The sequence below is a fragment of the Gossypium hirsutum genome, chromosome A02 (genome assembly GCF_007990345.1).
Source record: "Gossypium hirsutum isolate 1008001.06 chromosome A02, Gossypium_hirsutum_v2.1, whole genome shotgun sequence".
Classification (NCBI taxonomy): domain Eukaryota; kingdom Viridiplantae; phylum Streptophyta; class Magnoliopsida; order Malvales; family Malvaceae; genus Gossypium; species Gossypium hirsutum.
The window spans coordinates 101,653,275-101,797,453 of NC_053425.1; the positions used below are offsets into that span (position 1 = coordinate 101,653,275).

Sequence of the window (144,179 nt, forward strand, 5' to 3'; positions counted from 1 at the left end):
AATTAGAACTAAATGGATAAACTTTGTAAATGTTGAGTGCTAAATTTATTAAATTTTTTGGAATTCTAACTAAAATGATAAATTTTGTAAACATTGAGGGCTAAAGTTGTTGAATTTATTTACATTTAGGATCAATTTGATAGAATATGTAAACATTAGAGTGCTAAATTTGTTATTTGACCGACAAAAAAAGCCCAGCTTTCTATCACTCATCTAATGGAAACTAATAAGAGATAACTAAAATATTTAATTTCAAACATTTTAGTTACTAAATAAAGAAAATTAATACTTGGATGACCAAAATATAACAAAAGGTATAGTTGGGTGACCATTCTTGTAGTTTACCCTTAAATTTAATATCTTTAAAAATCATTTTATAATCTCAGCTTACTGTTACAGCTGCGTTTGAATCCAAATACACATCCCACCACTAATTTTAATCTTACTATTACAATAGCCAGTCTCACCATTATATCCAATCTCACGACCACCACAATTTTTAATCTCGCTAAAGGTAAACTCATCGCCCATCCAATGGAAGCATTAAACTGATGATACCATAAGAATATTTATTGAATGGATGATACTCTAAATATTAATGTAACTTCAATTATATTTTTTAAAAAAATTTAAAATAAATTAAAACTCAATATATTTTTAAAAATACATATGATTTTTAAAGTTTTATTTCCTTTCTATATAAATTTTTATGCTACAATTTAGTTTTATTTATTTGCTTTCATTTGATGGGGGAAAACAATCTCATGTCAAATAAAGGATCTTTGAATAATGAGTCAACGCCTTCACTTTCGAGATTTTTTTTCTATAAGATAAAAGAATAAAGACGGTCATTAAACTTTTAAAGCACATAATATCTTACTGTGGAAAAATATGGTAATCTTTATATTAGCAACGACATGAATATTAGTTCTAGATCTATACCAACTCTTAATTGTGGTTTTATGAAGAAAAAAACCACCATTTTAGAGTGTCTTTTACTAAAAATAATTATCTTTAAACCTTTAAAGTGAACAATACACATTTTCTCATCTTGCGAAAATATTTGTCTAAACTTTATAGCGATCTGTCATACACAATACTTGAAATAGAACACTATCTTTGCACTTTTCTAAGAGAAAAAAACTCCCATTTTTCTACAATCATATTCCTCAAAGAAAATTATTTAGCTAACCATTATTCTCATGCGTTACTCCATGGTCCTGGACTTCCTTGCATCCTTTTCTGCTTAGATAGACCACTAGGCAATTGCTACTTAAAAAACCTGGAACAAATAATAAAGCCAGTTAAAGCACATCCTGGGGTTTTCTTGGTGCAAAAAAAGAAATTGTAGCACCCCAAAATAGGGCCTAGAAGTTTTAGGAGTATTTTAGGAATTTTAACCTTAGAGTGTTTAGAATTTTGCAACTTGGTATATCGATAATGTTTTTGATTATGGTTATTAGAAAGTCAAATCAATTTTTGATAAATTGTTTTAGAAACTTGTAATTTTAGGAAAAGGACTGATTTGCAATAGGATCAAAGCTGTGAGCATTTATGTGGCAGTGTTACCAATTTTTAAAAATACAACCTATTTTCCTCTCCATCTTTCCAAATTCAGGTTAGCTTTCTCCTATTCAATTTCCTTGTCGTCACTCACTCTCCCAATGTCCCAAGTCTTCAATTTTGATTCCCAAACCATATTCTTTTGATTTCTATCACCACCTAAGTTGTAAATCTCCATAAAATTCTATTAAAACACCCAAAAATGCCATAGATTTCATCATCTTCTTCACGTGTGAGTTTTTTAGGTTTTCAACAAATCTCTGTTTTTCATCCATCAAAGGTAACCATTCATCAATAAATTAGTTTTTAATGTTAATTAGTCTTCAAAATTGAATTATTAGCCATTAAATTGCATGTTTTGATTAAGAGCCGAAAATAGAGTCATTAATGGTGAATTTCAAGATTTTGAGTAAAAACGTAGTTTCAAAACTTTTTTCAATTAGTTTTGACATGAGTAATGTTTCTAAACTTTTTTTTGAAGTTTTTTCAAATATTTCTTAAGTTTTAATGATTTTTTAGAAAATAGCCATAAAACATGTTAAAAAAGTCGATACCATGAATTGGGTTTTTTTTGTAGTTTAAATGTTGAGAATTAGTCATAGGTGAATTGTAAGATGAACATAATTGGTTTTAGGTGAAAAGGCTGAGTATAGACCGAGATATTTGAATTTAAAGTTTGCTAAGTTAAATGTTTCAATTACATGAGAACTTAGTTTAGGCTTATGTTTTTGATTGCTTGTGGTGAGTCATTGGCTGATTTTTGAATATATTGTTCTATGAATTTATTGTGTTAAAAATTTCGGATTCTCTAGAACCATTTACAATCTAGGAAAGTATGGATTGAATGTGAATGTGAATATGTGAATTGGGATGAGATGCTACAACATGTGATATACTGTTGTGATAATTGTTGTGAAACTGCAAATGTGTATATTTTATGTACATCTTACATGTTAGTGACAGTGTTTTGCTAAAAATGCAAATATACAGTGATAGTTCACGGATAATCGGTAAGTGATATGTGTTCGTTTTAGATATTTTGGCCTTGTGATCTTGAAACTGTTGGATATAGTTGGCATGCCATAGGATTGTGAGTACTCACCTATATGTATAGTAATTTTGGGCATTGATGCTCTAGGACATGTTGGAGGGATAAGGGAATGTGAGTTTGTAATATCCTAAATTTTTGGGCCTAGAAGTATTGGGCCTTATGCATGGGAGCCGCTAGGAGACTACACATAAAAGTTTATGTGTGGAAGAAATATCACAATTGATTGTCCGCTATAGTGGTTAGGTGATTATGAGTGTTTGGGAGTGTTGGAGTAGTCCTGTGTTCAAACCTGGGCTTTAGCAAAAATTTATGTTTTTCTTTTAAAGGAGCCATGATGTTAGTGGGTAGGCTTTAGGAATATTTTTGATGAATTTATAACACAGAAAGAGCCTGTGGTGGAGTGGCAAAGTGGCGTGTTGTGTAACTGTGAGGTCTGAGGTTCAAGTCTTGGGATGCGCAATGGAGTATTTACTTTGCTGTTTGAGCTGTGTAGGAGGTGGAGTTGGACAGGAACTCTGTGGTTGAAGTGGTCATAAGGATGTGGAAAAATCCTAATGGTTGAAAAGTAATCCCACATCGGGAAACTAACATGAGATTGGCGGGAAGCAGGATGTGCCAAGGTTGGTGATTGTGGACTTCAACGCGTTCTCATAAACAGGTGTGTATTCACACCCCTCGTTCTCATAAACGATGGGCCGAATGGGCCCGATGGGTCCCGTGGGCTCGCTTGTGTAAGTCTAACTATTAGGTGGGCAGTAGTTGGGCTTGTCATGTCGTGTGCATGGCATAGACCATTAAGGGCTTCATTGGGCCGAAATGGGTCATGTGGGCCTAATGGGCTCATGGGCCCCACACAGATTAAATCCACGGTAGGTGATAAATATTGGATTAGGCTATGTAGGTCACATAGCCATAACTAAATTTGGGCTAAATGGGCCACACAAGCATGTGGGCCCACTTGGGCCGTGTACGGGCCTTAAGCCCATCTGCACCGTTATATCTGTTTAGGTTACTTTAGTCACTCGAGGCGACGGTGGATCTTCTATTGTGTTGTTAAGACCCCTGGCGTACAAAATTACCGAAATACCTTTGCAGTGCAAAATTACCAAAATACCCTTGTAGTGCAAAATTATCAAAATACCTTTGTAGTGTAAAATTACTGAAATACCCCTGTAGGAATAAATGACTGTTTTGCCCTTACGGGTAAATGACTGACTTGGACTATGAATTTGACTGATTTGACGGTGATTCTATGGCTATGATTTGACTGACTTGACTGTGATGATATTATGGGCATGACATCCTGTATACATGACACATTGCATGGGGTTGGGATTTTGTACGGAGGAAGATCTATTTTGTTAGGGTCGCATGGGTCGCTGAGACGACTGTGGATCCACCGAAGGCTTTAAGCCAAACATTCGTATTGATCTGTTAAGGTTGCACGAGTCGTACGAGATGATTGTGGACTAAATGATGGCTGAGTGTCGATCATTTTACCGATGGCTTGGTGTTGTATATACTATCAATGTCTTAGTGCAGTCTATCCACCGAAGGCTTTGTGCCAATTATATTATCGTGATTGATGGCTTTGTGCTGATTATAGACTCGTTATCGATGGCTTGGTGCTGTCCTTCTTACTAATGGCTTTGTGCCACGCTTATTACCGAAGGCTCTGTGTCGTTCTTATTACCGAAAGCTCGTGCCCGTTGCTAAAGGCTTTGTGCCAAATTGAAGGCTTTGTGCCGTATTTATGGCTCTGTGCCATTCTGATTATGGCTGTGTGCCATCCTGTTATGGTTTATAACCATTCTGATTATGGTTTTGTGCCGTTCTATCTATGGCTTTGAGTCGTTCTGTTGACTTAGTGCCGCAACCGGTGCTAAGCTTGGTGTATTGGATGGGTGGGTCGATTTTATCCCCACAGTAAGTGCGGGTTTGGACAGAGGCAAGTGCAGGGTTGGATGGGATCGCATGCATTATTCATACATTATACATACTGTACACCTGATTCCATTACTGATTCTGTAATGGGCTAAGGCCCACCTGACACTATTTACTGATATGGGCTAGGCCCAATTGGTTCCGTTATGGGCTGAGACCCAAGTGATTTGTATTGAGCTTTGGCCACCTATACTCTGAACTAAATTGTACTGTTTCTGTTGACAGACTATTTTTGTTTCTGTTTCGATATTCTGACTATTACTCTAGTAAGGGGATTACACGTTAAGTTTTTGTAAACTCACCCCGTTTATTAACTGTGCAGGTAATCCCCAGCGTTAGGTGGATCGGTGTCACAGAGGGATTCGGAGATAACCACACAACTACACATGTTTTTCTATTTCGTTTATTTAACTAAGCACTTTGGTTTTTGATTTGGGTTGTAATATGGCCTCTTTATTTCCTTAACTTTTTATTTGGGAAGTTTATTTAGTATGTTTAATATCTATTACAAGCAGGACACGATTTTCCAAAACAATAACTATTTTCAAACACTACCTTTCCGTAACTTTTCAAAATGCTTTCGCAACTTAACTTTTTAACATCAAGTTTTTAGTAATTAATTTAAAACTAGCTTCTACAACTGAAAGAAATTTTGGGAATAAAATTATGTATTTTTCAATGAACCACGTGTTGAAAAGAAACTAACGCAACTGGGATTCTACTTAAGTTTTCAAATAAGAAGGGTTTTTAATGAAAACAGGGTTTTTGAAAAACATTTTAATGTGGCATGTTAGATTCGGGCCTAACTTCTAGGTCGGGTTTGGGGTGTTACATAGTTAAGCTCTATTCAACGAGACATGTGAGGGGAAATAAGGAGAGTGTTAGCTATATGCTTCACTTATAGGATATGTTCGACTTTATGAGTCATTTGGTGTGAATGGAAATCAATGTATCCAATGTGTGGTAATAGTGCCCACTTCATGCTTCATACCTCAAGAGCCAATTTATCATTATATGTGATTATGTGAAATGTGATACATGATTAATGGAATATGTGTTATGTGATATATGCTTGAATGAGTATGTAAATGCTATGTAGATGAACTAATAGATAATGCATGAATAGGTATTATATGACACTAGACATAAAAATATTGTAATTGTATATATATGGTTGTGTTGTGGATGTATGACAACATGTTTGCGTAGTGGTTATTCTAATCATTCATTGAGATTTTTTAAGCTCACCCACTTTTTTTAACTTTTACAGGTTAGTGACATTCCGTTGTGGGCGGTGTGGTTTTTCTGAGGGAGTGATCCAAGGAAGACTTGTTAGTATTTCGTAGGTGTTCAATATTTATTTATTTACATTTTGGGGAATAAGGCAATATGGTAGACCTATTTATAGCCATGATAGTTTTGAACTTTTTGCTAGTTTTTGCTTTTGTTTATGAGGTTTGTGAGTTATGAATATGCTTAGGTTTATGAACATTGATGATGGCATGACGTATCTTACTCATACACATTTATGACATTTTGAACTGTTAAATTTAGCCATTTGGATGATTATTAGTCGAAGTATTTGATGCATGATGTTTAGAAACTAACACTAGGTTCGGTTGGAGTGAATGGAGTAAGGCTGTAATGAAATAGAAATGTAATGGAATAAAGGTGTAATGGAATAGAACTGTAATCAGTAATTCAATTGTTTGGTTCAATGGGATTGAATAGAGCTATAATGGTATTCTTGTCTTTGGTTGGATGGAATAGATATTGTAATAGCATGAGGAAAAAGATTTAAATAACCAGAATACCCTTAGCAAAATTTTTTAGGTAGATGATTATTGTTATTGTTATTAAATTTTAATAAGATTATTATTAAATATAATTTAATAAAAATAAAATGTAAATAATTTAATCATATTTTAACATAATTATTATTAAATATAATTTAATAAAATAATATATAATTTAATAATATTCTTAATATAATTATTATTAAAATATGAATTAATAAAAATAAAAAAATAATCTAATCATATTTTAACATAATTATTAATACAATTTAATAAAATAATATACTATTTAATAGCATTCTTAATATAATTATTATTATTTTAGGCCCATGACTAGTTTTTTTTTTTCAAATTTGGGCCATTCTATTTCTTATCATTGTTCACTTTTCCATTGAATCCGATGTAAGGATAATGTCAGAAAATGTCACAAAGAAAAGCAAAAGTGTAAAAGGATAAAATTACACAATATTCCGTTCCTTTTTATATACAAATTTGACAATGGCCAATTCTTGAATGACTTTACTCCATAAATTACATTTTTATTACAATACAAGTTCAAACTTATACACCCACAAATGGCAAAAACATGAATTTGTTGATCGCACTCCATGATCAGCGTTAACATTGGTACAAATTCATTGGGAGATGATAATGGAGCCAATTTCCAACATCTATAAGAAATGTTGAGTTGTTTCTTGGCTCACATTAAGGCTCACTTGCACTATTAATGAAATTGTTTTCAAAACTGAATTTTTACTGCTTATTTCTGCCACCACCGCTCTGCAAATCAATTAAAAAAGAAATTAATTATCTACAATACCGTATTCGCGAGGCACAAGTGGTATTAGAGCTAGTTCAATTTTCATAGATCAGCCCGTTCAGAGATGGCAGCAATAAGGTTTGAAATTGAGAAGTTCGATGGTGAGAAAAATTTCAATCTGTGGCAAGTTCGAATGATGACAATTCTAGTTCAAACTGGATTAAAAAATGTTGTTACCAGGAAAAGGCCTGAGAATCTAAATCAAACAGAATGGGAAAAGCTTGATGAAAAGGCCTTGTCTGCAATCCAGTTATGCCTCACGAATACAGTATTGCAGGAGGTATTGCTAGAGAAGACCTCATCTGCCTTGTGGAAAAGGTTAGAAACTCTTTATGCGACTAAGTCTCTGTCTAACCGTTTAGTGTTGAAACAAAGTCCATTTACGTTTCGCATTAACGAATGTGAGCTTCTTAGAGATCAAATTAGTCAATTCATTACTCTTTTAAATGATTTAAAGAATGTTGAGGTTCATATTGACAACGAAGATCAGACTATACTATTATTGTGCTCTTTACCCCCTTCATACAAGTCTTTCGGGAAGACCCTGACTTATGGCAGAGACAAACTCTTGTTCAAAGATGTGAAGGGTCATTTGTTGAGTAGAGACAAACTCGACAATGAGTTTGGTTTGGATAGCAAGGCAGATAGGCAAGCTTCCATTTTGGTAGCATTAAAGATATGAGACAAAAGGTGTCGCTACTGTAAAAAGTTAGGCCACGTCAAAGCAGACTGTTATAAACTACGGAATAAAAGAGTTGCTGAGAGTAACGACGAAGATGTAGTTGGTGCTAATTTGGTCGACGAAAGCGGTGATTATTTCTTGTTAGTGTCAACGAGTGATAACTCCAAGCTCATGTCCGAGTGGATCTTAGATTTGGGATGTTCTTTCCACATGTGTCCTAATATAGAATAGTTCTTTATATACAGTTTGGTTGAAGGTGGAGTTGTGTGCATGATAAACGATTCATCTAGTAAGGTAATTGGTATTAGTACTATCAAAATTAGGATACACGATGGGATGATTAAGACACTCTCAGATGTCAGGTATGTACCTGATTTATGAAAGTATCTCATCTTCTTGAGTATTTTAATCAACATCGAGTCGAGCGACATTAAAGTATCTTGTAGAGCTCTCGTTTTGTTAAAAGGTAAAAGAACTGACAATCTTTATATTCTAGAAGGTTCTACAGTGACCGGTGAAATCAGACATCCCTCGTCCATTACGGAGTCGAAGTCAACTCGTTTGGAGTGGAGGCAACTTTGTCATAGGAGGGAAAAAAGTATGACCGTTTCATTGAAGAGAGGTTCTCTTTTGGATACAAGCTTTGAAAAGTTAGGGCACTGTGTTCGTGAAAATTAGACCCGGGTTCGTTTTGATTTGGCAATACACAAGTTGAAGGCTAGAAGTCTTCCAGCTTCTAAGCACAAATTCGACTCAGTTAATTCCCTGCATAGTTCAAGATAGGCCCGTGGCGGGCTTTGGCAAAGATGGCGTAGTAAGAATTCAAATTGTTAGAGTTGTGTGACCCAAATTCTTAAAGATTGCTTGCAAGTCAAGTTAAACAAAATATATTTTGCTTGCAAGTCAAGTTAAACAAAATATATTTTCTTTCTAAAAGATTTAGCATTTATTAGCATAGTTTATTTGACCTACTAATTTAGCCTATAAATAGTTTCTTTTATAACCTTAGAAAATACACCATTAGAGATTAGAACTCATAAAACATTTAGAGAAATTTGTGTTTACGTTTTGAGGTTTCTTTGTTTTTGGGTTTTCGTGGTTTAGCTTTTAGCTCTATCTTTTGTACTATTCGTTCTTTTTCCATTATAGTAAAATTATCTTTGCCGTGGTTTTTTATCCTTTTTGGAAGGGTTTTTCCACATTAAATTTGTGTGTTCAATTTCTTAATTTATTCTGCTATTTTTTTTATTGCTTAATCAGGTCGATCCTAACAATATATGAAGAATATAAATATATTAGGGGCCATATAGAGCATGACAAGAATATATGAAATATATTTGAACATGAGACAACTATTTCAGGAAGTTAAGATAAAACAGTAAATTTGTCTATAATGCTAATAAAGGAGGTAGATCGAAACATTAGTAGTACATGAACTTTTTCAAGTGAATGAAGATAAAGACAAATGACTCGAGCTAAGAAAGAAAGAGAGCAGAAAACTGATTTGAGCTAATATTTGACAATAGTTGATAGTATAGGAAACATTAAACATGGTGTAAGCTTTAAGCATTAAACATAAATCTGTGGTAATAAAAAGATGCACGGGAAGATAACGTTAATTGTTCGATTGTTTTAGTCTTAGATCCAACAAACATTTAAAGATGACAAAAGACTTGTTTAGTCTTAGATGAGATAAACATATTTATGATTACAGAATACATACATATTAACTTAATCCTTGCAGCAAACTGAGAAGCCCTGTGAAAGAATGAAACAGAAAACTAGTATGTTATGAAAACTTGAAAAGTAACTAAAAACAACAAATTTGCACTTCGTGCCAAATTAATTATCACCTCTGCTTTTGGATTATTAGTGAGCAAACCAAACCAATTCCTTTTAAAGATCTGTGATTTAATAGTTCCACTATGTATTCAAACTTGAATCAAACTTTGCATCCTCATCACTAAATTTCCTTCTTTGAAACCACTAGTGACCCCTTTGCTGCCTACATAGTATATGCACTTAAAAAAACCATACTTGATCCTACAAATAAATTTTTAGATACCCCAAATCTCTTTTATGTTTGTTTACTCCATTTCTTACATCCAAAATCTTTCTTGGACAATGGCGCAACTGAAATCCATTGCACTTTTACCAGATTTATCCACTATTCCTTTATAATTCTAGATTTGTCCATATTTTTACGAACTAATACATTTAAAATCCATATCACTCTTGGTTTTGCTACTTTTTCTAAGGTACAAAAATGAATCTTGCACTCTCCTCAACCCTTATTCCTTCTCATCAACCAAGACAAATTTCAAGTAAGATCCATAATCAGCATTGGACTACCAAGCAAGAATCTCAAATTCAATGCAAATAAAACAATAAATCGAATAAAAAACCAAAAAATCCAATACACCTCTAGAAGAATTAGAAAATATTAGATAATAGATTCAAAGAAGCAAATTTAATCCATTAATTTAAGTTAAATACCAAATTGGCGCATTAACTAAATTTTTTTTCCAATTTTTCCCTATAAGAATCATCAAAATCTTTAAACATTGGGATCCAAAAATTACACTTTTTTTTCTAGAATTTTTAATCTGGGTATTTAAAGCTACCTTTTATCTACCTTAAACAGACAAACAAAAACTAGGCACATACACAAGAACAACATATTGTCTCTCCATGGCTTATAAAAATAAAGTTTCTTCCTTTTGTTTAAAACTTAAAATGATTTGTTATTGTCAGAGTTAGTGATCTTTTCTTAACATGTGTCATCAAATTCACAGAAAACCAAACATAAAAAAAGAATATTTAAGAGAATGAAGAAAATAGGGAAAGAAAGTTTTACTAGAAGTTTTGGAGAAAACAATGAGACGAAGAGCCCAAATATCGAAGAAGGATAAGTTTTTTGAATCTAATACAAATAGAATGGAATCTTAGCGTTCTTCCTGGAAAGCCAAATTACTTGAACAAGGGTAAGTTTTACATTTGCTTTTACAATAAAAAAAAACACGAAAAACATATATTAATTGAAAAACACATAAAGAAACATTGAAAAACATATATTAATTGAAAAACACGTAAAGAAACATTGAAAAACAGATAGTTCGAATTAAAACTTACTAGATCTTGGATCCTACGAGACGACTCAAAAAACACTTCACTTTTTTTTTTTCAATGGGTTAAGCTATTAGGTTTAGGAAGAAATGAGATTAAAAAGAAAATTTTCAATGAAGTGAAAAATAAATGAATTTTATAGTGGTGGAGGGAAGAAGAATGGAAAAAAAATATCACTTGGAGATTGGGGATTTCATGCGTAAGAAAGAGAAGATATGAGTTGGGGATTTCAGTTTGTAAGAAAGAGAGGAGGATGGTGAGGGTAAAATTGAAACATTTCTCTAATTTGCTATTCCACCCATTCCTTGAATCATCATTCAACAGGGGAGCACGAATGGTTTGATGCATTTTCATGCTAAATAATCTTGTAACGAAAATAGCTGTAATAACTATTACAGCCAACCAAACAATGGTTTGGTAATGGGCCCATTGAATAGGGCTGTAATGTATTACCCTTACAGTCAACCAAACATGCTGTAAATTGGTATGGACTAAGTACTTTTGTATGTTGTATTTTGAACGCCTGTAGTTGAGGTATTGATAATCAGGTTTTAAAAATGATACTTCTGTGTTTTGAAACGTGTAGGGAAGTCAGAATAGAAATTTGGTATTGATACCCTTACTCAAATATCAATACTCGAGGGTAAATATATCGATACTCTATGACAGGTACCAATAATTTTTGTTTATATGATTTTTCTGCGAGAAACATAATGCAAGTTTGGTATTGATTTTCCCGGTGGTATCTATATCACTTAAAGAAAGTACTGATACCCTAGGGTCAGTATCAATACCTACGTGTTTAACTTTGAAATTTTGCTAAGTGGTCCAAATGCTTGAAATATATATTTTTTAAAATGGTTAGTTACATTGATGTATGTCCAACATGATTTAATGATGATTAACGCATTTATATCTTAAAACCTGTGCAAATGCTAGAATAACATGCGATGGCTTTAATAAAATGAAAACTGTAATGTACAAGTAGGGAGATGGTGGTGTGACATATTTATATTTGGGCTTGGCGACTGGATTGGGTATAGAGTATTACAGAAATAGACTTAAAAATTGCAATGGTCGGTATTGCTATTCATCAAGATTTTGCTTATCAGCTCCTTAATTCATATGTTTGAAAGTGAAACTAGATATGAGTTAAGAAGTCGTACTAGTACCACTGATTCTATGAAAGAATACACATTATAAACAGTTTCATTGAAGGCCATAAACAAGCAATGCTCCAACAGCTCCAACACCAGCCAGCAGCCCAATAATGACCCCAATTGGAGGTAGCCCTCCGCCGATAGCTTTGCCAGTATTTATATCATATGGTGCGAATCTCTTCTTTGGTGCTTGACATTGAGGGCATCCATACGTATCAGGCTGGAGAATATTCAGTTAAACTTTCATGACCATGAGAGGACCATTAATCTCCTCCAACAGTTGCAAGCAGAATACAGATTAGCCAATATATACAATGAACATAAATACATGCGAGCACTATATATTTGGTGAAAAGCATCCGAAAGCCATAGGTAACACCTATGGCTTTTATATTTTCTATACCCCTCTTCTTTTTTATATTGATTACTGCTGTCAATTTTAGATGATTAAATCGAATAAGAAGTTTAAATTCTTTTTCTGAGAAACTTGCCTGCTCATCAAAAGGTTTCTGTGCAGTGTATATGTATCCGCAGTCAAGGCAAATATGAGTAGCTCTTGCCTGCAAAATTCTGCATTCCATTAGTACTTTCAACATGTGCTATATAGTCTCATTTAATACACACACAAATGTAACTTAGTATGCTAATCTTTATCTAAAGTGAAGTATAATCTTAGTTGGCCAAAGCTATGTTTGCCTTTTGAGCCTCAGTAAGTTTCCTTCCGAAGCGAGGTGGTGCCGGTCGTTTTGGTAGTCGTTTAACATCAACTTCTGCACCTCTGCAATACATCAAAAGGACTGTCAGATGGCATTTTTTGATGTATTCTCAAGGCTAATACATCATTTTATTGTGTCCAGTAACCGGGTACAACCACATGGCATCTTTTTGGTATGAAAGAACCCTTTCGAGGATAGGAGTTGAAAATGCTGGAATTCAAACTCCAGTTCTGCTAAATACCACTTCTTTAAGGTGGCTACATGAATAGGCTGAGCAAAGCTATGAGCTCAACCAGAAGTCATTTTTATTGGCAATCTTTACTGGACTTCTTCATTTAAGAGAATAATAAAAATAGACTTAGTAGCAGTATAGCAGCTATGCCAACATATCACTGTCTCCTTTCTCAAAGTGAATCGGTATCCATATTCTTCAAGGAAAAAAGAAAAATAACATCCTAGAGGAGGTTTAGCTGCAATATTTCCATTGGGAAAAGGAAAGAAAAAGAACAGAAGAAAAGGACCCTTGTTTGTCTAAACCCTCTGGTAAGCTCCCTCATTTTAGTGAATGGCCAAAATTCGAAAGTGCAAAAGGAGATCATATACTACTATATCTTGATTTGCTTCACTACACACTATAGCACGTTTTCTTGGCATGAAGCCTAATCCATTCATGGATTATTCCCCATGGGACAATCATATTCAATAAATGAGTTTGTATTTAAATCTATAAAGTGAGAAATAACCTTTTATTGACTAAAATTTGTGACTTTGTAACCCACAACAAAGAAGAAATTTTACCGTCTTCTTTGTTATTCCATGAATTTATATCAAATTATCAACAAAAGCTTCCTCCTTTCTACCTATTCACTGAAATTATACAACTAAATTTAGATAAATGATAAGAAGTGAAATTTAGATAAGAAAGCAAACCTGCTAACAACAAAATATACAGAATCGGGCTTTGCCTGTATGGCAGTTTTAGTGAACCCAAGCTTATCTGCAGGCCAAAGTTCATCCCCAAAGAAACTGCTAGTGTAAAGTACCTGATCCCCTGCCTTAAGCCCTGCTTTTGCTGCATTCCCACCCCCATCAACAGCCTGTAGTTGTATCCATCCATTTAAAAAACCACATTGAATTGGAAAGAGAAAAGGCCAAAATACTGTCACATCAATGATGGAAGAAACATCAAAACTTACAGTGATAACTACACCACCTCCTTGCTTCTGACCTAATGTCAAACCTAAAGGCTTGTCAACCTCAACCTCTATAGTTTTTGAAGCACCGGCAGTTCTTGCAGTGATCTCAAGTCCTCTTCCTACATGACTGGAACAGACACTGCTCTTTTTCTCAGCTATGAAGAAATCTGAGATACCCCCTTTGGCCTCTTGAAGAGACAAGCCTTGGAGTGCGGTTTTCTGTACATGCATGGGACAAAATGAGAGGTTTCAGTTAATTGGGTACTGAAGTGAAAGCAGTTTGAGAGAGGATTCAGATGACATGACAAACAGTCATACCTGTGAAGTATTGAATGCCTTGGGAGAAGGGGTGGAGGTAGTTTTGTTGGAGTAGTTCTTCCTGCTGGTGAAGGCGGCAGAACAAGAAGAAGAGGCACCTGCAATCACAGCTGATGACATGGTTGAACAATTGGCAGTGGAAGAGAAAACAGGAAAAGAAAAGGATTTGAGAGGTTTAGTTATGGGCTTTGTTGAGTGAGGTGGCGTGGCTGCTTTGGTGTTGTTCAAGTTGTGTGGATACAAAAGGAGGGTATGACTAGATAAAGCAGGCATATGCTGACAGCCACACGCCCTTCCTAGGCCACTCCTCTCAATTCCACAAATCAGTATTTATTTATTATTATTATTATTTATTAAGTATTGGCGAGTTACATTTTCTTTTTAAAATATAGTTATGTATAATTAATACTTTTCGAACTATAAGAAATATTGATTTTTGAAAAAAAAAATCGGTTTGCTGTTATGTTCCAATTGATTGTCTCAAACATTATTTACAAAATAATTGTAGCTGTAAATAGTAGGAAATTACAAAATAATCTTTCACATAAGAACTCCAAAAGAGATGACTCAAAATAACATTCAACTAGCTTATTTATTTAAAGAAAAATGATTGTATAAAACTGTAATTTCACGTTATTCTTATCCTTTTATAATATGAGAATGACAAATTAGATTTTTATTCCTAATTTTTAGCATTTATTAGAAAATTAAAAGAAAAAATCTGATTTGTCATCCTCTTATCAGAAAATGATAAGAATGACGTAGAATAAAAAATTATTCTCGCCTATTTATTATCTAGAGTCAATAAGATATGGTTTATATTAAATCCTTTATCTATAATTTAAATTTCAAATGCTAAAATTCAGTTCCAAGCAAATTTAAAAACAATTTTAGCACTATGTAAAACTAATTCAAACAAGTTAAGGCTAAAGTTTGCTGTCAATAAACCACTCCTCTTCCTTCTCCCGTCAAATATAATAAAAACAGTTTCAGCTCAAATAAAAAATTATTTGTTGATAGGAAACCAACAAAAATTAAACAAGTCACAAATGCGAACAAAACACACCGCATTTTAATTGTCTAAATTTGTCCCTAGAGATGTTTAAACAATTCATGCAACAACTAAACTAAAGGCAGTTAATCTTGAAAAAAATATGGTTCAAAAATGGTTTTCTTGTATAGCAGAAAATAAAAATTTTAAAAACTAAATTGATTTGTAATATTTATAGCAATGAACCCTTTATCGAAATTACACCTGTGTTTTCAATTAGACTGATCCTTGTCTTTTTTAACTTTCAACCGAACGGCCTTCTCCACTATTCTTATACTACGAACTACTTTGAGTGTAGGCTTGAATGATTCAAATCAAATACAGTACCAAAAATAGTTTTCTTTACTTTCAGTGTGAAAGTAAAATCTCTTCTTAATAGAAACCAACAAAATTGTTATTCCGGAAAATAGATTTAATATTTAGAGAATAAACTCTCACTATTTTCATGCAAAATAACAACATCTTAAAATTGTGTAATTAGCCCTACTGGTGTCATCTACTTATAGAGAGAAGAAGTAAAACTCTTGTTGAATTGTAGAAATCTATTTCAAATAGAAAAATAAACTCCAAGTCTAACTAGAAGTATTGGGGGTGACAACCGTAATTAATAATACTAGGGTTTGCTGTTCAACCCTTTAACATGAGGGGCTTTGGGCCCTTCTCATAACGGGTCCAATTACAAATACTTCTTGAATTTTTAACCCAGTATTTCATAATTCGGTCCAACCTAATATATATTTTTCTATTTCCCAAAATAAACATCTCAAATTAATTTAAATTAATTTCCCAATTAAATAATTTTCTCAACCCAATCCTAATTCTGTTAAATCATGAAGACCTTGTCGTAAAAGAATCTATAAGAAAATATATTTAACATTTTGGGTCCACTATGACCAAATGATTTATTTCCATTTTTGAAAAACCATAATTCATTTCCAAGTCATTTTCATTTTGGAGAAAACCACATTCATTTCCAAATATTTCTCATGTTTCCATTTTCACCATTTCTTTTCATTTCTGTTAATTTGATTCAACATGCAATTCATTTATGGTCTCAACGAGGTAGCAGAAAGACCGATTGAACATATGTAATTAGGGCTCAAATATTTTATAATTAAGTTCTCGCTTTTCATCTATTAATTATAAACTCATTTAGTCACGAAGTTATTCCACTAGAGTATCGTGATTGAGCTTTCCTCAACGACATACCATTACAAAAGCAACTCAATCAGTGCTCATCCAATGACCTTGTCATAAGTGTGTTACCCTTATAGGATATCCTTAATCTCTTTGGGATAAATCCGTTCTCCCAATATGATCCTTGTAACACCCCTTACCCATGTCTGACACCGGGATAGGATACGAGGTATTACCGGACTTAAACACCAGCAAACATACACAACCGTCCATAAAACTTCGTTCAATTTAAAACCATTCATACACATGCAAATTGTCCCTTATATAGGCCTACGAGGCCTAAAACATACATCGGGAGTAGTTTGGGACTAATCCTAGAACTTTAGAAAAATATAGAAAAAATTTCATGAAACAGGATCACATGCTCGTGTGGATAGACCGTGTAGTCTCACACGCCCGTGTGGCTTAGGACACGCTCGTGTCCTCAGCCCATGTAACTCTCTATTTATGACATCATCAACACAAATAGGGTCACATGACCAAGTCACACACCCGTGTGCTTAGACCATGTGGCGAATTAAATTCCAAAATCAAGTGCAGACTTCACACGGCCTGGGCACACGCCCATGTCCTAAGGCCGTGCCCTTTACATGGCAGAGACATACGCCTGTGTCTCTGCCCGTGTGTTTACTACTGGGCATTCTGTTTTGCATTAATTAGGGTGCAGGGGACGCACAGTCAAATCACTCGCCCATGGGTTTAGGGTTTAAAGTTTTAAAGCTTTAGGGTTTTAGAGTTTAGGGTTTAAGTTTTAGGGTTTAGGGTTTATAGTTTATGTTTTAAGGTTTTATGGTTTAGGGTTTAGGGCTTAAGGTTTAGGGGACGCAAGGTCGAATCCAAGCCACTTGTCACCCTTAAATTCTCATTCACTCATACATTTTTGATGGCAAGCAACATAGTATATTTAGTCACTCAAATACTCATAAACTTGATTAATTCATGACTTTATAATGTCAACATGTCACCTATCCAAACCATCATGCTTTCATATAGCATTCCACATCCATTTCATATTTATTCATCTTAGCAGACCTACTTCCAGTTTACTCAATTATACCATAGCTTTGGTCATACGTATTAGCTACAATTCATTCATTTGACACTTATGCCATTTATCACACATTTTATCCACAAGAAACCACATCAAGCATAACATATTGTAGGCATGCATAATTAATTAGGGTTACAACCTAAATAACCAATATGAACCATATCACATGACCATATACAAAATGAATCAAATATTACCATAAGCCAACACATTTGGCTAAACTAATATGACGTTTAACAAAAGACTAAGTCCCTATACATGTCATACTCAAAATGTTGAGACTAATTATACCCAAATGTCCAGTTGATAGTGTGATCGAGTCTCAGACATCCTTCGATCCCTGAGCTAGCTTGGCGATACTATAGGAAAATGGAAAAGAGAGGGGGCGTAAGCATAAAGCTTAGTAAGTTCACATGTAAATAAATAGAAACATAATCATATATATATTTATATATATAATTACCATTGACATAACATAGTTTACATATGTGTCAACATAAATTCATAGGCATAACTTAAATTTGTAGACATAACTTACACATTTTTAATATTACCAAAAGTTCATCACATACCGAGCTCATTTATATGAGTTTTTTGTACAAATCTGTACGAACTCGTAACACATTGTCATATTTCCTCATCATTGACTTACTTGTCGAATAACTCACAAGTTTACCCGTTGAAAACTTGGAATACTGTCGAATACACGGAAAACTTGCACATAGTGCTTTAAATGTAGCCACATGCTACCTCATATCACAATCACACATTGCTCACTCTCAAGCTAATCACGGGCCTGCTTACACAAGCTGACAGTCAGGACGTAACTACTCGGGCTACTCACACAAATTGACAGGTACCCGCAACACATGCAACGCTACCCAACCATCGGTAAGACGTACATGACTAGCACCCGGATTCACATAATCACATATACATATAATTTCATGAGCTCATAATCACATAGTTCCTAGTGACATGTCATACTATATCCTAGATTATTCCTAAGGTTCAAACGGGATTTTTCTCGATATCACATATTTGTCGAACTCGTTCACAATGTCATGCTTATAGACTATAACATAATTCATAGACTTGTCATAATAATTAATCATAGAGACTCATTATAACACCCCAAACTCATCCCAGAAGTTAGGCCCGAATCTGGCGTATCACATTGAAGTGTTTTTCGAAAACCATGTTTTCATTAGAAACCCTTCTTATTTAAAACGTAGTACATTGAAAACTTATTAATTTAATTCCAAAAATTCCTTTTTGGGTTGCGAAAGCTAATTTTAAAAGTAACCGATTTACGAAAACGTGATGTTTAAAAGATAAGTTCCGAAAACGTAGTGTTTTGAAAAAAGTTATTGTTTTAGAAAACCACGATCTACTTCTACAATTATAAAACATAGTTGATAAAATCCCAAAGCTTAAAATAAAAACTAGAAATTAAGAGAGGCCTTATTACAACCCAAATGAAAAATACGCAACAGTAAGTAAACAAATCTGAAAACATAAGTAGTGTGTGGCCATCTTTGAGTCCCTCGCAGCATCGATCCACCTATCACTAGGGATTATCTGCACAGTTAATAAATGGGGCGAGTTTACGAAAACTCAGTGTGTAATCCTTTAGCATCCAAACAGTCAGTCAAAAATAGAATTAGAACCATTCTAGGCTTTAGCCCTATCTAGAAACAACAAAGTCCAACTCAGAATATATGTAGGCCAAAGCTCGATTCATTAACATTTGGGTCTCAACCCATCATAGTATCAATTGGGCCTAGCCTATATCATATCCAATATCAATTGGGCTAAGCCTATATCAAAATCAAACCCGTATGAATCATGCATGATAACGTATCCAACCCTGCACTTGCCTCCGTCCAACCCTGCACTACTTGTGGGGAATAAATCACCCACGCCATCCCTACACTTATAGTGTTAGCATTGGCTGCGGCACTAACTAGAATCGTAGCAAAGCTGCTAATATCAGAACATGTGGCATAGCCACCAATACAGTTTCTTCCTCTATAACGATATCCCAATCCCAAGCAGTATGTCATGTATGCAGAATGTCATGCACAAAATCAGTCATACAAATCACAGACAAATCAGTCATTTACCCTTGAGGGGCAAATAGTCATTTTACCCTTTAGGGGTATTTTGGTCATTTTACTAATTTTGGGGTCCCAGTACAGATTACGACCATATAGATGGACTGTCGTCGCTTCGAGTGACTCAGGTAACCTAGACAGTCAAAACAGTGAAAATGGGCCCAAGGCCCATTACTCGGCCCAAGTGGGCCCACACGCTCGTGTGGCCTATTTATCCCAATTTCAGCCACGGCTATGAAAACACCATAGCTCAGTTCATTATTTGCCACTTACCGTAGATTTTATTCGTGTGGGGCACACGAGCCTATTGGGTCCACACGGTCTATTTTAGCCCAATGTGGCCCAGAACGGCCTATGCCATGTATATGACATGACAAGCCCAACTACTTCTCACTTAAAGTTAAATTTACATAAACGGGTCTACGGGCCTATCGGACCCATTCAACCCATCGAGGCCCAAGTCCATGAGAGCGCTCGTGGCAGCCTCAACAGCCTATCACCCACGCTTTGTGGGTTTGTATCACCCTACGTGCGTTCGTACGTTCGTGAGGCCTCGAATGCCGGTGTTTCAACATTTAGGCTTTTCGACTTTTGCCGATCTATAGTAGGGAAGGGTGTGGTTACACACTTGTTTACGAAAATGTGCGAAGGATCCGCGAGTTCTCCAACCTACATTCATTCACGAGATTCAGTTAAACTTACGATAACCAATCTATCCAAAATCCTCATCAAAATAACTTGCCCAACCTACCTCTCACTTGAATAGATCTGCCAATAAGGTTTACTTGCTGAACCGTTGAAGAAGGTTTGGTAAAGAACTCCTTGATGCACACTGTACAATAAGCGGTTTTTATTACTTATGTCTACCTATACACGTGAGTTGAGTCCAGTAACAAGGAGAAGGGCATTTGGCCAACACTAAGGGATCCATGCCAAATACCCTAATTTAAAATAAAGATAAAATAAAATGCTACCTTTGATTGAGAGTATAGCGAATATTCTAATCATTCTAAAATACTTACGCCCTTCTCTACTCCACGAGAAGTGTTACCCCTAAAGAATGCCAGAATCATTAGAGAAAGAGATGAGATTCGGCATTCCGAGAAAGGAAGGAAAAATCGAAAAGAGTAGTGATCACTGGGGACTTACCAGCCAATATTAGGACAACACCAGAAAAGAAGGAGAGAGAGATGAGCGAAAGCTGAGAATAGAATAGAACAGAGAAGAAGAAGAGCCACAGTATTCGGTCTACCACAATAGAGGAAGTATATGCTGAGGTTCGGTAAGCGTAAAGGAATAAAGAAGGGAGGTGAGAAAAGGGAGACCAAATTGATTATGCAAAACCCCCAAACGATCGATACGAGAATACCCAAAAGACCACAAGTAGCATTCAGCTACCAAAAGAAAAGCAAAACAAAAGATGAAAACAAAATAGCAAGGAAAAGAATTTTCAAGAAGAGAGCACAAAACTAAAAGTAATTCGGCACCTAAACACTCTCAAGTTACCGTCTATGCACTTCCTAGACTCCCTACCCAAATTTGCATACTCAACTTTCCCTAATCAACTTCAAACTCTCCGAGTTTAAAATCCCTGATTCTCTCCACCCAACTCTCCTCCATATCTATAACCACCCTTTTCAAATTCCTTGATTTCCTCCCTTTGACCACTTCCACAATCACCTCAATAGAGTTTCAATCCAATCCAAAGACTTACCATCCCCATGTAGCAAAATAATTGCGTTTTGCTTGTAGGGGGATTCGAACCCAATCCCCACTCAATAGTTCAACACGCCATTTTCCTCCTTGCCACAAGCTCTTTTATGTCACAAAATATCCTCAATTAATTATAAGGTCTATAGGCCAAAGTCCAGGTTTCTTTAAAAGAAAAACAAAAATAAATTACAAGAGCCAAGACTTGAACCCAAGTTCTCTTGCAACCTTAATGATGTCACAACCACTAGACCACATGCTTCCTTATGTCATTAATTTAACAAAATAATTTAAAAGGCCTTCATTCAAGCATCTATGGTTTTATTCACTTAAAATCAAAATTTTTGCTAAAGCCAAGGTTTGAACCCAAGACTTCTCCAACACTTCTCAGGCCCATTAACCACTTGAGCAGACAAACAATTGTGTCATTCACTTGCATAACTACCTTCAAATTCCTCCGATACGTGAAGCCCATTTCTTCTAGGCCCAAATTTCGGGCGTTACAGCTCTACCTCCTTAAAGAAATTTTGTCCTCAAAATTTCCAACTATCCAATAGTCGAACAATCCAATTTACACCACTACGCTCCCGCTGCGTACTCTAGTTCTAATTCAACATAGATAAATAATACACTATGGATAAAGTACGTACCGGCATTCACATCTGGAGCATCTTCATCTTCTCGACTGCGTACTACATAGACCAAAGTTGGCTACCTCGTTTCAGTATGACCAGCACTTCTTCTTGGTGTTCCACGGCCCAAACCGTTTCCACTACTAGCCTAACCACGGCCTCTAGGTGGTTGCTGACCACCTCTCGGTGGCTGCACATTACCCATACCAGTAGCTCGCGCAAAATTTGGCCTCCGAGGACACATTCTGAAATGGTGCTCCATCGATCTGCACCTTAAACAGGCTCTAGTCTTTTTCCAGCACATGCCAAGATGACTTCTCCCACAATCTGCACAAGGCTGTGATCCCGTAACAGCAATAGGGGCCCTAACCTGAATTGGCCCTTCCATTTTGGCATTTTTCTTAGGCCTCCGATTAGAATTGGAGGTCTCTAAAACCCTCTTATCTCTGCTCTTTTCTTTTTCCTAATTTTGACGCTTCGCGCGCTTTACCTCCTCAGCAATCTTAGCTTTCTCTACTAATGCGACAAAGTCTCGCTCCCTCTGTAGAGCTATCAACACTCGGAGACTGTCCTTAAGGCTATCCTCAAACCGAACACAGTGCTCGTATTCTGTTGCTACAATTCCTCAGGCATACTGGCTAAGTCACAAAAATTCTGCCTCGTACTCAGCCACAGATCTGTCACATTGAACCAAATTTAAAAATTCTTTTCTACGAGCATCCATATAGCTGGCGCCTACATACTTTTCCTAAAATGTGGACTTGAAGAGCTCTCAGGTCAATTGATCAGACGAGGTACCCTCTTTTACTATAAGCCACCACTGGTAAGCTTCATCCCTCAGCAAGGACAGGGTACCCTTCAACTTTTGTTCCGGTGTGTAGTTGAGGTCATCCAAAATTCTTTCGGTGGCCTCCAACCAGTATTTTGCCACACTAGGGACCACCCCAGAAACTCCCCTAAAGATCTCTACTCCATTTGATAAGAGTCATTCTGTAACCGACCCACGACCCCCAGTAACAGTACTAGACCCAATAGTACCAGCAACCCTTTCTAAAATATTAAGCATCACCTGGGACAGTGCGTCATCCTCAACAACTCGGTCGAACAACCCTGTCTCAGTCATTGGTAAAGCCGGTGCTTCCTTCGCCTCAACATTTTGCATGTGCGCTGATGCCAATGATCTAGCTCTAGCACCTCCACGGCCTCTGTCGTGGCCTCTTGCACCCCTTCTAGTGTTCATTATCACTTCGTGTATAATCTGGTTTAGAAATTTTATGCAATTTAGCTCATAGTTTCAGTAATTAAGTAAATGTTTTATAACAGTAGTAGTTAAGAGTTATTTTTCGCAGTCGCAGGCCCACTACAGTCTTAGTTTCCTGTGGTTTCACAGCTTACTCTAAATAGAGTAGTATGGTCAAATTTCTAAAGTAATCACAGTGTTTCCTATTGCATAATAATTTAAAAGCAAACAACAGTATTCAGAAAACTTACGGATTTGGCGCCAGAGATTCGGTGAACCACACTTTCACGAAACATTCAATAAAATAGTTCAAATACTCCAAATCTTTTGAAATAGTTCCTTTAAAAATTTCATTTTAAAACCCAATCCACAGTCGAGTTTTGCAACTCGACTTTGATACCATTAAATGTAACACCCCAAACCTGCCCAAAAGTTAGGCCCGAACCTGGCGTGTCACATTGAAGTGTTTTTCGAAAACCATGTTTTCATCAGAAGCCCTTCTTATTTAAAACGTAGTATATTGAAAACTTATTAATTTTATTCCCAAAATTCCTTTTGGGTTGCAGAAGCTAATTTTAAAAGTAACTGATTTACGAAAACGTGATGTTTAAAAGTTAAGTTGCCGAAACATAGTGTTTTGAAAATAGTTGTTGTTTTGGAAAACCACGATCTACTTCTACAATTATAAAACATAGTAGATAAAATCCCAAAGTTTAAAATTAAAACCAGAAATTAAGAGAGGCCTTATTACAACCCAAATAAAAAATACGCAACAGTAAGTAAACAAATCTGAAAACATAAGTAGTGTGTGGCCATCTTTGAGTCCCTCGTAGCACCGATCCACCTATCACTGGGGATTACCTGCACAGTTAATAAACGGGGTAAGTTTACGAAAACTCAGTGTGTAATCCTCTAGCATCCAAACAGTCAGTCAAAAATAGAATTAGAACCATTCTAGGCTTGAGCCCTATCCAGTAACAAAACAGTCCAACTCAAAATATATGTAGGCCAAAGCCCGATTCATTAACATTTGGGTCAACCCATCTCAGAATCAATATCAATTGGGCCTAGCCCATACCATATCCAATATCAATTGGGCCTAGCTCATATCAGAATCAAACCCATATGAATAATGCATGATAACCCATCCAACCCTGCACTACCTGTGGGGAATAAATCACCCACGCTATCCCTACACTTACAGTGTTAGCACCGGCTGCGGCACTAACTACAATCGTAGCAAAGATGCTAATATCAGAACAAGTGGCATAGCCACCAATACGGTTTCTTCCCCCATAACAATATCCCAATCCCAAGCAGTATGTCATGTATGCAGAATGTCATGCACAAAATTAGTCATACAAATCACAGACAAATCAGTCATTTACCCTCGAGGGGCAAAATAGTCATTTTACCTTTTAGGGGTATTTTGGTCATTTTACTAATTTTGGGGTCCCAGTACAGATTACGATCACATAGATGGACTACCGTCGCTTCGAGCGAATCAGGTAACCTAGATAGTCAAAACAGTAAAAATGGGCCCAAGGCCCATTACTCGGCCCAAGTGGGCCCACACGCTTGTGTGGCTCATTTAGTCCACCATAACCCAGTTCATTATTTGCCACTTACCGCATATTTTATCCGTATGGGGCCCATGAGCCCATTAGGTCCACACGGTCTATTTTGGCCCAATGTGATCCAGAACGGCCTATGCCATGTATACGACATGACAAGCCCAACTACTTCTCACCTACAGTTAAATTTACACAAGTGAGCCCACGGGCCCATTCAGCCGATTGAGGCCCATTATGGCCCAAGTCCACGAGAGCCCTCGTGGCAACCTCAACAGCCTATCGCCCATGCTTTGTGGGTTCAGATCACCCCACATGCGTTCGTACGTTCATGAGGCCTCGAATGCCGGCGTTTCGGCATTTAGTCTTTTCGGCTTTTGCCGATTTATAGTAGGGAAGGGTGTAGATATAAACTTGTTTACGAAAACATGTGAAGGATCCGCGAGTTCTCCAACCTACATTTATTCACGAGATTTAGTTAAACTTACGATAACCAATCTATCCAAAATTCCCATCAAAATAACTTGTCCAACCTACCCTTCACTTGAATAGATCTGCCAATATGGTTTACTTGCTGAATAGTTGATGAAGGTTTGGTAAAGAACTCCTTGATGCACACTGCACAATAAGTGGTTTTTATTACTTATGTCTACCTATACATGTGAGTCGAGTCTAGTAACAGAGAGAAGGGCATTCGGCCAACACTATGGGATCCATGCCAAATACCCCAATTTAAATCAAAGACAAAATAAAATGCTACCTTTGATTGAGAGTTGAGCGAAGATTCTGATCGTTGTGAAATACTTGCGCACTTCTCTACTCCACGAGAAGTGTCACCCCTAAAGAATGCCAGAATCATTAGAGAAAGAGATGAGATTCGGCATTTCGAGAAAGGAAGGAAAAATCGAAAAGAGCAGTGATCACTAGGGACTTACCAGTCAATATTCGACCAACACCAGAAAAGAGGGAGAGAGAGATGAGCGAAAGTCGATAATAGAATAGAACAGAGAAGAAGAGGAGCCACAGTATTCGATCTACCACAATAGAGGAAGTATATGCTGAGGTTCGGCAAGGGTAAAGGAATAAAAAAGGGAGGTGAGAAAAGGGAGACCAAATTGATTACGCAAAAACCCCAAATGAATGATACAGGAATGCCCAAAAGACCACAAGTAGCATTTGGCTACCAAAAGAAAAGCAAAACAAAAGATGAAAACAAAAACAACAAGGAAAAGAGTTGTTGAAAAGGGACCACAAAACCAAAAGCAATTCGGTACCTAAACATTCTCAAGTTTCCGTCCATGCACTCCCTAGACTCCCTACCCGAATTTGCATATTCAACTTTCCCCAATCAACTTCAAACTCTCCAAGTTTGAAATCCCTGATTCTCTCCACCCAACTCTTCTCCATATCCATAACCACCCTTTTTAAATTCCTTGATTTCCTCCCTTTGACCACTTCCACAATCACCTCAGTAGAGTTTCAATCCAATCTAACCACTTAGCATCCCCATGTAGCAAAATAATTGCGTTTTGCTTGCAAAGGGACTCAAACCCAAGCCCCCCTTAATAGCTCAACACTCTACTTGCCTCCTTGCCACAAGCTCTTTTGTGTCACAAAATATCCTCAATTAATTATAAGGTCTATAGGCCAAAGTCCAGGTTCCTTTAAAAGAAAAATCAAAATAAATTGCAAGAGTCAAGACTTGAACCCAGGCTCCCTTGCAACCATAATGATGCCACAGCCTTTAGACTACATGCTTCCTTATGTCATTAATTTAACACAATAATTTAAAAGGCCTTCATCCAAGCATCCAGGGTTTTATTCACTTAAAATCAAAATTTTCACTAAAGCCCAGGTGTGAACCCAAGACTTCTCCAACACTTCTCAGGGCCATTAACCACTTGAGCAGACAAACAATTGTGTCATTCACTTGCACAACTACCTTCCAATTCCTCCGATTCGCGAAGCCCATTTCTTCTAGGCCTAAATTCAGGGCGTTACACTCATACATTAATAAAATTTTAAAACATGATATATCATTGTATTATTTACCCATGAACTTACCTCGGTACAAAATATGGACAATTAATTCGATTTAGCCCAAAATCTTATTCTTTACCCGATCTAGGTCCGACTTCGTTTTTCTTGATCTATAATAGCAAATTTTAGCTAATTTAATCATCACATTATTCAAATCAGTCCAAAAACTATATTTAGGCAAAATTGTAGTTTTTCCCCTAAACTTTCACATATTTTCAATTTAGTCCTTAGGCTCATAAAATGAAATGTGTCCATTTTCTTTGTTGCCCAAGCCTAGCCAAAATTAACCCATACTCATATCAAACCACATTTCCCATTAAAACACACATCTTACTACTCATTTTAGACCTTTTACAAAAAGGTCCTTTTTAGGTGTTTTCATGAAAAACTACTTAGTAAAAGATGTTTATCATACATCAAACTTTCATATTCCTCCATTAAACATCAAAATACATGCATGTCACATATGGGTCACTTTTTAAACATGAGCCCTAACTCAAAATAAGGCTAGAAATAGGTAGATCATGCTTAAAGGATCTCAAAAACATAAAGAACATTAAAAACGAGGCTAGGGAGTACTTACAATCGAGCTTGAAAGTTGAAGGAAAAATGCTAGCTATGGCTCTTCAAATTTTTAGCACACACATGAAGAAGATGAACACAATTTTGACTTATTTTTCCCTTTTTATTCTTTTATTAACCAAATGACAAAAATGCCCTTAAGACATTTCTTTCAAATTTTTCCTATTCATGCCCATTTTTGTCCATAATTATAGAAATTGGGCAATTGCTATTTAAGGACCTCTAATTAATAATCCATGACAATTTCATGCTTAAAGCTTTTAGAACTCACATTTTGCAACTTTTGCAATTTAGTCCTAAATGTCAAATTGGACACTTTATTAATAAAATTTCTTCATGAAATTTTTAGACAAATATGTAATCATACCATAGACCTCATAATAATCATAAAATAATTATTTTTACTTCATATTTGTGGTCTCAAAACCACTGTTCCTACTAGGCCCTAATTCGGGATGTTACAATCTATTTTATCTCATGGTAACCATTACATTTTCCTTCATGAAAAGTTAATTACTATCAAATAGTAATCAAATAATTCACAACAAATATGAATGAATCATGCCCACGTTCACTTTTCATGAATCATGCAATACTAATGAGAGGATATCATTTCCCTTTGTTGTTAGAGTTGAATGACTCGAATCTTTGTTAAAATCAAATACAATGGTAAAATAAAATAAAAGCAAAATCCATATAGAACTACACTTCATCTATTTGAAATTGATTAGAATAAGGTTTTTCAACCTTTAAATAGATTTAGTTGAGTCTCCTCTTGTATCATTCAAATTTCAACATTAGTTAATTTTCTTTTCCTCTACTTGTGTTTTTTTAAAAGGGTTTCTATATAAAATCTGTGCGTTCTTATTTTTTCTTTGTTTTTGCTTTGCGATCATTCTATATTGCCATTATTGATGTTCAGTTTTACAAATTGGTATTAGAGCTTTTTAGGTTGCTTGTCTCGAACATGATAATGGCGACACTGAAGTATGATATTCCGCTGTTAGATTGCAACACCAGATTCACACGTTGTGGCAAATAAAGAAGCAGGTAGTTCTTACGTAGATAGATTTGGAAGATGCTTTGCTAGGGATAGATAAGATGCCTTCGACATTAATGAAGAAAGAGAAGAAGTGTAAGGAACGAAAGGCTTTAACGTAATTAGATCTGAATCCATCGAATGAAATTCTATAGGATGTGATGAAGGAGAAGATCGTCATTGCATTATGGGCAAAGTTGCAGCAGCTATGCACGTCAAAAACCCTAACTAGCAAGTTGTATATGAAACAACGTCTTTATGCCTATAGTTTGGAGGAATGTGCGTTTATGCATGAACACTTAATTGTGTTTAAAGAAATTCTCTCTGATCTAGAGGCTATGGAGGTTCAGTATGATAAAAGATTTAGGGTTATTCTACTTTGTTCGTTGCCTCTATCTTATTCAATCTTTAAAGACACAATTTTGTATAGTTGTAAATCTCTAGTCGTTGATAAAGTCTATGCTTCCTTAAACTTGTATGACAAGATGAAACATCTTGTGTTTCAATCTGAATCTTAGGGAGAGGATCTCATTGTTCATGGAAGAAAAGAATGAAATGTTGATGATAATCGTAGGAGGACACTAGAACAAAATCCTCTCAGGAAACTTAAGGGTAGATCGAGATATTCAAACAAAGATAAAATCAGTAACTTCTACAAGAACAAAGGGCACATTAAGTCTAAGTGTTATAAGTTGTAGAACAAGATAAAAAAGGAGGCTACGAATAAAAAAAGGAAAACAATTAGAACAATCCAGTTAAGCTGATGTAGCAGAAGACTACAATGATGGTAAACTTCTAGTTGCTTCTGTAGACAACTCCAAAGTGAGCGAGGACTAGATCCTCGATTCTGATTGCACCTTCCATATGAGTCCTAATTAGGATTGGTTTACCACATATGAAACAGTGTCTGAATGTGTTGTTTTGATGAGAAATAATGCTTTATGTAAAATTGCAGGTATTGGCACGATCAAAATTAATATGTTTGATGGAGCCGTCAGAATATTTATTGGCATAAGACATGTACCAGAACTGAAAATGAATTTGAGTACTCTTGATTCAAAAGGGCACAAGTATACAGCTGAAAGTGGGGTTCTGAAAATGAATTTGATTTCGTTGAGTACTCTTGTAATTTTTATATTTTTGGAATCTCGGTGTTTAAAACTACTCAATCCATGTTGAAATTTTAACATTGATTAAGATTTTAGATGTAGTGATTGTTGAATAGTTTTAGTATTAGGGATTAAAGTGATAGATTTTTAAGTTAGAAATAGAAAAGGACTAAGTTATTAACAAATTGTAAATTTTGAGTAATAGGGACTAAATTGTGAAAAATTTGAAATTTAGGGGTATAATTGAAAATAGAAAGTTAAATTTAGTTTAAAGTGAAATGAGTAAGAAAATATAGAGTTAAATGTGAAGATTAAAAATTAGTCTCGGTTTAGCAACTTAATTGAAAATTAAGAAAATATTGCGTAAAAATTGAAATATTCAATGTGGAATTGAATTGTGTAGTATTAATGTATTTTAATTGTTTTAATTTTGTAGTTAACGTCGTACCAGAATCTTCGACTAGAAAGGTGAAGGATAAAATCAATGTCGAATAGCTCGAAATCCACAGTTTGTGCTTCTATAATCCAAATCTAGTTGTTAATTATTGTATATTGAATTATTGCACGATAAGTAGTTGAAGTGAGTACTTTAGTACTTTGAGATTGTATTGAAATTATAGTGATTGAAATGGATTGATTTGGTATTTATTATGAATGTATTGATTATATGAAATTGAAATGAATATATGTTTAAATGCGATAATGTGCAAATATGATATTTGGATATTGGATGTATTTGTAAGTGAAATGGAAACCTATTAATTATTTCGAGCTAAGTCGGATATAGATGGCATGCCATAGGATAGGAAGAGTTCAAGGATTTCTTTGACTTCAAGTCGATTAGGCACTAGGTGCCAATTTGCTTTGATTTAATCAATGAGACACTGGGTGTCAATTTATATAGCATAGGCGCAGTTATTACTTCGGATTTATCCGATGAGGCACTGGGTGCCAAACTGGTGTGTTGGTTGGATCCATGTATCCATCCGAATCCGAGTCTTGTTAATAGGGGTAATTAAATAATAAAGTTTTGTAATTGATATTGATATGGCAAATTATGTGAATTGGAAATGAGAAAGTGAATTGAAAAATGAAATGTGAAATATGTTGTGAACATAAATGAAATATACGAGTGATGCACTCATGAATTGAATATGGATTGGTTTGTGCCATGGTATATATGAATTGTTGATTGATCTATGAAAAGATCTTTATATAGCAAGTGATATGAATTGAGATATTTGTTAAAACCAATCAAGTATGAAAACATGTAAAAATTGAGAGTAGCATGAAATGATGTAGTAATATGCATAAAATTGAAATGGTGATCTCTTGAAACTATATGCTTAGATAATAGTTTGATTGTATAATTCAATTGGAGCATTCATGTATCATTATTTTTTTATTGTTCGAATTATAGAAATATTACTGAGTTTTACTCAGTGCATGGATTTGTTTTCCGTGCGCAGGTTTGGTACTTCTCTTTTGATCTCCAACGTAACATCCTACAATGATCCTGATCTCAAGTGTAGTGATGTTTAATTTTGTAATGGCATGTACCTAGGATTTCTTGGTTGTTAGTTATTTTGTGAATGGGATGTAAATTGAGTTGTAAGTATGATGCTAGTTTGGGTATATAAGTATATGTTTGTGTTGAAGCGATAAGTTTGGTATATTATTTTGATCCAAGGCTTGGTATGTGTGTAACATGAAACTTGATGTCTTAGGTAGTTATATACTAGGCTAAATTGAGTGATTTTGGCATGCTTCAAATCTTGATTTGAATGATGCATTATTGATAAGTTTTGATGATATATAATGTGGTATCAATGAGGTTACATTGGTTAGGCACCTAAGATGATTGTTTTGGCATGTTTTGAATAGGTTAAATGATTGGTTTTTGAGTTGCTTAATTCCCAAGAAAGTAGGAAATGGTAAAGTTGATGTTTAAAGTACATTTTGGGTCGACATGGGCAAAGATACGGGCATGTGACTTGGCCGTGTGAGACATATTATAACAACACGTTTTTCGTGAAATCAGAATAGTGGTTTTAGGACCACAAATCTGATGAGTAAATTATTATTTTATTATTATTTTAATGTCTACGGTATGTTAGTAAGGTTGTATAAAAATTTCATTAAGAAATTTGGACGTTTGTATAACACCTCTAACCCATATCCATCACCAGAATAGGGTCATAAAGCATTACAAAATAAAACACGATTCTAATCAATTAAATATAAATATTCATTTATTCACATAAACAAGTCTTGAAAGTTAATCAAAATTTATTTCATAAACTAATACAACTCTTAAGTTTGAACATTTCATATCATATGTATATATGGTCATATCGTTCACATGAAACAATATAAAATATAATATATCAATAATTTCATATATGCGGTATTAGCATAGTAATTTATATGAATCTATTATGCTTTACATATTAATACCAAATAAAAGCAAGTATTCGGTTGTGAGTCAACTCACTTCATTTCCTGGTCTATTCGGCTAATATATCATTGTATACATTTGCAAACTTACACGAAATTAGAAAGTTCATATAGCCATATACATAAGTATATAGTATCCATAATTATGAACATCTTTACTCACATGTAAGGCACATAAAAACTTAACTAATATGATAAGACTAAATGTAACACCCCAAACCCGGCCTGGAAGTTTGGCTCGAATCTGGCGTGTCACAATGAAGTGTTTTTCGAAAACCATGTTTCCATTAAAAACCCTTCTTAATAGTTAAAAACTTATACCCTTTTTAAACCTTGTTAGAAAACCTTAGCTGAATAACATTCTTAACAACTTTGTAAAAATCTTGGTAGTTGCGGGAGCTTAATTTAAAAACAATTGCGGATACGTGATGTTTTGAACAACAGCAGTTGCTTTGGAAAACCGTGTTCTAATACTAGCAATTATAAGAACAATAAATAAAATTCCAATTTTGAAATCCAGAAAATTACAATGGCTTTACTACAACCCACATAAAAACATTTAAAAGTAATAATCGAAACTGTAACATAAACAGTGTGTGTGGCTTCCTCCAAGCCCTTCGCAGCTCCGATCCGTCTAAGGCTGGAAATTACCTGATTGGAGACTGGAGTTAATCCACGCTCTGAGCACTCTTAGCCGGCGCCCAACCCAACCGAGCACACCACAAAGCGAAAGGGATCAGCCAAGATGGGTACCTTTACTCTCCTCATGATTCTCTCTATTTAAAGCCAGCTTCGCATCCACTCTTATGTTAGCTTCCCGATGTGGGATCCCTCCATCATCAGAGTTTAAATCCACCACCAACTCTTGCCGCCCCCTGTTACCAAAATAAATGCTTTTTGCTTGCCATGGGATTCGAACCCATGCCTCCCTTTAAATGCTCCACACGCTACTTGCACTAAGCCACAAGGCTTTTTGTGTCACAATTTCTCCAACAATATTCTTAAGGCCTACCTACTACACCCAGGGTTTGATTCACCTTAAACCAAAATTTTTGCTAGAGTCCAGGTTTGAACCCAGGACTTCTCCAACACTTCTCAGCGCACTTAACCACTAAAACAAGCATTCATTAACGAAATTTACATGCACAACAAAATATTATAAGTTTCCTTCAAACGCTTCCATGCTTAAGGCCCAAAACTTCTAGGCCCAAATTCTGGGTGTTACAAATATATCATTGTATACATTTACAAACTTACACGAAATTAGAAAGTTCATATAGCCATATACATAAGTATATAGCATCCATAATTATGAACATCTTTACTCACATGTAAGGCACATAAAAACTTAACTAATATGATAAGACTAAATGTCATATACGCATGTCTTAACTTAGTCCATAAGTGAACACCAAAATTTGTATCATGCATATGTCTTTCTCTTTACCTATCAATTTCATAATTTACCTAAACTCAATAACATTCATAATAAACCATATGACTAAACATTTATATATCATCATCACAAATGTCATGAATTATGGTTACATCATCGATATAGACTCATTACAAGACCAAACATTTATGTAAACCTAATCAATATATATACATGCATGGTGCGCATTTACCCTAAAACCAAGGCCACATTTAACATTTGAACATATTCTAAAACGATTGATCAAAGCAAACGTGGACATTTTTCATTGCTCATCATCTTGCTTAGCTAAAACATACTACTTTAAAATAGATACACAACCAAAATTCCCATCATTGAATTATCAAAACTAAACTTATTAAACAATAATACTAAGAACATACTAAATCAAAACTAAGCATAATGGGCAAGTTCACGTATATACCATTTCTTAGTATAAAGCACATCCAAAATAACCAAACATATTTGCGACTGACATCTCCATACCTCATGCAAAATCATTAACCAAATTCAATATACAAACATAACACATATGATGTTTATTCGTGACACTAGCATATTAATCAAAATAGACTCAAACCATTATTATACCAGAACCGAATTCAAGCATAGAAATAATCCATTTTTTCATGGCCTTTATACAAAACCAAAATTCATCGTTTCAAAACACATTCCAGCCTTTACATGCCATAATTCAAGTTCGATTATTTAAATACCAAAGCTGTAGATAGTGTGATAGACTTTGCTGACGATCCCTAAGCTTGTAACTTGAATCCAAAATCTATAAAATAGAATCATACATAAAAACACAGGGTAAGCTGTTGAAGCTTAGTAAGTCATAAGCAAATAAGCAACCCAATAATATATTCAACTCAAATTGAATCAAACTATAATATGATTTTCACATCTAATTACAAACTTACCATCTCATAAATAATGTATAAACTCTCACACATAATTATTACCTTGGTCGAATGCTTATCTAGTTAAAATGGTAAAATATCATTCAACTTCCAGAGCCATGATGTCATTTTATGTTCAAATATACCTATATTCACATACTCAAGCTCATGAATCAAAGACAACATTTTATACATACACATATTATTTGGCCGAATATACAAGATCACATATACCCTTATTCAAAACCCATTTCAATAATATTCACATTATTTATTCACAAGGCCGAATACCCTACCTTATTCACATACATTCTTCCTTTACTTCATACATGATTTATAACCAATATCAAACAAACTTAATTACCTTATTTCAATTATATATTAAGCTAATTCATACCTGATCATTCAACTCGTTTATATGTTTTATCAAAACTTATCATTGCCCGATGAACCATTCGGAATTGGATAGGACACTCGGATAATCACACACATCATACAATGCCAACGTCCCAGACGTGGTCTTACATGTAATCACATATCGATGTCACTGTCCCAGACAGGGTCTTACTCGCACACATATATCTGAATCACATATCGATGCCATGGTCTTACTCACACACATAAGTCGGAATCCTATGACATGACATATGTATCCTAACTATTCCTACGGTTCATACGGGGCTTTCGGATGTCTTAACTCGGTCGAAACGAATTCAAAAATGTAATAACCAAGCCTTTTCATATTCTTCCATAACAAATATAAATTCTAACATTTCATAACAATATATATATTTAACATTTAACTACTATTAAACATGTCTATTTGATTATAAACTTACCTCGGGTGATATAAAACGGAACGAAGCGGCTAGTTGACAACTTTCATTTTTCCCTGATCCAAATCTGATTTATTTGGTTCTTGATCTAGATATATTCAAATTAAACTCAGTCAAACATATTTTCATTCAATTTAGTCCAAAAACACATAAATGGGAAAATTACCATTTTACCCCTAACATTTATAATTTTTACAATTTAGTCCCTATTGCATAACACACAAAATACACAAAATTTCTCCTAGGCCGAATATTACCCATATCCATACAAGCCCATATAATTCATTTATTTCACATTTTAGTCCCTCAAATTATTATATTTGCAATTTAGTCCTAATTACTCAAAATCATCAAAAACTCCAATACAAAACATGTTAATCTAAAACATATCTTCCATATTTCATCATCAAACAACAAAACCCACAAGCTCTCAACAATGGCACAACTCAAAATATTCATCAAAATAAAAAAAATTCAAGCATGGGTTTTGCAGTACTCAAAGCAACGATCTTAAAAAAGTAGAAATTATCAAAAACCGAACAAAAACGAACCTTGAATGAGCTTAAATAAGTGCCGAACCCTAGATTTGATATTTTTTATTCTTTTGTTTAGTTTCGGTTAAAGAGAATGAATAAAGGAAAACGTGGCTTAGGTTATGATATAATAACATATTTTAACTTATTAACTAATTTACCTAATTAACCTTAATGAAATAATAATAAAATCATATAACATATGTCTATTACCGTCCAAAAAATATGCTAATGGAATATTTACAACATAAATACTCCAAGTTAGAAAACCATTAACAATTCGACTCTTATTCAAGTTACCACCTAATTTTCATTTTACGCGATTAAGCCCTTTTATTTAATCGAACACTCAAATGATAAAATGAAAGCACGAGAATTTCACAGATATAAATTCAGACAAAATAATCATAGAATTTAATTTTTAAATATTTTTTAACTCAAATTCATGGTCCCGAAACCACCATTCCGGTTAGGGTTTAAATCGAGCTGTTACAACTCTCCCCCCTTAGGGATTTTCATCCCCGAAAATCTTACCGGTGAATAAGTTTGGATAGCGTTCTCTCATTGCATCTTCTGGCTCCCACGTTACTTCCTCAACTTCGTGTTTATGCCACAGTACTTTAACCAATAGAATTTTCTTATTTCGTAACTCTTTAATTTCACGAGCTAGAATACGAGTTGGTTCTTCTTCGTATGTCATATCGGGCTTAATCTCAAGCTCAGACGGATTAATCACATGTAAAGGATCAGATTGATATCTACGAAGCATCGAAATATGGAATACATTATGGATCTTTTCTAGCTCAGGTGGCAACAACAGTCTATAAGCAACTAGCCCGATACGTTCTATAATCTCATACGGCGCAATAAATCTTGGACTCAATTTGCCTTTACGACCGAATCTAAGTATTTTCTTCCACGGTGAGACTTTTAAGAAAACTCTATCTCCAATATGAAACTCTATATCTTACGTTTCAAGTCCGCATATGATTTTTGACGGTCTGATGCTGCTTTCAAACTTTCACGGATAACTTTCACTTTCTGTTCAGTTTCTCTGATCAAATCAACCCCGTGTATCTTATTTTCACTGAGCTCAATCTAGTACAACAATGTACAACATTTACGATCGTACAAAGCCTCATAAGGTGGCGTTTTGATACTCGATTGAAAGCTGTTATTATATGCAAATTCAATTAGAGGTAGGTATCGTTCCCACGTACCTTCGAACTCGAGAATGCAACATTTCAACATATCCTCAAGTATTTGAATGATTTGCTCAGATTGACCATCTGTTTGTGGATTGAAAGTAGTGCTGAAATGTAATTTCGTACCTAGTGCATCTTGCAGTTTCTTCCAAAACTGTGATGTAAACCTTGGATCTCTATCCGAAACAATAGAAATAGGTACCCCATGTAATCTCACAATCTAAGAAACATACAATTTAGCTAGCTTATCAAGCGAATAATTTGTATGTATTAGAACAAAATGAACCGATTTAGTCAACCTATCCACAATAACCCAGATTGCATCTTTCTTACTCGGTGTCAATGGTAAACCAGATACAAAATCCATAGTAACTCTGTCCCATTTCCACTCAGGTATCATGATCGGCTAAAGTAATCCAAAAGGTACCTGATGTTCAGTTTTACTTGTTGATAGATTAAGCATTTCGAAACAAAGTCAGAGATGTCTCGTTTCATACCATGCCACCAATAAAGCTGTTTCAGATTATTATACATCTTTGTACTACCTGGGTGAACACATAACCGACTACTGTGAGCTTCATTCAAAATCATTTGAATCAATTCTGAATTCCTCGGAATGCATATTCGGTTTTTGAATATCAAACAATCATCAACATCAGCTCGAAACTTTAAATCAACATTTGAATCACATTGTTTCGCTATCAACTCATTATCAACCATCTGGGCATCAAAATTTGTTGAACAAATAATAGTCTTGCTTTCAATTCAGCTATTATCGAACCATCATTAGACATAGCCATATGTACATTCATTGCACGCAAAGCAAACAATGATTTTTGGCTTAAAGCATCAGCAACAACATTAGCCTTTCCCGGGTGATAGTCAATCATAAGCTCGTAGTCTTTTAGCAATTCAAACCACCGGCGTTGTCTCGAATTCAGATCTTTCTGAGTCATCAAGTATTTCAGGCTTTTGTGATCAGAATAAACATGACATTTCTCACCGAACAGATAGTGGTGCCATATTTTCAATGCGAAAACAATAGCTGCCAATTCTAAGTCGTGTGTCGGATAGTTTCTTTCATGTGGCTTTAATTGTCTCGAGGCATAAGCTATAACTCTGCCTTCCTTATCAAAACACAACCCATGTAATAGCCCAATTTCAGTGAATTTGGAATAGTGGTTTCGAGACCAAAAATTCGAGTCTGAAAAATGAAATTATTTAAATTTCATAAAATGATAGGTATTAAGATAGGAATATTGCATGAAAATTTTTGTCAAAAATTTTTATCAATTATGTGTCTAATTGCGAAAAGAACTAAATTGAATAAAATGTCAAAGTTGAATTCTAGTAGTTATAAGGATTAAATAGCTATAAAATTAAAAATGAGAAGTCTTTATATGGCAATTAGACCATTGATGAAAAACATGTAGATATTTTTAATGAGTCATCCATGGAAAAATTGAAAAAGGTTAATGACTAAATTGAAAATTGAATTAAATAAAGTATGATAAATGATTAAATAGAATTAAATCCATTTTATATCATCTTCTTCTTCATAAAATACATGGAACCCTAGGAGAGAGAAAATAAATTTCTCAAGCTTGATTTGATAAGTTCTATGTCCCGTTTTTAGTGATTTTTATATTTTTGAGATCGAGAAAGCTTAATTTCTTTATTTGGGTGATTAAATTGAAAGAAAATCAAAGTTTATAAAATTACCCATGGATGAATATGCTGTAAATTGAAAGGTTTTGATAGAAAATGAAAGATTATTGATAGATAAATCACTTTTACAATGTGATTTTTAGTGAAAACAAGTGTAGGGACTAAATTGCAAAGTAGTGAAATTCTTAAAAAAAATCTGAAAATTATGAAATACATGTGCTGTAAAAGTTATATTGAAATTTTGAATAAGTTTGGAATAAGAAGTAAATTGCATGAATTTCAATTTTCGAGCCTAAGGACGAAATTGAAATTAATCAAAAGTATAGGGGCAAAATGGTATTTTTGCCTAAAATGTGAAGTGGGCTTGATTGAATGTAAAAATCATAGAATTGATGATTAAATTTATTTATATAAATCCAAAAGTGTCGAACAAAGAAAAAAATCAAGGGAAAGAAAAAGTTTCGGATTAGTAGATACGATCAATTGTCGAGGTAAGTTCGTATAACTAAATTAAGCATGTAAATGTGTTGAATTGATTGTTGAATATTGTGCATTATGATTTGTAATTGGTATGTACATGTAATAAATCAATCTTGATTTGTGTTTCACATGTAAATGATGAAATATTACATGAATCCGTTTGAATATTGATTTCCGATTGGACAGGTGGTTACCATGTATATGAGGTCCTGCATATGTTGTGGTAAAGGATTTATGTACCCAAATGGTACAACTTGAAAAGGTTATGTACACTTTGTGTATACCATATGAAAAGGAAAGGTATACTTTGTGTATACCATATGAAAAGGAAAAGTATACTTTGTGTATACCAGTTGAAAAGGAAAGGTACACTATATGTGTACACTTGAAAAGGAAAGGTACACTATATGTGTACACTTGAAAAGGTTATGTGCACTTTGAGTGTACAAATTGAAAAGGCTATGTACACTTCATGTGTACCACTTGAAAAGGGAATGTGCACCTCGATGTACAACTAGAAAAGGAAAAGTCCATCGAAAATTCAAAAATTCAACGGAAATGTATTAACAAGTGAAATAAGAGGTAATGACATGATGAGCTCATCTATGCATAATAAAGTTTTTGTACTAACCAATTTTGGTTGAATGATTATGTATAGGTCATATTTGCTAGTTTGCTAAATTTATGGATAAATTGCTTTATGTGTGATTTACTTGTTATATATGAGTGGTAAGTGTAGTTTGGTTATATGAACTTACTATGCATTAATGCTTACTAGGTTTATTTTTCCTCTATAGTGCTCGAAGCTCATGAAGGTTGGATTGGGTCAGAGCTATCATCACACTATCAACTCCTTAATTTTGGTATAAACGATAAACTCGTTTTAATATAATGGCATGTGTAGGCTATTAAGGCCAAATGGTGTAGTAACATATTTGTTCACAATCTAGCCATTGGAATGGCTAGTAATATGTATTTTGTGGTAATGTGGTATGTTCATGTTCAACAAGATACAAATCACCTATCGTAAAACTTGATTTACAAACCAATGTAAGGGTAAGCTTTAAAGTATGTTTAAAAGTTGGAAATGTTAGATTGAATGATAGAAATTGGTTGAAATGGGTGGTATATATTTATAAGTTTTCATGCAGGAAAATGGTTAAGCTTGGGTGAGAAATAGGGCTAGGAAATGGCCTTTTTTCATCCACACGGGTAAGACACACTAGCGTATGTCTAGATCGCGTGTGACACACGGACAGCCACGGGCGTGTGAAATGACTATGTGTCCCCTGCATCTTTAAATATGAAGTCAGAATAGTACACGGGTAGAAGACACAGTCTTGTATCTTGGTCGTGTGAAAGACACGGGTTTCAAGTATGACCGTGTGTGAAAACCGTGTAGAAATGGCTTAAAATGGTAAAAAATCAGTGTACCACATGGCCTAGCCACATGGGGTGTGCCCAGGCCGTGTGCCCCTTTGATACTTAAGAAATTGTAAGTCAGAATTCAACACGAGCTGGCCACACGACCATGGGATCCCCAAGGGCTAGCCACACGGCCATGTCCCAGGCCATACGGGCGTGTGCCCCTATCTTCAAGGAAAATTTTTCAAAGTTGTCAGTTTAGTCCCGTACTATTTCCAAAGCATGTATTGGGCCCCGTAAGCCCATATTAGGGACTTTAAGTTGAATATTTGAAAAGAATTGATTTAAAATGCATATTTATAACTTGGTTTTGTATAAATGTTAGTGTATAAATCTGATAATGCCTTGTAACCCTATTTTGATGATGGATACGGGTTAGGGGTTTTATATTTATTGGTATCAGAGCTACGGTTTAGCAGATTCTCGGACTAACGTAGCAAGTGTGAATTTGACTATACATGCCATTATATTATTGATGATAGTGTGATATCTCCTGACCAGTTTAAATGTGTTTTTCATATAGTAAATTTCTTCCAATCGGGCAAGGGCAGAATCTGAGGAAGCTGAGAGTGCTTCTCAAGCTTTCGTACGACGAGCTATAAATGGTAGTAGTACTAGTAGAAGGTCTGAATCAGAGGGCCGAAGTGAATATGCTAAAGAGGCTTTCTTTGAAATGTTGGATAAATAGTTTGCTGAATACTTAAGATGAAATTCTGTTGCTTTCCAACCACAACCTCCCCCACCAAATGCTCAGACTATTCTTGAAAGACCATTGGGTACTAAAATTATTAGAATTGGTAAGGCTCCAGTGGATAAACTCAGAAAATATGGGGTTGAGGAATTTAGAGCTACAATCGAAGATGATCCAGAAAAAGCTGAATTCTGGGTGGAAAATACTACCTGAGTGTTGGACGAATAATCATGTACTCCAGCTGAATGCTTGAAATGTGCTGTATCTTTGTTAAAAGACACGGCTTATGTGCAAAACAGTAAGTTCAGTGGTTCCAAAAGAAAATATTACTTGGGAATTCTTTCAATCTGAGTTCAAAAAAAATATATTAATCAAAGATTCTTAGATCAGAAAAAGAAAGAATTTCTAGAATTAAAGCAAGGGAACAGGTCCGTTGCAGAATATGAAAGGGAGTTTGTTCGGTTAAGCCAATATGCTAGTGAATGGGTCCAAATAGAGACAAAAATGTGTAAACATTTTGAGGAAGGATTAAACGAAATTATAGAATTACTGATTGGTATTTTGGAAATAAGAGAGTTTGTAGCACTTGTTGATCGTGCAAAGAAAGCTGAAGAGCTAAGTAAAGAAAAAAAGAAGGCAAACAGAGAAGCCCGATCCTCTGGGAAAAGACCTACTGATAGGTCTCAATCATTTTCTTCAAAGAAATCAAAGAGGTATCAAGAAAGATTTACTACTTCAGCTGGGTATTCCGGTAAAGAGCGGGTTTTCAATGCTTTGATCCCAAGTCTTCGTCACTGTTAGTGACTAGTGTTGGAAGTGTGGGAAATCAGAAGCTAAAATGTAAACATTGTAACAAATTTCATCATGGGGAATGTCGAATGAAAACCAGTGCATGTTACAAATGTGGTTCATTTGATCATTTCTTGAAAGATTATTCGGAAATAGTAGAAAGAGATGCTGAACAGACTTCAAAACTAAGTAGCACTGCTTCAAGGGCCAGGCCACCTAGACACCCCGGAAATGTTAGTGGTAGCCGAAGCGCTACAAAAGATTCAAATGCTAAATTTGAGACCCGAGCTCTTGCAAGAACATATGCCATACGAGCCCAAGAAGATACTTTAGCACCGATGTCATTACTAGTACTTTTTCTTTATTAGATACTGATATTATTGCATTAATTGATTCTGGTTCCACACACTCGTATATATGCACAAATTTAGTAGATGTTAAAAATTTACCTGTTGAATTCACTAAATTTGTGGTGGAAGTTTCAAATCCTTTGGGTCAATGTGTAAAGGTGGATAAAGTTTGTAAAAACTGTCCACTTATTGTAACACCCCAAACCCGGCCCAGACGTTATGCCCGAATCTGACGTGCCACATTGAAGTTAAAAATCCACGTTTCGTTTTAGCGCTTTAAAACCAAATTTTGTTAAGCTTAACCAAGTGAATGGAAGCTGGGCACCAGGTAGAAATCCATAACAGAGGAGGTGAGCCATAAAGGCTGCTTAAGTACCAAGCTCTTCGATTGGATCCAATCCTAGACATGCCCACAACCATTGCCACACTTGGTTATAACGGGTTGAAATCTCTTTGAGTTGATATCTTTGATAGATCGAATGATCGCGACGTTGTGTTATTTTGAAAACAAGTATCATTTTGAAACCGCGTTCTAAGTCTAGCCCATTTGAATTATTATCAACCAGTTTAAAGTTATTAAAAATAAAATAATCCCAGAAAAAGAGAAAAATAAATAAATAAATAAAGTTAAAATGACCTTATTACAACCCAAAAATAAATAATAAATAAGGTAGACTAAAGAAAACCAATCACTTACTTCAAAATCCCAAAAGCGATCACTGTGGCCACTCTGAATCCCCTCCGGCTCCAAGTCCCCAAATCAAAGCTCACCTGCAAGGTTAAGGAAATGGATGAATTTGGAAACTCAGTGTGCAACAAGCCCCTTTCAGAGCCCAAAACAATATCAGCCTGCTGGGCTTAAGCCCAAATTCAATCTCAGCATATACTGGGCCGAAGCCTTTACATTATTCATATCACTGGGCCGAAGCCTTTACTGTAACAATATGGCCCATAAGACCTTTTCAATAATACATGCAACACCAATGAACATATACAAGCCCATTTGGGGAGACTACTCAACCCACCGCTCTCCACCCGTACCAACCAAGCTCTCCATGTAGGGAATAACTCAACCCACCCAACCAAACTCTCCACTGGCAGCATAGCTACTTTATCATATAACTGGAGGCCTAGCCTCTTTTAATAACTGGGACAAAAGCCCTTTTCGGTAAACTGGGGCATAACCCTTTCGCACTTCCTCCATCCATATAAACCCAACCTATGCATAAATGAATACATCATGTGCATATCATACATATCATGTGCATATCATACATATCATGTGCATATTTTATCAAATCATATATATATCAAAATCTCATGCATCAAACTCATAATTAAACCCTAGGGGTAAAATGGTCATTTTCACCTAGGGCCAAAACAGTCATTTTCATATTATGAGGGTAATTTCGTAAGTTTACCAAATATTAGGGTTCTCCGTGTTCATTATCAATTACTAACAATTTTATGTGTTTTGATAGCGATTCTAGCCCATTCTTAGCGAAACCGAGTTATTGGGCCAAAAACCCCTAATGGGCCCTACATAGTCGAATTAGTCATCTAGGCCCATTTAGCCCATTTCCATAACGGTCTTAGCCGTATTAATGCACAAACTGACAAGATTTCAATTTCTACCAAATTTACCCAAATGGGCCCAAAAGCCCATTGGGCCCGATTTCAGCCCCTCGAGGCCCAACTTACCATCGTGCACCAAAAATTGCCCTTACCAGTTCCAACGATCCCGATCATCGAACTTAGTGAATCTAACTAACCTATGAGCGTTCGCATGCTCACGAGTCCTCGAAATGCCAGAATTTTGGCATTTCGGCTTTTCGGCAACTATCGAGTTAAGCTACGAAAGAGGGTTCGTTACACACCTGTTTTGTGACATTCACTAGCAAAAGTCTCCCACGCCAACCTACAATTAACCATCACCATACTTAGTGTACAAATCTTGCTTATCAAACCCAAAATCCACCCTACCATATTCGGCCAAAGAACCCCCTAATGGCTATAGATCACTTACCTTCACCGGGTCCGACGCTCGATCCAAGTTATCCAAATCGATACCCCAAGCCTTGCTGCTCCTCCAAAGTTATCTACTTCGCTATACAAACCATAAGAATCAAATGAAAAAGCCCAATAAGGCCTATATCTCAAATCGGCAACCTCTCTAAACTATAGGGGGTTTCAGCTTTTGTTAACAGTTACTACTGGATCGATTAGAGTACGAATGATTACCACCGTCTTCCTTTGTACCACTTAGAGTTCGACAGAAGAAGGAATTGGCCACCAAAAAGTGAAGAGAAAAGAAGGTTTCCAGTCAACAATGGAATCGGCACAACCAAGCTTCACAAGTTTCAGCTTTTGTGGCTTTTCGGCAAAGGTGAAGATAAGAAAGGGTGTAGTAGATGAAGCGAAAGGGAATAATGGATTGGTTCAAAAAAGAAAAGAGAGAAAGATGAATGGGAAGGGTGGCAGTTTCGGTTAGAGAAGAAAATAAAAAGAAAAGAATGGTTCTACGGTGTTCAAACAGAGGAAAATCAACACAACTATTGCCTAATGCCGAATATACAACCCTCAAATTCCCCCTAGCCGATTTCTCCTCCCTAATCCCCCCTATTCGGCCAAATCTAATCCCTCTTTCAAATCCCTAAAATCTCTCCCCTTATCACTCCTTAATCCATGCGTTTGACTGATTCAAACTCTCTCCCACAGAGTTCCATTCGGCTCCAACTCCTGCATGCTCAAAGCATAAAAATTAACATCACATTTGCCATCACAGGGAATCGAACCCAGGTCTTCCCCTAACCACTTACACGCCACCTTTTTAGCTCCCTAGTGGCATCACTTAGCCACTTTACCAGAGGCTCTTTTGTGATACATTTTACCCACAATTTTTAATAAGACCACCTATCCAAATCCCCTAACTTCTTAGTCCAAAATTCAAAAATACTACCGGGTTTTGGCCAACACATGGGCCTTCCATAAGCCCATTTATACCCTCTAATTATGAATTTCACAACCAAATACCTAATTTTAAAAACTTTACCAAAATATCGAGAATCAGGACAAAACCCAAAAATCAGGATATTACAACTCTACCCTCCTTAAAGAAATTTCAGGCTCGAAATTTTTACCTGCTCCAAACAGTTGAGGGTATTGCTGACGCATTGCTTCCTCGGTGTCCCAAGTAGCTTATTCTTTTCCATGGTTTCTCAAAAGTACCTTCATCAATGGGACTGACTTCTTTCTCAGCACCTTGACGTCATGATCAAGTATTTGCACAGGTTCTTCTTCGAATGTCAAATCCGACTGTTATTCAATTTCTGTAACTGGCATGATATGAGTTGGTTTAGAACGATATCGCCTTAGCATGGACACATGAAAAACATCGTGAATCCAATCCAGCTTTGGAGGTAACTCTAGCTGATAAGCCACCGGCCCTATCCGCTTAATAATTCGATAAGGCCCAATAAACCGTGGACTCAACTTGCCCTTCTTACCAAATCTCAATATCTTCTTCCAAGGCGATACCTTCAAAAAGACCATATCCCCCACAGCATATTCAATATCCTTACGCTTCAGATCGGAATAAGACTTTTGTTGATCCGCTGCCTCCTTTAACTGATTCTTGATCACCTTAATTTTGTCTTCAATATTTGCTACCAACTCTGGACCAAGTACTTGCCTTTCCCCCAACTCTGCCCAACACGTAGGTGAACGACACCTTCGCCCATATAGTGCCTCATAAGGAGCCATCTGAATACTTGCTTGGTAACTACTATTATACGCGAACTCCGCCAATGACAAATAGTCCTCCCAACTGCCTCTAAATTCAATAACACAACCTCTCAACATGTCTTCTAAAATCTGAATGACCCTCTCTAACTGCCCATCCGTCTGAGGGTGAAAGGCTGTACTGAAATCCAATCGCGTTCCCAATGCCTCATGCAACTTCTGCCAAAACCGAGATGTAAACATTGGGTCTCGGTCAGAAATTATCGATACTGGCACCCCATGCAACCGCACTATCTCCGCCACATACAACTTGGCCAGCTTCTGAAGTGAGTAATCGGTTCGGACAGGTATGAAATGGGCAGATTTTGTGAGCCTATCCACAATTACCCAAACTGAATCCTTCTTGGAAGGTGTCAATGGCAACCCACTTACAAAATCTATAGTTACCCTTTCCCACTTCCAAATTGGTATCTTTACTGGCTGTAACAATCCTGAAGGCAGTTGATGCTCGACCTTTACTTGTTGACACGTCAAACATTTCCCCACAAATTCGGTCACTTCTCGCTTAAGTCCAGGCCACCAATATAGCTTTCGCAAGTCCCGATACAACTTACTTCCTCCTGGATGCATAGCACAAGGTCCATTATGTGCCTCTTTTAAAATCATCACTCTCAAGTCAGAGTCCTTCGGCATACAAATTCTTCCTCGAAAATAAAGAACCCCATCATTATTTAACCCAAAATCTGGATTCTCCCCCTTCTCAACTTGCTGAAACCGAGAAACCAACGACTCATCCTCCAACTGTTGCTTCTTAATCTGCTCCACCCAAGTCGGTCTCACTTGTAACTCTGCCAATAAGCTTCCATCATCATACAAACTTAAACGGGCAAACATTGCCTTCAACTCTGCCATAGTCCTTCGACTTAACGCATCAGCCATGACATTTGCCTTACCTGGATGGTACTCAATCGAACAGTCATAGTCCTTTAACAACTCTATCCACCTTCGCTGTCTAAGATTCAACTCCTTTTGAGTTAACAAGTACTTAAGACTCTTGTGATCCATATAAATAATGCATCTCTCCCCATACAAGTAGTGACTCCATATTTTAAGCGTAAAAATCACTGCTGCCAACTCCAAGTCATGCGTAGGGTAGTTTACCCCGTGAGGCTTAAGTTGTCGTGAAGCACAAGCGACCACTTTACCCTTTTGCATCAACACGCAGCCCAAACCTACATGTGACGCATCGCTGTACACAGTGAAATCCTTACTAGATTTTGGCTGAATCAACACTGGCGCTTCTGTTAAAACCTTCTTCAGCTTCTCAAAAGCCTCTTGCTGCTTATTCGTCCAAACAAAAGGTGCTCCCTTCCTTATAGGTTTCGTTAATGGTGCTGCCAATACAGAAAATTCTTCAACAAATCTCCGATAATAACCTGCCAACCCTAGAAAACTTTGCATTTCTGTTACTGAGCTCGGTGGCTTCCATTCTAGAATTGCCTCAATCTTTCGAGGGTCCACCTTGATTCCCTCAGCAGACACAACATGCCCCAAGAAAGTGACCTCCTTCAGCCAAAACTCGCACTTACTAAACTTTGCATAAAGTTGCTTTTCCCTTAGCACTTGCAGCACAACATGAAGATGCTCATCATGCTTCTCTTCTGTTTCCAAATACACCAAGATATCATCGATAAATATGACCACAAACCGATCCAAGTACGGCTAAAACACCCGATTCATTAAATCCATGAATGCTATCGGTGTATTAGTCAAACCAAAGGGCATAACCTGAAACTCGTAATGACCATATCCAGTTCTGAATGCCGTCTTGTAAATATCCACTTCTTTGACTCTCAACTGATGATATCCTGATCGAAGGTCGATCTTAGAAAATACCGAGGCTCCTCTTAGTTGGTCAAAAAGATCGTCGATTCTTGGTAACGGATACTAGTTCTTGATCGTCAGTTTATTCAACTATCGATAGTAAATACACATTCGCATGGTCCCATCTTTCTTCTTTACGAACAACACTGGTGCGCCCCACGGGGAAACACTTGGTCTTATAAACCCTCTATCCAACAGCTCCTGAATCTGTGCTTTCAATTCTTCCAACTCCTTTGGTGCCATCCTATAAGGCGCAATAGACACAGGAGTTGTTTCAGGTAACAAGTCGATTTTGAGTTCGACTTCTCTGTTCGGAGGTAATCCAAGAAGTTCCTCCAGAAATACATCTTGAAATTCCTTAATGGTCCTAACTGACTCCACAGTTATCCCCTCTGGTTCAACTTGACTTACAAATGCGAAGTACGCCTCACAACCTTTCCGAATCAACTTCTCGGCTCTTAAAGCCGAAACAACATTGGACAAATAATTCCTTCGTTCCCCTATGACCATTATCTCCTCATCTTCAGCAGTTCTTAGTACCATTCTCTTAGCAACACAATCCAACGTCACCCTATGCTTAGCTAGCCAGTCCATTCCCAAGATAAGATCAAATTCCCCAAATGACAGCTCCATCAAATCTCCTACAAATATCTTATCTTGTGTCTCTAAAGGCACCGCCCTAAAGAGTTTATCTACCTTAACCGAGTGTCCTAAAGGGCTTATCACCGATACCCCACTCACCGTCTCCTCGGAAAGCACACCCAAAGCTCCAGATACATCACAAGCAACATACGAGTGAGTGGAATCCACGTCAATCAAAGTAGTGTAAGGCATGCTATGAATGAAGAACGTACTGGTTATAACATCAGGAGCGTCACCCTCCTCACGATGTCGTACAGCATAAACCAACACCGGCTATCTAGCTTCAGCATGCCCAGCACCCCTGCCAGGTGCCCCACGTCCTCGTCCACTTCCATTGCCACCTCTACCTCACCCACGACCTTTCTGTGGTGGTGATTCTCCTCACTGTGGTTGAACATCCCTTTGTTCCGCAGCTAGTTCCTGAGCCGCTCTCCGAGGACATTCTCTGAACTTATGCTCCTTTAACCCACATCGAAAACATGCTCCAGTTCGCTTCCAGCACTCCCCCATATGCATCCTACCACAGTCCCTGCAAGCCTGCGGTAAAAAAGTATTCACTAGAACTGCTCGAACCGATTCTTCCATTCTAGCTCTTTTAACATACCTATTTGTAGCACTCTAGGGTCTAGAATCCCTCCTAAATCTGGGTCGATCCTTCTCACGATTCTGCCGTTCAGTTCTCTTTACGTTCTCAGCTATCTTTGCCTTTTCTACCAACGCAGCGAAATCACGCTCCCTCTGTGGAGCTATCAGTATCCTAAGCTCATCGCGGAGGCCATCCTCAAATCGAACACTGCACTCATATTTAGTCGCAACTATCCCGCTGGCGTATCGACTCAGACTCAAGAATTCTGCCTCATACACCGCAACAGTCTTATTACCCTGAGTCAGATTCAAAAATTCCTTTCGACGGGCATCCAGATAACTAGCTCCAACATACCTCCCCTTAAAAGCAGTCTTGAACAATTCCCAGGTTACTCGTTTAATCGGGGTACTCTCCCTCACGGTGATCCACCATTGGTATGCCTCGTCTCGTAGCAACGACACAGCCCCCTTCAGCTTTTGCTCCACAGAGCAATCTAAATCGTTCGTAACCCGCTCTGTTGCCTCTAGCCAATATTCAGCCACATTTGGGGCTACTCCAGATACGCCCCTAAAAACTTCTGCTCCGTTAGCCCGAAGTCACTCCGAGATGGATCCCCTATTTACTATCCCGGTGCTAGCTCCAGCAACCCTTTCTAAAACCCTTAACATTGCTTAGGACAAAGCATCATCCCCCGCAGCCTGATCATAAGACCCAATCTTAGTTTCCTGTGGCACGGATGCCTCCTCAACTGGCCAATGCCCTGAGGATGAAGATTCCGCTTGCACCCTTCCGCGACCACGTCCGCGGCCTCGTCCACGAGTTCCTCTTATACTCATATCGAATTATCTGATTACGAATTTTATGATATTAGTATAATATTCAATTGTTTATTACGAGATGTCTTATGGAAATATAGCAGTTCAAGGATTGTTTTCGCAACGTCGTAGCCTAGCTACAGTCTCATTCCTACCGTTTTACAGCTCTACCCCATCTAAAGTATCATAGTAGGGTCTCAGTTCTATTCATAACATCATATCATTATCACGTAAAAGAGAGTATACTTACAGACTTGGTGCCGGGGATTCAGTGTGCCACTTCTTTCTCTAAAAATAAAAAAACATGCATTTGATCACAACAAGTAGAAATTTTAATTTTGACTTGATTCACCCCTGTTTTGAATCTCTTGATTTTAGCCCCGTTTTAAAAAAACAAGAAAAAACTTGAACCATTTTATCATTTATACCTTGTAAAAAATCTTTGAAAAGAACTTTTCAAAACCATTCCCAAAAAATACCCCTCTTAGGCCTAATTTTTCGAAAAGATTTTCGGACCTGATCCACAGCCGAGTTGTTGTAACCTGGCCTTGATACCACTAAATGTAACACCCCAAACACAGCCCAGACGTTACGGCCGAATTCGACGTTCCACATTGAAGTTAAAAATCCATGTTTCATTTTGGCGCTTTAAAACCAACTTTTGTTAAGCTTAACCAAGTGAATAGAAGCTGGGCACTACGTAGAAATCCGTAACAGAGGAGCTGAGCCATAAAGGCTGCTTAAGTACCAAGCTCTTCGATTGGATCCAATCCTAGACATGCCCACAACCATTTCACACTTGGTTATAACGGGTTGAAATCTCTTTGAGTTGGTATCTTTGATAGATCGAATGATCGTGACGTTGTGTTATTTTAAAAACAAGTATCGATTTGAAACCGCGTTCTAAGTCTAGCCCATTTGAATTATTATCAACCAGTTTAAAGTTATTAAAAATAAAATAATCCCAGAAAAAGAGAAAAATAAATAAATAAATAAAGTTAAAATGGCCTTATTACAACCCAAAAATAAATAATAAATAAGGTAGACTAAATAAAACCAATCACTTATTTCAAAAGCCCAAAAGCGATCACTGTGGCCACTCTGAATCCCCTCCGGCTCCAAGTCCCCAAATCAAAGCTCACCTGCAAGGTTAAGGAAAGGGGTGAGTTTGGAAACTCAGTGTGCAACAAGCCTCTTTTAGAGCCCAAAACAATATCAGCCTGCTGGGCCTAAGCCTCAATTCAATCTCAGCATATACTGGACCAAAGCCTTTACATTATTCATATCACTGGGCCGAAGCCTTTACTGTAACAATATGGCCCATAGGACCTTTTCAATAATACATGCAACATCAATGAACATATGCAAGCCCATTTGGGGAGACTACTCAACCAACCACTCTCCACCCGTACCAACTAAGCTCTCCATGTGGGGAATAACTCAACCCACCCAACCAAACTCTCCACTGGCAGCATAGCTGCTTTATCATATAACTGGAGGCCTAGCCTCTTTTAATAACTGAGGCAAAAGCCCTTTTTGATAAACTGGGGCAAAAGCCTTTTTCGGTAAACTAAGGCATAGCCCTTTCGCACTTCCTCCATCCATATAAACCCAACCCATGCATAAATGAATACATCATATGCATATCATACATATCACGTGCATATCGTATCAGATCATATATATATCAAAATCTCATGCATCAAACTCATAATTAAACCCTAGGGGTAAAATGGTCATTTTTACCTAGGGGCAAAAAAGTCATTTTCATATTCGTAATTTTACCAAATATTAGGGTTCTCCGTGTTCATTATCAGTTACTAACAATTTAATGTGTTTTGATAGCGATTCTAGCCCATTCTTAGCGAAACCGAGTTATTGGGCCAAAAATCCCTAATGGGCCCTACATAGCCGAATTAGTCATCTAGGCCCATTTAACCCATTTCCATAATGGTCTTAGCCGTATTAATGCGCAAACTGACAAGATTCCAATTTCTACCAAATTTACCCAAATGGGCCCAGAAGCCCATTGGGCCCGATTTCAGCCCCTCGAGGCCCAACTTACCATCGTGCACCAAATCGTGCCCTTACCTGTTCCAACGATCCCGATCATCGAACTTAGCGAATCTAACTAACCTATGAGCGTTCGTATGCTCACGAGTCCTCGAAATGCCAGAATTTTGGCATTTCGATTTTTCGGCAAATATCGAGTTAAGCTACGAAAGAGGGTTCGTTACACACCTGTTTTGTGATGTTCACTAGCAAAAGTTTCCCACACCAACCTACAATTAACCATCACCATACTTAGTGTACAAATCATGCTTATCAAACCCAAAATCCACCCTACCATATTCAGCCAAAGAACCCCCTAATGGCCATAGATCACTTACCTTCACCGAGTCCGACGCTCGATCTAAGTTATCCAAATCGATACCCCAAGCCTTGCTGCTCCTCCAAAGTTATCTACTCCCCTATACAAACCATAAGAATCAAATGAAAAAGCCCAATAAGGCCTATATCTAAAATCGGCAACCTCCCTTAACTATAGGGGGTTTCGGCTTTTGTCAACAGTTACTACTGGATCGATTAGAGTACAAATACTTACCACCGTCTTCCTTTGTACCACTTAGAGTTTGACAGAAGAAGGAATTGGCCACCAAAAAGTGAAGAGAAAAGAAGGTTGCTGGTCAATAATGGAATCGACACAACCAAGCTTCACAGGTTTCAGCTTTTGTGGCTTTTCGGCAAAGGTGAAGATAAGAAAGGGTGTAGTAGATGAAGCGAAAGGGAATAATGGACTGGTTTCGAAAAAGAAAAGAATGGTTCTACGGTGTTCAAACAGAGGAAAATCGACACAACTATAGCCTAATGCCGAATATACAACCCTCAAATTCCCCCTAGCCGATTTCTCCTCCCTAATCCCCCCTATTCGGCCAAATCTAATCCCTCTTTCAAATCCCTAAAATCTCTCCCCTTATCACTCCTTAATCCATGCGTTTGACTGATTCAAACTCTCTCCCATAGAGTTCCATTCGGCTACAACTCCTGCATGCTCAAAGCATAAAAATTAACATCACATTTGCCATCACAGGGAATCGAACCCAGGTCTTCCCCCAACCACTTACACGCCACCTTTTTAGCTCCCTAGTGGCATCACTTAGCCACTTTACCAGAGGCTCTTTTGTGATACATTTTACCCACAATTTTTAATAAGACCACCTATCCAAATCCCCTAACTTCTTAGTCCAAAATTCAAAAATACTACCGGGTTTTGGCCAACACATGGGCCTTCCATAAGCCCATTTACACCCTCCAATTATGAATTTCACAACCAAATACCTAATTTTAAAAACTTTACCAAAATATCGAGAATCACGATAAAACTCGAAAATCAGGATATTACATTTATGGTAAAGGGTAAATGTTTCTTGGCTGATTTAATGCTACTGCCTGTTGATGAATTCGATATGATATTGGGAATGGATTGGTTAACCCAACATGATGTAGTGGTTAATTGTAAGTAGAAGTATATTGTGTTGAAATGTCAAGATGGTGAGTTACTTCATGTTGAATCTGATAAGCTAGATAGATTACTTAATATGATTTCAGCAATAGCAGCACAGAAATGTATGAGGAAGGGATATGATGCTTATCTTGCTTATGTGTTGGATACTATGGTAACCGAGTCAAAGATTCAATCTCTACCAATTGTATGTGAGTTTCTAGATGTGTTTTCAGAAGAATTGCCTGGCTTACCACCTGTCAGTGAAGTGAAATTCTCTATAGATTTAATTCTAGGAGCAACACCTATTTCGATAGCGCCTTATCGAATGGCTCCTGCCGAGTTAAAAGAGTTGAAGGTGCAGTTACAAGAATTAATTGACAGGGGTTTTGGTCGACCTAGTTTCTCAGAATGGGGATCTCCGATGTTATTTGTAAAGAAGAAAGATGGATCTTTAAGGTTATGTATTGATTACCAGTAACTCAACAAAGTCACTATAAAGAATAAATATCCACTACCTCGAATTGAGGACTTATTTGATCAGTTGAAGGGAGCTACTGTATTTTGAAAGATTGATCTTCATTCGGGTTATTACCAGCTCCGGGTGAAAGATTTAGATGTTCCAAAGACAGCTTTCAGAACTAGATATGGTCATTACGAATTCTTGGTGATGCCATGTGGATTAACAAATGCACCAGCAGTGTTTATGGATTTAATGAACAGGATTTTCAGACTGTACCTAGACAGGTTTGTCGTGGTATTCATAGATGATATTTTAGTTTATTCTCAAAGTGAAGATGAACATGTTGAACATTTGAGGGTTGTGTTGAAAACTTTACGGGAAAAACAATTATATGGCAAGTTTAGTAAATGTGAATTTTGGCTACGAGAAGTCAGCTTTCTTGGTCATATTGTATCTATTGAAGGCATCAGGGTTGATCCGAACAAAATTTTAGCAATTATTAATTGGAGTCCACCAAAGAACGTGTCAGAGGTTAGAAGTTTTCTAGGTCTAGCCGGATATTATCGGAGGTTTGTTAAAGGATTTTCAATGATTGCTTCTCCAATAACTCATTTGTTGCAGAAATATGTAAAATTCAAGTCGAATGATAAATGTCAGTAGAGTTTTGATAGACTGAAGACTTTGTTGACTGAAGCACCTGTGTTGGTACAACCTGAATCGGGTAAGGAATTTGTAATTTATAGTGATGCATCTTTAAATGATTTAGGTTGTATTTTGATGCAAGAAGGTAAAGTGGTTGCCTATGCTTCAAGACAACTTAAACCACATGAAACAAATAACCCGGTACATGATCTTGAGCTGACAGCCATATTGTTTGCATTGAAAATATGGCGGCATTATTTATATGGTGAAAAATCTCATATTTACACTGACCATAAAAGTCCGAAGTATTTAATGACACAAAAAGACTTGAATTTGAGGCAACGCAGGTGGCTTGAGTTAATAAAGGATTATGATTTGATTTATTGACTATCATCCGAGAAAGGCCAATGTTGTGGTGGATGCACTGAGCAGGAAATCTTTGTTTACTTTAAGAGCAATGAACACCCGGTTATCTTGTTCAGATGATGGTTCGGATGTAGCTGAATTGAAAGCTACACTGACATTTATACAACAAATTTATGAAGCACAAAAGAGTGACAATGAGTTGGAAGTTAAACGGGAACAATGTCAAAAGAATTCTAATTCAGAGTTTCAAATTGGGTTTGATAATTGTTTGTTGTTTAAAAATAGAATATGTGTTCTGAAGAACTCAGAACTGGTACAAAAGATTTTGTATGAAGCTCATAACGGTACAATGTCAGTTCATCCCAATAGTAATAAAATGTATAATGATTTGAAAAAGATGTATTGGTGGCTGAGAATGAAAAGAGATTTCTGAATTCGTAGCCAAATGTTTAATATGTCAACAAGTGAAAGATGAGCAGCAGGTGCCTTCAGGGTTATTACAGCCAATCAATATACCGGAGTGGAAATGGGAAAGGATTACCATGGACTTTGTAACGGGATTGCCTATGTCACCAAGAAAGAAAGATGCCATTTGGGTAGTTGTTGACAGGTTAACAAAATCGGCACATTTTATACCGGTACGTATGGACTTCTCATTGGATAAATTAGCCGAATTGTATATCTCTAAAATTGTTAGATTGCATGGTGTACCGATTTCTATTGTTGCTGATAGAGATCCTCGGTTTACATCCTGATTTCTGTATAAATTGCAAGAAGCACTAGGAACACAGTTGCATTTTAGTACTGCATTCCATCCTCAAACTAATGGTCAATCAGAATGGGTGATCTAGATATTAGAAGACATGTTACGGTGTTGTGTACTTGAATTTGAAGGTAACTGGGAAAGGTATTTGCCTAAAATAATAGCTACCAATTTAGTATTAAAATGGCACCGTATGAAGCTTTATATGATCAGAAATGTAAAACACCATTGTACTGGACAGAGTTCAGTGAAAAGAAGATTCATGGCATTGATTTAATTTGAGAAATTGAAGAAAAGGTAAATGTGATACAAGACAGCCTGAAAGCACTTCAGACAGACAAAAGTCTTATGCTGATCTTAAAAGAAAGGAAATTCAGTTTAAGATTGGTGATAAGGTATTCTTGAAAGTGTCACCCTGAAAGAAAGTTCTCCGTTTTGGTCGTAAAAGAAAATTATGTCCTCGGTTTATTGGACCATATGAGATCATTGAAATAATTGGACTGGTAGCTTATCGGTTAGCATTACCGCCAAAACTTGAAAGAATTCACAATGTTTTTCATGTGTCAATGTTAAGACGGTATCGGTCGGACCCATTACATGTTATCTCTCCAACAGAAGTAGAAATTCAGCCCGACATGACATAGTGAGGAACCAATTAAGATCTTAGCACGGGAAACAAAAGAATTGAGAAATAAAAAGATAGCACTGGTAAAGGTTCTTTAGAAGAAACATGGAATTGAAAAAGCTACTTGGGAACCTGAAGATATCATGAAAAGGCAGTACCCGAATCTTTTCACTAGTAAGATTTTCGAGGACGAAAATCCTTAAGGGGGGAGAGTTGTAACCGCGCAATTTCAGTGAAATCGAAATAGTGGTTTCAAGACCAAAAATTCGAGTCCGAAAAATGAAATTATTTAAATTTCATAAAATTATAGGTATTAAGATAGGAATATTGCATGAAAATTTTTATTGAAAATTTTTATCAATTATGTGTCTAATTGCAAAAGGACTAAATTGAATAAAATGTCAAAGTTGAATTCTAGTAGTTATAAGGATTAAATAGCTATAGAATTAAAAATGAGAAGTCCTCATATGGCAATTAGACCATTGATGAAAAACATGTAGATATTTTTAATGAGTCATCCATGGAAAAATTGAAAAAGGTTAAGGACTAAATTGGAAATTGAATTAAATAAAGTATGACAAATGATTAAATAGAATTAAATCCATTTTATATCATCTTATTCTTCCTAAAATAAATGAAAACCTTAGGAGAGAGAAAGGAAATTTCTCATGCTTGATTTGGTAAATTCTATGTCCCGTTTTTAGTGATTTTTATATTTTTAAGATCGGGAAAGCTTAATTTCTTTATTTGGGTGATTAAATTGAAAGAAAATCAAAGTTTAGAAAATTACCCATGGATGAATATGCTGTAAATTGAAAGTTTTTGATAGAAAATGAAAGATTGTTGATAGATAAATCACTTTTACAATGTGATTTTTAGTGAAAACAAGTGTAGGGACTAAATTGCAACGTAGTGAAATTCTAGGAAAAATTATGAAAATTATGAAATACATGTGCTGTAAAAGTTATATTGAAATTTTGAATAAGCTTGGAATAAAGAGTAAATTGCATGAATTTCAATTTCCGAGCCTAGGGATGAAATTGGAATTAATCAAAAGTTTAGGGGCAAAATGGTACTTTTTCCTAAAATGTGAAGTGGGCTTGATTGAATGTAAAAATCATAGAATTGATGATTAAATTTATTTATATGGATCCAAAAGTGTCGAATAAAGAAAAAGATCGAGGGAAAGAAAAAGTTTCGGATTAGTAGATACGATCAATTGTCGAGGTAAGTTCGTATAACTAAATTAAGCATGTAAATGTGTTGAATTGATTGTTGAATATTGTGCATTATGATTTGTAATTGGTATGTACATGTAATAAATCAATCTTGAGTTGTGATTTACATGTAAATGATGAAATATTACATGAATCTGTTTGAATATTGATTTTTGATTGGATATGAGATCCTGTATATGTTGCAGTAACGGTTGTTCCGAAAGGGATAATCTTTTGATCTCATTAGGAAAAGGAATGTAACCCGAAAGGGTGATACTTGAAAAGGATTTATGTACCCAAATGGTACAACTTGAAAAGGTTATGTACACTTTTTGTATACCATATGAAAAGGAAAGGTATACTTTGTGTATACCAAATGAAAAGGAAATGTATACTTTGTGTATACCATATGAAAAGGAAAGGTATACTTTGTGTATACCACTTGAAAAGGAAAGGTACACTATATGTGTACACTTGAAAAGGTTATGTGCACTTTGAGTGTACAAATTGAAAAGGGCATGTACACTTCGTGTGTACCACTTGAAAAGGGAATGTGCACCTCGAGTGTACAACTAGAAAAGGAAAAATCCATTGGAAATTCAAAAATTCAACGAAAATGTATTAACAAGTGAAATAAGAAGAAATGACATGATGAGCTCATCTATGCATAATAAAATTTTTGTACTAACCAATTTTGGTTGAATGATTGTGTTTAGGTCATATTTGCTAGTTTGCTAAATTGATGGATAAATTGCTTTATGTGTGATTTACTTGTTATATATGAGTGGTAAGTGTAGTTTAGTTATATGAACTTACTAAGCATTAATGCTTACTAGGTTTATTTTTCCTGTTTTATAGTGCTCGAAGCTCGTGAAGGTTGGATTGGGTCAGAGCTATCATCACACTATCAACTCCTTAATTTTGGTATAAATGATAAACTCATTTTGATATAATGACATGTATAGACTATTAAGGCCAAATGGTGTAGTAACATGTTTGCTTACAATCTAGCCATTGGAATGGCTAGTAATATATATTTTGTGGTAATGTGGTATGTTCATGTTCAACAAGATACAAATCACCTGTCATAAAACTTGATTTACAAACCAATGTAAAGGTAAGCTTTAAAGTATGTTTAAAAGTTGGAAATGTTAGATTGAATGATGGAAATTAGTTGAAATGGATGGTATATATTTATAAGTTTTCATGTAGGAAAATGGTTAAGCTTGGGTGAGAAATAGGGCTAGGAAATGACCTTATTTTATCAACATGGGTAAGACACACGGGCATGTGTCTAGACCGTGTGTGACACACGGACAGCCCACGGGCGTGTGAAATGACCGTGTGTCCTCTGGATATTTAAATATGAAGTCAGGATAGTACACGGGCAGAAGACACGGTCGTGTGTCTTGGTCGTGTGAAGGACACGGGTTTCAAGAATGGTCGTGTGTCAAAATCGTGTAAAATGGCATAAAAATGGTGAAAAATCAGTGTACCACACAGCCTAGCCACATGGGCGTGTGCCCAGGCCGTGTACCCCTCGATACTTAAGAAATTGTAAGTCCCAATTCCACATGGGCTGGCCACATGGCCATGGGATTCCCACGGGCTAGCCCCACGGCCATGTCCCAGGCCACACGGGCGTGTGCCCCTATCTTCAAGGAAAAATTTTCAAAGTTGTCGGTTTAGTCCTGAACCATTTCCAAAGCATGTATTGGGCACTGTAGGCCCATATTAGGGACTTTAAGTTGAATATTTGAAAAGAATTGATTTGAAATACATATTTATAAATTGGTTGTGTATAATTGTTAGTGTACAAATCCGATAATGCCTCGAAACCCTATTCTAGTGACGGATACGGGTTAGGGGTGTTACAACCCAAGCCATTTAAAGATGCGTCACTATAAATAAAAAAGTCTTTACCCAGTTCTGGCTAAACTAGTACTAGATCTTCGGTCAAAAGGGCTTTCAACTGATCAAAACTTTTCTAACACTTTTCTAACCACTCGAACTTAACATCCTTCTGCAATAGCTTCGTCATCGGGGCTGCAATCGTGGAGTAACCTTTCACGAACCATCTATAAAAACCAGCAAGTCCCAGAAAACTTCGGAATTCAAAATTTTTTTCTGAGGTTTTAATCAAGTATGGGTGAAATTTTACTCAGATCAACCCGAATACTCGATGCTGATTCAATATGCCCGAAAACTGACTTCGCTTAACCAGAATTCACATTTACTGAACTTTGCATACAACTTTTTATCTCGAAAAGTCTGTAACACAAGTTCAGATGTTTGGCATGTTCGGTTTCATCACGAGAGTAAATCATGTCATCTATGAACACAACCACAAACCGATCCAGATATGGTCTAAAGATCCGATTCATCAAATCCATGAAAACAACAGGTGCATTAGTAAGTCCAAAAGGCATAACCAAAAACTCATAATGTCCATACCTCGTTCAAAAAGTAGTCTTCGGCACATCAGAGTCTTTAACTCGCAACTGATAGTAGCCTGATCCCAAATGTATCTTCGAGAACACTGTGGCTCCCTTCAATTGGTCAAACAAATTGTCAATCCGCGGCAATGGGTATTTATTCTTTATAGTCACATTATTGAGCTGTCTATAATCAATGAACATTCTCATAGTTCCATTTTTCTTTTTCACAAACAACATCGGTGTACCCCATGGTGAGAAACTCGGTCGCGCAAACCTTCTATCAATCAACTCTTGTAACTGAGCTTTCAATTCTTTTAATTATGTAGGTTCCATTTTGTACAGAGCTATAGATATTGGAGTCGTCCCAGGCATTAACTCAATACCAAACTCTACCTTCCAATTAGGTGGCAAACCTAGTAATTCTTTAGGAAACACATCTGAATACTTGCGCACAATAGGAACTGATTCAATGTTCCTTTCAGCCACTTTACTATCAAGCACATATGCAAAGTAAGCTTCACGGCCTTTTCTCACATATTTCTGAGCTAACATCGAAGAAATCATTGCTGGTAACCTATTCAGATCATTAGATTCAATCCGAATAATCTCATCATTCTAGCACCATAAATCAATGGTCTTTTTTTTGCAGTTTACAATAGCATCATGCAAAGTCAACCAATCCATATCCAAAATTATGTCAAACTCATCAAATGAAAACAACATCAAGTCAGTCAGAAAGCACGAATCTCGAACCATCAAGGGACAATTCTTACACACTTTGTCAACCATAACATACCGGCCCAAGGGGTTTGACACTCTAATCACAAACTTAGTAGACTCAATAGATAAAGTCTTATTGAATACTAATGTCTCACACACATAAAAATGAGTAGAACCAGGATCAATTAATGCAATAACATTAGTATCATAAAGAGTGAATGTACCAAGAATGACATTTGGGGATGAACCCTCCTCACGTGCGCGAATAGCATAGGCTCTAGCAGGTGCATGAGCCTCAGATCTGACTGCTGTATCTTTAGTCCATCTCTGACTGCCACTCGCATTACCCACATTTCTGGGTGGTCTACCTCGAGCTGCAGTATTACTCGATCTCGTATTCTGCACTGGATTTTCTTCAGCTAACACTGGGCAATCACGAATATATTGATCCATCGACCCACATTTAAAAAAGCCCGATCATGCAACCTGCAACTGTCGAGATGTCATTTGCTGCAATGTTTACACTCAGGTTGATTTGATCTAAAGTTTCCCCACACTAGCTACTAAGGTAGCACTCGAGTATAGAGGTGGTCTACTCTGATCCCATCTAGAATAACCCGAAGTGGCTTTGGACCGGCTGAAATCATCCCGAAACTTCTTTGGTGCCGACTGGAATGACTTACCGGATGTTCTTTTACATGCATCTCTAGCTTCAAAGTCAGCTTTTCTTTTCTCTTTCCCAAGCTCTTCAGCTTTGCAGGCTCGCTCAACCAGTACCACAAACTCTTTCATCTCAAGTATGCCAACTAACAGTTTAATGTCTTTGTTCAGCCCATCTTCAAATCTTTTACACATTATGGTTTTGGTAGAAACACACTCTCGGGCATACCGATTGAGTCTCACAAATTTCTGCTCATACTCTGTCATGGTCATCCGACCCTGTTTCAGCTCCAGAAATTATTTGCACTTCTGGTCAATAAATCTCTGGAAATAACCCAGGATTAATCCCAACATCTTTGAAAACTTTGAAAAATGCCACTTGAAGTAGGGCACATGCTCGTGTAGCCATTATGACATGGCTGTGCTGAAGGCCCTTGTGGTTCACACGGCCTAAGCACAAGGGGACACGCTTGTGCCCTGAGCCCGTGTGAATTACATTCCAAATTCAAACCTACAGGAGTTTTCACATTGCCTGACACACGCCCGTGTCCATGGTGTAACAAACCTTACCCGTATCTGATACCGGGACAGGGTTCGAGGCGTTACCAGACTTAAACATTCACAAACATGCAAAACCAGGCCACAAAATTTTTTCCAAATTAAAACTTTTCAAACACACGCGTATCGTCCTGATAAGTCACAATTTATACATATTTTTATCCCATGCTTAGCACATTTTTGGATGAATTATCATTAGATTTTTGGAATTTGGTGCTCCTAATCCTTTAATTTCATATTTTATGCTTAGGTGAACATAGGAGAGTAAAAAGAGTGAGAAATGGGCCAAAAACGGAGAAAATGGGTCAACGTGGGAAATCAACAAGGCCTGGACTTCTTCACACGGGTAGACCACACGTCCGTGTCTATTTAACAGAATCTAATACGGGTTCAAGCACTTGCACACGGGCGTGGTACACGGCCATGTCCCTGTCAATCCCAAGTCTAGTTCTATTCAGAAAATGCCACTTTTGAGGGTTTGGAAGCATTCTAAAGCCTATATAAACACCATAGAAGGGCACATAGAATAGGACACGGAGTAGGAGGCAAGGAATTACTCGAAGAAAGCCGATTGATCCATTTCAGAAGCCGGTTTCTCCTTCAAGATTGAAGATCTCCCTTCAATTTCCTTCAAGGGTTTTTGGGTTTTCTTTATGTTTTGTTATTATTATTCTTCTACGATTTTTTCTTTTACACATATGAACTAAATCCCCTAAATACCTAAGGGGGATGAAACCTAAGACTGATCTTGTTACTATTTTCTGAATTATATGATAAATACTTGATTTGTTCTTAATTATGTGTTCTTAATTCTTAATTTAATATTCCAGGATATTGAGTCAAGTATTGATGTGCTTATTCGGAGGAGCAAAAGTCTCTGTCTAAGAGTAGATCTAGCATAATTAAGCGGAGTTGATTGCACCCCTAGACATAGGGCGATATAAATCTGCCGGGTTAGGGTCAAACCTAATAAGGGAATCCATAGATCGAGTTAATGCAACACTAGGGGTTTTTATTAGAAAGAGATTTCAGTTAATTAGCCTAGGGTTAGACGTTGTTAGTCTCGAGAGAGATAATAATATAAATTAGGGATTTCTACAGATCGAGTCAAGTGAATAAATCATCTAGTTCAGAGTCAAATAACAAGTGAGGTCTAGGTGGATTCTTCCTTGGGTATTGTCTAAATCAATCAATTTTCTCAAAATTATTTCCTCAATTTACTTTTTGTGCATTCTTAGTTTAGTTAATTAGTTTAGATAAAGTAAATCCCCTTATTTTTAAGCTAGATAAAAAAATAAGGTTAATACTAGTACTTTTAGTTCTTGTGAGTTCGACATTCCGGTCTTGCTATAAGTTGTACTACTATTCGATAGGTGCGCTTACCTTTATCGTGATAATATTTAGTTTTAAGTACGATCAATCATAAATATAAAACTTATCACGCACATCAAGTTTTTGGCGCCGTTGCCGGGGAACAAGATATTAGGAACGCTTAATTTTTATTACTTTAGCCATTTATTTTATTGCAATTTAAATTTTATTTTGTTTAGATTACTAAATTTTCTTCTATTTACTTTTGGCAGGTTTGTATAGTTTATGACTAGAAGAAACCCATCAAGACCATTACTTTTTGATAGTGAGATCGAAAGCGCAGCTCGTAGAAACCGAAGAGAAATAAGGCAAAGCCTACAATACATAGAGGAAGGGCAAGAGGACGATATTCAACCCACAACCGAGGAGATGGCTGAAAATCAGGAAAATTCGCTACCTCCAGCGATTGCTGCTGATCCAGTAAATCAGAATCCTGCTCCTCGTACTATGTATGATTATGCTAAACCTAATTTAACAAGAACTGAATCGAGTATAGTTAGGCCTGCTATTGCTGCAAATAATTTTGAACTGAAACCTAACACGATTCAAATGATACAATAGTTTGTTCATTTTGATGGTTTGCAAGATGAGGATCCAAACACTCACTTAGAGAATTTTCTGGAACTTTGTGACACTTTTAAAATTAATGGCATTTTTTATAATGCCGTTCGCCTTCGATTATTTTCCTTTTCGTTGAGGAATAAGGCTAAACAGTGGTTGAACTCGTTACCACGAGGGTCGATCACTACTTGCGAACAAATGACCGAATATTTTTTACTTAAATATTTTTCGCCGGCTAAAACAGCTAAATTGAGGAATGATATCTCTTCTTTTGTGTAGATGGATCTAGAAACTCTTTATGATGCATGAGAGAGATACAAGGATCTATTGAGAAGGTGCCCTCACCTTGGGTTACCACTTTGGCTACAGGTTCAAACTTTTCAAAATGGCCTGAATCCTTCGATTAGACAGATGATTGAAGCAGCTGCTAGTGGGCTATCAATAATAAGACACCTGAAGAGGCTTATGAATTTATAGAAGAGATGTCACTGAATAATTATCAGTGGCAAGTCATGAGGACAAAGCCAACGAAAGCGGCCGGTGTTTTTAACGTCAATTCGGTCACTATGCTCTCTAATCAGGTAGAACTTTTGAATAAAAAAATTGATGGTTTACTTGGTTCTTAAAAGGCTCATCCAGTAATGCAGTACAATGCAAATAGAGGTGGAACAAGCAATTCAGAATACCCACACTATAGCCACAACATGGAAAATGAGCAATTGAATTATATGGGTAATAATCCTCGACCTCAAAATAATCCTTATAGTAACAATTATAATGCAGGTTGGAGAAACCATCCCAACTTCTCGTGGGGTGGCCAAGGAAATCAAAGGCCACAACATCCCCCAAGTTTTCAACAACCACCTTACCAACAGGAAAAGAAGCAGACCCTTGAAGAGATGCTAATGAAATTTATCTCGGTGTTAGAACTCGTTTTCAAAATACCGAAATAGTAGTTAAAAATCAACAAGTTTTGATCCAAGGGCTTGAAACTCAGATAGGCCAGCTTGCTAAATTGATTTCAGAAAGACCACCAAGAAGTCTACCTAGTAACACCGAACCCAATCCAAAAGACCATGTGAAAGCAGTTACACTAAGGAGTGGGAAAGTGTTAGCTGAATCTAAAAAGAAGCCACCACAAGAAGCCGACAGAAACGAATGAGAGGAAGTAAAACCTGAAAGCAATGACAATCCAATGCCAAATGAATATAAACCACCAATCCCATATCCAGCAAAGTTGAAGAAAGACCGCATGGATGCACAATTTGGTAAATTTCTTAAACTTTTTAAACAATTGTATATTAACTTACCTTTTATTGAAGCTATATCGTAGATGCCTACATATGCAAAATTTTTAAAGGAGCTTCTAACAAACAAAAGGAAATTTGAAGACCTATCTACAGTGGAACTTAATGAGTGCTCGTCCATACTCCAAAATAAACTGCCAACCAAACTGAAAGATCCAGGAAGTTTTACTATTCCCTGCTTAATTGGTAGTTTGAATGTTGATAAGGCACTAGCTGATTTAGGCTCTAGCATTAATTTGATGCCATATAAAATGCTTAAACAACTTGTTCTTGGGGAATCTAAACCTACTAGGATGAGTATTCAACTAGCTGATAGATCTGTTAAATATCCTAGGGGTATTATAGAGGACGTACTTGTAAAAGTAGATAAATTTATATTCCCTGTTGATTTCGTTGTGCTTGACATGGATGAAGATGTTGAAGTGCCTTTAATCTTAGGTTGTCCATTTTTATCCACTGCTAGGGCTATTATTGATGTGGGTGATGGTAAATTGGTACTTAGAGTAGGTGACGAAGAGATTATTTTTAAAATTTCTTTTCAGGAAATCGTACATAAGGACATGTCGGAACTGTGTCTTGCCCAAGGAGAGGAGGTAGATGATGATGATTCTGAGATAGGTAAGATAAATGCTGAACTAAATTCCAATGAACCCTCCCCAAGACAAGCAGAATATGATGGTATTAAGGTAAACAATGAACTTAAAAAAAACCCTCTATTGAAGAACCTCCCAAACTGGAACTTAAACAATTGCCAAATCACTTGGAATACGCATTCCTTGGAAATAATTCTACATTACCAGTGATTATTGCTTCTAACTTGCAACCCAAGGAGAAAGAGGAATTGCTCCAAGTATTAAGAGAACATAAAAGAGCCATAGCTTGGAAAATTTCTGACATTAAAGGGATCAACCCTTCTTTTTGCACCCACAAAATTTTAATGGAAGATGATTATAAGCCATGTGTACAAGCTCAAAGACGAATTAACCTCAACATGAAAGAAGTTGTTAAAGCTGAGGTAATTAAACACTTAAATGCTAGAATAATTTATCCTATTTCTGACAGTTCTTGGGTAAGTCTAGTGCAGGTTGTTCCTAAGAAAGGATGCATGACTGTTGTAGCCAATGAGAAGAATAAATTAATCTCAACAAGGACAGTCATAGGTTGGAGGGTTTGCATTGACTATAGGAAGCTGAATGACGCCACGAGAAAAGATCACTTCCCCCTTCCATTCATCGAGCAAATGTTGGAAAGATTATCCAGGCACATGTACTACTACTTTTTAGACGGACTCTCTGGTTATTTTCAAATCCCAATAGCTCCTGAAGATCAAGAAAAGACAACATTCCCATGTCCATACGGTATGTTTGCTTATCGTAGAATGCCTTTTGGATTATGTAATGCTCCTGCTACTTTCAACACTGCATGGTGGCCATTTTTGACGAACTTGTTGAAGACATCATGAAGGTATTTATAGATGATTTCTCGATATTCGGTAACTCTTTCCATCTTTGCCTTAAAAATTTGAAACGAGTTTTAATAAGATGTGAGGAAATGAACCTTGTCCTTAACTGGGAAAAATGTCACTTTATAGTTCAAAAAGGTATTGTGTTAGGACATAAAATTTCTAGTAAATGGATTGAGGTTGATAAATCTAAGATTGAAACCATTGAAAAACTACCTCCCCCTAGTTCGGTTAAGGCTATTAGAAGCTTTTTAGGACATGCTGGGTTTTATAGAAGATTTATTAAAGAATTTTCTAAAATAACTAAGCCTTTGACTAAATTACTAAAAAAAGATGTGCCTTTTAATTTTGATCAGGAATCTATAGAGGCATTTAATATTTTAAAGGATAAATTGATTAATGCTCCAATTATAATCGCACCTGATTGGAATTTACCTTTCGAACTAATGTGTGATGCAAGTGATTTTGAAGTAGGTGCAGTTTTGGGGTAGCAAAGAGACAAGCATTTTCAACCTATCTATTATGCTAGCAAAACTTTGATAGCCGCACAAGAAAACTACACCACCACGGAGAAAGAGCTACTAGCTGTGGTTTTTGCATTCGATAAATTTAAGCCATATCTAATATTGTCTAGAGTTGTCATTTATACTGACCATTCTGCTCTTCGCTACCTTTTAACTAAGACTGATGCAAAACCTTGACTTATTCGATGGAATCTGTTATTACAAGAATTTGACTTGGAGATTCAGGATAAGAAATGAGCTAAAAATCTCGTGGCTGATCATCTTTCCAAGCTTGAAAATTCAAGTACCAAAGAGCCAGATGAAGTTGAAATAAATGACTCATTTCCTGAAGAACAATTTTTTGCTATATTTGATTCTAAGGTACCTTGGTTTGCAGACATTGTGAATTTTTTAGCCTCTAACATTACCCCGAAAGGGTTGACACATTAGCAAAAGAAGCGATTCTTTACTGATGTGAAAAACTACTTTTGGGAAGACCCTTTCCTTTTCTATATATGTGCAGACAAGGTCAGAAGCCCAAGCTTATTTGGGACTAAATACATATTAGTAGCCATTGATTATACGTCTAAATGGGTGGAAGCCCAAGCTTTACCTACTAATGATGCTAAAGTGGTAGTATGATTCCTTAAGAAACTCTTCTTTCGATTTGGAACACCTAGAGCAATTATTAGTGATAAGGGTACTCATTTTTGTAACGCCCAATTTGATAAGACCCTTAAGAAATACGGAGTTCACCACAGAACAGCTACCCCCTATCATCCTCAATCTAGTGGACAAGTTGAAGTAGCAAACTGAGAGCTCAAACGTATCCTAGAAAAGACAGTAGAATCAAATAGGAAGGATTGGGCGATGAAAGTAGATAATGCTTTATGGGCTTATAGAACTACTTTTAAGACCCCCATAGGAACATCCCCTTACAGACTTGTTTACGAAAAATGTTGTCATCTACCGTTTGAGTTTTAACACAAGGCATTCTGGGCTATAAAATTTCTAAACTTTGATCCCAAACTTGCAGGTGAAAACAGGTTGATGCAGTTGAACGAGTTAGATGAGTGGTGAACCAATGCATATGAAAATTCACGCCTATACAAGGAAGCAACAAAGCGCCACCATGACGCTCGTTTGAGGCAACACAAGCAATTTGAAGTTAGAGATCTTGTCCTGTTATATAACTCGAGACTCAAATTGTTTCCTGGAAAGCTTAAATCACAATGGTCAAGTCCTTTCATAGTCCAAACTGTGTTTCCATAAGACACAATAGAGGTAAGTCATCCATCACAAGGCACTTTGAAGGTAAATGGACATCGTCTCAAACTTTATAACGATGAGAATTTTGAAGACGATAAAGAGGAGCTACGGCTCCAAGAACTTACCTGAATATACCCACAAAGTAGAGTTCAGCTTAGACTCTAAATAAACGGTTCTCGGGAGGCAACCCGAGCACTAACGATGTTGATTTCTTTAAATTTTAGTTTTTCTTTAAATTTTAGTTTTTAACATCTAAATCATTAACTGGGTCCTTGAACACAGGTTTTCCAAATTCACACGGCCAGGCACACGGGCGTGCCTTAGGTCGTGCTCATACCATGGGCGACGACACGGCCATGTGATACGGCCGTGTGAAAATAGAGCAAAATTTTTCCCCAAACACGGGATTCGATACATTTCTACGGTCGTGCGACATAGCCGTGGGTAATCCTTCCAAATCAACACGGGCGTTCGACACACCCGTGTCTATAAGCCATCGTAGAAACTAAGAAATTAACAAGGGCGTACGACACGCCCGCACTGACCACTCGTGGTCGAAACTGTCAAAATAACATGAGTGTGCGCATATATGCACGGGCGTGGGAGAAGCAAACAAAACAAGACACGGCCGTGTGACACGACCATGTGCACCAACACGCCCCAAAAACACGAGCGTAGGCCGAATTCTGGACACGACCAAATTTGAAAACCACGAAACACACGGGCTGAAATAAGGGCACACGGGCGTGCTTATTTTACTATTATTTCCATTTTTATTTTTATTTTTATTTCTATTTTATTTAAAATTCCATTGTCTCTTATTTATTTTTGAAGACTTCTGTGTTATATTTCAAACTCTACTTATCCTTATGGTTATTATCGAATTATCCCTTAATTCTCTTTCACAGTGGTGTTTACTTTCTCAGAATTATGCCTTTCATAAGCTTTACCTACAATTCTCACTCTCACTAATCCAAGGATTTCATCCACAATTTCAAGGTAGTTTTGCTTCTCTCCCTCTCTTTTGATATTATCTTTATATTGCTATTATAGAACTTTGTAGATTGAGTACAATGTATATCTTAAGTGTGGGGAGGTTGTTTATGTGATTGTCAGAAAATCCCTAAATTTTTATCTTGTTCTCAAATAATTTTCTCATATCATTATTGGAGTAAATTTTGATTGATTTATAATTCTTATTGATATGTTCTAAATTAAATCATTGGCAACTGTGCATTGATTGTTTAAACTTTAAGACATTAGAGAATTGAGTATGATTAGTTGAAACTTTTGAGAATTAAAATTACTAGGTTCTTTCCCTGAATTGAGGTATTATCTTGAAGTTCTGAATTTACAAGATTGACATCAAATATCCATAATTTATGTGAGATTTTGAGCCTTTTAGAGCATATATTCTTCTTGCTCACTGATTTTATTGATCATGAGTGTGTCAACATTGATTTGTTATTCTAGAACTTGCATCAATTATACATGTCGAGACCACACCATTGATTTGATATACTAAAATGATAAAGACACTTAGGTTTTAACCCATTTTTTCCTAATAAAAAGCCTACCTACACAATTGACCCTTAGTGAACCCCTTTGAGCTTAACAAACTATTTTTTTAATTTACCTAAATTTTAACCCATAACTTAACCCTTTTTAATTCATTAAGAATTTTTCCCATGTTTATTAACTCCTTTTTTATCGAGATTTAATTTTAATTATTACCTAGCTAGGTTCATTCTTTTTAGTCCCTGAATTATTTCTTATTATGTACTTTCCATATTTATGCTTATTCTTTAAAAAAAATACATACATACATATTAGTAGTAATTCTTTGTTTTTAAGCTTAAGTATTTAATTCCATATTATGAGATGAAGCTCATGTTTATTCAATTGATGTTAATTGTTTTTCCAATTAGGTAATTTATCAAGTTAATCTCGATTCTAACCGTTTCTTTTTCAGCCATTATCCACACCTTTAACCCAAAGCCCATTACAACCTTTCAAAGACCTTTTGTGTATCATCTCATTTATAATGGTGGAGATTTGATTTCATGTAAGCCTATGGTAATAACTCTTCATGTTTGACTAAGGAGTGCTTAATTTGAACCTTAAACACATCGAGTGATTTGAGTGAACCTTTAGTGAGGATGTCAACCATCGTCAATTTGGAATCAAAGATATTTACTTAGATAAAGGGGGATGCCTATAATTTTATAATTAAAATGCTCGACTTTGACAATTTGAAACTTTAATGTTCTTTTAGTTAAATTTTCAATGCATGACTGCTTGTGGATTATTTTGAGACATTATTAATGAGAATTATAAATTGAGAAGAATTTATTTTGGTTGTGAGTTGAGGATTTTGCTTGAGGACAAGCAAACGCTTAAGTGTGGGGGTATTTGATAAGTCACAATTTATACATATTTTTATCCCATGCTTAGCATTTTTTTGGATGAATTATCATTAGATTTGTGGAATTTGATGCTCCTAATCCTTTAATTTCATGTCTTATACTTAGGTGAACATAGGAGAGTAAAAAGAGCGAGAAACAGGCCAAAAACAGAGAAAATGGGTCAACATGGGAAATCAACACGGCCTGGAGTTCCTCACACAGGTAGACCACACACCTGTGTCTATTTAATAGACTCTAACACGAGTTGAAGCACTTGTACACGGGCGTGGTACACGGCCGTGTCCCTGTCGAGCCCAAGTCTAGTTCTATTCAGAAAAGCCCACTTTTGAGGGTTTGGAACATTCTAAAACCTGTATAAACACCCTAGAAAGGCACCAAGAACGGGATACGGAGAAGGAGGCAAGAAATTACTCGAAGAAAGCCGATTGATCTATCTTAGAAGCCTGATTCTCCTTCAAGATTGAAGATCTCCCTTTAATTTCCTTCAGGGGCTTTTGGGTTTTCTTTATGTTTTGTTATTATTATTCTTCTGAGATGTTTTCTTTTACACATATGAACTAAATCCCCTAAATACCTAAGGGTGATGAAACCTAAGATGGATCTTATTACTATTTTCTGAATTATATGATAAATACTTAATTTGTTCTCAATTATGTGTTCTTAATTCTTGCTTTAAGATTACAGGATATTGACTCAAGTATTGATGTGCTTATTCAAAGGAGCAAAAGTCCCTGTCTAAGAGTAGATCTAGCATAATTAAGCGGAGTTGATTGTACCCCTAAACATAGGGCGACATAAATCTGCCGGATTAGGGTCAAACCTAATAAGGGAATCCATAGATCGAGTTAATGCAACACTAGGGGTTTTAATTAGAAAAAGATTTCAATTAATCAACCTAGGGTTAGACGTTGTTAGTCTCGAGAGAGATAATAGTATAAATTAGGGATTTCTATGGATCGAGTCAAGTGAATAAATCGTCTAGTTCAGAGTCAAATAACAAGTGAAGTCAAGGTGGATTCTTCCTTGGGTATTGTCTAAATCAATGAGTTTTCCCAAAAGTACTTCCTCAATTTAATTTCTGTGCATGCTTAGTTTAGTTAATTAGTTTAGATAAAGAAAATCCCCTTATTTTTAGGCTAGATAATAAAAAGAAGGTTAATACTAGTACTTTTAGTTCCTGCGGGTTCGACATTCTGGTCTTGCTATAAGCTGTACTACTGTTCGATAGGTGCGCTTGCCTTCATCGTGATAATAGTTAGTTTTCAAGTACGATCAATCATAAATATAAAACTTATCACGCACATCATGTCCCTTATACAGGCCTTCAAGGCCTAAAACATACATCGGGGTGGTTCGGGACTAAACCGGGAACTTTTGATAAACTTTGGACAACTCAACAAATTTTCTCGCTTTGGAGAGTCACACGCCCGTGTGGGTTGGGCCGTGTGGTCACACACGCCCATGTGGCTTGGGACACGCTCGAGTGGCTTGGGACATGCTCGTGTCCTCAGCTTGTGTAACTCTCTATTTGTGATGTCAACAAATAGTTTGAAAACACAGCCAGGCCACACGCCCGTGTCCTAGGCCGTGTCCTCCACACGGCTAAGACACATGGCTGTGTCTTTGCCCGTATGGCCAACACTTAGGCTATTTTCCAAGCCTTCTATTGCTATTAATACCTCACATACCTGAATACATTATAGACACATATATTGTAGCATCAACTAGATAATTAAACATCCTCCATTTAGACTCAATTGTAATATTCATATGTCGTCATACATATGTTTTGCTTATTCATTTTATACCAAGTCTAAACATACCAATTTACAATCAAACGACATGCTTGACAATATTTCACATGCACAAACGACATGCTTGCCTACGTCATTCCAACCAATTTAGTGTTTTAGCATTTTAGACTTATTGCCATATCACACTTTTATTCTCTGATTATGACCACTTCGTTTAGTCATAAGACATTCATCAAGCATACATACCATAACACTAACCATTCATATCAAACAGATATACTCACATGACCACATCGCAAGGCATCAATACATAGCTTGGATAAATTGGCTTACAAGCCATCACCCATATAAGCCACGTCTCATGGCTAAACATAACGAATCAATTTAAGCCAACATCTTGACGAAATCAGAAGAATACACATCATAATAACTAAGTCCCTATACATGCCACTCACTCAAATACACCTAAGGTTTATCAATACCCCAACGGTAATAGGTTGATAGTGTGATGCTGCTTACGACAATCTCTAACCCCGAGCCGACCTGACAACACTAAAGAAATGAAAATGAGGGAGTAAGCTTTAAGCTTAGTAAGTCCATATGAAAATAATAAGTAATATGCCAACATGCTTCTCAAGGTAATAGGACTATAATTACACTTTTACTTATTTTCTGGTCATGCTATTTTTCTCGAGTCATAGTTACTAATTTATTTATATCTAGAGCTACGGAACTCCAAATTAAGATCTGCTAATTTTACATGAAACTACACTCATGTATCTTCTTACCATAAAATTTTAAGAGTTTTTAGTGTAGCCAATAAGTACATTTTATTCTTTAAAGTTACCCCTTTTTTTGTTGTCTGACAATTCCGACCCCTCTTTACTAAAATTTAATTATCTCATAATACGGGGCTTGGATGACATTCCCATCTATTTCTATTGAAAATAGGCTCATTAAGGATTTTAAGAATATAAATTATAACCCACAAATATTTTTTTTACAATTTTAAATGATTTTCTCAAATCATAATAGGGGATTTCGAAATCATTCTGACTCTGTCTCACAATATTTAAATATCTCATAATTTGATATTCATTTTCTTACACCATTTATTATGTGAAACTAGACTCAATAATCTTAAATTTGATTTTTATTCAACCTCAAATTCAATTTCCACAATTTTCGGTGAATTTTCAAATTTGGACTACAACTACTTTCCAAAACAGTTTTAGTACAAAAATGATGATGACTAAGTTCATCACACCTTCATTTCTTTTAAATTAGAAATCTATGCATTTATAAACATATATCATAGTCCACCAAATTAACATAAATCATTTCACAATACTTATGGACTTACCATTCTTGGATTTCATATTCAATTGAGTTTTTCTACATACCTGTACTCATTCGTAACATAACTCAAGTTCGTTCTCACGAAAGACATACCTCATTGGGACCATTACCAAATCCTTCCTTGAATCACCCGTTGAATACTAGGAACACTAATGGATACATGAAAACTTGCACGTAGTGCCATATACGCAGCTAGAACCAACTCATAGCGTGTAATGTATGTAGCTAAAGCTACCACATATTATGTAATGCTTGCATTTGAGCTACTCACGGGTCTGTACACAAAGTCAGCACCTGGACCCCAAAGCATTAACATGATATGCTCACTCAGCGAGTTACTCATGGGTCTGATCACATAGTCAGCACCCGAACCCACATTACATATATCACTTATCTCATGAACTTAGACATAACTCATGAGTTCAGACCATATAGTTCCTCATGATATATCCCGTGTATCCTATATTATTCCTGAGGTTCAAACGGGGTTTCCTGTCTAATTCAATGTCATCGCACTTGCTCATATTGTCATTTATTCTTCCATCATACATTTCATACTTTCATGATAGTAATAAAAAATTTAAATGTACATATTATCAAAGCATTAAAATATGCTACAACATCACATTATTTGCTTATGTACTTGTCGAATCTTCATCAAGAATATCCGTATAATCAATCATACAATTTATATCATAATAACAATAAAGCATTTAAAATTCAACATACAATTTATATAATAATAACAATAAAGAATTTAAAATTCAATTATAACATTGCATTATTATTATCACACAAACTTACCTCGAATGAAAATTTCGACCAATTATTCCATTTTAGTCCATAACCTTGTGCTTTTCGATTAAAGCTCGAATCTCAATTTTCTTGATCTATAATGGTCAAATCCACTATTTTAATCATCATATTAATCAATACATTTCATAATTTATACTTTGGCAAAATGACCATTTTACCCCTAGACTTTCACAAATTTATGATTTTACCCCTAGGCTTGTAAATTGATTTTTATTAAATTTCCTCACTACCCAAGCCTAGCCGAATTCGTTTTATACTAAAAGTAGCCAACAATTCTCATTATTACTCATACTTATCACTCACTTTACCATTTTTACAAAATGGTCCATTTTAGGTGTTTTCATGAAAATCCTTTCACAAAAGTTGTTTATTACACAACCATGACTCATTTTCTTCCATAAAAATTCAGTTAACAATACATATGCTTTCATGATAAAACCCTAGACTCTCAACCATTTTGCAAAATAATCCCCTCAATAGCTAGATTAAGCTTTAGGGGTTCCAAAAACACAAAAATTATCGAGAAAGGCCACCAAGAAGACTTACTTGCAAGAGTATAAGGTTGCTAAAAATTTTGAGCTTCCATGGCTATTTTCTTGAAGAAAAATTGGTGGAGAAAGAGGGAGAGAAATGAGAAATTGACAAATTTTCCTATTTGTTTTATTTTATTCAATTTTTATCACCTAATTTCCACCAAATGTTGACTTTTCTATTTATTTGTCTCCTATGGCCGGCCACCTCTCTCAAAAGGGTCTATTTGCCCTTTAAATACCTCCACAATATGATTCATAGTCAATTTACACCTTTAGCTAATAAAACATGACTTTTGCACTTTATCCAATTTAGTTCTTTCTCATAATTAAGCTCAAAAATGCTAAAATCAACTCGCCAAATTTTTCATGCACTTATCTAATCATGCTATGGCACATAAAATAATTTCTCTGGCCTTAGAATAGTGGTTCCAAAACCACTATTCTGACTAGGCCCAAAATCAGGCTGTTACTCATGGCCAGTGTCCCTCACACGGCCATGGCACGCCTGTGTTCTAGCCATTATATAAAAACCTTGACATTTTGTTTCTGACGTCAGCAACAATTTAAGGGCACATGGCCAAGGCACCTCCACAAGGCTGAGGCACACGGTCGTGTCTCTACTTGTGTGTTTACTACCATACATATTGACTTGTGAATTCGAGGTACAGGGGACACATGGCCAAACAACATGCCCATGGGGTTGACCATGTGTCACACACGACCTAGATGCACGCCCTTATGTCTACTCGTGTGGATGATATAAGGCTATCTACGAAGCCCTTCGCCACCCTGAAACACAATCTAACACCATTCCTCATACCAAAATCTAACATAACATGATTTCTCAACCAAACAACCATAACTATGATCTATATACATTTCATTTATTCAACCACACCAACAATTTCACATTCACGAAAGGTTTTCTTGCATTTATATAATAACTTTCAATATCGGCCATTTTTTATGGCCTTATACAAAATGAGTCAAGTATTAAATTAAGCCAACACATTTGGCCAATTAACAATGACACAAAACTCAAAAGTCAAGATCATATACATGCCATAATCAAAATAAAAGAACTAACTATACCAAGAGCTTCAACTAATGGAGTGACTAACTTCTCCGATGTATGCGATGATCCACGGGCTACTTTGACGGCACTATAAGAAAATGGAAAGGAAAACGGGTAAGCATAAAGCTTAGTAAGTTGCATGAAAATAAACATCAACTAATTATCATAGAACAAAATGCTCATCACCTTTCCTAGCATGTTCATGCAAACCATCAATAGATATAAGCACAACTTACTCATCCCCATCCAATACATCTCATACATTTCAAGTAGGTACCTGTATCACTCACCACATGGTCATAAATTTTCTCATTTTGATATAAATCATAAATCTTTTGTTGAACCATTTGGAATACTACCTGTAACACCCCAGTTTTCGGGTTTTCTATGTTTTTTTTTAAATTTGTGTGTGTTCTGGTTGGTTAAAATATATATTTTAGTAGGTTAGTGGACCTTTGGAAGGCCCAAACTTAAGTTAATTCCATGGTAGTCTTCAGAATTTTAATTTTATGAACAGGTGATGCAATTGGCGTTTGGGCTTTTAAGAGTAAAGGGGTAAAATATGACACAAAAAGGAGTGTGGTGTAGTGGCAAGGTGGCGCTACTTAGGGGAAATATATTTTGGTTTTTCTTTTCAATAAATCTAGAAGCAAGTAGGTGCACTTTAAAGTTTAATGTGTTAGATTTATGACACAAATGAGTTGATGGCCTAGTGGTGGTGGCGTGAGTTGGCATGTGAGAGGACCTTGGTTCGAATCCCTTGGCACACAAAGGTTGATTATTTTGCTATGTTGGGACGGCAAGAGTTGGTATTGATTTTAAACTCTGGTGATGGAGGGATCCCACATCGAGAAGCTAACATAAGAGTAGATGGAGAACTGGTTTTAAATAGAGCAAACCATGAGGAGAGTAGGCATACCCTTCTTGGCTGATCCCTTTCGCTTTATGACGTGCTTGTTTGGGTTAGGCGTCAGCTAAGAGTGTTTGGAGCGCGGATTAACTACAGCCTCCTAACAGGTGTGTATATCTCATTACTCTAGCAGTAGGACGGCTATTTCAAGCTGCGATGGGCTAAAATGGGCCATGTGGTCCCAATGGGTCCATAGGCCCAAGTGGATAAGTTGTAGAATTACTAAAATACCCCTGTAGGGTAAGACTACCGATTTACCCCTGGAGGGTAAAATGACTATTTTGCCCCTCGTGCGTAAATTACTAACTTGTGTGATGATTGGGTTAGTTGACGTGGATTTATGTTAGTTATCGTTAATTCGTAAGTCTAATGTGTTAGTGATCGATTGTAGGATTATCGCGTGGGAGATATCGTCATCAATCGTCATCAACCAGGTGTGTAAACGACACCCTCCCATAGACTGAATCGGTAAAAGCTGAAATACCGAAACGTTGGTATTTTGTGAACTCGCGAGCGTACGAGCGCTTGTGAGACAGTTGTTAATGAATATGGTGCAATTGGATGATTAGAGTGCAGAGTGTGCATTTTCGTGCACAACGGTATTTTTGGGCTTAATGGGTTTAAAATGGGCCAACGGGCCCACTTTGGTAAAAAGACGAGGTAAGTACTTCTGATTACTTGTTAAACGTTAGAATGAGCATGAAACCTTAGCAATAGGTAATAATTACTGAAATACCCTTGTGCATGCAAAATTATGATTTTACCCCTAGGGTTATTTTTTTTTCTGAAAAGCATGATGCTCTGTTTCTGTATACGTATGCCATGACATATTATTTTTGTTGCATGAGACATGGGTTTATATTGATGGAGGAAGTGTTCTGGCAGCCTCGTTGCAATCTGGTGGCTTCGCTACACACACATATATATATCTGTACTGGTGGCCTAGCCACAATATCTGTATCTGGTGACTTCGTTACAATATCTGGCAACCTCGCTGTAATTTTTGTGGTGTGTAGCGGTTGGGTGGGTCAAGTAGTCTCCCTACATGGTGTAAGGCTGGTATGGGGGTGTTATGGATGGCTTTGGGTTGGGATTTCTGCATTCATGATATATTTGTTCTGTATCTGCTATGGGCCTACGGGTTTCATTCTGATTTCTGTACTGGACCAAGGCCGAGATAAGTCTAGGTTTGATCTGTTTTGGGCTATGGTTGGATTATGTTACACACTGAGTTTACCGAACTCACCCTTTATTTTCATCTCTGCAGGAAATCCCCAACCATAGTGGGCTTGAAGTTGTGAGGGATTCGGAGTGGCCACATCATCTGCAAAGTTGGTTTTTCTAAGTTAGTTTATTTTTATTATTTTTATATTTGATTTAATTTTGGGTTTTAAGTTGTAATAAGGCCACTATTTAAATTTCTTTTTCCGCTATGGTTTTATTTTCTGATTATATTTATACTATGATGAAACTGCTAGTGTTAGGCTGCGCGGGTTTTCAAAATTAATGAACGTTTTCAAGACTCAACAAGCACAACAAATGGATAGCCTAAAGATTGATAAATCGACTTTTCATTCAACCGCTATTTTTATAAAGACCACCCCAATCACTTAAACCAACGAATGCATACTAAGTTGTAAGTCCATGTGACACATCAGATCTGGCCATAACGTCTAGTCCGGGTTGGGGTGTTACATTTAGTGGTATTAGAGCCAAGCTGCAAAAACTCGGCTGTGGAACAGGTCTAAAAATGAGAGTTTGTAAAGAAACACTGAATAAAGCTTTTCGAAAATCATTTTTTAGAACTTGATTATAAATTGTTTTCGAGAATATTTCCAATATTTTCTCTTTATAAATATATGATTTTAAAGATTAAAATCGGTTTTCTAAAATTAGGTTTTTTTTAGAAGGTGGCCCACCGAATCTCCAACCCAACTCTGTAAGTTTTTTGAGCCTTTCTAATTGTTTCTGAAATATTTGTTATTTGCTTGCACAAAACCTTATCATGGTACTTTAGTTAGGGTAACACTGGAACTATAGAAACTCTGATAAGTAGACTGAGACTGTAGCTAGGCTACCGCAAAAGGAAACAAACTCAAACTCTGAATTACTGTTATTCATAAGACAGCTGTAATAAACACTAAAATATTAAACTGATTCATAAAATTCTTAATCATATAATATGAAATGAGTACACGAGTAGCTCGTGGAAGAGGCTGTGGACGTGGCCGAGGTAATGCTCAGGCTGAATCTTCGTCTTCAGGACATGTGCCAGCAGCAGATGCACCGGTACCACCGGAAACAGAGGTAGAGTCTCATGATCGAGGTGCCGGGGACGATGCTCTGTCCCAGGCAATGCTCTGAGTTTTAGAAAGGGTTGCTAGGGCAAGTACGGGAAACGAAATTTGAGGGTCTATTTCTGAGTGGCTCCGAGCCAATGGAGCAGAGATATTTAGTGGCGTATCTGGTGTAGCATCCGAATGTGGCTGAGTATTGGTTAGAAGACACAGAGCGGATTATGGATGATCTGGACTGCTCTGTGGAGCAGAAGCTGAAGGGAGCCATATCGTTACTCAGGGATGAGGCTTATCAGTGGTGGCTCACGGTGAGAGATGGAATTCCTGCTGACAGTGTGACTTGGGAGTTGTTTAAGACAGCCTTCAAAGGAAAGTATGTTTGGGCTAGTTACATGGACGCTCGCCGAACAGAATTTCTAAACCTGGTCCAAGGGAGTAAGTCAGTGGCTGAGTATGAGTCTGAGTTTCTGAGGCTGAGCCGGTATGCTTCTGGGATTGTCGCTACAGGGTATGAGGCGTAGCGTACGCTTCGAGGATGGTTTGAAAGACCGTAGAGGGAGCGTAACTTCACTGCTTTAGTGGAGAAAGCTAAGATAGCTAAGAAAGTGAAGCATACAAAAAGACAGAATCGTGAGAAAGATCGGAACCATTTTAGGAGAGATTCAGGACTTTCAGGTGGTATGAATAGGAATGTTAAGAGAGCAAGGGTAATAGAGCCAGTTCGAGCAGTACCGATGAATGCTGTTAGACCATAGGGTTGTAGGAATTGTGGGAAGATGCATATGGGCGAGTGAAGGAAACGTTTTGGTGCTTGTTTCTGATGCAGATCTATGGAGCATAGGGTTACGGATTGTCCCCAAGAACTAGATTAGGTTCAAGTTTTAGAGCAGAAGGTCCCTCAACCAGTGAGGGGTGGACCACAGTTTCCGAGAGGACGTGGGCAAGGGAGAGGTGGTAATGGAAACGATCGAGGAAGAGGAGCGCCTGGCAAGGGTGCTAGATTTGCTGAGGCTCGTCAGCCGACGTTGGTGTATGCAGCTCGTCGCCGAGAGGAGGGTGATGCACCTGACGTCATAATTGGTATGTTTCTGATTTCCAGTATGCCATACACTGCGTTGATAGATGTTGGATCTACCCATTCATATGTTACATGTGCTATATCTGGGTCGCTGGGTGTGCGCTCTGAGGAGACCGTGAGTGGGGTATCTGTACTAAGTCCTTTGGGTCACTTGGTTAGGGTAGATAAACTATATAGAGATGTGCTCATAGAAACTCAAGGAAAAGTTTTCTCTAGAGATCTGATGGAGCTACCTTTCGGAGAATTCGATCTCATTTTGGGAATAGATTGGCTTGTTAAGCATAGGGCTACTCTGGATTGTGCTGCTAAGCTAATAATGTTAAAGACCACAAAGGATGAGGAGGTTTTGGTGATAGGCGAGTGTAGAGATTATCTGTCTAATGTGGTGTCAGCATTGAGAGCCGAGAAGTGGATTCGAAAGGGATGTGAGGCTTATTTGGAATTTGTAAGCCAATCGGTTGAGGATCTGACAGTGGATAAAGTTAGAACCTTCAAGGATTTTCAAGATGTTTTTCCAGAGGAGCTTTCGGGTTTGCCTCCAAATCGAGAGGTTGAGTTTGGAATCGACTTGTTGCTTGGAACGGCACCGGTGTCCATTGCACCTTATAGGATGGCACCGAAGGAGTTGGTGGAGCTGAAAGCCCAAATTCAAGAGTTATTGGATAGAGGCTTCATTAGACCAAGTGTGTCTCCGTGAGGAGCACCAGTGTTGTTCGTAAAGAAGAAAGATGGGTCAATGTAGATGTGCATCGATTATCGGCAGTTGAACAAACTGACGATTAAGAACAAGTAACCACTGTCGAGAATCGATGATTTATTCGACCAACTTAGAGAAGCTTCAGTATTTTCCAAGATTGACCTTCGATCTGGGTATCATCAATTAAGGGTTAAGGAGGTGGATATTCACAAGATGGAATTCAGAACTCGGTATGGTCACTATGAGTTCTTGGTTATGCCATTTGGGTTGACAAACACACCTGCGGCATTTATGGATCTGATGAATCGAGTGTTCCAACCATACTTGGATCGATTCATGGTCGTCTTTATCGATGATATTCTGGTTTATTCTGAAACTGAGGAGAAGCATGATAAGCATCTTCGTGTTATGCTGTAAGTGCTGAAGGAGAAAGAGCTTTATGCGAAATTCAGTAAGTGTGAGTTCTGGTTGAGAGAGGTAACTTTCTTGGGGCATGTTGTCTCTGCTGAAGGGATCAATGTGGACCTTCGAAAGATTAAAGCGATTCTGGAATGGAAGCCACTGAGGTTAGTGTATAAAATTCGAAGTTTTTTGGGTTTAGCTGGGTACTATAGAAGGTTTGTGGAAGGATTTTCTGTGATGGCAGCGCCTTTGAAAAAGCTTATAAGGAAGGGAGTATCGTTTGTTTGGACTGAGAAACAACAGGAATCTTTTGAGAAGTTGAAGAAAGTTATGACCGAGGCACCTGTACTGATTCAGTCAGAGTCTGGAAAAGATTTTACCGTATGCCATGATGCATCACATGTAGGGTTGGGCTGTGTGCTTATGCAAGAGGGTAAAGTGGTTGCTTATGCATCGCGATAGCTTAAACCATATGAAGTTAACTATCCTACTCATGATCTAGAGTTGGCAGCGGTAATCTTTACGCTTAAGATTTGGAGACATTACCTGTACGGAGAAAGGTGTATTATATACACAGATCATAAGAGTCTTAAGTACTTGCTGACTCAAAGGAGCTGAACCTTAGGCAGCGGAGATGGATAGAGTTACTTAAGGATTATGATTGCGCGATTGAGTATCACCCAGGCAAAGCTAATGTGGTGGCTGATGCTGTAAGTAGTAGAACTGTATCTGATCTGAGAGCCATGTTTTCTCGTTTGAGTCTGTATGGCGACGATAGTCTGTTAGTAGAACTGCAGGTTAGGCCGACCTGGGTGGATGAGATTAAGAAAAAATAGTCGAGGGATGAGTCCCTAGTTTCTCGATTCTGGCAGGTTAAGAATGGGGATACTTCTGAGTTCGGACTGAACAGTGAAGGAATTCTGTGTTACCGAGGTAGAGTTTGTATTCCGAAGGACTCTGACTTGAGGCAAGCAATTCTAAAAGAAGCTCATGGAGGTCTGTGTGCTATGCATCCTGGAGGGAGTAAAATGTATCGCGACTTAAAGGAGTTGTATTGGTGGCCTAGATTGAAGTGAGATGTAATAGCCCAAAATTGGGTCTAGTTGGAACAGAAGTTTCGGGACCACAAAATCTGAGATATAAATAATTATTTTATGATTATTTTAAGGTTTATGATATGATTGCATGATTGTGTGAAAATTTCGTGAAGAAATTCTATGCATAAAGTGCTTAATTCGAAGTTAGGGACTAAATTGAATAAGTTGCAAAACTTGCATTCTAGAAGTTTCTAGTATGAAATTGATTTGAAATATTAATTAGGTCTTAAATAGCAATTTGACCAATTTCTAAGTTATGGACAAAAATTGGACATGGATGGAATTTTTGGAAAGTTTTGTAGTAAGGGTATTTTGGTCATTTAGGGGTAAAATGAATTAAAATACAAAATTAAAAGCCAATTTTGCTCATCTTCTTCACCATGGACGTGTATACCAAGGGAGACTCTATGGCTAGGGTTTTCAAGCTTCCCAAGCTCAATTGTAAGTCCGTTCTAACCCCGTTTTCAAGTTCTTTACGTTTTTGGAGTCCCGGTAACTTGATTTAGCTTATGCTAGCAATAATTCAACCTAGGGTTCATATTTGGAAAAATACCCTTAGGTAAATTTGTGTATTCTGGTGTTTTATGATACAATATGAGGTTTTAAATTATGTTAGACAACTTGTGCTACTCGGTTTTAAGTGAAAACGAGCAAAAGGGCTTAATTGGTAAAAATACCTAATAGTCATAAGTATATGTTAGAGTGAGAATTTGATGTTGACATAGAAGGGAAAAGTGATCATCATGTCATAAAACATAAGAATAAGGGATGAAGTTCAATTCCCGAGCCTAGGGGAAAAAGTGTAAATATGCAAAAGTTTAGGGGCAAAATTTTAATTTTTCCAAAGTTTGAGTTAAGGACAGTTTTGAATAGTACATTAATTAAATAAGTAAAATATGATGTTTTAGATCCCGGAAAACGAGATTTGAACCTAGAATGAGAGAAAAATCAAAAATTGGGAAAGTTGGTAAAATGGCCGTTTTAATATCAAGGTAAGTTCATATGTATAATAAGCATTAATTTATGCATGTTTCAATGTAAAATTGATATATTTACTATGATCTCCGAGGTGTTGAAAGTATGTAAGTTGGTATGATAATAATACAACAATAATGCTGTAATTTATATTTGAAAGTTAAATTTAGTGAATTAATTGAATTATGTTAAATTAAATGATTATGGTTCCAAGTTTATGAATTGATTTAAAATATGTCTATGGTACATGAAGTGCATTGAATTATCATACATAAATGTGATTTCTATGATTATGGATATTATGGGAAACTGTAAGTTCATATGATTTTTAATAAGACAATGTGTAATTTAATGTTATTGCGTTGATATTAAATGAGATGTAAGTTTATATGTAAGTAATACATCACTATTAGTATTATGATATTTTATAAAAATATTGGAAATATGTTTGTGGATAATTACTTGATTGGTGAAATTGTTGGAAAAGAGAGAGAAATCCCGGTTGAATCTTCGGAAAGATTGGATGATACAGATGGTATGTAGCTAGGTCACATGTATAGTGCTGAGTGCACATCATGTGTACAAGAGAGCTACAAGACATTATGATGTAGCTAGGTCGCATGGGTGATACTATGTGTACACCATGTAAACAAGAGAGCTACGGGATATATGTAGCTAGGTCGCATGCGTGGTTCCAAGTGAAGGACACCATGTAGACAAGAGAGCTACGAGATAAACTGGCTAGGTCACATGGGTGGTACTAAGTGTTCACCATGTGTACAAGAGAGCCGAACTATATGATGGGTGGAGCTATGTGCTGAAACCACCAAGTATCGAGGATTGATCCGAAGTGTTCAACGGGAGACTCTCTATGTATTGCTTTGTGAGTTTTGTGATGAATAAGTGCAGGAACTTGGTTATGTGAATGATGTGTTCATTAAGTGACCATGATGTGGTAAGGTTATAAACAAGTAACCTTGTGATGATTTTATGGTGATTTTATGGTGACCTTGTGATCATGGGCCTATACTTGTGATGTATGAAATGTGGTGAAAATGATTTGTGATATGTATGTTAAAATGAGGTTAATACAAAGAAAGTGTAAAAGAGTAAATTAGCAATAAAACTGTTTTGGACAGTAGCAGTGACGTGATTTTGAAAAATCACCAAAAATAGTATAAATTGAATCAGAGACTGAATGAGATATCATATTAAATCTTAATGAGTCTATTTTTATATAAAAGAAACATACAAAGCAAATGAGTTCTATATTTTGAGATATTTATGTTTTAGTGAGACTGATTCAGAATGATTACGTGATCCCCTGTTTTGACTTTGGAAAATCACAAAAATTTGGAGAAAAATAATTAGAGGCTCAAAATTATATTTTTAAAATCCATAATGAGTCTATTTTCAAGATAAATCAAGAAGACTGAGTTCTGTACTGTGAGATAATTATTTTTTAGTGAAGAGAGGTCAGAACTGTCAAAAAGTGAAACAGGGGAAATTTTAATGAATAAACTGTACTAATTTGCTAAACCAAAAATTATGAAAATTTTATGGTGGAAATATGTGAGTCTAGTTTTAGGGGAAATTTACGAATCTTAATTTGGAGCTCTGTAGCTCGAATTATAAATAATTAAGTGACTATGACTCGTGTGGACAGTTTGATGTGAACATTTATTAGTAAATTGTGAAATCGTACTTACAAGAATGCTATATACATTAAGGATGTGGAATGGAGAGGAGGAAGAGGAAAATAAATATATGTGGAATACATGGAAACTATGGTATATGAAATATTGATATAATGAAATAAATGATATGTGTTTATAAGAAAACAAAAAGAGAATGTTATGTATCATGACATGTATATATATATATATATAACTAGTCTCAATGTAATGCTTGTTGGGTATGGAATTGAATTGAAATGTTTCAGGCAAACATGTTATTCTGTGCATCTGAATCGTGGTATTTTATAAAGATATGATCTAGCTTTAAATATGAATGCTTGAAGATTAAGTTGAAGATATTTGGTAAGATGATAATCTTGGTATAAATGTATAAGTGGTACTATAATAAACAAGGTAAAATGAGTATGAGAGACACATGTATGATGACATACAAATCCTATGTTTGTGGTTTAATTAAGGATGTTTAATTATTAAATGAATACCATGTTATATGCTTTTGATTTTGTATAAGTGTGTAAGAGATCAAGGTTGACCAAAGCTTGGAAAATAGCCTAGGTATATTCCACACAGGCAGAGACATGACCATGTGTCTCAGCCGTGTATGGAACACGGCTTTGGGACACGGGCGTGTGGAGCCTTAAAGCATGAAATTTCCAAGATTTTCGTAAGTTCTCGGTTTAGTCCCAAACCCTTTCTAAAGTATGTTTTGGGCTCCGTAGACTCAAATAAGGGACTATGTGTAAGAGAATGAACGCTTTGAAATATGAATAAAATTTTATGGCTCGTATTTTAGTTTAATGTTTGTATGTTTGTCTGGTAACGCCTCGTACCTTAGCCCGGCCTCGGATACGGGTAAGGGGTGTTATACGAGAGGTAATGGAAGTTGTGGGAAAATGTCTGAGTTGTCAGCAAGTGAAAGCTGAACATTAATTACCTTCCGGACTTTTACAGGCAGAGAAAGTACCACTTTGGAAGTGGGAGAGGGTAACCATGGATTTTGTGAGTGGGTTACCCTTGACACCGTCGAAAAAGGACTCAATTTGGGTAATTGTGGATAGGTTGACCAAATCTGCTCTTTCATACCTGTCCGCACTGATTATTCACTTCAGAAGTTAGCCAAATTGTATGTGGAAGAAATAGTGCGACTTTAGGAGTGCCAGTGTCGATCATTTCTGATCGAGATCCTAGATTCACATCTCGGTTTTGGCAAAAGTTGCATGAGGTGTTGGGTACGTGGTTGAACTTTAGTACAGCCTTTCGTCCTCAGACTGATGGTCAGTCGAAAAGGGTTATTCAGATTCTGGAAGACATGTTGAGGGGATGCGTTATCGACTTTCGAGACAGTTGGGAGGATTACTTACCGTTGGCAGAGTTTGCATACAACAACAGTTATCAAGCAAGTATTCTAATGGCTCCTTATGAGGCACTATATGGGTGAATATGTCGTACACCTAGTTGTTTGACCGACTTGGGTGAACGACAGGTTCTTGGACCTGAGTTGGTGGCAGATACTGAGGATAAGGTCAAGTTGATTAGAGACCGGTTGAAGGAAGCATCTGATAGACAAAAGTCATAAGTAGATTTGAAGCGCAAGGAAATTGAGTACTCTGTGGGTGATATGGTCTTCTTGAAGGTTTTACCTTGGAAGAAAATATTAAGGTTTGGGAGGAAAGGCAAGTTAAGTCTGCGGTTCATTGGGCCTTATTGGATTCTTAAGCGAGCGGGTCCAGTGGCTTATCAATTGGAGCTACCTCTAGAGTTGGATAGGATTCATGATGTCTTTCACATCTCCATGTTAAGGCGGTATCGTTCTGACCCTACTCATGTTGTGCCGGTTGTAGAGATCGAGGTCCAAATAGACTTGACTTTTGAGGAAGAGCCTGTGCAGATTTTGGATCGAGATGTTAAGATTTTGAGGAGGAAATCAGTTTCGCTAGTAAAGGTGCTGTGGCGTAATCATGGGAGAGAGGAAGCTACTTGGGAGCCAGAAGTGGCGATGCGTCAACAATATCCTCATCTGTTTGATTCAGGTAAAATTTCGAAGACAAAATTTCTTTAAGGAGGGTAGAGTTGTAACGCCCCAATTTTTGGGTTTTCTGTGTTTCTGTTTTTTTTTAAATTTGTGTGTGTTCTGGTTGGTTAAAATATATATTTTAGTAGGTTAGTGGGCCTTTGGAAGGCCCAAACTTAAGTTAAATCCATGGTAGTCTTCAGAATTTTAATTTTATGAATAGGTGATGCAATTGGCGTTTGGGCTTTTAAGAGTAAAGGGGTAAAATGTGACACAAAAAGGAGTGTGGTGTAGTGGCAAGGTGGCGCCACTTAGGGGACAAGGAAGTGACGCCATAGAGGAAGCAAGCGGTCCGAGGTTCAAGTCTTGGCTCTTGTAATATATTTTGGTTTTTCTTTTCAATAAATCTGGAAGCAAGTAGGTGCGCTTTAAAGTTTAATGTGTTGGATTTATGACACAAATGACCTGATGGCCTAGTGGTGGTGGTGTGAGTTTGCATGTGAGAGGACTTTGGTTCGAATCCCTTGGCACGCAAAGGTTGATTATTTTGCTATGTTGGGACGGCAAGAGTTGGTGTTGTTTTAAACTCTGGTGATAAAGGGATCCCACATCGGGAAGCTAACATAAGAGTAGATGGAGAACTGGCTTTAAATAGAGCAAACCATGAGGAGAGTAGGCATACCCTTCTTGGCTGATCCCTTTCACTTTGTGACGTGCTCATTTGGGTTGGGCGTCAGCTAAGAGTGTTTGGAGCGCAAATTAATTGCAGTCTCCTAACAGGTGTGTATTTCTCATTACTCTAGCAGCAGGACGGCTATTTCAGGCCGCGATGGGCTGAAATGGGCCATGTGGCCCCAATGGGTTTGTAGGCTCAAGTGGATAAGTTGTAGAATTACTAAAATACCCTTATAGGGTAGGACTACCGATTTACCCCTGGAGGGTAAAGTGACTATTTTGCCCCTCGTGTGTAAATGACTAACTTGTGTGATGATTGGGTTAGTTGACGTGGATTTATGTTAGTTATCATTAATTCGTAAGTCTAATGTGTTAGTGATCGATTGTAGGATTATCGCGTGGGAGATATCGTCATCAATCGTCATCAACCAGGTGTGTAAATGACACCCTCCCTTAGACTGAATCGGTAAAAGCCGAAATATCGAAACGTTGGTATTTTGTGAACTCGCGAGCGTGCTAGTGCTCATGAGACAGTTGTTAATAAATATGGTGCATTTGGATAATTAGAGTGTAGAGTGTGCATTTTCGTGCACAACGGTATTTTTGGGCTTAATGGGCCGAAAACGGGCCAATAGGCCAACGGGCCCACTTTGGTAAAAAGTCGAGGTAAGTACTTCTAATTACTTGGTAAACGTTAGAATGAGCATGAAACCTTAGCAATAGGTAATAATTACTGAAATAACCTTATGCATGCAAAATTACGATTTTACCCCTAGGGTTATTTTTTTCTGAAAAGCATGATGTTCTATTTCTGTATACGTATGCCATGACATATTATTTCTGTTGCATGGGACATGGGTTTATATTGATGGAGGAAGCGTTCTGGCAGCCTCGCTGCAATTTGGTGGCCTCGCCTATATCTGTTCTGGTGACTTCGTCACAATATCTGGCAGCCTCGCTACAATCTGGTGGCTTCGCCACATATATATATCTATTTTGGTGGCCTAGGCAGAATATCTATATCTGGTGACTTCGTCACAATATCTGGCAGCCTCGCTGCAATTTCTGTGGTGTGTAGCTGTTTGGTGGGTCGAGTAGTCTCCCCACATGGTGTATGGCTGGTACAGGGGTGTTATGGATGGCTCTGGGTTGGGATTTCTGCATTCATGATATATTTGTTCTGTATCTGCTATGGGCCTATGGGTTTCATTTTGATTTCTGTACTGGGCCAAGGCCCAGATAAGTCTGACTCAGAGGTTTGATCTGTTTTGGGCTATGGTTGGGTTATGTTACACACTGAGTTTACCGAACTCACCCTTTATTTTCATCTCTGCAGGAAATCCCCAACCATAGTGGGCTTGGAGCTGTGAGGGATTCGGAGTGGCCACATCATCTGCAAAAGTTGGTTTTTCTAAGTTAGTTTATTTTTATTATTTTTATATCTGATTTAATTTTGGGTTTTAATTTGTAATAAGGCTACTATTTAAATTTCTTTTTCTGCTATGGTTTTATTTTCTGATTATATTTATACTATGACGAAACTGCTAGTGTTAGGCTGCGCGGGTTTTCAAAATTAATGAATGTTTTCAAGACTCAACAAGGACAACAAATGGATAGCCTAAAGATTGATAAACCGGCTTTTCATTCAACCGTTGTTTTTACAAAGACCACCCCAATCACTTAAACCAACGAATGCATACTAAGTCGTAAGTCCATGTGACACATCAGATCTGGCCATAACGTCTAGGCCGGGTTTGGGTGTTACACTACCGGATACTTAATAGCCCCGAACATGGGATAAAATGCTGATGCCATGTCCCAGACATGGTCTTACACTGGCTAGCACATTAAATTCGATGCTGTGTCCTAGACAGGTCTTATACTGACTTTCCTATATCGAGGCTGATGCCATGTTTCAGACAGGTCTTACACTGACACACAATAACCTGACGCCATGTCCCAGATAGGTCTTACACTAGCTTGTATATCACGAGGCTGATGCATGTCCCAGACATGTCTTACGCTGGCATTCATGATGTGGCCGATGCATGTCCCCCGGTCTAGGTTCAGATTTTGTATTTCTTGATCTAAAATAATAATAATTCACACATTTAATCATTTTATCGATCTAGGTACTCAACAATTTATAATTGGGAAAAATGATCGTTTTTCCCCTAGACCCAAAAATAGATTTTTATCATATTTTCTCATTAATCAAGCCTAGCCGAATGCTTTTTATACTAGGAGCAGCCCACAATTCTCATTATCTCACACATTTATTACCTATTTTACAACTTATGCAAAACGGTCCTTAGTTAGGGTTTCCATGAAAACTACTTCACAAAAGTTGTTTATTACACAACCATGATTCATTTTCTTCCATAAAATTTCAAAAGATAACATGACCACTCTCATGGGAAAACCATAGAATTTTAACCATTTTGCAAAATAGTCCCCTCATTTGAAAGCTCATGCTACAAGGATTCTAAAAGTACAAAAATCATCAAGAAAGACCATCAAAATCACTTACTTGTGAGGGTTACAATTTGCTGAAATTTTCAATCTTTCAAACCTCTATTTTGCTGGTGTTTTTTAGTGGAGAAGAAGATGAAAAATGGATGATATCATCTTTATTTTCTTTTCTTTTATTTCTTTTTGGCCAAATAAGTCACCAAACTTCACCTAACATTTGACTATTTTAATTTCCTTGTCTCATGGCCGGCCAAGCACCATCCTAGGGTCTATTTGCACTTTAAATACCCCTACTTTATGATCCATGGCAATTTAACATTATTTTCTAGCAAATCACAACTTTTTCCCTTTTGCGATTTAGTCATTTTTCGTAATTAAGCTCACAAACGCTAAAATTACTTCACCAAATGTTTCATGCATTGAAATAATCATGCTATAACACCAAAATAATAATTAAATGATTTTTATAACTTTGGATTTGTGGTCTCGAAACCACTATTTTGATTAGGCCCAAAATCGGGCTGTTACAAACAACTTCTAATGCTTGCATGATTTGTCCTATTTTTAATGATTTCTATGTCTTCAGGATTGTTGTAGCTTAATCTAGCTGGCCTAGGGACTAATTTACAAAATTGTTAAAGGTTTAGAGTTTTACCATGAGCATGTTTGCATATTTCTTGAAGTTTAATGAAAGATTATGAGTCCTTGTTGTTAAATAAACAGGTTTTGTAAAGGGATTTTTGAATAAAATGTCATTTAGGGACTTATTTGTAAAAGTAATGAAATACCATGGTATATTTGTGAAATACTAATTTGTATGAATTACTAGAAGTCCTTAGTGAATTTTACTAGTATGAAATATGAATGAAACTACTTAAATCTTATTTTACGAACTTGAGGACTAAATTGTGAAAAGTTAAAATGTTAGGGGCAAAATTGTAATTATGCATAAATATGGATTATGGATTGAATTGAATGTTTGAGATTGATTGAAGCACTTAATTGAATATAATTATTTATTTAGATCAAGATAAATATCAATCGGATCTAAACGGAGGAAAGGCAAAAATCACGGATTAGCTCTATCGTATTTCTACACTCTAGTTGACAATGTAAGTTCATAGTATTTAAATGTGTAATTGAATTTATACTTTTATTTTCATATTATAGTTATGTAACTAAATGCTTATAGTTAATTATTCCTTGAATTGCACATACATGCTCCTATTTGTACTTCGATACCTCTGAATTGCACATACGTGCCCTTGTTTGTACTTCGGTACCCTTGAATTGCCCATACGTGCCCTTGTTTGTACTTTGGTACCCTGAATTGCACATAAGTGCCCCTGTTTACACTTCAATAACTGTAACTCGAGTAAAATATGAATCGTAGTCAATTGTTGTTAAATTTGATGATATATTATGCTCTTACTAAGCTCTATAAGCTTATTAGTTTTTGTGGATTGTTTTGTAGATCGTTGATGCTGACTTTCGGACAAATCAAACCTTCAGCTCACACTATCCATCAATGTTGGTAGTTCTTGTGTCTCTTAGGGTAGTGGCATGTATATATGGCTATATAGGTTGTTTTCGTACAATATGTCAATATACTAAACTAAGTTGTTAGGTACTTTGTTAAGGTTGTAAGTAGAAATCTTTTTGGTACAATTAGAATGGTATGAAAATGAACACTTGTGAATTGTTTTGGTTCGAGAATGAATTAGGTTCTTTGCTAGAAATGGATCAATATTACATGTTTAGTTGTTAATGTTGGATATATTTTGGTGTCCATGAAAGGCACATTGGTTGATTGTTGATAGAACATTAAAATGGTATGTTATGTTGAGTTTCTTGTGGCCTCAATTATGGTATGCCTTAATATGAAAATTGAATTATTTGTGAATGTTTTAAGTGTAGTAATGCATACGATTAGGTGAGGTTGTTTGATTGTGATTGAGGTGCCTATATAGCATATTGGTTTAATGGGATTTTCTCATTTGAATTAGTAATTTTATCCATGTTTTGAGGCCATGGTTATGGGTGCAAATGGCTTGTAGGTATATGCTTGAAGTGGGTGAAGGAAATGGCTTGATTTTTGCCAATGTCTTATCCACACAGCCTAAGACACGGCTTTGTGCGTTAGCTGTGTGTCCCATATAGGTTTTAAAGGTTTCAAGTCAGGCAGTTACACGGCCTAGCGCATGGCCTTGTACACGGGTGTGTGTGGCCATTTCGATTGTTACATGGTCTGGCACACGGGTATGTGGCTTGGCTGTGTATCCCAACTCAGAGAGTTACATGGACACAGGATGGGACACGGCCTGGCCACACGGCCATGTGACCCCTGCAGTTGAAAATTTCTAACTTTTTCTTACATGTTTCAAATGTTTTTGATTTAGTCCCAAATCGTTTCCAAAGGGTTTTTAAGGCTTTGAAGGCTCGATTAAGGGAATTTATGCATGTATATGAATGGATTATGCTATATTGATTTTAATGTTTTAAAATGCATGCTTTTATGGTAGTGCTCTGTAACCCTATTCTGACAATGGATATGGGTTAGGGGTGTTACATTTAGTAGTACCAGAGCTACGGTTTAGTCGATTTTAGGACTAGCGTAGTGAAGTGATATTGAGTATATACATGCCACATATACCATGTGATAGTGTGATGTTTTTGATCCATTCTAATATTTTATTTCTTATAGATTCAACATGTCAGCGGAATCAAATCAAGTTATAGTTAATGAAGCTGAAGATAATGTTCAAGCTTCGAATCCTGACGCAAGTAACAGTGCGTCTATTTCACAATCGTTGGTGATGAGATAAAAAATTTATTTTTGGGAATGATGAACCAATGGTTCAATAGATTCAAGCAAGAAAATCTTGCAACTCTGCCACCTTCACCCCATGTTGTGTCTCCTCCGGCACCTCTAAATTAAAACAACTCGTTTTTAGTGAAATTAGAATAGTGGTTTCAAAACCATAAATTTGACATCAAAATATTTATTTTATTATTATTTTATTATCTAAAGTATGTTAGTATTACCATATAAAAATTTCGTTAAGAAATATTACCGTTTACATGCTTAATTTAATAAAAAGGACTAAATTGCATAAAGTGCAAAAGTTGAGTTCTAGTAGCTAAAGGCATTAAATAGCTATAGAACCTTAAAGTGTGAGTCCTTATGTGGTAATTAGACCATTAATGGTGTTAATGGATGTACATGGCTTAGTATTATTGAAATTTGGAATAATTTTAAAGGCTAATTTAGTAAATAGATTAATAAGGCTAAATTAAATAAAACCAAAAAATTTTTCATCTTCTTCAAGGTGTCTCCACTGAAAATTTAAGAAGAAAAACAAGCTATTAGGGTTCATCTATTCGGTTGCTTAAAGTCCTAGCATGGAAGTGAATTTTTATCCCGTTTTTAATGATTTTTATGTTTTCGGGATCGTTGTAGCTTAATCTAGCTAGCCTAGAGACTAATTTGTGAAACTGTTATACTATTAGATTTTTTCCATGAATGAATGTATATGTGTTTTGATGTTTTATGGAAGAAAATGGTTAGTTGTTGATAGATAAAGAACTTTTGTTAAGTGATTTTTGGTGAAATTGTCAAATAAGGATTAATTTGAAAATTAGAAAATTATACATGGTGAAATTGTGAAATAAATGAAATATAGGGCTTGCTAGGGACTTATATCAAATTTGACTGTAATGGGGTAATCATGAATTGCATGAATTTTCTTTTTTATGAGCTAGGGACTAAATTGTAATGAAATCAAAATTATAAGGGCAAATATATAATTTTTCTAAAATATGAGTTTGGGTTAAATTGAAGAAAATAAGTATTGAATTGAGCTGAATTTATTCATTTAGATCAAGATTGACCACGTGTGACTCTAGATCGAGGCAAAGAAAAAGCTTCAGATTAGTCAACTCTATTTTTACGTTCATCGTCAAGGTAAGTTCGTACGATTAAATAACGTTTTAAGTTATGATTTGAATGCTATTACTGTATAATATCAAATTGTGTCTCGACGAAAAAATTCAACAACGTATCGACAACTATCAAACTATGAAAAGGGATGGCTTCAGCTGTCAAAACATGAAAAGGGATAGCTCCGGCGAGCAAATTATGAAAAGGGATGGTGATGACCATCAACAATGAAAAGGCATGGTGACGACCATCAACAATGAAAATGGATGGTGGTGACCATCAAAATTATGAAAAGGGATCGCTTTTGTTGTTGAATCATGAAAAGGGATAGCTCCGGCTATCAAATTTTGAAAAGGGATGGAGACGACCATCAACAATGAAAAGGGATGGTGACGACCATCAAAAATGAAAAGGGATGGTGATGACCATCAAAATTATGAAAGGGATAGCTTTGGCTGTTAAACTATGGAAAGGGATGGCTTCGGCTATCGAATTATGAAAAGGTATAGCTTCCGCTATCGAATTATAAAAAGGGGTGGTGTCAACAATCGTGTTATTACTTCGGGAGAGCTTTAGTGAGAGCTTTCAATGTAATTTACCTTACTATGATGGAAGGTACGAAGTGTGTACTATTATGACAATGAAGAGCATGAATTAATATGTTTAAGTTTATGAATTATCTATTATTATGTTGGATTGATTTATATGTGTTTTGAGATTATGTAATGTAGTGATAAGCTTAGACTAAATACAATACGAGCCTACTAAGCATAACATGCTTTCCTTGTATTTATTTTTCTATATTTTGTAGTTAATCGAAAGCTCGTTCAGGTTTGAAAGTTTTCAGAGATCTATCACACTACCCAACAGCTAATTCGGCAGATTTTGGTGTTTCCAAGTTTTGGTTATAATGGCATGTATAGGTGTTCTTTTTGTTTGATAATATAGCCATTTGTTTTTTCTTGTGTTTATGGTATTTTGGATGATGAAATGGTGATAAGTTGGTATGTATATATTTGACCTTATGGTGGTTTTTATTTTGGTATTGGTAACAAAATGATAGAAGATGGAATGGTAGTTAAAAATGCATGTATTAATTAGTCTTGTGATATACTTGAATGTGGTGATTTGGTACATTTATTATAAATGACATATATGGCTATTAGTGCTAGTTGTTAATTTGGTACATTTATTATAAATGACATATATGGCTATTGGTGCTAATTGTTGAATGGTACTTTTGATACCTTTTGGTGAGAATTTGATAGGTAAACCAAATGGTATGTTTTGGCATAAATTTAGTTAAAAGTTAGTTGAATAATTTGGCCAATTTGAATATATGGTTATACATGTTTATGTATTGAGATTGAGCTGCCTTTGGGATATTGCTTGTATGCAAATGTACCTTATTTGGATAGTTTAATTATGCATTGTCCTAGTGCAATTTGAAAGATTGTTTATATGTGCAAAAGTGATTGTAAGTATATGCTTGAATGGGTGAGAAAAATGGCTTGGAAATGGCCTATTTTTTGTCCACACGGGCAGAGACACAGACGTGTGTCTCAACTATGTGTGACACATAGCCTAGTGACATGGCCGAGTGTCCCTTGTAACTTTGAAAGGGTTGGAATTTAGGCAGTTACATGGCCTAGCACACGGCTTGGCACACTGGCATATGAGGTCATTTCGAAGGGCACACGGCCTAGCATACAGGCGTGTGGCTTGGCCGTGTGACCTAAGCCAGTGAGTTACACGGGCACAGACATGGATTAGGGTACTCCCATGTGTCCCTACTTCGAATGTCCACATGACCTAAGGCAAGAGCGTGTCTCTTGACCATGTAAGTCACCCGTTTGACCCCTTTAGTTTTGAAAATTTTCATTTTTTTTTGAAAATTTCTATAAGTTTCCAATTTACTCCTGACTTGTTTTTAATGTGTTTTTGGGGCCTCGAGGGCTCGTATAAGAGACAATATGCATGTTATGAATTGGTTTTTCTCTGGTTATTGATATGAAGTAAAATGTTTAAAATTTTTGTTCGTTTTGAAATGAAAACTCCTATAATGCTTTATACTCTAGTCCGACGAAGGATACGGGTTACGGGTATTACATTTATTGGTATCAGAGCTACGATTTATTTGATTCTCAGACTAAACATAGCATGTAAGAGTCTATCTATACATGCCATTATATAACCTATGATAGTATGATAACTCTTAATCATTTTGAAACATGTTTTCTTATAGCAATGACATCCAACTGAGCCGACTCCGACAAAGTTGAAAGTAACGCGCAAGCCTCTGTTCACGGAGCAGTGTCAAGCGGTTCAAGGCCCGTATCTGAGGGACAGGGAGGAGAGGCGAAGGAAACCTTCTTCCAGATGATGAGTGAGTGGTTTACCGAGTTCGTACGAATGAACCTGGCGGCTCAACGACCTCTACCCCCACCTGTTCCTCAACTGGTCCTTGTTGTTCCTCAAGGATTGAAAAAAGTGCGAGTTAATAAATTGGCAGTTGATAAAATTCGTAAATATGAGACTGAAGAATTTAGAGCTATAGTTGATGATGATCCTGAGAGAGCTGAGTTTTGGTTAGAGAATACTATGAGATTTTTCGATGAGTTATCCTATACCCCGGCTAAATGTGTAAAGTGTGTTGTATCTCTATTAAAAGACTTAGCATATCATTGATGGAATACCTTGATTTCAGTTGTGCTGAAAGAGCGTATCGACTGGGAATTCTTTCAAATCGAGTTTAGAAAGAAGTATATAAGTCAGAGATTCCTTGATCAGAAATGTAAAGAATTTTTTGAACTTAAGCAGGGCCGTACGATAGTGTTTGAGTATGAACGAGAGTTTGTCAGATTGAGGAAATATGCCCAGGAGTGCATTCCGACTGAGATTGCAATGTGTGAATGGTTTGAAGAAAGGTTAAACGGAGATATAAAGCATCTAGTCAGGATTCTCGAGTTGAAAGAATTCATTGTTTTAGTCAACAGAGCACATAAAGCGGAGGAGCTTAGCAAAGAGAAAAGAGAAGTTGATTTTGAAACTAGAGACTCAAGAAAAAAATCAACTGGGAAGTCATATCAATCATCATTCAAGTGACAAAAAGAACATCATAACCGTTCGATTACTTCCATGGAATACCCTGATAGAGAGTAAGGCAAATGTTATACAGGTTCAAAAATGCAAGCTACGTCTATAGCTAGTGTAGGTAGCGTTAAAGATAACAAACTTGATTGTCAACGGTGTGGACACTGACATTTTGGCAAGTGCAAGGTGAAAGATGGGGTGTGTTTCAAATGTGGTTCATATAACTATTTTATTCGTAATTGCCCAGAAATATCTGAGAAAGAAAAAGTTTAGAATGTTTGACCCAGCAACAATACCACGAGGGGTACACCACCTCGTAATCCTGGAAATGTGAGTAGTAGCCGTGGTGGAACAAAAATATTCTGCTGTGAGATCTGAAGCAGGAGCACCAACTAAAGCTTAAGCTATTCGAGCACGAGAGGAAGCTTCTGCATCAGATGTTATTAATGGTACTTTTTCTATTTTTGATACTGATGTTACTGCTTTGATTGATCCAGGACCAACCATTCGTATGTATGCACAAATTTAGTATCTAGTAAGAAATTACCTGTTGAGTCCACTGAATTCGTGGTTAAAGCGTCGAACCCCTTAGAACATGTATCAGTTGATAAAGTTTGCAAGAACTGTTCTTTGATGACTCGGGGTTACAATTTTCTGGCAGATTTGATACTATTGCCATTTGATGAGTTTGATGTGATTTTTGGCATGGGTTGGTTGACTTTGCATGATGCTATTGTGAACTGTAGACGAAAGCTTATTGTATTGAAATGTCAGAACGGTAAGACACTTTCGGATTGAATCAGATTGTTTAAGTGAATTGTCTATTGTTATTTCAGCTATGTCAGCATTGAAATATGTGAGAAAATGTTGTGATACTTACCTTGCATATGTATTGGATTCTAAAGTATTTGAGTTGAAGCTTGAATCTATGCCTGTGGCTTGTGAGTATCTGATGTATTTCCAGAGGAGTTACCTGGATTACCATCGATCAGAGAGGTTGAGTTTGCTATTGAGTTAATATTAGGAACATAACCGATATCGATAGCACCGTACAGAATGGCTCCTACTGAACTGAAAGAGTTGAAAGAACATTTGCAAGAATTGATAGATAGGGGTTTTTCTCGACCTAGTTTATCACCTTGGGGTGCACCTCTTCTGTTTGTTAAGAAAAAAGATGGATAAATGAGATTGTGTATTGATTACCGTCAGCTCAACAAGGTTACAATCAAGAATAAGTATCCATTGCAGCTAATCAATGATCTGTTTCATCAGTTGAAAGGTGCAACAGTGTTCTTAAAGATTGATATTCGTTCTGAGTTAAAGACTTGGATGTGCCTAAAACTGCATTTAGACTGTATTTAGACGGATTCATTGTGGTATTCATTGATGACATTCTGGTATATTCATGAGACGAGTTTGAGTATGCCAAGCATTTGAGAATTGTTTTGCAAACTTTTTGCGAAAAAACAATTATTCACTAAGTTTAGCAAATGTGAATTCTAGCTTCAGAAAGTAGGATTTCTAGGACATGTTGTGTCGGCCGATGGCATTAGAATGGATCCGTGCAAAATTTCAGCTATTGTAGATTGGAAGCCTTCAAGAAATGTATCTAAAGTTAGAATTTTTTGAGTTTAGCTGGATATTACAGAAGATTCGTCAAGGGATTTATGATGATTGCTACACCATTGACGAGACTGTTGCAAAAAGAAGTTAAGTTCGAATGGTCAGAGAAATATCAACAAAGCTTTAATCAATTGAAAGCATTTTTAACCAAGGCACTGGTGTTAGTTTAGACAGAGTTGGGTTAAGAATTTTTTATTTATAGTGATGCTTCGTTAAACAATTTGGGTTATGTTCTGATGCAAGAGAGCAAGGTGATAGCATATGCCTCTAGATAATTGAAACCGCACAAAAAGAATTTTTCGCCGCACGATTTAGAGCTTGCAGCAATTGTATTTGCTTTGAAGATTTAGCGACACCATTTGTATGAGAAAAATGTCATATCTTCACGGATCATAAAAGTCTGAAGTACTTGATGTCACAGAAAGATTTGAATTTAAGATAGGGCAGATGGCTCGAGTTATTGAAAGACTACGATTTGATCATTGATTATCATTCGGGAAAGACTAATGTTGTTGTTGATGCTTTGAGTAGAAAGTCTCTATTTGTTTTCAAGCATTGAATACGAGATTGACGTTGATTGATGATGGTTCGATTTTAGCTGAGTTAAAAGCTAGACTGTAACACCCTAACTCGTATCCGATGCCAGAACAGGGTTACAGAGCATTACCGAACTTATAACTTATACATCAAACATTTCATAATCAATTATCATTCAAATCAAAACCATTCATAATCATTCATATGGTCCCTAATAAAAGCCCTTGAGGCCTAAAATAGACATTAAAAGTGGTCTGGGACTAAATCGAGTACTTAAGGAATTTTTTAGGAAAACATGGAAAATTTTCAAAGTGCAGGGGACACATGCCCATGTGGCTAGACTGTGTGTCTCACACGACCAATGGACACACTCGTGCCTCAGGCCGTGTGGGCATTCGAAATGGGATCACATGGCCGTGTTCCAACCTGTGTCTGACCCCGTGTAACTCACTGACTTGGGTCACACGGCTAGACCACATGCTCGTGTGACAGATTGTGTACCTTTCAAAATGGCCTCACATGCCTATGTGCCAGTCCATGTGAAAACTGGAGGGTATATTTACTTGTACCACACGACCAAGCCACGCACCCGTGTGCTAGGCCGTGTAAAGCTACTGACCTGGTTTCTAATGTAGTATCAGGGGACACATGACTGTGTGTCACACATGGCCGAGACAGACGCCCATGTCTCTACCCGTGTGGATAAAAATAAGCTATTTTCCAAGCCTTTTTTCTCACCCAAAGTGGTACTAACCTACACACATCAATATGCATACAACCGATGCATAATAGGCATAAAAAATCAACCAATGTAATGTCAACACATACAAGTATGGTACTAATAGGCATCTTAATTAGCCATTTAAAACTCATGAATAGGCATCTTAATTAGCCATTTAAAACTCATGCCAAATATGTCATCCAAATTTACCTAAATGGTCAAACACATATATGCAATCTTTGTTCCTAAAACTTAACATGTATATCATTTATAAATCACAACCATGGCATTCATATGACAACCATACATCATATATCATAAGGCTATTTACATATTTACATATCAAAATGTACCTAATTCAAGACAAATCAATTGGATAAATACATAACAAAACACATAGGCTATCATTAGCCAAAATGAGCTATACATGCCATTTAACGCAAAACATAAAGTCATAAATACCAAAAGAGTTTGATAGTGCGACGAACTCTCCAACACTCCCAAATTGAGAAAGCTTTTGAAACACTATAAAACACAGAAAAATAAATAGAGTAAGAAACAAAACTTAGTAAGTTCGTATGATACATAATAGACTTTCCAATTGACTACAATTTACATAAGAAACTCGAAACAAGGTACAATTTAATTTGGCCAAAGCCTATCATACAATCCATAATCCTGTTAGTCATATATTCACATAAAACCGAGAATCATATATGAATTCATCATTTAATTGAATTCTATGTACATATAACATCTATGCCATGTAAATATATATATCAAATATTAACCATTTCCATATAAATACATGTGCCTGTTCATATAGAACTTGTATCATCTCATAATAAAACTATGACTGTTGAATCACTTAGAAAAATCATTAGATAGGCGGGTAGTACACCCGAGGTTTACTGAATTATAAATCTGTTAATTCCTATACATGTATGCTCTTACGAGCCATAATCAATAAGCTCATTCAAGCTAAAATACGGTAAGCTCATATGAGCTAAGAATCCGTAAGCTCATACGAGCTGTGGTGAGTCCGCAACATATGTAGGACCTTAACCAAAACAGTAACCCTAATGACATGTCATTTGTATCCTACGAATTTCTTAAGGTTCAAACTGGGCTCAGTATTCTTCATACGTCATCGGTTATGCTTTCAATAATCATACATTGTAACTACTGAATTCACATACATATGTTTCAAATAAAGTATATAGATACACAATGTAATTACACGAACTTACCTTGAATTAGCACGGAGTAAGTCAACCGATCAATCCACTACTTTTTCTTTCCCTCGATTTAATTCTAAACGTGACTTTCTTGATCTATATTATCAAAATTTAGCTAATTTAATAATTATTCTATTCAATTCAATCAGATTTCATGTTATGGCAAAATGACCATTTTGTGACTAAACATTTGACCTCTTTGCAATTTAGTCCCTAAGCTTGAAAAAAATGAAATCCATACAATTTCATCCCTAACCAAGCCTAGCCAAATTTACTATATGCTCATAACAACCCATACAATTCACAATTTCACATATTTAACACACAATTTTCACATTTATCAATTTAGCCCCTATTTGAAAATTTCATTAAAAATCCTTTAACAAAAGTTGTTTAATTAACAACCAAGATTCATTTTCTTCCATTAAACTTCAAAAAAAACTAAGATGCTTTCATGGAAAAACCCTATACTTTCAACCATATTGCAAACTAGCCCCCTAATTAGCTAGCTCAAGCTACAATGGTCCCAAAAACATAAAAATCAACAAAAACGAGACAAGAAATCACTTACATGCAAAGGAAAAGATTGAACAAAAACTTTTCTCTTCTCAAATGGTGATTTTCAGCTGAACAAGCCATGAGGAGGAAGATGACATTCATTCTTTTATTATTTTAGTCTTTAATTACCTAATTACTATTTTACCCTTACCTAACTTTAAAATTTTTATAATTACTATCCCATGCGCATCCACTATCTCATTTAATGGTCAAATTACCATATAAAGACCTCCACTTTAATGTTCTATAGCTATTTAACACTTTTAGCTAATAGAACCCAACTTTCGTACTTTACGCGGTTTAGTCCTTTTTCACAAATTGAGCATATAAATGATAAAATTTCTTAACAAAATTTTTATACCATAATTCTAACATGCTGTAAACCACAAAATAATATTAAAATAAATGTTTCAACATTGGATTTGTGGTCTTGAAATCACTGTTCTAATTTCACTGAAAATGGTCGTTACAACTCTCCTCTCTTAGGAATTTTCGTCCCCAAAAATCTTACCAGAAAATAGGTTAGGGTATTGTTTTCTCATGGTTTCCTTGGGTTCCCAAGTAGCCTCCTCAATGCCGTGATGATGCCAAAGAACTTTCACTAAGTCTATTGTTTTATTTCTCAATTCTTTGATCTCACGTGCCAAAATTTTGATCAGTTCATCGATATACGACATGTCGGGCTGGATCTCAACTTCAGTCGGAGAAATTATATGCGAAGGATCCGATCTGTATCGTCGTAACATAGACACATGAAACATATTATGAACCTTTTCCAACTCTGATGGTAACTCAAGTCAATAAGCCACTGGTCCAATTCTCTCGATAATCTCATACGGTCCGATAAATCGCAGACTCAACTTTCCTTTGCGACCAAAACAGAGAATTCTTTTACATTGTGATACTTTCAAAAACACTTTATCACCGACTTCAAACTCAATATCTTTACGCTTCAAATCTGCGTACGATTTCTATCTATCAGAAGCAGCTTTCAAACTATCACGAATCACTTTCACCTTCTCTTCTGTTTCTCAAATCAAATCAAATCAACCCCGAGTATCTTTTTCTCACTAAGCTTTATCTAGTACAATGGAGTTTAGCATTTACATCAATAGAAAGCTTCATACGGTGCCATCTTGATACTCGATTGAAAACTATTATTACACGTGAATTCAACCAATAGTAAATATTTTTCCAAATTACCTTCAAACTCTAAGACACAACAACGAAGCATATTCTCAAGAATTTGAATTACTTTTTGAGACTAACCATTGGTTTGGGGATGAAATGCTGTGCTAAAATGCAACTGTGTACCCAAAGCTTCTTGCAATTTCTTCCAAAACCATGATGTAAATCGCGGATCCCTATCTAAAATAATATAGTATGGCACTCCGCGCAATCTGACGATTTTAGAAATATACAACTCAACTAGTCTATCAAGAGAGAAATCTATATGCACTGGAATAAAATGTGCAGACTTTATTAGACGATCAACAACGACCCAGATAGTATCTTTCTTTTTTAGACATAGGTCATCCCGATACGAAATTCATCGTAACTCTATCCCATTTCCACTCCGATATCATCATTGGCTATAATAGTCCCGAAGGCACTTGATGTTCGACACCTATTGACAAATCAAGTATCTTGACACAAAATCAGAAATTTCACGTTTTATACTTGACTACCAGTACATCTATTTCAAATCACTGTACATCTTAGTACTCCCCGGATGAACAGACAAGCTACCACTGTGTGCTTCATGTAGAATTTTCTGTACAAGCTCAGTATTCTTTGGTACACACACTCTACCTTGGTACAATAAACAATCATTAGATCCGATCTAAAACTCTGAATCAGTAGTCGACTCATACTGTACTATTCTATCTTGCAATTCATTATCACATTTCTAAGCCTCACAACTTTTCTGTAAAAACATCGATCTAGCTTTTAATTCAGCTAAAATCGAACCATCATCAGACAAGCTTAATCACCGTATTCATCGCTCTCAGAGCAAACAAAGATTTTCTACTAAAAGCATCAGTGACTACATTTTCTTTCCCCAGGTGATAATCAATCACTAACTCATAGTCTTTCAACAATTCGAGACATCTTCGTTGTCGTAAATTCAAATCTTTCTAAGACAACAAATACTTCAGGCTCCTGTGATCAGTAAATATGTGGCACTTCTTACTGAATAAGTGATGTCGCCAAATTTTCAATGCAAACACAATTGCGGCCAACTCCAAATCGTGTGTCGAATAACTTCTCATGTGTTTTTAACTGTCTGGAAGCATACACTATCACTTTTCCTTCTTGTATTAAAACACATCCCAAACTGTTCAATGACACATCACTAAAAATTACAAACTCTTTACCCAACTCAGGCTGAACTAAAACTGGTGCTTCAGTTAACAGTGCTTTCAACTGATTAAAACTTTGTTAACATTTCTCGGACCATTCAAACTTTACATCTTTCTGCAATAACCGAGTCATCGGTGTAGCTATCATTGAAAACCCTTTTACAAATCTTCGATAATAGCCCTTCTAATCCCAAGAAACTTCTAACCTCAAAAATGTTCCTTGAAGGTTTCTAGTCAACAATTGCTGAAATCTTGCTCGGATCAACTTTCATGCCCTCCGTCGAAACAATATATCCTAAAAATCCAACTTCTTGGAGCAAAAACTCACATTTGCTAAATTTAGAAAATAGTTTTTCATCTCGCAATGTTTACAACACAATCCTCTAATGCTCAACATGTTCAGTCTCATCTCGGGAATAGATCAAAATATCATCAATGAATACAATAGCAAATCTATTTAAATATGGTCTGAAAATTATATTCATCAAATCCATAAGAACTACAGGGCGTTAGTTAAACCAAACGACATAACAAGAAATTCATAATGCCCGTACCTTATTCTAAATGCAGTTTTCGACACATCCGAATCTTTAACCTATAACTAATAATAAGCCAATCGCAAATCAATCTTTGAAAATACTATTACTCCTTTCAACTAATCGAACAAATCATCAATTCTTCGTAAAGTATATTTATTCTTAATCGTAACCTTGTTAAGATATTGATAATCGATACATAGTCTAATTGATCCATCTTTCTTCTTTACAAATAAAACTGGTGTACCCCAAGCTGAGAAACCTGGTCATGCAAAACCTCTATCCGTTAACTTTAACAAATGAGCTTTCAACTCCTTCAACTTAGTCGGAGCCATTCTGTACGGAGCTATCGATATCAGTGATGTTCCCTGTAACACCCCTAACCCATATCCATTGCCAGAATAGGGTTACGAGGCATTACCGGATAATACACATCATTCACATACATTTATGCATTCATAAACAATATCCATTGAACTCATCCACATTGTCCCTTATAAGGTCCTACAAGACCTTAAAACATGCTTAAAAGTAGTTTGGGACTAAACCGATAACATTTGCAAACTTTGAGAAACTTAGAAAATTTTCATACATTTAAGGGTCACACGCCTGTGTGAACAGGCTATGTGCCTAACACGGCCACCAGACATGCCCGTGTCATAGGCCGTGTGAAAATAGGGCATACATACTGACTTGCACCACACTGTCAGAGACACGCCCGTGTGCCTTGACCGTGGGAAAACTGGAGGGGTTACTGACATGGGTCACACGGTCGACCACACGCCCATGTGCTAGCCTGTGTTCCACACATAACCAGTAGACACGCCCGTATGCCTAGGCCGTGTCAAACCTATAGGGTATACTACCTTAATTCGAAGGGCTACCCTAGGGGACACACGACTGTGTAGCATGACCTTGTGTTGCACACAGCTGAGACACACGCCCATGTGGACAAAAATAGGCTATTTGCAAAGCCAATTTGCCACCCATTTCTCATGCACACCTATCAACCAAAATAGTACCATTTCAATACATATATAAGCAACCAAAGCATGCTATTTCATACACATTTTATGCCCTCTATTCTCAACCATTTCAACTACTTAATTCCACATTCAAACATACCAAATTATTATGCCAAAATCATCACAACTTATATAAGTTCCAAATGCATTAACGCATAATCTTATCATCTGTTTCATGTCACAAAACACACCATATTATCATATCAAGAACAAACCACAACATGCCAACTTCCAAGCATTAATACATCAACTAATAACTAAGCAAATGAACAACCATTTAGCTATATCAACAACTATGGCAAACATACCAAAACAAGCCAACATATAAGGAATTAGATACATCACATATAGCACCTATCAAACACATAACTTAAGCCAACTTTAATGGCCATACATTCCAACATTTACAAGCCAAATCTCATGGCTCAAAATCATAACTTAAAACATATCAAGATAACACTAGCCTATACATGCCATATACCATATATACAAAGCTCTAAAAGTACCAACAAGATGATCGATAGTGTGATGATGTTTCCCGACAATCCCCGAGTCCGAGCTACCTTCGATAATCAATAAAATAGTGAAAAATAAACACAGTGAGCTTTAAAATCTTTGTAAGCCATATACAAATAAATCATCTCATGAATCAATATCATTTCCATCAATTAAGCAAGATATGTATAAGTACATCTAAATATATATTCAAGTTCACAAATCTTTTTAATGATACACATATTCAATATCATAATGAATTCATCAAAACTTCCCTTTTCAATACTTGTATGATTTTCGTACGTACCTGAGTCACTTAATTCATTCACACATCTTTCTTGACTTGACTTTTCCAGTTTAATCGTTCGGAATCGTTAAGGATACTTGGCAATTACATATAGCTTGTACAATGCCATATCCCAGATATGGTCTTACATGTTATTACATATCGATGCCACTGTCCCAGACAGGGTCTTACACGTAATTGATTAACGATGAAAATGTCTCAAACCTGGTCTTACAGGTAATCACAATACAATGCCAATGTCCCAGACATGGTCTTACATGTAATCACATCTCGGTAACCTAATGTCATGACATTCGTATCCTATACTATTCCTAAGGTTCGTACGGGACTTTTGAATGTCGTAACTCTGTCGATTCTTGCTCCTAATTGCTTGTTCACCATTTATAACAATTCAATGACAAATAAACACATATAATTCAATTTAAAGACATTTATTTGCATATGAACTGATAAACGCCAAATTATACGTAGTTCTACCCCAAATACTTAGCATATTTCTGGATGTTTACTACTAGATTTGTGGATTTTGGTGCTCTTAATCTGGTTATTTCATGTTTTGCACTCAAGAGAGCACCAAGAGTCAAAAGGAGCCAAAAACGAGCTAAACAGGGACAAAACAAGCACCTAGATCACACGGCCTAAGCCTTGCCACACAGGCATCTCACATGCCCGTGGCCTTCGGGGGTGTCGACCAAGGTTTACACGATTCACACGGCCTGACCATTGAGCCCACACGATCGTGGCAATTTAACAGATCGAACACGGCCTGGAAATCACGTCACTCGGCTGTGGCATACGGACGTGTCCTTTTTTCAAAGAGTTGTATTTTACACAGAAAGGGGTACTTAGGGAGGAAGAAAGCCAATCCAAAGCCTATATAAACACCCTAAGTATGACCTAGAGAGGGGGGCCTCTTCCAGAACTTTCTGGAATACAGAACCACACGCCAGGAATTACTTGAAGGAAGCCAGACAATCCATCCCAGAAGCCGGAGCTACTCCAAGACTGAAGATCTCTCTCAAAATTCCTTCAGAGGTTTTTTTAGAGTTTTCTTCATGTTTTTTATTTTTATACTTTTGAGATGTACTCTTATTTTATTATTAACTAAACCCCTTAGATATCTAAGGGGGATAAAACCTATGATGGATCTTGTTATTGTTATCTGAACTGTATGATAAATACTTGATTTGTTCTTAATTATGTGTTCTTAATGCTTGAGTTAATATTCCGAGTATTAATTCATGATTTGATGTGCTTATGCAGAGGAGGAATAGACCTTGCCTAAGAGTAGATTTGGCATAATTAAGTGAAGTTGATCGAACGCCTAGAAATAGGGTTACGAGATTTTTTTGGATTAGGGTGAAACCTAATATGGGAGTCCATAGAGTGATTTACTGCTTCCCTAGGGGTTTTAATTAAGAAAGAAATTTCGATTAATTCAACTAAGGGTTAGACGTTATTAGTCTCGAAAGGGATAATAACATAGGTTAGGGAGTCTCACGGATCAAGTCAGGTGAATAAATCGTCCAGTTTAGAGTCAGATAACAAGTGAAATCTAGGTGGATTGCTCCTTGGGTGTCGTCTTGATCAATTGCTTCTCTTCAAGTCTTTTTCCAAATTTTCTCTTCACTTTAATTAAATTAGTTAACTAGTTTAGATAATTAGTTTGATAAACAAATCCTTTTATTCCTAGGCTAGATAATGAAAAGATAGCTATTACTGGTACTTTTGGTTCCCTTGGGTACGATATCCCGATCTTGCCGTTACTATACTATTGTTCAATAGGTGCGCTTGCCTTTTTGTCGTGATAATAGTTAGTCTAGGTTTGATCTTCATTATAAATATTTATTACGTGTTATGAATCACGCTATCATGAACTTACCTCGTATTAGGGATTGATGTATCGGGTCAAGTATTCAACTACTTTCGATTTCCCCCGATCTAAATTCGTTTTCTTTCTTTCAGGATCTATATACATTCAAAAATAACTCTTTTATTCCTCAATTCATTCAATTTCATCCAAAACACACAATTTTGGGCATTTTACACATAACCCCTATAATTTCATATTTTTTCAATTTAGTCCCTATTTCGTAAAAACATAAAATTCATGAAATTCAATTTAACCCATGCCTGACAAAATTTCATAGGGACCTCTAGCAGCCAAAAACTTTCATTTATTCACACTTATAACCACACATTTTTATCTTTTCACAATTTAATCCCTAATATGCATTTTTACTCAAAGTCACTTTACAAAACATAGATATCCATCACTAAACTTTCATAATCCATCATCAAACATTCAAAAACACATGAATTCATCGATCGAAACTTTAAAACATTAATAATTTTTGCAAATTAGTCCTTGAGATAGCTAGTAATCGATACAACGATTACAAAAACATAGAAATCATAAAAAACCGAGCTTAAAACACTTACAAATTGAAGCTCACAAGTGCTGAACCCTAAGTTAACATGAAAGCTTCCTTTTTCTTTGTCAAATTCAACTAGATGGTGATAATAAGAGAAAAATGGCCTTTGTTTTATTATTTTATGTTTAATTACTAAATTACATATTTAACCTTAAATAAAAACCATTTAAAATATCCATTTAATGCCCTTTTTTTGTCAAATTCCACTATCCATGGTCTAATAGCAACATAAGGACCTTTCATTTAATGAGCCATGATAGTTAAGCACTTTAAACAAGTAGAATGCAACTTTTGCATTTTACGCAATTAAGTCCCTTTTTCTCAAATTAAGCTATTAAACGATAAAATTAGCTCACGAAACTTTCACACATATATAATCACATGTTGTAAACACCAAAAATAATATTAAAAATAATTTTACGACCTCAGATTTGTGGTTCTAAAACCACTGTTCTGATTTAGCTAAAACTTGGCTGTGACAACTCTCCCTCCTTAGGGATTTTCGTCCCCGAAAATCTTACCAGCGAATAGGTTTGGATATTGCTTGCTCATAGCTTCCTCGGGTTCCCATGTAGCTTTTTCAACCCCGTGTCGATGCCATAAGAATTTTACTAAAGCTATTTTTTATTTCTCAGCTCTTTGATCTTACAAGCCAAAATTCAGATCGATTCTTCACTGTACGATAAATCTGGCTGAATTTCAACTTCGGTCAGTGAAATAACATGCGAGGGATCAACTCTGTATCTTTGCAGCATCAATACATGAAAAACATTGTGAATCTTCTCTAACTCACTTGGTAAAGCCAACCGATATGCCACTAGACCTATTCTTTCAATGATCTCATACGGCCCAATGAATCTCGGACTCAATTTGCCTTTACAACCAAATCGAAGTATTTTCTTCCACGGAGATACTTTCAAAAACACTTTTCCCCGATCTGAAATTCAGTATCTTTCCTTTTCAAGTCTGCGTAAGATTTTTGTCAATCCGATGCTACTTTCAAACTATCGCGAATTACTTTCACTTTTTCTTTTGTCTCTTTAATTAGATCAACCCCGTGAATCTTATTCTCGCTGAGCTACATCCAATACAATGGTGTTTGAAATTTATGTCCGTATAGAGCCTCGTACGATGCCATTTTAATACTCGATTGAAAGCTATTACTATAAGCAAATTCATTCAACGGTAAATATTTTTCTTATGTACCTTCAAACTCAAGAATGCAACAACGTAACATATCCTCGAGTTTAAAAAGAAATATGGAGTCAACACCATTTTTCAAAATGAAAAATGGGGATCGACTTTAAAAAGAAATATGGAGTCAACACCAATCTTTTTTTGTTTAAGTGTGACCAGGTCACCTTGTGATCGATCATTTTAATAAAACATTTTGATTTATTAAAATAATGATTTAACATTTTGATTTATTAAAATAATTATTTTGGTCTACGCAATTCTAGAAAATGAGTTCAGGAGTTGATTACATATGAGGAAGGATTAGCACCCTCGCAATGCCCAAAATTGGTACCTAATTGATTAATTAACGTCCAAATGTCGAAAATTTGAAAATATTTTAACATACAATTCCCAAAAATGTTTGAGTATACTCGAATTGGATATTAGGATTCTCTTGTTCCGAAGGAACAAAATATCACATCCAGCACGTTAGGATACGATAATTTAAGCACTCGAAACCAAGATCATCTTATGGTTTCCAAAACTTATGCAGTGAAATTTTAAAAGGATATTCAGCTATTTGATCAAACGGTAAATCGAAACCCAGCACGTTAGGGTACGATTTCTCGAATTTCCAAACACGAAGTATTGCCTTGTTTTGAGGAGTTTTCAAATAAGCAATTATAAAACCGACTCAAAATGCATTTATTTGTTTGTTTGAAGTAAAAATGAAGCGATCGAAATTAGACAAATGCGTTGGAAATTAACTCACAATGCAATAATAGAAAATAAAAACATAGTAGCAAGCATGGGGGCCATAAAAGATGAATTCGATGTTATACAAGTAAACGACAATGATATAAAAATACGAATATACGAATCAAAATACACAAAATGAGAAAAACACACAATACATTATTTTAATATCCATATGAAATGAAAGAAATGATATAAAGCAATCGAAAATAATATAAACAATTCTAAACAAATGATAGAAAGGAAATATAGTAGATCCTATAAAAGCAATTTAATGTAAATCATATACAATAATTGATTCAAAATGAAATAATATATAAAGCAATTTTAAGTAAATAATTTATGAAATCATTTAAGATAATATATAAATGATTTAAACAAGATAATATAAAAAAGGTTTAAGATACATAATATATAAAAAAATATTAAAGTAAAATATATAAAAAAAAATAAAATATACGAAGTTAAATGAAAGAATGAAAAGAAACAAGAAAGAATAAATAAAAAATAAATTAGTAAAAAAAATACAACTTAGGTATTTAAAAAAATAAATAAATAATGGACATAAAATAATAATAGTATTAGCTTAGGTAATTATGAAATGAAGAAAAATAGACAAATTAAATGAATAAGCAATAAAATGAGCTAAACAAAGGATTAGGTTCAAATCAAGACAAAATTAGAGGTGCAAAATCGCAATAAATCTAATGGTAACATTGATATGGGACCAAAATGAAATACGCACAAAAGTGGGCAAACCAGAATGGGAATATTCCCACACCATCAAAACGGCGCCGTTCTAACAAGTACCAAAATGTAACTGAAATAATACTTTGGGTGAAATTTAAAAAGTAACAATGAGCCTATTTGAAAGGACCAGAAAGGAGGAGGGACCATTTGCATAAATTACCCCAAAAGCAGAAACACGCAAATCCTGGGTTTCCCTTTTTAAACGACGCTGTTTCATTAGTTATTAAAGGTGAAAAAAATTCTTTTGAAAATACTATTTGTCATTTTAAAGAACAGAAATACCCATCATCTTTTACTAGGGTTTCAGCCTCTCAAAGGCTAGTTACCCTTCAATGCTCGTTGCTCCACCACCACATCTGGCGGCCGACGCGCAATGAGTCCCTAACACCGCTTTGAACCACGCTTGAGAGCCTAGCTCTTTTTGATCCCAAAAAAATGCGAGAGAGTATCCCGACCCCTTTCCGCTTTGATTCTGGTGAGGGAGACTAAGCCTCGACGACACCCTCGTAGGTCAATTAAGGTCAGTGTTTTCCCTCTTTATTTTCAAATGCAAAAAGAGAAAATGAAAGACTAGAAAACAATCTGTATGAGAAGAAAAAAAATGAAGCTCCCAAATCACCTTCGAATAATACTATTTCTCTGTTTACTCTTGTATTTGTATTTAATATATGTTCCCTCCCCCCACAATCTTTACAATCGGCTTTATATAGCCAAAATAAAAAAATAAAATTTACAATTTTTTCCTTTTTCTGCTCTATTTGTTACCGTTTGTTATCCTCGCTGTTATTTGGCTGTCAAATTTGTTGTTCTATTTTACAGGTACAGCTGGAGGTTGGCGCATGTGGAGGCTGTTGTGGAGGTGGCTTGTGGCAGTCGAAAGCTAGGGTTACCCATGCTGAAAATTTGCTTGTATTTGGGTAAGGCTTTTGTAATTGGGCTTGTATAGTGTTGGTATTTTGGGCCACAGGTTTTTTTATAATGTTTTGGGTTTAAGTGTTTGGATTTTGTAAACTGGTCTGTTAATTATTATTGGGTTTTATTTCTGATTTGGTCCCCGGACAAAAATTGGGTCTTACACAATACATCTTGCAGTTTCTTTCGAAGCCTCGATGTGAACATTGGATCTCTATTCAAAATAATTGAAACAGGTACTCCGTGTAATCTCACAACCTCGGAGATATACAACTCAGCTAACTTACCCAGATTACTTCTTTTTTTCTCAGAGATAGGGGTAATCCTGACACATAATCCATAGTCACTTTATCCCATTTCTATTCGAGAATCATAATCGGTTGCAATAAACTAGACAGGTACCTGATGCTCAGCTTTAACTTGTTGACAAATCATACATTTAGAAACGAACTCTGAGATGTCACGTTTCATACCAAGCCACCAATAGAACTGTTTTAAGTCGTTATACATTTTCGTGCTTCCCGAATAAATAGATAAACGACTACTATGTGCTTCGTTCAAAATTATCTGAATTAACTCTGAATTTCTCGGAACACATATTTGACCTCTGAATCTTGAACAATCATCAACATCAACTTGAAATTCTGAATCAAGATTCAAATCACATTGAGCTCATTTTGCTAACATTTCATTATTGACTTTCTGATCTTCGCAAATCTGCTGTAAAAACAATGGTCTCGCTTTCAACTCAGCTACAACTGAGTTGTCATCAGATAGAGCCAACTGAATATTCATTACATGTAGAGCAAACAAAGATTTCTGGCTTAATGCATTAGCAACAACATTTGCTTTTCCTGGATGATAGTCAATCACTAGCTCGTAATCTTTTAGCAATTCTAGCCATCTCTACTGTCCTAAATTTAAATCTTTCTGAGTCATCAGATATTTCAAACTCTTGTGATCTGAATAAATATGACATTTCTCACCAACATATAATGGCGCCAAATCTTCAACACAAACTCAATGGCTATTAACTCTAAATCGTGCGTCGGGTAATTCTTTTCATGCGGCTTCAACTGTCTCGAGGCATAAGTTATGACTTTGCCTTCTTGCATCAGAATGCAATCTAGCATCACTATAGATCATAAACTTTTTACCAGATTCTAACTGTGCTAATACTGGAGCTTCAGTCAAAAGAGCTTTCAGCTAATCAAAACTTTTCTGACATTTCTCGGACCATTTAAAATTTACATCTTTTTGAAGCAATCTCGTCAATGGAGTGGAAATCATAGAAAAGCCTTTCACAAATCATATATAATAACCCGCAAGTCCTAGGAAGCTACAGACTTTGGATACATTTTTCAGAGGCTTCCAATCTATAATCGTAGATATGTTTCTCGGATCGACTCGAATACCATCAGCTGAAACAATATGTCCCAGAAAAACAACCTCACGCAACCAGAATTCACATTTACTGAACTTTGCATATAACTGCTTATCACGTAAAGTCTGTAATACAATTCTCAAATGCTCGGCATGCTCTGTTTCATCTCGTGAATATATCAATATGTCTTCAATAAATACAACTAAAAATCCATCTAAGTAAGGACTGAAAATCCGGTTCATTAAATTCATAAAGACAGTAGGTGCATTTATTAGTCCAAAAGGCATAACCAAAAATTCATAGTGACCATACCTCGTTCTGAATGCTGTCTTCGGCACATTAGAGTCTTTAGCTCTCAAATGATAATAACCTGATATCAAATCTATCTTCAAAAAAACTGTAGCCCCTTTCAATTGATCAAACAAATCATCTATTCTGGGCAGAGGATATTTATTCTTGATCGTCACTTTGTTAAGCTATCGGTAGTCTGTACACATTCTCATCGTGCCATCTTTCTTTTTCACAAACAATACAGGAGCACCCCAAGGCGAGAAACTCAGTCTTGCAAACCTTTTGTCGGTTAATTCTTGCAACTGAGCTTTTAACTCTTTTAATTCTGTTGGAGCCATTCTATACGGAGCTATTGATATTGACATTGTTCTACGCACTAACTCAATGCCAAACCTAACTTCTTGGGTCGGTGGTAAACTCAGTAACTCTTCAGGAAACACATTCAGATATTCACACACAATTGGCACTGATTCTATCTTCTTTTAAGTCACTTTTGTATCAAGCACATAAGCAAAATAAGCTTCACAACCCTTTCTCACATATTTCTAAGCTAACATCGATGAAATCACTGCTGGTAAACCATTCAAATCATCTAATTCAATCTGAATAATCTAATTATTCTAACATCTCAAATCATCTGTCTTTCATTTCCAACTTACAATAGCTTCATGCAATGTTAGCCAATCCATACTTGGAATTATATCAAATTCATTGAAAGGTAATAACATCAGATCAGCCAGAAAACAAAAATCTTGAATCATCAACGGACAGTTATTGCAGACTTTATCAACTAAAACACACTTGCTTAAAGGGTTCAATAGGCTAGTTACAAATTCAGTAGACTCTATAGGCAAAGACTTACTAGATACTAAATTCATACATATATACGAATGAGTAGATCCTGGATCTATCAATGCAATAACTTTAGTATCATAGAGAGTAAAAGTACTGGTAATAACATCTGGAGATGACGCTTCTTTGCAAGAGTGAATAGCGTAGGCTGGTGTAGGTGTTCTGGCTTTAAACCTCACAACAGAGTCTTTGGTCATTCTTTAACTACCACTCACATTAACAACATTTCTGGGTGGTCTACCTTTAGTTGCAGTGTTACTCAGCCTTGTGTTTTTAACTGTATCTTACTCAGCTAACTTAGGACAGTTTCGAATGAAATGATCTAATGATCCACATTTAAAACAGGCTTGATCATTCGATCTACAATCACTAAAATGTAGTTTCCCACACTGTCTAAATTCAGCTCGATTTTGTCTTACGCTGCCAACACTGGCAATAGATGTAGAGTGAGCTTTAGAACTTACAGGTTACTTTTCACGATCCCTGATTGAATGTCCCACAGATGCATTAGAACGATTAAACGAGTCTCGAAATTTCTTCGATGAAGATTGATACGGCTTACTCATCGATCTTTTTCTTGAGTCTCTAACTTCTGAGTCTGCCTTTCTCTTTTCTTTGCTGAGATCCTTGACTTTACAAGCCCTTTCAACCAAAACAGCGAATTCTTTCAATTCAAGTATCCCGACTAATAGTTTTATATCTTCATTCAACCCTTCAATAAATCATTTACACATGATTTCCTTAGTAGACACATACTCTCGAGCATATTTGCTTAAACATACGAATTCTCTTTTGTACTCAGTAACAGTCATCTGGCCTTGTTTCGATCCTAGAAACTCTTTATGCTTATGATCGAGAAATATTTGACTTATACACTTCTTTTGGAACTCGGATTGGAAGAACTCCCAAGTAACCATTCTCTAGGAACCACAGATGTCAATGTTTTCCATCAATGGTACGCATTATCTCTCAGCAAAGATACAACACATTTAATACATTCATCATGAGTACTAGTTAATTCATCAAATATCTATACCGTGTTCTCGAGCCAGAACTCAGCTCTCTCAGCATCATCATCAACGGTAGCCCGAAACTCTTCAGCTCTATGTTTCTAAATCTTATCAACAGGTAGCTTACTCAATCAAATCAGATCTATCACTTGTGGTACAATTGGAACTTGTTGAGGAATAGGCGGGGGTGGAGGTTGTTGAGCAGCTGGATTCGTTCAAACTAATTTCGTGAACTACTCACTCATCATTTGGAAGAAAGCTAGCTTAGCCTCTCCCCCTTGACTACTTGCAATCGGCCTAGAATCAGTCGGCGTTGTGCCTTGAGCGGGAGTGGGCACATTACTTTCTACATTGTCAGCTAAAGCTCGACCGGGATCCATTTGCTATACAAAAAACACATTTTAACTATCAAGAATCATGACTATCACAGTTTATATATATGACAAATATAGCTAGACTCTCACATGCTACGTTAGTCCTAGAATTGACTAAACTGTAGCTTTGATACCAATAAATGTAACACCCCTAACCCGTATCTATCGCCAGAATAGGGTTACGAGGCATTACTAGATAATACACATCATTCATATACATTTATGAATTCATATAAAATATCCATTCAACTCATCCACATTGTCCTTTATAAGGTCCTACAAGACCTTAAAACATGCTTAAAAGTGGTTCAGGATGAAACAAATAACATTTGCAAACTTTGAGTAAATTAGAAAATTTTCATACATTTAAGGGTCACACGCTTGTATGAACAGGTCTAGACATGCCTATGTCATAGGCCGTGTGAAATCAGAGCATACATACTGACTTGCACCACACGGCCAGAGACACGCTCGTGTGCCTTGACCATAGTACATGTATGCATGTATGAATAGGATTACATCCCCATAATTAATATGGGCCATATCTCATGGCCATATACAAAATGAATCAACAAATCATTATAAGCCAACACATTCAGCTATAAAAATATGACATATAACAAAAAGACCAAGTCCCTATACATTCCATACTCAAAATACTTAAATTAACTATACCCAAAAGATTCGTTGATAGTGTGAATCGTGCTCCAACGTCCTTTGATCCCCGAGTTAGCTTGACGGCATTATAAGGAAATGGAAAAGGAAAGGGAGTAAGCATAAAGCTTAGTAAGTTTGCATGTAGATAATTAACAACATTAACCATGCGATAATATACACATAACACAATAACATTTAGCACAATGTAAACAAGTATCATAGCTACATTTTTAGTCATGCCATTTACACAATGTACAATAAAACTCATGCTCATAATTCATTCATTCACTACATCCAAGGTCTCATCGATTCATAATCTCAATATTTATGAGATTTGTGTACGTACCTATATTCTTTCAACATGATCATTCCTTGTCATCGCTTTGACATAATCGTTGGATTACCCGTTGAACCACTTGGAATACCAAAGGATACTCGAGAACTCTCATACACATGGTAAGATGCCAATTCCATATCCCGGATATGGTCTTACATGGGATCCCATATAGATGCCAATACCATATCCTAGACATGGTCTTACATGGGAACGTAAGTCGATGCTAATGCAATGTCCCAGACATGGCCTTACATGAGATCACATATCGATGCCGATGGCCCAGCTATGCTCATACATGAAATTACATATCGATGCCAAATCCATGTCCCAGACATGGTCTTACATGGGATCGTACATAACCCTAATGTCATGACATTTGTATCCTAACTGATACTAAGGTTTAACTGAGATTTTGAGGTATCGAACTCATTGAATTGTCATCGAGTCATCATTAATTAAATCCATAAAGACAATTATACAATTCATGCAATATTAAAGCATTAAATACATAATAATGAAACATTGCATTATTTACACACAAACTTACCTCGGTACCCAAAATATGGCTACTATTCGATTTAGTCCACAACCTTGTTCTTTCTTTGGTCTAGGTCTAGACTCTATTTTTCTTGATCTATAATAGCAAATTCGCCTATTTAATTATCACATTGTTCAAAATAGTGCATAAATCATACTTTGGAAAAATTACAATTTTATCCCTAAACTTTTACATGATTACAACTTAGCCCCTAGGCTCGTAAAATGAAATGTGTTCACTTTCTTTGATACCCAAGCCTAGCCGAACTTATATCATACTCATATCAGCCTAAGTTTTCTTTCAAATCAAATTTTTAACCACCAATTTTACAACTTTTACAAAAATGTCATTTTTAGGTGTTTTCATGAAAAACAACTTAGTAAAAGATGTTTATCATGCATCAAACTTTCATATTCCTCCATTAAACACCAAAATACATGCAATTTTCTATTCATGCCCATTTTTGTCCAAAATTTTAGAACTTGGTCCATTTGCTATTTAAGGACCTTTAATTAATGATCTAATGCAATTTCATGCTTAAAGCTTCTAGAACACAAGTTTTACAATGTATTCAATTTAGTTCCTAAAGTCAAATTGGACACCTTAGGCATAGAATTTCTTCATAAAAATTTCACACAAACATGCAATCATATCATGGACCGTCAAATAATCATAAAATAATTATTTCTATTTCAGATTTATTGTCTCAAAACCACTATTTTAACTAGACCCTAATTTAGGATGTTATAGTTTTTGTCCCGTCTTTAATTATTTCTATGTTTTTGAGATAGTTGCACCTAGGTCTAGCTAACCTAGGGATTAATTTACAAAACTGTTAAAGATTTAGAAAGTTTTCAATGATGAATAAGCATTTATTTTTATGTAGGATGATAGATTTTGAAGGTTTGGTGATTTTTATGCAAGTTTTATTAAGTGATTTTTTAGTGAAAATGTAAATTAGGGATTAAATTGTGAAAATGTGCAGTTAAATGTGTGAAAGGTTGATAAATGTGGGCTGCTAGGGGCACTATAGTAATTTAGCTATCACTGGTATTAAAGAAATTTCATTAATTTGTGATTTTATGAAATAAGGACTAAATTATAAAAGTGGTGAAACATTAGGGGCAAATGTGTAAATGTGCTTAAATGTGTGTTTTTGGATTAAATTGAATTGAGAGATTATTAAATAAGTTAATTTTGAATATATTTAGATCAAGAAAAGCAGAATTTAGATCTAGATCGAGGGAAAACTAAAGTTATCAACTAATTGACTTATTTCGTCATTTTCAAGTCCAAGGTAAGTTCGTATGTGATAAATTTTATTATAAGTGTATTTTAAATGCTTTGATATTGTATAATTTGTGAATATGAGACTTCGAATAAGTTCAAAAATGACTTAATGGTAATTTGGCATTCAAAATCCCGGTTGAACCTTAGTAATAGTTTAGGATACTAGTGACATGTCATTAGGGGATACAATGAGTTGGCTTCAGGCCATGATATAAGCACTTCGAGTGTGAGATATACCGATTTGGCTTCGGGCCATGAATATCGACTAATTTGGCTTCAGGCTATGATATCAGTACTTCAGATATAAGTTACCTTGATTTGGCTTCGGGCCATGGTATAGGTACTTAGTATGCGAGACTCCTGAGTATCCGACTTCTATTCTGAATGGTTCAACAGGTTAATGAATGATGTGGTTCAGAATGAGATTGGCACAAGGTGTTACAGGTATGTACATAAACCATATTAACTTTGGATCGAAGAAAAGGTGAAGTATATAGTTTTATGAATGAGTTGTTGAAAGGTTTGTTAGTTAATGTGAATTCATGTACTTATAATCAATGGTTGAATTATGTATTTATATGAGTTAATTTCATATGAACATACTAAGCTATAAAGCTTACTTTGTTTATTTTACTATGTTTTATAGTGATTCAAAGCTTGCTTGGATTCGGGGATCGTCGGAGGCTCTGTCACACTATCCAATTATCAAATTGGTACTTTTGAACTTAAGTTTTTAGTATATGGCATGTATAGATACTTTATTTATGTTGGTTATGTTTTGGTAGTGATTTTAGCCATTTGAATTAGCTTGTAAATGTATATGTTTTGGTTTGTATATATAGCTTGTAACAGTCCGGTTTAGACCCTAGTAGGAATAGTGGTTTTGAGACCATAAATATGAGTCAAAAATATTTTAATATTATTTTTTGTGCTTATTAAATGTGAATTGACATGTGTGAAAGTTTTGTATGAAAATTCGATCAATTGTGTGCTTAATTCGATAAAAGGACCTAATCGCGTAAAATGCAAAAATTGCCTATTGTTGTTAAAGTGCTTAGTTGTTATATCTTTATATATGTGGGTCCTTATGATGCAATTATACCATGTTTTAAATGAATGGACATTTATGGATATGTGATAGTGGATTTTAAATGAATTTAACAAGGTTAAAATGGTAAAAGATGAATTAAAGTTTATTAATCAAAGAAAACATGAATTTTGTTCATATTTTCACCATATTGCCGAAAAACCAAGGAAAAAGAAAAGATAAAAGCAATCTTAGGGTTCGGTTAATAGATTGGGTGATTTAGGTATGTATTTTCATCTATTTTCGATAATTTCTACGTTTTTGTGATTGTTGCTTTGAATACTATCAAGCCCATGTGTTAATTTTTGATTTTGGTGATGATTTTAAAATATGCCATTGATGAAATTGTGAGCTTTATGGAGTTAGATGATAAAAATTGAAAGATATGTGTTGGGTTAGCATATTTTGTCTTTGAAATTTTGATGAATTTGAGTAAAATGGGCTAAATTGTGAAATTTCTAATTTGAGGGACTAAAATATGAAATAAATGAAATATGTGGGCTTGTATGAGCTACAGGAATATTTGGCCAAGCGTATGTCTAAAGAAATTTTGTGTATTTTATGATTTTGTGAATTAATGACTAAATTGTCAAAATATGAAAATATTAGGGCTAATTTGTAAAATTCTCTCAATGTGTGTTTTTGGATATATTTGAATGATTTGGTGAATAAAAATGTTAAATTTGAATTTATATAGATCAAGAACAAAAGAAAACAAAATTAGATCAAGGAAAGTCAAAAGTCGTCGAGTAGCCAATTCTGTCTAACCGAATCGTACGAGGTAAGCCTATATATAAATATATGTATTTGAAATGGTTTATTTATGTTTATGTGTTATTAAACAATAATGAATGGCTTTATGCTTTGAATATGAGACATCTGAAAAAGTATCGACAAAGTTCCGACATCTGAAAAGTCCTGTATGAACCTTAGGAATAGTTAGGATACATATGTCATGACATACGATCCGATACGTGTTATCGTGTAAGACCACGTTTGGGATGGTGGCATCGAATTATGATTTACGTGTAAGACCATGTCTGGGACGTTGGCATCGTACTTGATTTTATGTAAGACCCTGTCTGGGACAGTGGCATCGATATTTGATTACATGTAAGACCATATCTGGGACGTTGACATTGTACGAGTTTTCTAAGTTATTCGCGTATCCTTATGATTCCGAACGGTTCAACGGGCATTCCAAGATATGAATGATAATATGAAATGTGTATCCGATTCAGGTAGGTTTGAACTTGTATATCATATTTGATGTTGAAAGGTAAGTTTATGTATCTTTATGATCAAGTGAGTATATGTGACAAAAGTATAAGAAAATATGCATTATGTGCGTGCAAATGAATAAAGAATATGTGAACTGTATTGGAGCTATATGTTTTGTGATAGCATGTGGTTAAAGATTATATGTTTATATTGCTAATTTTATTTGTATAAGACTTACTAAGCTTTTGAAAGCTTACTTTGTGTGTGTTTGCATTGTTTTATAGATATTGTAGCTATCAGAAGCTCAGGGATCGTCGAGGATCGTCACCATACTATCGAACTATATTTTGGTATCTCTTCAAAATGTATATATTGAAGTATGGCATGTATAGGATAGAGGTAGTTGAATATGTTTTGTGAAGTGTATATTTAGCCATGTGATATGGCTTAATTATGGTTGAACTTATGGTTTGATTTTGATATATGATATGTGATGCAATAGTGGTATGTTTGATGTGTTCATGAATGGCCAAATAAATTGGTCAAATTGATAAGTTTTTTAATTCTGTTTATTTGGAGAAAAGGTAAGATTATGGCATGAGACTGAATGATAGATATTAAGGTTATAAATCATATGTTTTGGTATGTATTTGGCTATGGAATGATATGATTTGGTATGTGTTTCAAGTATGAATTATGTTGATAATGAATTGATATAAATGGTGTATATTTTGTTTGTGAAATGGTTGAGAATTTGGTACAAAATGATGTGGTTTTGATGCTTGTAGGGAGGACCCTTTATGGGTGGCAATTTGGCCTTGCAAATGGCCTATTTTTGCCCACACGGGTAGGGATATGAGCATGTGTCTCAGCCGTGTTGCTCGAGGGCCATTTCAAAATAAGCCTGAGCATACCACACGGTCGCACACACGGGAATGTGCTAGGCCGTGTGGCCAAGTCAGTTTCGACCACGGCCTAGACACACTGGCGGGTGGTCAGCCGTGTGATCCAAGTCAGTAACCTCCCTAATTTTTACACGGCCTGGCACATGGGCGTGTCTTGTGGTCGTGTGGACAAGTCAGTATGTATGCCCTATTTTGACAGGGCCTAGACACACGGGTGTGTCTAAAGCCTTGTGAGGCACACAGTCTGTTCACACAGGCGTAGGATTTGTATAACTTTGAAAAATGTTTAAGTTTTAAAAATTCTGTATGAGCTCAGTTTAGTCCCGACCTCTTTCTAAAGCATGTTTAAGGTCTTGTTGACCTATGTAAGGGACTCTATAATGATTTTATGATTAAGTGTGAATGATGTTTGGGAATTATTTGTGAAATGTTTTTATTTGTCTGGTAACGCCTATAACCTTAGTTCGGCAATGGAAGCGGGTTAGAGGTGTTACATAGCCATGAGTGATGGCTTATTTTAGGTTATTTTGGTATGGTTGAATCAATTGCGTGTATATGTGTGTCTATGCTTGGTGAAATGTGTTGGATGATTAAGGTTGGATTCATGATGCTTGTTGATAATAAGTAATTTTGAATGTTAAATAGGTGATGATTTGTGAATCAGTATGTTTTTGGAATTGAGCATATTGATGCATAATTGAAGGTATATAATTAGTTTAATAGTATATAAAAATTTTGGTATAAATGGATTGGTCTATTTTGCAACATGTGTGTCTTGAAAAAAGTGATATAGAATATGCATGAATCATGTTTGAATTGGCTGGTTTAAATGATTAGTTATGCTATGTATTGGTGCCAACTGATGTGGTGAAGGTACATGAAAGTTTGGGTGGCAAATTGGCTTGGTAAATAGCCTATTTTTGTCCACACGGGCGTGTGTCTCAATCATGTGTGACACACGATTATGTTACACGGTCGTGTGTCCCCTGGTGTTGAAATAGAAATCAAGTCAATATGCTCCACACGGCTTCACACACGGGCGTGTGACTTGGCCGTGTGGCATAAGTCGGTATACCCTACAGTTTTGGCACGGCTAGCACACAGCCTGACAGACGGGCCTGTATGGCCATTTTTAGGGCACATGGGTGTGTGCGCTGGTTGTGTGACCCAAGTCAGAGAGTTACAAGGGGCCGGACACAGGCTGGGACACGACCATGTGCTACCATTTCGAATGTCCACACGGCTTGTGACACGAGCGTGTTTGTGGCCGTGTGAGAGACACGATAGAGCCACTCGAGTGTGGTCTTTTGTTTTGAGAAAACTTTTCTAAGTTTCATAAAAATTTCTCGCGCTATCAGTTTAGTTCTGAACCACTCCCAAAGTATGTTTAGGGCCTCGTAGGCTCATTGCAGGGACATTATGCTTGAGTTTGATTAATGTTTGCATGAAATGTGAAATTATATGTGAATTGAATGTTTAAATGTTTTGTAAGTCTGATAATACTTTGTAACCCTATTCCGACGTTGAATACGGGTGAGGGGTGTTACAAAGAAAGATGTCATTTAGGTTATTGTTGATCATTTAAAGAAATCCACACATTTCATTCCAGTACGTATAGATTATTCGCTCAAGAGATTGACAGAGTTATATGTTGGTAAGATTGTTAAATCTCACGGGTGCCAGTTTCCATTATTTCTTTTAGGGATCCGTAGTTTACATCTTGATTCTAGAGCAAGTGACATAAAGCTCTAGGTACTCGTTTGCAATTTAGCACCTCATTTTATTCTCTAACCGATAGTCAATCCGAGCGAGTAATTTAGATACTCAAAAATAGCTTCGATGTTGTATTTTGGAGTTAGATGGTAATTGGGAAATATTTTTGCCATTGGTTCAGTTTGCATACAACAATAGTTATCAATCGAGCATTAAAATGACCCCATACAAAGCTTTGTATGGACGAAATTGTAGAACTCCATTGTATTGGACTGAGCTCAATGAGAAAAAGTTTTTTGGTATTGATTTGATACAATAAACTGAAGAAAAAGTTAAAGTAATATGAGATAGCTTGAAAGCAGCTTTAGATCGACACAAATCTTATGCAGATTTGAAAAGAAAAGACATGGAATTTTGAGTCAGCGACAAAATACTTTTGAAAGTATCACCCTAAAAGAAATTTTTTCAGTTCAGACGTAAAGGAAAGCTAAGTCCACGGTTTACAGGGCCGTATGAGATCATTGAGAGAATCGAGCCCGCAGCTTACAGATTAGCTTTACCGTCTGAGTTAGAAAAGATTCACAATATTTTTCACATATCAATGTTACGAAGATATCAATCAGATCCCTCACACATGATTTCACTTGTGGATATCAAGATATAGACAGATATGACATACGGTGAATAACCCATCAGAATTAAAGCTCAAGAGGTTCAAGAATTGAGAAATAAAGGTATAGCTTTAGTAAAAGTTCTTTGGCAATGTCATGCTATAGAATAAGCCACCTGGGAACTGGAAGAAGCTATGAATGTGCAATACTCGAACCTTTTTCCTGGTAAGATTTTCGGGGACAAAAATTCCTTTAGGCGGAGAGTTGTAACAACCCGTTTTTAGTGAAATTGGAATAGTGGTTTGGGGACTACAAATCTGATGAGTAAATTATTATTATTTTATTATTTTAATGTCTACGGTATGTTAGTAAGGTCGTATAAAAATTTTGTTAAGAAATTTAGACATTTGCAGGCTTAATTAAGTGAAAAGACTAAATTGTAAAAGGTGCAAAAGTAGGGTTCTATAAATTAAAGGTGTCAAATTGCTATGAATTTTTTAAATGAGTTGATTTAAATGGTAATTAGACCATTATTATTAGTAGTGGACAAAGATGGGCTTGAGATAGATGTTATAATTAGTTTAAGTAAAGGTTAATTAAGTAATTTGATAAATAAATAAAGTAAAATATGTAAAAGACAAGGTTTAATCTTCTTCAAGAGAATTTTCCACAAAATTAGAGGAGAGAAAGGTCATAGCTAGGATTCTTGGTTTGGCAACTTCTAATGCTTGCATGTAAGTGAAATTTGTCCAGTTTTTAATGATTTCTATGTTTTCGGGATTGTTGTAGCTTAATATAACTAGCCTAGGGACTAATTTGGAAAATTTTTAAAAGTTTAGAGTTTTACCATGAACATGTTTGTATGTTTCTTGAAGTTTAATGAAAGATTATGAGTCCTTGTTGTTAAATAAACAGGTTTTGTAAAGAGATTTTTTATGAAATTGTCCTTTAGGGACTTATTTGTAAAAGTAATAAAATACCATGGTATATTTGTGAAATACTTATTTGTATGGATTGTTAGAAGTCCTTAGTGAATTTTTCTAGGATGAAATGTGAATGAGATTGCTTAAATCTTATTTTACGAGCTTGAGGACTAAATTGTGAAAAGTTAAAACATTATGAGCAAAATAGTAATTATGCATAAATGTGGATTATGGACTGAATTGAATGTTTGATATTGATTGAAACACTCAATTGAATATAATTATTTATTTAGATCAAGATAAATCTCAACCAAATTTAAACCGAGGAATGGTGAAAATCACAAATTATCTTGCTCGTATTTCTACACTCTTGTTGTCAATGTAAGTTCATAGTATTTAAATGTGTAATTGAATTTCTACTTCTATTTTCATATTCTAGTTATGTAACTAAATGATTATAGTTAATTATTCATTGAATTGAACATACGTGCCCCTGTTTTTACTTCGGTACCCTAGAATTGCACATATGTACCTCTATTTGTACTTCAGTACCCCTGAATTACACATATGTGCCCTGTTTGTACTTTGGTACCCCAGAATTGCACATATGTACCCCTTTTTGTACTTCAATACCCCTGAATCACACATATATGCCCTTGTTTGTATTTCGATACTCCTAAATTGCACATAAGTGCCCCTGTTTACACTCCGGTAACTGTGACTCGAGTAAAACATGAATTGTAATCAATTGTTGTTAAATTTGATGATATACTATACTCTTACTAAGCTCTATAAGCTTATTTGTAACACCTACAACCTGGCATAAGAGTTTAGACAGAATCCCGGATGTTACATTGATCACCGAAATGATCGTAGGTGAATTTGTACAAAACAATTGTCACGACAAACTAAACCATTTAATCGTTTTTAAAAAACAAATCCAGTCAGTAAAATTTTAGTTAAGTTAAACATATAACTGAAACTAAATAAATGGATAAATTAAAACGAAACTTGTACCACAGCTTTATAAAATTTTTCAATTCAAAAATCGAACAACCAATTAAAATCTGAAAATTCAAATTGATGATAATTTATTTCCACTGAGACTGTCTGAGACCTTCGTACGCCGAGTCCAGTGTCAGAATTCAGAAATGAACATGAAAAGAAAAAATTAAAAGGGGATGAGCTACACGAGCTCAGTGTGAGTTCGAAACAAGACAAGAGACAGAATTATAGTATACAAATCAGAAGCGCAATAGAATTTCAAACATATACAGAGTTAGAGAGTATACTAGGAACTAACGTCCCAACCAAACATAACAACCAGAGCACACCAAATTCACACAGAAAACCCTACACGAATGATGTAAAGACGTATAGATTATAGACAACTAACCTTACAGATAGAACTTATAAACTGAATGCAAATGAAATGCAGTCAGATAATAAAACTCACCCATCTAGCCAACACACCTCTCCGTCCCCTAATCACACCCCATAAGAGTTGTTTAAGCTCATCCTTCGAGAACACACCATTTAGGACCTCGAAAGGCCTATTCAAGCCTACATACCACATACGTGGACTAAGCCACTTAGATATTAATATGCAACAAAGATGTCGTACTTACAGTACAGTGCAATGAGGTAATCTGCTGTACAGACGTGTTGCAATTTAAACTGCCAGATCAGATAATAGTGCGCAGCATAGCTAACGCACATGCAGTACAGTATAACTACATTTTGATAGGCCAACCTAGGGTGGTAGGTCATTGTTTCCGGGCAACCTGATATCACTTTACATGGTGTGTAGGGTTGGATGGGCCTCTCGAGGTCCTATGTGATGTGTTTTGGTTGGATGGCTTAGTCAGCTCTTATGGGGTGTGATCGGGGACAGAGAGGTGTGTTGGCTGGATGGGTGGGTTTTGTTGTGTTGCTTGTAACACTGCAAACCCGGCCCAGATGTTATGGCCAAATATGGAGTGTCACATTGAAGTGTTTTAGCGAAAACCGTGTTTTCATTGAAAACCCTTAAACAAAAAAAAACCTTAATTAACTTAAAAATAAACACACCTTTTAGTTGCGAAAGCCTTGTTTAAAACATTTGATTTAAGAAAACTTTATCATTTAAAATTTAAGTTGCAGAAACGTAGAATACATACTATTATTTAGGAATCCCATGTTCAACTTCTCGTAATTACAATGAAAATAATAATAATTCAAGTAGTAATTGAAAACCTTATTGCAATATACTGAACACACTTAAAAAGAAATAAAAACTTAAATGCTTAAAAAAAACAAAGTCCAAATTATCTTGCTAGCCGGCCACCCAGAGTCCCTCCAAACATCGAACCTTCTATTGAGCATCACCTGAAAATAAAATAAAAGAGGGGGGTGAGTTTTCGCAAACTCAGTGTGTACAACCCTCGGCAAAAACAAGCATTCAAAAAAAAAACATCATTCATCAATCATGCAATGCAATCCCATCCAAATTATCCATCCTCTACACACCAGCTCCGTCCCCCGTCACACCATGTGGGGATATGAATATCGGCCCAACCCAGCCCACACACCATGGTAGCCCGATTGCGGAACTACCTTCATTTACATGTTGGGCTTTAAAAGCCGTCGGTGAATCCACGATTGTCAAGCAACCATGCGATCCTCATATACTTCCTCCATTCCATAATTCCCACCTCGTATGCAACCTAAGCAGAACATCATATGTATGCATGTCACATCCACAAAACTTACATTCAACACCTAGGGGTATTTTGGTCATTTTTTCCCTTAGGGGTATTTCGATAATTTTCCATTAATTACGGTTTTCACTTACTTTGGCCCATGAACAAGTCCCGCGAGGTAAGATGAACGAATACTATGCACCAGGTAGGATTCCAGAGAAGAGGAGGTGGGTCATTAAGACCCCTTAAGTACCAAGCTCTCCCTAGATCCAATCTTAAACATGCATATACGCATTGCCACACCTTAACCCTATGACTTGTCCACGGTCTCAATTAATTAATTAAGTCTTATGTGGATATCATATACTATGGCTATTAGGCCAACCTAAGCCAATGGATGAGGAATACTTACCAAAACCGCAACACCTAAGGAGCAATTCGACAATGAGCTAAGATTCGAGATCCGATACTAATTCCCTACCATAGTTGATTAGAAAGAGTGAGGGAGAATAATCGATACCTAGCAAAGAAAACCGATTGGAAGAGCAACACTTACACTAGATTTGGTCAAAGAGTATTCAGCCCTTGGGAGATTCGGCTTTTCAGCTTTTCAAACTTAGTATGGTGAATAAGGTTTATTTGGTACAAATTAAAGAAGAAGAGTAGAAGAAGAAATTTGCTAAGTGAAACAAAGAAAATTGTGTATAGAAGAATAGAAATTGGCAGGAAGAAAAGAAAGAAAAACAAAAAGGTTTTCAACTTTTTGGATCTTGAAAAGAAAAGGGTTTTCGACTTTTGGAGAAAAGGGTTTCTGGCAACAAGGTGTAGAAGAATTTTGGCAATAGCCTGGCAACCCTGTATTCGGCCCCTATTTATAGCCCTTATAGCTGAATTTTCCATTCCCAATTACCAATTCGGCTCCATCACTTCTCCCTTCTCATCTCCTTGTTTTTCTCCCTGATGACCCATTGATCTTTTCCTTAATTTTCTCTTCTCAACACTCCCTTTGGATTCCATCTTCACGCCACTTCCATCCTTCTAGAAGGCTAAAATTAAACTTTTAAAAATACTAAGCTAGGATTCGAACCTTGGATCTCCTTGCTAGCTACTAACGCCACCTCCCTACTCCCTAAGTAGCATCACTTAGCCACTCCTCCACAAGGCTTTTTGATGCTATTTTTCCCCTATTTTTATTTAAAAGCCCAGCTACTTGCCAACCCTGATTCTTTTAATAATTAAACTATAATTTCATTTATTCCTAGGTTCAAACTCAAACCTTAATCAAGACCTACTATACTTATCACATGGCTAGGAACATAAAACACAATTTTTATCAAAACCGAAAACAAAGAAAGTTTAGGATTTCGAGATTTTTGGGGCGTTACATTGCTCGAATATTTTTCATACGCATCTGTTAAGCATTCTAGGTGTTTTATTATCTGACTGTATTCTATCTGACTGAAAACACATATGACCGAGTGTTCAGGGTGTGATGTGGTGTGTGCTTGAAATTTTACGTTCCGTTGGGACGTTGATCTCGAAATTACCTTATGTTCTAGTATATATATCTGTAGTTGTTCGATACTAAATTGGTAACTATATTTTTGTTCCTAATCTTGATTCAGATTCACACTAAGCTCATATAGCTCACCCCCTCTTAGTGTTTCCTTTCAGGTACATTTTAGAGTTTTGACTCTAGGCTTGGTATGTGGAGGTCTCGGACAATCTTGGAGAAAAATATAATATAAGTTTGTATTTTCAATTTCTATTCTGTCATTCAGTTTTTGAACTGTAAGGTTTTAAAAAAAATTGTGGTACAATTTTCGTTTTAATTTTTATTTGTTCATATAATTCTGGTTTTATAATAAACTTAACTGTAATTTTACTGACTGAAATTATTAAATGTTTTGGTTTGACATGATATCTTGATTTGTAAAAATTTACCTATGATCACTTTGGTGATCAGTGTAACATCTAGGATTCGGTCTAAACTTCTAGGCCAGTTTTAAGGTGTTATATTTAGTGGTATTAGAGCTAGGTTTCGATCCTGGGACCTGTGGATTATGGGCCCACCATGCTTCCGCTGCACCATGGTCAGTAAAACTTCAGTTAAGTTAAACATATAATTGAAACTAAATAAATGAATAAATTAAAATGAAACTTGTACCATAGCTTTTTAAAACTTTATAGTTCAAAAACTGAATGACAGAATAGAAACTAAACACAAACTTATATTATATTTTTCTCCAAGATTGTACGAAACCTCCACATACTGAGCCCAACATTAAAACTCTAAAACACACCTGAAACGAAACACTAAAAGGGGTTGAGCTATATGAGCTCAGTGTGAGTCCGAATCAGGACTAAGAACAGAAATATAGTACCAAATTCAATATCAAACAACTACATTATATAACTAGAACAAAAGGTAATTTCGAGATCAACATCCCAACGAAACGTAACATTTCAAAAACACACCATATCATACCCAGACCAGTCGGTTATATGTGTTTTCATTCAGATAGAATATAGTCAAATAATCAAACACCTAGAATGCTCAACAGATGCGTATGAAAACTGTCAAGCAGCACAACAAAATCCACCCATCTTGCCAACACACCTCTTTGTCCCCCAATCACACCTTATAAGAGTTGTTTAAGGTCATCCAATGAGAACAAACCACTTAGGACCTCGAAAGGCCCATTCAACCCTACACACCACATACGTAGACTAATCCATTTAGATATTAATATGTAACAGAGCTATCGTACTTGCAGTATAGTGCAATGCGATAATCTGCAGTACAAACGTGTTGCAGTTTAAACTGCCAGATCAGATAATAGTGCGCAGCATAGCTAACGCACATGCAGTATAGTGTGATAAATCATTGTACGAATAAGTTGGAGTATAACTACATTTTGATAAGCCATCATTGTCGGGAAACCTAGGGTGGCAGGTCATTGTTGCCGGACAACCCGAGATGACTTTACATGGTGTGTAGGGTTGGATGGGCCTCTCGAGGTCCTATGTGGTGTGTTTTGGTTGGATGAGCTTAATCAGCTCTTATGGGGTGTGATTGGGGGATGGAGAGGTGTATTGGCTGGATGGGTGGGTTTTGTTGTGTTGCTTGACTATTTTTCATATGCATCTTTTAGGCATTCTAGGTGTTTTATTATCTGACTGTATTCTATCTGACTGAAAACACATATGACCGAGTGTTCTGGGTGTGATGTGGCGTGTGTTTGAAATGTTACGTTCCATTGGGACGTTGGTATCGAAATTACCTTATGTTTTAATATATATATCTATAGTTGTTTGATGTTAAATTGGGTACTATATTTCTGTTCTTAGTTTTGATTCAGACTCACATTGAGCTCATATAGCTCACCCCCTCTTAGTGTTACTGATAAACGCCAAATTATACAAATCTATACCCAAAATACTTGGCATATTTATGGATATTTATTACTAGATTTGTGGATTTTGGTGCTCTTAATCCGGTTATTCATGTTTTGTACTCAGGAGAGTACCAAGAGTCGAAATGAGCCAAAAATGAGCTAAAAAGGGACAAAATGGACCAAATCGAGAAGATGACATGGCCTAAGCCTTGCCACACGGGCATCTCACATGCCTATGTCCTTCGGGGGTGTTGACCAAGGTTTTAACGATTCACACGGCCTGGCCAGTGAGCCCACACGGCCGTGTGTAATTCAACGAATCGAACACGGCCTAGTAATCACATCACACGATCGTGGCATATGGGCATGTCCCTTTTTCAAAGAGTTGTATTTTACACAGAAAATGGTACTTAGGGAGGAAGAAAGCCAATCCAAAGCCTATATAAACACCTTAAGTGTGACCTAGAAGGAGGCCTCTCTTTCCAGAACTTTTCTGGAATACAGAACCACACGCTAGGAATTACTTGAAGAAAGCTAGACGATCCATCTCAAAAGCCAGAGATACTCCAAGACTGAAGATCTCTCTCAGAATTCCTTCAGGGGTTTTAAAGTTTTCTTTATGTTTTGTTATTTTCATACTCTTGAGATGTACTCTTATTTTATTATGAACTAAACCCCTTAGATACCTAAGGGGGATAAAACCTATGATGGATCTTGTTATTATTATCTGAACTGTATGATAAATACTTGATTTGTTCTTAATTATGTGTTCTAAATGCTTGAATTAATATTTCGGGAATTAATTCATGATTTGATGTGCTTATGCAGAAGAGGAATAGACCCTGCCTAAGAGTAGATTTGGCATAATTAAGCAGAGTTGATCGAACGCCTAGAAATAGGGTTACGAGATTTTGACGGATTAGGGTGAAACCTAATATGGGAGTCCATTGAGTGATTTACTGCTTCCCTAGGGGTTTTAATTAAGAAAGAAATTTTGATTAATTTAACTTAAGGTTAGGCATTATTAGTCTCGAAAGGGATAATAACATAGGTTAGGGAGTCTCACGGATCAAGTCAAATTAATAAATCGTCTGGTTCAGAGTCAGATAACAAGTGAAATCTTGGTGGATTCCTCCTTGGGTGTCGTCTTTATCAACTGCTTTTCTTCAAGTCTTTTTCCAAATTTTTTCTTTGCTTTAATTAAATCAGTTAATTAGTTTAAACAATTAGTTAATTAAAACAAACACTTTTATTCTTAGGCTAGATAATAAAAAGATAGTTATTACTAGTACTTTTGGTTCCCTTGGGTACGATATCCCGGTCTTGCCATTACTATACTATTGTTCGATAGGTGCGCTTGCCTTTTCATCGTGATAATAGTTAGTCTAGGTTTGATCTTCATTATAAATATTTATTACTTGTTACGAATCACGCGATCAAGTTTTTGGCGCCGTTGCCGGGGAATAGAAATATTAGGAACACTAAATTTTTATTACTTTAGCCATTTATTTTTTTCTTGCAATTTTATTTTATTTTATTATTTATTAAATTACTTTTTTTCTCTCTCTTGGTAGGTTTTTATAGTTTATGACTAGAAGAAACCCATCAGGACCATTACTCTTTGATGAAGAAATCGATCGCACAGTTCGTAGAGATCAAAGAGAAATAAGGCGTAGTTTACGATACATAGAGAACGAGCGAGAAGACGATACCCAACCCCCAATCGAAGAGATGGCCGAAAACCCAGGTAATCAGCTGCGTCCTGCAATTGCAGCTAATCAAAATCCTTTTCCACGTACTATGTATGATTATACTAAACCTTTTTTAACAGGAATTGAGTCTAGTATAGTTAGACCTGCTATTGCTGCGAATAATTTCGAACTAAAACCTAACACAATTCAGATGATACAACAATTTGTTCATTTTGATGGTTTGTAGGATGACTATCCCAACACGCACTTGGCAAATTTTCTTGAATTTTGTGATGCATTCAAAATCAATGGCATTTCTGATGATGCCATTCGTCTTCGGTTATTTCCCTTTTCACTGAGAAACAAAGCTGAACAGTGGTTGAACTTGTTACCACGAGGGTCTATCACTACTTGGGAACAAATGACCGAGAAATTTTTACTAAAATATTTTCCGTCGGCTAAAACGGCTAAATTGCGTAATGATATCCCTTATTTTGTGCAGATGGATTTATAAACACTTTACGATGCATGGGAGAGATACAAGGACTTACTGAGAAGGTGCCCTCACCATGGGTTACCGCTTTGACTGCAAGTTCAAACGTTCTACAATGGTTTGAATCCCTCGACAAGACAAATGATTGACGCAGCTGCTGGCGGAACCATCAATAATAAAACACCGAAAGATGCCTATGAATTTATAGAGGAGATGTCACTGAACAACTATCAGTGGCAAGTTTTGAGGACAAAGCCAACAAAAATAGCCAGCGTCTATAACAACGATTCAATCACCATGCTCTCTAATCAGGTAAAACTTCTCAATAAAACGATTGATAATTTTCTTGCTTCTACGTAGGTACATCCAAAAATGAGGTGTGACTCAAGCGGAGGAGGTATACATACAAAATATCAATCCTTCAATCCCACAACTGAAGAGGAACAAGTCAACTATATGGGTAATAATAACTTTAGATCTCAAAATAACCCATACAGTAATACTTATAATGCAGGTTGGATGAACCACCCAAATTTTTCCTGGGGAGGTCAAGGAAATCCAAAGCCACAAAATCCTTAGGGTTTTCAACAGCCACCTCATCAATAGGAGAAAAAACCAAACCTTGAAGAGATGCTTTCTAAATTCATCTCGGTGTCAGAAACCCGTTTCCAAAATACCGAGACAGCACTTAAGAATCAGCAAGCATCGATCCAAGGACTCAAAACTCAGATAGGCCAGCTATCCAAACTAATCTTCGAATGACCACAAGGTAGCCTACCAAGTAATACTGTACCTAATCCGAGGGAACACCTCAATGCAATTAGCACTCAAGATACGGAATGATTCATTACACCTGAGCCAGAAATACAGCAAGACAACGCGATGAACAAAGGATGAGAAGAGGTAAATAATAACGATCCCAAATAGGTAAGTACAAATCATGAACCTCGTGTGCCATATCCTAAAGCGATGACGAAAGATAGAACAGAAGAACAATTCGGTAAGTTTGTCAAACTCTTCAAGAAATTACATATTAACTTACCCTTTATCGAAGTTCTTTCGCAGATGCCCAACTCAGCAAAATTCTTAAAGGAACTTTTGAGCAATAAAAGGAAATTAGACACTACATCACATGTGGAACTCAATGCAGTCTGCTCAGCTATTCTAAAGAATAAGCTACCTAACAAATTGAAAGATCCAAGGAGTTTTACAATTCCTTGCTTAATTGGTAGTCTATCTGTGAATAATGCTGTAGTTGATCTAGGGGCAAGTATAAATGTTATGCCATATAAAATGTTTAAACGACTAGGTCTCAGTAAACCCAAACAGACTAGGATGAGCATACAATTGGCTGACAAAATAGTTAGATTTCCTAAGGGTATTATTGAAGACGTTCTCGTTAAAATTAAAAAATTTATTTACCCTATAGACTTCGTTGTCTTAGATATGGATGAAGATAACGAGGTACCTCTAATTTTAGGACAACCATTTTTAGCAACTGCCAGAACCATTATTAATGTAGGCACAGGAGAGCTAACACTTCGTACAGGTGACGACGCAGTAACATTCCAAGCACGCGACTCAGTCAAAACCTCTAAGACTCAAGATAATGCTATAAAAACTGTCGATGATAAAACTAATATCCAATCGTACTTGTAGGAACTTCTTCGAACAAAGACAACAGAGACAGTGCACTACTATCATGAAGAGAACAAAGACGTCCATGAAGAACGAATACTACGGATAAAGGAGCTAGACAAATAGCGAGAATACAAATTGAGAACACATGATAAACCGAAACTACGCAAAAACAAGCCCGATACCTCTCCTAATCAACTTCAGGTCGGCAATGCATTCTTACTAGATGCCGTTGATCCTCACATCGTCACTTCTACACCAAATGAGGAAATCCCTCTTACGGTACTTAGTATTTTTCCATTCAGAACAGTGGAGGTGAGTCATCCTAAGTTCGGCACTTTTAAGGTAAACAACAGCCGTTTAAAACATTATTTTAAAATTGAAAATAGAAATGAGGAGTATGAACTCCTCGAACCAGCATGATCATTCAACGGAGAGGTAAGTCGAGCTTAGACTATAAATAAGTGCTTCTCGGGAGGCAACCCGAGCACTAACATATTTTGATTTCTTTATTTTTATTTTTTATTTTCTCACACTTCGAATCAATTAACTTAGTCTTTGAATTGCAAAGTTTTTCAGCACACACGGCCAGGCACACGGGCGTGCCTAAAGCTATGGCCAAACAAGGGAAGAGACACGACCATGCAATACGGTAGTGTTGAAGCATGACATGATTTCCCCAAAACACGGGGTGCGATAAATCTCCACGGCCGTGCGACATGGCCGTGGGTGAACTTGACAGGAACACACGGGCGTGCCAGGGACAAGCCTCGATTCTATTTCTTATACACGGGCGTGCGACATGCTCGTGTCATTCAGCCATGTATAACAACACACGAGCGTGCTAGCATAACACACGAACGTGGGAGAAGCGAACAAAGCTAGGCACAACCGTGCACCATGGCCGTGTGCCACACACGCCCAAGACACATGGGTTTGGGACAGTAGCCGGGCACGACCTAAATTGAAAAATTCAAAAAACAGAGGCTCACCCTCAAGGTACACGGGCGTGGCCCTAGGCCGTGTGACCCTCTCCTATATAAACAAACCACTGTTCATCTTCTTCCCCCTTTCAAAACCCTAGCCGAAAACTCCTCCTCCCCACTCCCTAATCCTTATTCTGGCCACCATTCCCAAGATTCTCACATCCTCAACCCTCAAACCACCCTGAAATCCATTCCCCTTGCATTAATCCCCACTTTCCCCTCTCTAGACCCTCTATTTTTTCTCCACACGGCTATACCCCCGCGTCACACGCCTGTGCTCGACATCAACACGCCCCTGCACCGCCATACAGCAGCCTTTGGTTCACTTTCTCAACTTTATTTTTCCAATTTGTATTGCTACATTAGTGTTCTACATGCTTTACATAGATATTGTAATATTTTGCTTTAGACAAGTAAAGAATTTTCCTTAAAATTTTCTATATTTGAATTATTTAAGCCACTAAATAGCATATACTAGTTTTGGGCATCTTGCTTAACTACTAATGTATCTTGGATTCTATCAATGCTCATATATTTTCAAGTACATTATGTCGTCACCAAGAGGAAAAAAGGCCGCGGTCCCATCCTCAAAGAGAATTAGAGGACCGGGTTCTTCCTCGGTGCATGCTAGAGCCGAAGTTCGGCACCCGTTCCTTGAATTTCCACAAGCTTTACAGGAGGAGATATTTCAGATACTACGCGCACAACCCATCACCACAGGTCACTGCATCGACTAGGCTGCCATAGAGCAAGTCTAGCTCGCTGACGCCATCCGCGCCCTCCTGTCCACAGACTCATGGGAACGGTTCTTCGCTATTATTGAGCCCACTTATTTAGAGCTAACTTTAGAATTATGCTCTACTTTTCATTACAGGTGATGATGACGAACAATGACGACCCAGTCACCATTCACTTTCGATTAGGCGGTCTAGTTCATTCGATGAGTGTCCCAGAGTTTGGTGTTGCTCTGGGACTTTACACCGATGAGTTTATGGAGGATGAGGACATGAATGCACTGCCACGCAATATCCACATCTCCCCCTCCTTGTGCTGGAAGGCTTTGGCACCACTCTCTTTCACTACGACTCCAGCCACTTGAAGGCCTCAGCTCTTCTCCCTTCCCTACGATATCTCCATGCCATATTAGCACACACCTTGACCAGAAAGAGAGAGAGCACCGATTTCGTCACCACCTATGATGCCTACTATTTATGGTACACGGCAAATGCATACGTGACCGACTTAGCATACTTCATTGCTTTCGCCATTCGCCATCAGACCGAGTGGCATAGGAAGGGAGTGATCTCCATCGGCCCCTACGTGACGCTCCTTGCCTGACACTTCGGCCTCCTTAACACTACGGCCTAGTCATCAGCGCTTACCATAATAGGTCAAATATTCCCATAGGGCATCACGACTATGTTACACATGAGGATGATCGAGCGCCAACGCGGGACCGATCCTCCTCAGTACCGTCTATCGCATGCCATTGACGAGGAGGATCTTGAGGACATCCTTGATGATGTTCCCCTATAGCATGAAGAGCCTTCTACCGCACCACCTAGGGAATGACCAGCTCATGTGGCTGCTTCATTGGTACACCTTTCCGACCGACTCGCCCATTTCGAGCAGTATTGCACTACATAGTTCGAGATGATCCACGAATGAGATCGGCGATAGGACCGACAGATGGACAATATGCAGGCCATGATGCAGTAGCTGTGCCAACACTTCCACATCGCCACTCCAGCACCACCACCTGAGGGCCCCACCGACGAGGATCATTAACTCCTCCTATTTTTTTATTCTTATTTTTATTTTATTTTATTTTTATTTTTCTTTTGATTTTTATTTTCTTTTCAATTTTATTATTTTATTTTGAAAGACATCTATATTAGTAAATTTTACTTTTTCCATTTTCTGGTATTTCTAACAAGTAATTCCACTACGCTCTCTTCCACACCAACTCTTAATAAACTCTTCATGATTCTACAGACTTCCAGGCAAAGCTGCTAGGAATATTTTACGGAATGAGGAAACAAAAGGGAAATAATACCTCACGAGTGCCATGTTCAACGAACTAATTTCTTCATTTAGCAACAATGGAAGCCACCACTTTCCCCAAACACTCCATCCTCAAAATCAAGCTCCACATCCATATAACAGGTAATTTTACCTCCTTTCCTCTTATGATTTTCTTTATTTTGAATAATATATCTTTGTACATTGAGGGCAATGTACATCTTAAGTGTGGGGGGTGAACATGAAACATAACTTTTTGTATTATTCTCAAATCCTTGAAGTTGGTCTTGTGCTTAAGTGATTTTCTCATAATCCTGGTCGAATAAATTCTGATTGATCTATAATTATTGTTGATATGTCATGAATTAGACCATAGGAATTATGCATGATTATTTGATTACAAGACATTAGAGAATCAAGCATGATAAGTTGATATTTTGAGAACTAAATTTTTTTAGATTATTTTCCTAAATTGAGGTATTATCTTGAAATCTTAAGTATACAGGAATGACATAAAAAACCCAAATTTTTTATGACATTTTTAAGCCTTTTGAGCATACAGCTTTCTTTCTTGCTCACTTCTTTTGTGGTTTGAGTGTGTCAACATTGAACTGTTATTCTAGAACTTGCTTCGATTATACATATCGAGATCACACGTATTATTTGATATACTGAGATGATAAAGGCACTTAGGATTTAACCCATTTACTCCATAAAAAGCCTTCCCGCATAATTAAACCCTTAGTGAAACCCCTTGAGCCTACTAACCCTTTTTCATTGATTAACCCTCATCATTAACCCATTAACCCATTATTGTTGAAATCCTCCTACTGAATTTTACCCTTTTTATCGAGATTGAATTTAATATTGTTACCTCGCTATGTTTACCATTTTTTGTTACTGAATCATGAAGTATGATTTCTATATTGTATCGACTTGATTTGTTCTTAAAAAAAAACTCAGTATTATATTGTAATTCTCAGCAAGCTAAAGTTGTCATGAACTCATGTAAAATAGTTCTAGATATTTGTTTGTGGTTCACTAATTAAGTTTTTGATAGTGGGGTAATATATTGAAATTATCTCGATTCTAACCTTTGTCTCTTCAGCTTGTACCCATACCTCTAACCAAAACCCCGTTACAACCATGCAAAGACCTTTTGATTAGTGTATTATATCATTTACAAGTGGTGGAGATTTGATTTTCATGCAAGCCTATGGTAATAACTTTTCATGTTAGACAATCGAGTGCTTAATCTTGAACCTTAAACACTTCGAGTGATTTGAGTGAATCTTTAGTGAGGATGTCATCTCTTGTATATTTAGGACTAAAGTTAATTACTTAGAGGAAGGAGATTACCTATGAATTTATTATCAAAATATTCGATTTAGATTGTTTGAGGCTTTTAATGCCCCTATAGTTGAATTCTCACTATATGATTTTCTATGGAATAACTTGTAACATTATCAGCAATGATTATGTGATTGAGAAGAATGAATTCTAGCAGTAAATAAGAATTTTGCTTGAGGACAAGCAAATGCTTAAGTGTGGGGTATTTGATAAATGCCAAATTATACATATCTATACCCCAAATACTTAGCATATTTATGGATGTTTATTACTGGATTTGTGGATTTTGGTGCTCTTAATCCGGTAATTTCATGTTTTGTACTCAGGAGAGCACCAAGAGTCAAAGGAGCCAAAAACGAGTTAAAAAGGGACAAAACAGACCAAATTGAGAAGATGACACGGCCTAAGACTTGCCACACGGGCATCTCACACGCCCGTGTCCTTCGTGGGTGTCGGCCAAGGTTTTTACAATTCACACGGCCTGTCCAGTAAGCCCACAGGCCCGTGTGTAATTCAATGGATCAAACACGGCTTGGTAATCACATCACACGGCCGTGGCTCACAAGCGTGTCTATTTTTCAAAGAGTTGTATTTTACACGGAAAGGGTACTTAGGAAGGAAGAAACCCAATCCAAAGCCTATATAAACACCCTAAGAGTGACCTAGAAGGAGGCCACTCTTTCCAGAACTTTTCTGGAATACAGAACCACACACCAAGAATTACTTAAAGAAAGCCAGACAGTCCATCTCAAAAGCCAGAGCTACTCCAAGACTGAAGATCTCTCTCAGAATTCCTTCAGGGGTTTTATAGTTTTCTTTATGTTTTGTTATTTTCATACTCTTGAGATGTACTCTTATTTTGTTATGAACTAAACCCCTTAGATACCTAAGGGGGATAAAACCTATTGATAAACCGTAAATTATACATATTTTTACCCCATGTTTAATGTATTTTATAGATGATTTCTCATTAGAATTGGTGAATTTGATGCTCCTAATGCTTTAATTTCATGTTTTGTACTCAGGAGAGCACCAAGAGTCAAAATGAGCCAAAAACAAGTCAAAAAGGGACAAAATGGACCAAATCGAGAAGATGACAGGGCTAAACCTTGCCACAGGGCAGCTCACACACCCGTGTCTTTCGAGGGTGTCGACCAAGGCTTTCACGATTCACACGGCCTGGCCATACCCACACGGCCGTGTGCAATTTAACGGATCGAACACGGCTTGGTAATCACGTCACACGGTCATGTTACACAAGCGTGTCCCTGCTGAGCCCAAGTTAAGTCCAATTCGAAAAAAGCCACTTTGGAGGGTTTCTAAGCATTCCAAAGCCTATAAATACCCACTAGAGGAGGAGAAAAAGGGAGACGGAGAAGAGGGGTAAGGAATTACCCCAAGGAAGCCGATTGATCCATCTCAGAAGCTGGATTCATCATCAAGACTGAAGATCTCTCCTCAATTTCCCTTCAGGAGTTTTGGGTTTTCTTTATGTTTTGTATTCTTTATTCTTCTGAGATGTTTTCTTATTTAGTTACGAACTAAATCCCCTAAATACCTAAGGGGAATGAAACCTAAGATGAATCTTGTTATTATTTTCTGAATCGTATAGTAAATATTTAGCTTGTTCTTAATTATGTGTTCTTAATTCTTTCTTTAATATCCCAGGATACTGATTCAAGACACGCTCTTATTTAGAGGAGGAATAGACCCTGTCTAAGAGTACATTTGCCATAATTAAGCGGAGTTGATTGCGTACCTAGAAATAGAGTGACAAGATTTTGTCAGATTAGGGTGAAACCTAATAAGGGGATTCATAGATCGAGTTAATACAACCCTAGAGTGTTAATTAGAGAAAAGTCTCGGTTATTCAATCTAGGGATTAGACGTTATTAGGCTAGATAATAAAAAGATAGTTATTACTAGTACTTTTGGTTCCCTTGGGTACGATATCCTGGTCTTGCCATTACTATACTATTGTTCGATAGGTGTGCTTGCCTTTTCGTCGTGATAATAGTTAGTCTAGGTTTGATCTTCATTATAAATATTTATTACTTGTTACGAATCACGCGATCAAGTTTTTGGCGCCATTGCCGTGGAATCAAAATATTAGGAACGCTAAATTTTTATTACTTTAGCCATTTATTCTTCTTGCAATTTAATTTTAGTTTATTATTATTATTTATTAATTTACTTATTTTTCTCTTGGCAAGTTTTTATAGTTTATGACTAGAAGAAACCCGTCAGGACCATTACTTTTTGACGAAGAAATCGATCATACAATTCGCAAAAATCAAAGAGAAATAAGGCGCAGCTTATGATACATGGAGAACGAGTGAGAAGATGATACCCAACCCCCAACCGACGAGATGGTTGAAAACCAAGGTAATCAGCTGCCTCCCGCAATTGCGGCTAATCAAAATCCTGCTCCACGTACTATTTATGATTATGCTAAAACTTCTTTAACAGGAACTGAATCTAGTATTGTTAGACCTGCTGTAGCTGCAAATACTTTTGAATTAAAACCTAACACTATTCAGATGATACAATAGTTTGTTCAGTTTGATGGTTTGCAAGACGAAGATCCCAACGCTCACTTAGCAAATTTCTTGGAATTTTGCGATACATCCAAAATCAATGGTGTTTCTGATGATGCCATTCGTCTTCGGTTATTTCCCTTTTCACTACTTAGGAACAAATAACCGAGAAACTTTTACTAAAATATTTTTCGCCGGCAAAACAGCTAAATTACGTAATGATATCTCTTCTTTTGTGCAGATGGATTTGAAGCACTTTACGATGCATGGGAGAGATACAAGGACTTACTGAGAAGGTGCCCTCACCATGGGTTACCGCTTTGGCTTCAAGTACAAACATTCCACAATGATCTGAATCCCTCGACTCGGCAAATGGTTGATGCAGCTACTGGCATAATCATCAACAACAAAACACCTGAAGAGGCTTATGAATTCATTGAAAAAATGTCACTGAATAACTATCAGTGGCAAGTCATGAGGACTAAGCCAACAAAAACAACCGACGTTTATAACGTCGACTTAGTTACTATGCTGTCAAATCAGGTAGAACTTTTGAATAAAAAGATTGATAGTTTTCTTGGTTCTACGCAGGTACATCTAGTAATGAGGTGTGACTCAAGCAGAGGAGGTGTAATAGCCCAAAATTAGGTCTAGTTGGAACAGAGGTTTCAGGACCACAAAATTTGAGATATAAATAATTATTTTATGATTATTTTGAGGTCTATGATATGATTGCATGAAAATTTTGTGAAGAAATTCTATGCATAAAGTGCTTAATTCGAAGTTAGGGACTAAATTGAATAAGTTGCAAAACTTGCATTCTGGAAGTTTCTAGTATGAAATTGATTTGAAATATTAATTAGGAGGTCTTAAA

At 36.4% G+C, this 144,179-nt stretch overlaps 2 protein-coding genes and 3 non-coding genes across 6 annotated transcripts; 1 reads left to right on the forward strand and 4 right to left on the reverse strand.

Annotated features, from left to right (window-relative positions):
• Positions 1 to 12,043: 12,043 nt before the first annotated feature.
• LOC107924794 (uncharacterized) lies at positions 12,044 to 14,841 on the reverse strand. 2 transcript variants are annotated; one of them, XM_016855390.2, is made up of 6 exons: positions 14,373 to 14,841; positions 14,055 to 14,273; positions 13,789 to 13,955; positions 12,839 to 12,920; positions 12,634 to 12,702; positions 12,044 to 12,362 (listed from the first exon to the last, which is right to left on the reverse strand). In XM_016855390.2, the coding sequence occupies exons 1-6, from the start codon at positions 14,643 to 14,645 to the stop codon at positions 12,192 to 12,194; spliced, it is 981 nt and encodes a 326-aa protein (XP_016710879.2). In that variant the 5' UTR covers positions 14,646 to 14,841; the 3' UTR covers positions 12,044 to 12,191. The 2 variants fall into 2 exon arrangements, with proteins under 2 accessions (XP_016710879.2, XP_016710886.2); XM_016855397.2 differs by having other exon boundaries at positions 12,044 to 12,410; positions 14,373 to 14,692.
• Positions 14,842 to 53,557: 38,716 nt separating this feature from the next.
• LOC107919864 (uncharacterized) lies at positions 53,558 to 113,325 on the forward strand. Its single transcript, XM_016849270.1, has 7 exons — positions 53,558 to 53,666; positions 53,760 to 54,078; positions 54,376 to 54,646; positions 55,161 to 55,389; positions 55,589 to 55,761; positions 65,886 to 66,029; positions 113,224 to 113,325. Exons 1-7 carry the CDS (start codon positions 53,558 to 53,560, stop codon positions 113,323 to 113,325), a joined length of 1,347 nt encoding a protein of 448 aa, XP_016704759.1.
• On the reverse strand, positions 64,283 to 64,389 carry LOC121216908 (small nucleolar RNA R71). Its single transcript, XR_005913115.1, has one exon. It is a non-coding gene; the product is annotated as a small nucleolar RNA R71 (small nucleolar RNA).
• Positions 113,326 to 134,748: 21,423 nt separating the features above from the next.
• LOC121217497 (small nucleolar RNA R71) lies at positions 134,749 to 134,855 on the reverse strand. The gene has a single exon (XR_005913579.1). It is a non-coding gene; the product is annotated as a small nucleolar RNA R71 (small nucleolar RNA).
• Positions 134,856 to 143,513: 8,658 nt separating this feature from the next.
• On the reverse strand, positions 143,514 to 143,619 carry LOC121217486 (small nucleolar RNA R71). The gene has a single exon (XR_005913572.1). It is a non-coding gene; the product is annotated as a small nucleolar RNA R71 (small nucleolar RNA).
• Between the last annotated feature and the right edge of the window lie 560 nt (positions 143,620 to 144,179).

What these genes read in the sequence shown, in the direction of transcription:
- LOC107919864 (XM_016849270.1), top strand. Translation starts at nt 53,558, where the DNA reads ATGGTAAAGGGTAAATGTTTCTTGGCTGATTTAATGCTACTGCCTGTT. An exon ending in TCAGAATGGGGATCTCCGAT is followed by an intron (nt 54,079 to 54,375) that starts GTTATTTGTAAA and finishes TTTAATGAACAG; the next exon opens with GATTTTCAGACTGTACCTAG. An exon ending in AATCGGCACATTTTATACCG is followed by an intron (nt 55,762 to 65,885) that starts GTACGTATGGAC and finishes ATTTCTTTTCAG; the next exon opens with GAAATCGTACATAAGGACAT.
- LOC107924794 (XM_016855390.2), bottom strand. Translation starts at nt 14,645, where the DNA reads ATGCCTGCTTTATCTAGTCATACCCTCCTTTTGTATCCACACAACTTG. An exon ending in AGGCATTCAATACTTCACAG is followed by an intron (nt 14,274 to 14,372) that starts GTATGACTGTTT and finishes ATGCATGTACAG; the next exon opens with AAAACCGCACTCCAAGGCTT. An exon ending in AACTTACTGAGGCTCAAAAG is followed by an intron (nt 12,703 to 12,838) that starts GCAAACATAGCT and finishes AGAATTTTGCAG; the next exon opens with GCAAGAGCTACTCATATTTG.